This window comes from Phyllobates terribilis, unplaced genomic scaffold (assembly GCF_046119375.1).
Source record: "Phyllobates terribilis strain yellow unplaced genomic scaffold, ASM4611937v1 Scaffold_1__5_contigs__length_1240528914, whole genome shotgun sequence".
NCBI classification, from domain to species: domain Eukaryota; kingdom Metazoa; phylum Chordata; class Amphibia; order Anura; family Dendrobatidae; genus Phyllobates; species Phyllobates terribilis.
Genome location: NW_027362761.1, coordinates 1,070,678,885 through 1,070,813,415, shown reverse-complemented (window position 1 = coordinate 1,070,813,415; position 134,531 = coordinate 1,070,678,885). Strand labels below are relative to the sequence as shown.

Here is a 134,531-nt window from a genome sequence, read left to right as displayed (position 1 = left end):
TGCTTCAGTTTAATATTTTTAATCAATGCATGGCAAAAAAAAATAATTATTGGTCAAAAGAGCCCATTGAAGGTCTTTTCATACGAACATATATGTCACCCAAGGGTCATCTACTTTATATGGTTTATAACACTATGCTAGTGTAAACTAACAGGTCCAATTACTTGGCCATTTTTATATGTTCTTTTTAAAAGACGTAGTATGTTCCAATTTCACTTGTTTTCCAGATAGAATATGCAGATTAAAAAGTCTATTGGAAGAGTTTAAAGGGAACCAGTTGGAGCATGTAAGCTGCCCCCAGGTTGTTAGTGATGCAATATGCATCACTAACAAGCTTTTTGCATTAAAATGGGCACTGTAATCTTTTGTAAAATCCACTTATATCTTACTTGCCGTTTAGTCATAGGGGTGCACCACTCTTTATTCAGTCCTGCTTGTCACCGCCCACTCAAGTTGAATTGTCCCCGATTTGCGCCAACATCACATGAATAGGCTTGTTGTGGTCCCGCGCTTGCGCACTGTATGCTGTAACCCATGCTTGTGCAATGTGTATTGTAAAGCCGCGCATGCGCAGTGACGATCGGCTCCCAATTGCATGCACGGGAGACAAACATCACTGCACACGCGCGGCAATGCGCAGTTGGGAGCCGATAGTCACTGCGCATGCGCGGCTTTACAATACACATTGCGCAAGCGGGGGACCACAACCAGCCTATTCATGTGACGTTAGATCAAATAGGGGACAATTCAAATTGAGTGGGCGGCGACAAGCAGGACTGAATAAAGACTGAATAAAGAATTGAACACCCCTATGACTAAACGAGCAAGTAAGATATACAGTGGGTATGGCAAGTATTCAGACCCCTTTAAATTTTTCACTCTTTGTTTCATTGCAGCCATTTGGTAAATTTAAAAAGTTCATTTTTCTTCTCATTAAAGTACACTCTGCACCCCATCTTGACTGGTAAAAAACAGAAATGTAGAAATTTTTGCACATTTATTAAAAAAGAAAAACTGAAATATCACATGGTCATAAGTATTCAGACCCTTTGCTCGGTATTGAATAGAAGCACCCTTTTCTGTTTCAAATTATCTTTATTGCTTTTTAATGGGGGGGGGGGGGGGGGGCAATACAATACACACGATGGGATTAAAAACATGCCAGTAAGCACCCTTTTGAGCTAGCACAGCCATAAGGCTGTGTGCCCACGTAGCGTTTTTCAAGCGTATATGCTGCGGAATTTCCGCAGCGTAAACGCTTGAAAAACGCATGTATATCCGCACCCCATGGTCCCCAATGGCATTCCGCAAAGTCAATGCCCATGCTGCGGATTTTTCCGCAGCGTATATGCTGCGGTCAAAAATCCGCAGCATGTTCATTAATTTTGCAGAAGCGCAGCGGAATCAATGTGCGGATGGTACCCAAGTCTGGATGAGAGGAGACTCTCATCCAGACCTGGGTACCAAAGAACCTGTAAAAAAAAGAATAAAATAAAGTTTATACTTATCTTCTGATGTCTTCCCTCCGTCGCGCTGTTGTCTGAAGGACCTGCCACGTCATTGAGTCATGTGACCCACCACATGACTCAATGACATCACCGCAGGTCCTGCACACAACAGCGTGAGCCGCTCAAGCCTCCGACGGGGCAGAGAATGCATCAGAAGGTGAGTATAAAGTTTATTTTTTTATTTTTTACCATTCTGAACAAGTTGTCAAGCACTTTTCCAAGTGATGCTTGGAGAAGTGCTTGATAACCCGCATGCGGAAATGCATGCAAAGACGCCTCACAAACGCTTCTACCTGGCGGGAAAACCGCATGTAATATCCGCATGCGATTTTCCCGCCAGGGAGAACCGTAAAAAATATGCTTCAGGTCCGCAACGTGGGCACATAGCCTAAGTCTTCTTGGGAACGATGCAACAAGTTTTTCACACCTGGATTTGGGGATCCTCTGCCATTCTTCTTTGCAGATCCTCTCCAATTCCATCAGGTTGGATGGTGAACGTTGGAGGACAGCCATTTTCAGGTCTCTCCAGAGATGCTCAATTGGGTTTAGGTCAGTGCTCTGGCTGGGCCAGTCAAGAATGGTCACAGAGTTGTTCTGAAGCCACTCCTTTGTTATTTTAGCTGTGTGCTTAGGGTCATTGTCTTGTTGGAAGGTGAAACTTCGGCCAAGTCTGAGGTCCAGAGCAGTGTGAAAGAGGTTTTCATCTCTCTGTACTTGGCCGCATTCATGTTTCCTTCAATTGCAACCAGTCGTCCTGTCCCTGCAGCTGAAAAACAACCCCATAGCAAGATGCTGCCACTACTATGTTTCACTGTTGGGATTGTATTGGGCAGATGATGAGCAGTGCCTGGTTTTCTCCACACATTCCGCTTAGAATTATCACAAAAAAGTTCTATCTTCGTCTCATCAGACCAGAGAATCTTATTTCTCATAGTCTGGGAGTCCTTCATGTGTTTTTGAGCAAACTATGCGGGCTTTCATATGTCTTGCACTGAGGAGAGGCTTCCGTCGGGCCACTCTGCCATAAAGGCCCGACTGGTGGAGTGCTGCCGTGATAGTTGACTTTGTGGAACTTTCTCCCATCTCCCTACTGCATCTCTGGGGCTCAGCCACAGTGATCTTGGGGTTCTTCTTTACCTCTCTCACCAAGGCTCTTCTCCCACAATTGCTCAGTTTGGCTAGACGGCCAGGTCTAGGAAGACTTCTGGTGGTCCCAAACTTCTTCTATTTAAGGATTATGGAGGCCACTGTGCTCTTAGGAACCTTGAGTAATGCAGAAATTATTTTGTAACCTTGGCCAGATCTGTGCCTTGCCACAATTCTGTCTCTGAGCTCCTTGGGCAGTTCCTTTGAGCTCATGATTCTCATTTGGTCTGACATGCACTGTGAGCTGTGAGGTCTTATATAGACAGGTGTGTGCCTTTCCAAATCAAGTCCTATCAGTTTAATTAAACACAGCTGGACTCCAATAAAGGAGTAGAACCATCTCAAGGAGGATCACAAGGAAATGGACAGCATGTGACTTAAATACGAGTGTCTGAGCAAAGGGTCTGAATACTTATGACTAGAGATGAACGGTGTTCGACTTGAACTGTTCGCCAATCTCAAATTTGAGCTGTTTTGGGCGGTGTTCGAGCCGTTCGACGAACCCGAACGATTTTCAAAAAATCCGGCTGTTCGAGGTTATGTTCGATAACTGTTCGTGCACCAAAATCGTAACTGGATTTTTTCACAGTAATACTGTTAATCAATGTTAATAGACAGTTTCAGTGTAGAGTGGGCGGGGGGAGGGGCAGGGGATGGATCTCTGCAGAAATAATGCCGATCTCCATTTTTTTTTTCTTTCTCGCATTTACAGTGGGGAGGTGCAGTCTGTCAGCCTATCAGCAGCGCACACACGCAGCAAAGTGCTTTTTTTTTCACACAAGCAAGGGCATGTGTCATTGGCTGTGTATGTCACATGTCCTTGCCCTATAAGACTCAGCCATTTTCCCCGTCGCCACCATTTTCTCGCTGCTGCAGCTGAGTGTTAGACGGCACCGCTGCTGCTGTGGGCGCTATACTTTGTAACTGTGTGAATTGCAAGTGAATTTGCTCTTAAATAGACAGATATGTTTAGGGAGTAGGGACTAGTTGGAATTGCAGCCCTTTTCAGGGCTAGGTTACAGCAGTTTCTAGCACTTTTTGCCAGGCAGGTCTGTGCCAGTGCTGTGCAAGTGTTTTTCACAGCATTTGGCTAAATCTAGCTAAGCCAATCCTTTTGGGCCTCTAGCAGTGTGTGTTAGTCAGTGGAGTAGCCTATCTCTGTTGCAAGCTACACCACCTGTGTATCTAATACCAATTTTTTACTGCACCTAGCCCAGTAAATACTTTTGGGCATGTTGCAGTGTCTCTTACGCATTGTAGTAGCCCATCTGTACCAAGCTACACCACCTTTGTATTTAATAACAATCTTTTACTGCATCTAGCCAAGTAAAACCTTTTCGGCATAGTAGCAATGTCTGGTAGTCAGTGGAGTAGCCCATCTGTACCAAGCTACACCACCTTTGTATTTAATAACGATTTTTTACTGCATCTAGCCCAGTAAATACTTTAGGGCCTGTAGCAGTGTCTGTTACTCATTGTAGTAGCCCATCTGTACCAAGCTACACCACCTTTGTATTTAATAACAATCTTTTACTGCATCTAGCCAAGTAAAACCTTTTGGGCATAGTAGCAGTGTCTGGTAGTCAGTGGAGTAGCCCATCTGTACCAAGTTACACCACCTTTGTATTTAATAACAATTTTTTACTGCATCTAGCCCAGTAAATACTTTTGGGCCTGTAGCAGTGTCTGTTACGCATTGTAGTAGCCCATCTGTACCAAGCTACACCACCTTTGTATTTAATAACAATTTTTTACTGCATCTAGGCAAGTAAAACCTTTTGGGCATAGTAGCAGTGTCTGGTAGTCAGTGGAGTAGCCCATCTGTACCAAGCTACACCACCTTTGTAATTAATAACAATTTTTTACTGCATCTAGCCCAGTAAATCCTTTTGGGCCTGTAGCAGTGTCTGTTACTCATTGTAGTAGCCCATCTGTACCAAGCTATACCACCTTTGTATTTAATAACAATTTTTTACTGCATCTAGCCCAGTAAATACTTTTGGGCCTGTAGCAGTGTCTGTTACGCATTGTAGTAGCCCATCTGTACCAAGCTACACCACCTTTGTATTTAATAACAATTTTTTACTGCATCTAGCCAAGTAAAACCTTTTGGGCCTGTAGCAGTGTCTGTTACTCATTGGAGTAGCCCATCTGTATGGATATGCAGCGATACTAAATAACCAATGGTGCACAATCTTATGGCCTCTGTATTGGGCAGAACAAGTGCTGACAAAAAAACAGACACTCCTGGAACTCTTCCCAATAGTGGTAGCAATAGAAATATGGGGCGCGTGCCTGGCTAACAAAAATATACGCTTCATAACAAAAAACACCAGCCTAGCGCACTGCATTAATAAGATGGCATCATCGTCTCCCAGTGCTAGGCCTACTACGCCGGCTAGCATTCCTGTGCCTAAAACACAATGTATGGATCCGCGCTAGCCATGATGCTGAGGAGTCTAACGCTGCTGCTAACGCTTTATCACAATTCAATTGGCAGATTTTCACAGAGCTCCTCCCCAACGCCCACCCATCGGGCAACAGTTGCCCACCCTCCCTGTGGGATCTTGTGGCGAATAGTTGATGCCATTAATCAGAGCATCAGTTGCCCCGTCGACATGGCAAGCATACGGTAAAGCATGGGAAGAGTGGACACGACTAGTAGCAGGCAGACGGGTTGACCAATGTGAACAAGCCAGATTATAAGTCACCATAGAATTTCTCCACCAACTAATGATGAGGGGCATATCAGGGGCGTCAGCGCAGCGGTGTCTGACCGGAGTAGCATTTCACTTCCAACTACTGAATTGGGGAGATGTGACAAAGAGATTCATCATCAGACAATCCATAAAAGGGTGGAAAAGGGGTCAGCCAAGTCAGGAGTGTAGATGTCCCGTCCCATGTCACTAAAACTGATTTCTCACATCATATCCCTAACACCATTAACATTACACTCACAAGTTGAAGCAACACTACTGTCTACTGCATTTGCGATCGCCTTCTTCGGGGCGCTTTGCATAAGAGAATTAGTCCCTCAATCCAAAATTACCACCAGTGGAGGCTTATTACACCAGGACGTAGTCATAGCCAATAATGCAATACGTCTACGCATACGCAAATCGAAAACGATTCCAGCGGGCTGGGGCACTTGGTACTTCTACAACCCACAAACGGTACACTGAGTCAGGTATCAATATTAAAAACATATATAACCATCAGATCACAAAGTAATTTCTTCCTATCACACATTGATGGAATGCCATTATCAAGATACCAGTTCCAAGCTATATTTAATAAATGCCTAACATCGGCAGGGAACCACCCCAAAGATTACGGGACACACTCATTCCGCATAGGCGCGGCCACGGAAGCAGCAAGAGCAGGCCTGTCAGAAACGGAAGTTCAGAGAATAGGGAGATGGCGATCCACGTGTTTGGCGAGATACATAAGACCGGACTTGTTATCCTAACGTGGTTTGTTTCTTTTACAGGTGACGCTAAGCCAACAGTGTGGGTGATAGGCCACTCGTATATATATTGGGCAGAAAAAAGGGGCGAAAGTCCGCCCAGGCGGGAGGAAATTAGAGTTTCATAACACATATTTCAACTGAAGAGGTATTAGAGACCTGCAATGGCCACAGGTACTAATGGAGGTAATCAAGGTAGGGAGAGAGGCAAGAGGTCCGGTCATCTTAGTTATACAGGCCGGGGGAAATGACCTAGGTCATCACAAGAGCGCATAGTTAATGGCAATAATGAAACTAGACACTGAGCGCTTCAGAGAATTTTTCACAAAACTAACTATAGTATGGTCAGAGATTGTGCCGATAGCGGTATGGCAAGGTGCGCGAGACATCACGGCCATCGAACGGACAAGGCGGGTAATAAATATTCGGATGGCAAATTTTGAAGAGACAGAGGCGGTGTAGTGATACGACACCGACAACTGGAAGGAGATAAAGCAGGCCTCATACGGCCCGACGGTGTTCACTTAATGGATATTGAACTGGACATATTCCTGTCAGGACTCCAGGACGGAGTGGAACAAGCGTTAAGAGTGATGGATGGGGGTTAGAGTCCTGCATACGAGTACGCAGGATCCTCTGTGGCCTGGAAATAGAAAGGACATGTTGGAGAGTTACACTTGTTGGCCAACTTGCCTGTGTGGAGACACAGGGCATGCTGCAACAAGCTGAATTATTTTTGAAATAAAATGCCTTTCTAATGGAATGAGTATAAAGAGTTAATAAAGCTGTGACCGATCCTCACCCATCCAGTTGTAAGAGTTACATTATTGTATTGTCAAGGAAAGGGGGGCGGTAGGGGGGCTGAGCGTCTGGGTTTGGTTGGGGGTCCCCACAGTCTGCCTAGGCTAGATGCAGTTAAAAATTCTTATTAGATACACAGGCGGTGTAGCTTGCTTCAGAGCTGGGCTACTACGCTGACTAGCAGACACTGAAGCTTTGGAGCAGACCTCTGAGTAAACAGCTCTTCAGACTCAACCATCTGTGTTACCCCAAGCCATAGTGTATATAGTTTCTTACGGTTAAAAGGGGGGGGGGGGAGCGACCCAACCCACCTGGAATTGATGATGCCAACGTCACGTAAAACACAGCAAGGGGACTCCAAAAAGAGTCTCCATTTTTTCCAAAAATTGTGGCACAGACACCACTTAAGTGGCATCAACTGCCCCAGAGTTGCTTAAAACGGTTGGTGAGGTGATTTTACCAAATCATCAAGCTTTTAGTCTCCCCAGGATGACACAGGGGTAGAAAAGTCCTTGCGGATCCATGATTTGTTCATTTTTATGAACGTGAGTCTGTCTACATTCTCAGTGAACAGCCACGTGCGCTTATCTGTCAGCACACCACCAGCAGCGCTGAACACACGTTGAGAGAGAACGCTGGCTGCAGGGCATGACAAGATCTCCAAGGCGTGAGTGGCGAGCTCCGGACATTTTTCCAGATTAGAAGCCCAAAATGAGCAAGGGTCCAGTGACACAGTCATGGCTTCGATGTTCACTTGGAGATACTCCTGTACCATCCTCTCTAGGCGTTGACTATGTGTCAGACTTCTTGTCTCCTGTGGCCTTGCAAAGGACGGTCTAAAAAAGTGGTGAAACGATTCCACAAAATTGCTGTTACCAGCAGATACTGTGTTACTGTTACGGTTTGAGTGATGAAGACTCGACAGTCCCACGGTTGGCAAGTTAGAACTGTGAGATTCACTACGTGCACCACTGGTGTTTTGTGGAAAAGCACATGTAAGATTCTGCAACAGCCTCGGCTGATACTCCTGCATGCGTGAATCCCTTTCTATGGCAGGAATTATTTAGGCAAATTTACTTTTGTATCGGGGATCTAAGAGTGTGGCAACCCAGTAGTCGGGATTACTTCGAATTCTGACAATCCGAGGGTCATGTTGCAGGTAGTGCAGCAAGAAGGCACTCATGTGTCTTGCGCATCCAGGAGGACCAAGTCCTTGTTGTGTTGGTAGCGAGGTAAGAATCATGCTTCCTTCCTCTGCCCTCTCCCCCCAACTTCGCACAACAGAAATGTGATCAAGGTCTCCCTCATCTGATGAGTCTTCCATGCCCATCGCCAGTTCGTCCTCCACTTCTTCCTCGGCTCCTGCACCTTCCTCAACAGTTTGGCTGCTAGCATGCGCCCTGGTTAATCCCTCTCCCCCACCCTCCCATGCCTGCCGCCTTGGTGCTGCCGACCGTCTGGACCTTGGAGATGTTATCCCTTCCTCATACAACTCCTCCTCTACTTCCTCCACCTCCTCTTGTCCCACCACCTGACTCCGAATTCTGTTTAACGTGTGCTCCAGCATGTAAATCACCGGAATAGTCATGCTGATAATGGCATCGTCAGCACTAAACATCTTCGCCGCCATTTCAAAAATGTGCAGAAGGGTGCATAGGTCCCTGATCTGAGACCACTCCTGCAGCGTGATTTGCCCCACCTCTGGATCTCGTTGGCCCAGGCTATACGTCAGAACGTATTGCACCAGGGCTTGTCGGTGCTGCCACAGTCGCTGCAACATGTGCAGAGTTGAATTCCACCGTGTCGGCAGATTGCATTTCAGCCGGTGAACTGGCAGGCCCAACGACTTCTGTAGAGATGTAAGTCGTTGATCTGCGGGATGCGAACGGCGGAAGTGAGCACACAGCGACTGTGCCCTCTGCAGAAAGCCATCTAGTCCGGGATAGTGGGCTAAAAATTGCTGGACAATCAGGTTCAACACGTGAGCCATACAAGGCACGTGTGTGACATTGCCCTGGCGAAGGGCCGCACCCATGTTTGCAGCATTGTCGCACACGGCCTTCCCTGGTTGCAGGTCCAGTGGAGACAACCATTCATGAAACTGGGTCTCCAGAGCTGACCACAACTCCTCAGCTGTGTGACTCACATTTCCCAGACATTTCAAAGTAAACACCGCCTGATGCCGTTGAGCCCTGCTGCCAGCATAGTAAGGAGGTGTGCAGGATTCCTTCTGCGCAGTTAGAATGCGGGTGGCATTACCAGACAGGCTTTGGGTGCAGGTGGAGGATCGAGAGGAGGTTGAGGAGGCAGAAGCAGTGGAGGAACTTCTAGATAAAGAGGATTGACGCACAACTCGTGGGGACGGCAAGACTTGGACAGCAGCCCCTTGTCCTGCTGTCACCATAGTTACCCAGTGCCCAGTCAGCGACATGTAACGCCCCTGTCCATGCATACTCGTCCAAGTGTCTGTGGTGAAATGCACCCTGTCACACACAGAGTTTCTCAAAGAAGCGGTGATGTTGTGTGCAACATGCTGGTGTAGCACAGGCACACCTTTCTTTGAGAAGTAGTGCCAACTGGGCATCTGGTACTGGGGCACTGCGACGGACATAAGGTCTCGAAAATCCTCTGTGTCCACCAGGCGGAAAGGCAGCATTTCTGTAGCCAACAGCTTGCAGATGGTGAAATTCAAACTCTTAGCTTTCTCATGGCTAGGAGGAAATGGTCTTTTACTTGTCCACATCTGAGGGACCGAGGGCTGGCTGTTGTGCTTAGACGGGGTGGAGTAGGGTGTCCCCGGCAAACTGCCAGTCTGTGAGGAAGATGCAGGCGGAAAAGTTAGGTTGCCTTGATCCAAAGGAGGTGCTCTCGATGTCGGAGAGCGCTCAACACCAGCTGGTGTTTCCACTTCCAAATGAAATGATAACCTGCCAATCACACTGGCTGTTGCGGGTAAAGAGGTGGCAGGTCTGCGTCCAAAAACATGTGTGACTGCTGTCCCCCCAGTCACAGAGGATGAAGAGGCCGCGGATGCACAAGATGGGGCAGACGGTGGTTGGCCCAGCCCGCTAGGCCGCATTGTAGCACAGTGAGCTTCCCACTGCAACTTATGCTTCATATCCATGTGACGGTTCATGCATGAAGTACTCAAATTATGGATTTTTTGGCCTCTGCTTAGCTTTTGGTGACAAATATTACAGATAACACGAGTTGGGTCATCTTTATCGATCTGAAAAAATGCCCAGGCTATGCAAGGCTTAGAGCCCATGCGACCTGAAGAGCCACCACGACTTGTGGTCAGAGGCAGAGTTGTGGTTGAGGATGCAGTTGTTGACATGCTTCCAGTAGTGTTGAGCATTCCGATACTGAAATATCGGGTATCGGCCGATATTCGCAGTATCGGAATTCCGATACTTAATTCCGATACTTTTACAATATCGAATACCGGAATCGGAAGTTCCCATAATGCCTGCGCTCTGCAGGGTCTCTGAAGGATGACAAGCTGGATGGCAGCGCTCAGCTGAGATCCAGCCTGTCATCAGAATGCCATCCCGGCGTGGGAGAATTCTCCTGATTGTTTAAAAGCCGGCGGGCGGTAAAAAGCCGCCGGCTTTTAAACAATCACACAGCCCCATACTGCTTCCCCGCAGCCTCCCACCCCGATCCTCCGCTCCTCTCGCCACCTCCCATCCCGATCGTAAGTTAGGACCGGGCGGGGAGCACAGCACCAAGGAGAGGGGAGCGAAGGACCCGGACGGGGAAGCCGGCAGTGAAAAGACTTCACCGCCGGCTTTCCCGTTCTGTGCTGCGCTTTCCCGCCGGTTATTTCAAATGAACAGCTGAGGTATCAGGTGATGCCGATCAGCTGTTCATTTGAAGTAGCCGCGGTACCCTCAGAGGGTTCATGTGAGTTCATGCTTGACTGCATGAACTCACATGAACTTTCCCACGGTCGCACAGGTCAGCCTCACCTCCCAGACCCGTCATGATTGGTGTGTGTGGGTGTCTGTGCGATGTGTGCGGGTGTGCGCGATGTCTGTGCGATGTGTGCGGGTGTGTGCGGTGTCTGTGCGATGTCTGGGAGTGTGTGCGGGTGTGCGCTGTGTTTGTGCGATGTCTGCGGGTGTGTGTGCGCGGTGTCTGTGCGATGTGTGCGGGTGTGTGTGCGTGCAGGCAGACATAGGCCGATGTGACACTACTACTCCCATCGGCCTATGTCTGTCCCCCGTCCACTCGTGCCAGCAGGATCAGCTCGATGGGAGCAGTAGTTCCCATCAGCCTGATCCTGCTATATAAATTGCCCTACTGTGTCCCCAATAAATTTTAAATACATGTCATTGGTGGCCAGTGGTTACCTACAATAAATTAGTTTATACATTACCTGTCCCCGCCGATCGCCACCTAAAATAAAGTAAAAAATAAAAAACTACACCTATACTCACCTAGACACCTAATTCCCCGAAGCCATCGATCTCCTGTAATAAAATATAAAATAATAAACCACAACCTTATCCTTACCCCTCCGTAGTAGTCCACGAGTGTCCCACGAAGATCTCCAGTTCAGAGCAGCTACATAGAATGTGACCGCTCTGAACCGCTGCCGCCGCTAGAATGGCGGGGCCGTAAAGCAGCCCCGTCATTGCATAAGCGGGTTCACCGGAGTTCAGGCAGCGCTGCTTCCGTCAACTCCTTTACGGCCCTGCTGTATCGTGAGAAATTCCCACTGTACAGCAGTGCTGTAAAGGAGGTCTCCGGAGCAGCGCTGACTGAATGCACTCCGGTGACCTCAGTCAGGGGCTCCCGCTGCCGGGAGCGGACGTGTTCCCGGCAGTGTGAGCTTACAGCAGCCATGCACAGCTGTCACCATCTCCAGATGTGACAGCTGTGCATGGGAGATCAGCGCAGGAACGTGGACAGGTAACTATTTTTTTTTAGTAAACTAAGAATTAAATAAAATTGTGTGTTTTATTTCAAATAAATTATTTTTTTCTGGATGTAGTGTGTTTTTTCTTTTTAACACTTTGTAGGTTAGTAATGGGGGTGTCTTATAGACGCCCATCATTACTAACCTGGGCTTCATGGCAGCTGGCGCTGACATGAACCCCAACCCTATTACCCCCTGCCACCGCACCAGGGCAGCGTGGAAGAGCGAGGCTAAGTGCCAGAATTGGCGCATCCTATGGATGCGCCATTTCTGGGGCGGCTGACGGCTGGTGTTTCTAGCCTGGGAGGGGGCCAATATTCATGGCACCCTTCCTGGGCTATTAATATCAGCCCCCAGCTGTCTGCCTAGCCTTTGCTAGCTATTAAATTAGGGGGGACCCCACGTCATTTTTTTGGGGGGGTCCCCCATTTTAATAGCTAGTAAAGGCTAGGTATTCAGCTGGGGGCTGATATTAGTAGTCTGGGAAGATCCGTGAGTATTACCCCCTTCCCAGGCTTCAAACATCTTCCCCAGCCGTCTGCTTAACCTCCGCTAGAGACTAAAATTATGGGGGATCCCACGCCAATTTTTTTTTTAAATAAATCCTTTATTTTAACACTAAATGACATTTGAGGAGTTAATAAAGATGCAGTCCCTAAATTATTATTTATTTTTTAATTAATTTTTCCCAAAAATTTTGACGTGGGCTTTGCCATATTTTTGTATGCCAGCCAGGTACAGCATCCAGCTTCTATGAACGCGCCATTTTCCGGGGCGGCTGCGGACTGCAATTTGCAGCGGGGGGGGGCCCAGAAAGCTTGGGCCTCCCTGCGCTGCGGATTCCAGCCGCCAGCTGCCTAGTTGTACCTGGCTGGACACAAAAATAGGGAGAAGCCCCACGTATTTTTTTTTAAATTATTTCATGAAATTCATGAAATAATAAAGAAAAAAGGGCTTCCCTATATTGTTGTGTCCGGCCAGGTACAAATAGGCAGCTGGTGGTTGGGGGCAGCCCGTTCCTGCCTGCTGTACCTGGCTGGATACAAATATAGTGCGAAGCTCCACGTCAATTTTTTTTTTATTATTTCAGGAAATTCATGAAATAATTTAAAAAAAATTGATGTGGGGCTTCGCCCTATATTTGTGTCCAGCCAGGTACAGCAGGCAGGAACGGGCTGCCCCCAACCACCAGCTGCCTATTTGTACCTGGCCGGAGACAACAATATAGGGAAGCCCTTTTTTTAAAAAATTATTTCATGAAATAATTAAAAAAAAATTGACGTGGAGCTTCGCACTATATTTGGGTCCAGCCAGGTACAGCAGGCAGGAACGGGCTGCCCCCAACCACCAGCTGCCTATTTGTACCTGGCCGGACACAACAATATAGGGAAGCCCTTTTTTTCTTAATTATTTCATGAATTTCATGAAATTAAAAAAAAAAATACGTGGGGCTTCGCCCTATTTTTGTGTCCAGCCAGGTACAACTAGGCAGCTGGGGGCTGGAATCCGCAGCGCAGGGAGGCCCAAGCTTTCTGGGCCCCACCCGCTGCAAATTGCAGTCCGCAGCCGCCCCGGAAAATGGCGCCTTCATAGAAGTGCCATCTTCTGGTGCTGTACCCAACTCATCCAGGGCCCTGGTGCGGTGGCTCACTGGGTAATAAAGGGGTTAAGGCCAGCTTGGCATTATCAGCTGGCCCTAAGCCCGAAATTCATGGGGTCACGCCAATATTAGACATGACCACCATGAATTTCTAGTAAAGTATTTAAAAAAAACACAACACCCAGAAAAAAGTCCTTTAATTGAAATAAAGACACAATTCTTTATTGTTCTAAATTAAACTATACTTACCATCACGCCCATTCCAGCTGAAGCCAACGATCTCCTGCAATAAAAGAAAAATAATAAACCAACCTCATCCTTACCTTCCCATGGATCCCACGACAGCTTCAGCTCTGCTACATCGAGATGACAGGCTGGACCGCAGCAGAACGCTGCCATCCAGCCTGTCATCCCGCAGACACTGAGAAGCGCAGGCATGCTTGCGCTCCTCAGTGTCTCTCTGTGACGGCATAAAGATGAGCCGAGTTCATGTCCAATGAACTCAGCTCACCTCATGCACGTCACTGACAGCGTGGGAAAATTCTCCTGCACTCAGCGCTTCAGCGTGAGAATTCTCCCACGCTGTCAGTGACGTACATGAAGTGAGCTGAGTTCATTGGACATGAGCTCACCTCATGCACGTCACTGACAGCGTGGGGAAATTCTCACGCTGAAGCGCTGAGTGCAGGAGAATTTTCCCACGCTGTCATCTCATCGGTCCAGCCTGTCATCTCAATGTAGCAGAGCTGGAGCCGTCGTGGGAACCATGGAAAGGTAAGGATGAGGTTGCTTTATTATTTTTCTTTTATTGCAGGAGATCGTTGGCTTCAGCTGGAATGGGCGTGACGGTAAGTATGGTTTAATTTAGAACAATAAAGAATTGTGTGTTTATTTCAATTAAAGGACTTTATTCTGGGTGTTTGTGTTTTTTTTTTTAACTTTCACTATGGGGTTAGTAATGGGGGTGTCTTATAGACGCCTCTCCATTACTAACCTGGGCTTGATGTCAGCTGGCATTATAAGCTGACATCAACCCCAACCCTATTACCCCACTGCCACCGCTACAGGGCAGTGGGAAGAGCGAGGCTAAGTGCCAGAATTGGATGCGCCATTTCTGGGGCGGCTGACGGCTGGTGTTTCTAGCCTGGGAGGGGGCCAATATTCATGGCTCCCTTCCTTTGCTAGCTATTAAAATAGGGGGGACCCCACGTCAATTTTTTGGGGGGGTCCCCCATTTTAATAGCTAGTAAGGGCTAGGTATTCAGCTGGGGGCTGATATTAGTAGCCTGGGAAGCTCCGTGGGTATTACCCCCTTCCCAGGCTTCAAACATCTGCCCCAGCCGTCTGCTTAACCTCCGCTAGAGACTAAAATTAAGGGGAACCCCACGCCAATTTTTTTTTAAATAAATCCTTTATTTTAACACTAAATGACAAGTACAGTAATCAACACTGTCACTGTACTTCTTATATATGTGACTGACATGTTTCTATCTATCTAATCTATGTGTGATCCTCTATTCTTTCTATTCTAAATTGTCGGGTACCACTGCTGAATTGCCGGCCGGCTTTTTTAAAGAGACGGTGCATGAAAACACTATTATTTTTTTAAATAAATCCTTTACACTAAATGACAAGTACAGTAACCAACACTGTCACTGTGCTTCTTATATGTGTGACTGACATGTTTCTATCTATCTAATCTATGTGTGAAGCTCTATTCTGTCTGTTATAAATTGTCGGGTACCGCTGCTGAATTGCCGGCCGGCTTTTTTAAAGAGACGGTGCATGAAAACACTATTATTTTTTTAAATAAATCATTTACACTAAATGACAAGTACAGTAAGCAACACTGTCCCTGTACTTCATATATATGTGACTGACATGTTTCTATCTAATCTACGTGTGATTCTCTATTCTTTCTGTTGTAAATTGTCGGGTACCGGTGTATGCGCTGATGAATTGCCGGCTTTTCGCATAATACATTCTACATTATTCTTAGTTGTTTTACTTCATGTAGAATTAACCTACAAGGAAAGAAAGGGTTTATTTTCATTCCGATATTAGTGTCCCATTGACTTGCATTGGTTTCCGGTATCGGAATCGGCGATATCCGATACTTTTTGAGTATCGGTCCGATCCAATCCGATACGATATTTCCTGATATCGGAAGGTATCGCTCAACACTAGCTTCCAGTACTCCGTCTCTGTCCAGGAAGGCGCAACCTAATCTCGTCGTCAATAGCATCCTCCTCCACCTCCTCTGCTGACCTCATCGACTGGCTGACTGTGGGTTGACAGTAAGTGGGATCTCCAACCTCGTCATCATCACCCTGTGTGTTCTCACACCTGTAGTCCTCAGAGCCAACCTCTTCCTGCCCTGACCGAAAAGTCAAGTTGTCGCTCCAATCAGGTATTTGAGTCTCATCATCGTCTTCATCATTGTCTCCACCAACAGGAGTTACAGTTTGGGAACAAGGGTCTACATTATGCTCAGAACCTTCTTCATCTTGTCCTGGATCCGACTCAAAGATTCTGGGCATCAGTGCAGATCATTTCCTCGTCTGGATTAACAGAAACTCTGGAGCAGACCTCCGTTTCCCAGGCTATAGTATGAGTAAACAGCTGTGCAGACTCAGCCATCTGTGTTACCCCATACTCAGACGGGCAGCTGGAGACTTGGGAGCTGTGAGGAAGCAAGTGCGATAGGGGTGACACCTCTGAGGACTGGAGCATTTGTGATGTTGAAGTTGAGGTGGAGGAGAGCCCACTTGAAGGAGCACTTGATATCTGTTGAAGCACCTGCTGTTTTTGTGCCTTATCTTGAATTTGTAGCGATGGGCGTGTCCATAAGAAAGGGATCATATCACATTGTCCACGAAAAGAAGTAGACATCTTAGTTTCGCTGGAAGATGGTCTTTCTTCTGCAGATGTTACTCCCCCCCCACCGCGGGGGGGCTCGACCAGGCACCAGTGATGGGAGAGGGGGGCTGGCCGTCAGGGTCCACCGCGGCTCTGGTACAAACCCGGCGACACGGAGGTCGCACAGGCAGGAACGGACTGGCCGTGTCGGCTTCACACTCCAGCGTAGTTCCTCAGCCCGCTCGCGCCCGTAACCTCAAAGGGATGCGCAAGCGGCTTTTCTTCATAGGGCTGTTCCCCGCCCAGCAGGAACGTGGGGGAGCTCAGGTCGGCCTTCCACTGTACTCCCTTACCTCCCTCGCCCTCTTTCCTTCTTCCGTTCTCCATCTAACCCCTCAGCTCTGTGGTGTCCGCTCTCCCTCCAGCTCTCTCCTTCCCACAGGTGGACTACCGCGTGTATTCATACTGTGGCGAATCTTTTGGACCCAGGCATAAGAAGTTGTCGAGGTAATGGATAATATGTGCCCCCTTAGAAACGTCCATTACAACCCATTCGAGGAAGCAACTAAACGCCTCAAATAGTGAGCAGGATCTGGACCACCCCATGGGCAAACAGCGATCTATATAGTATACTCCTTCCCAGAAGCAGCCCAATAGGTGGACACTATTCGGAGGCACAGGTAGTAAGTAACCGGAAAGCCGCATCAATGTCTGTTTTGGCCATTAGGGTGACCCTTCCCAACTTCTTGATCCGCCTGATTGCCTTGTCAAAGGATGTACAGTATATACTACTGTACTTGGTTCCGCGTCGATGTTGTCGTTTACTGACCGGCCCCTTGGATATGACAAACGGTGGATTAGTCCGAATGTATTGGGTTCCGTTTTTGGCACAACTCACAACGGGGATACCACTACGTCTTGTAAGGAAAGTGTTCTGGATGGAACCGCCATTCTACCTAAAGATATTTCTTTTTTTAATTTTCTTGTCACGACGTCTGGGTGTTGGTAGTCTGATTTTAGATTTTTACTCCAGCCTTTGTTGATTTTAGAAGGGCATGACATGCCTATATCTGTGTCTCCCCCTCCTTTTACTCCTCCACCTCTTTTCTTTTCGAATGACTATATGTACTTGTCACTTTTCCATGTGTTAGTTGTGTCTTCTGAGCAGTTTGTCAGCTTTTGGACACCTTTGAAGGTGTTTTCTATGTGTTTCTATGTGTTTTTGTTTGCCTGCCATTGGTTTTAACGGTGTTCGACGAACAGTTCGGCGAACACACCGGTGTTCGACGAACCGAACCGAACCCGAACACTACAGGTGGCTCAACTCTACTTCTGACCATGTGATATTTCAGTTTTTCTTTTTTAATATTTGCAAAAATTTCTACATTTGTTTTTTTTCAGTCAAGATGGGGTGCAGAGTGTACTTTAATGAGAGAAAAAAAAATGAACTTTTTAGAATTTATCAAATGGCTGCAATGTAACAGAGTGAAAAATTTAAAGGGGTCTGCATACTTTCCGTACTCACTGTAAGGCTATGTGCCCACGATGCAGAAATGCTCCGGATTTTTCCTGAGCGTTTCTGCATCTCCCCTGGCAGAAAAACGCATGCGGATTGTACATGCGTTTTTCCTGCCAGGGACATGCGGATGTGAAGCGTTCTTCAAGTGCATTTCTGCATGCAGGTTGACAAGCGCTTTCCAAGCAATTTTAGCATCACTTGGAAAGTGCTTGTCAACTTGGTCACACTATATAAATCCATGCAAACGGCATGGATTTATATAGTGTGACCCGAGAGAATGTAAAAAAATAAATCTATACTTACCTTCCGATGGCCCCCGCAGTCTTGCTTCGCTCGGTGCTGACTGCCGGCAGATCGCGGTACACTGCACTGAAGGACCTGCCGACATCAGCGTCGTGTGACCCGTCACATGACTATGACGTCAGCGTAGGTCCTTCAGTCCATCGCGATTTGCCGACAAGGGAGGACGAGCGCACCGGGGGCCGTCAGAAGGTAAGTATCATATTTATTTTTTATTTTATTCTTTTTTTTAGTTTCTATGGTACCCGGGTCCAGAGGAGAGTCTCCTCTCGACCTGGGTACCATCCGCACATTGGAACGCATGGAATGCGCATCTACATATGCAGTGATGCGTAATCCATGCGTTCTAATGCAAGTCAATGGCGGCGAAAACGCAGCACTTCCGCAAAATAATTGGTAGTGCTGTGTTTTTTTCCGCAATGATAATCCGCAGCGGAAATTTCCGCAGCATGAGCACAGCACATGCGGATTGTTATTGGGGAACATGGCAGGCCTTCTACCATGCATTTTTTAAGCGTTTCTGCAGCGTTTTTGCCGCTGCGGAAACGCTTAAAAAACGCATCGTGGGCACACAGCTTAAGTATATAAAGTGGATTTTACAAAAGATTACAGTGCCAATTTTAATGCAAAAAGCGTGTTAGTGATGCATATTGCATCACTAACAACAACCTGGGGGCAGTGTACATGCTCCAATTGACATGACAGGTTGCCTTTAAAGGGAACTTGTTATATGAAATAACACTATTAACCTGCAAATGAAGGGTCAACCTGCAGGTTAGTAGCATTAGGATGGTGCCCGGCCATTGTACTGAAAGTGCGGCACCCGGGAAAAGAAGTAATTACTTAATAGGATTTTTCAGAATCCATGACAGTATTATAGAGAGGGGATCCACCCTTCAAGGACAGGAAACCTACATGATAAAAGGGCAGCACCTCTCCCATGCATCAGTTGGATTACAGAGCACCCCAACGTTTCCTTAAGCACTAAGTCACCCAATACCAGGAATGAACTAGTGCTCATCCATACAAGTGACAGGAAGGAATACAAGGGTGCTGTCATGGGTTCTGAAAAATCCCATTACCGGTAAGTAATTAAGTCTTTCTCTTATCCATGACAGCACCACACCACGGAGAGAATTTAAGAGGAATTAGCATTCAAAAGGGACAACAGCCTGCAGAACTCTTCTCCCAAAAGTGGTATCACAAGAGGACGACAAATCCAGTCTATAGTATTTATAAAAAAGTAGAAGACCACATCACTGCCTTACATATCTGTTCAATGGACACATCCACCCTCTGTGCCCAGGAGGCTGCAACAGCTCTTGTAGAGTGAGCCCTTAAGACTCTCTGGAATAACACTACCATTTATGGAATAAACTAACCTGATGTCATCTCTAATCCAGCTTCAATACTTTTTGATGCTTTGTTTCTTTTCAGGGACCTAGGAAAGGGCTTAAAACAGAGAACTCCCTTTTTTCCAGGACTCCATAACCAATAGTTTATCAGTCACCTTGACGTCTAGAGTATGAAATTTCTCTTCTTTATGATTTTTGGGATTAGCGCAGACTGAGGGAAGAATAACTTGACTCCTATGAAACTTGAAAAGCTTGAATTTAACTGATACTAAGTCTATGGGTTCAAAGGGAGAGTCTAACAGAGTTGTCAGAACCAGATTCAAATCTCATGGAGGAACTTTCAGCCTGGGAATTAGTCTTGACCTGGAGCAAGCTTTAATAAAATGGGAAATCCAACTGTGAGCCCCCAGGGCATAACTATACAGGGGCCAAGGGCAAACACCTGAATTTTAAGGGTGTTGGGGAGAAGTCCCTGCTCTAAATCTTTCTGAAGGAACTCTAGAATGGTACTGACTGGCACTCCATCCCCCAGTTGCCCCTGAAGTAGCTAGAAATTTCCTCCAGGTCCTACACATAGATCCTTGTAGTGATTACCTTCCAAGTCTGGAGCAAGGTGGAAATCAGGTTAGGAGAAAATCCCCTGTCCCTTGATAGCGACCTCTCAAATTCCATGCTGTTAAATGTAGGCAGGCTGCTTGAGGATGCCACACCGGGCCATGGGAAAGAAGATCCGGAAGCTCAGTAGCACCCATGGCTCAGTGACCGACATCAGTCTCAACCAGTAAAACCACGGCCTCTTGGGCTAAAAGGGTGCTATCAGTAGGACTCTCGCCCTGTCTTCCCTGGTCTTCCTCAGGACTGCTGGCATTAGTATCACTGGTGGAAAAGCATATGCTAGATTGTAACTCCGTCTGACAATCTGATTGAAAATTAACTGGTTCAGAGCCCATTCTCCTTGCCTTAGCCAATAGCAGCTTAAGGAGTCCACCTTGCAGTTCTCTTTCATTTTATCTGAAGAGCTGTTAAAGAAAGGAGATGGTTCTCTGCCATTTGAAATGTCACTTCCATCAAGGAACTGGATCAATTTCCTTCCTGATGATTGACGCAAGCCCCTTTTACCAGATTGTCAGAGGATTCTCACATGGTGGCCTTGTAAGCAAAAAAGCCTCTTTACTGCGTGTTCTACCGCAAGTAACTCCTGTTTAAAGAAACAGACTTCTCTTCCCCTGTCCAAATTCCCTGGACCAGGAGATCCTCTAAATTAGCTCCCCATCTCTTTAGGCTTGGGTCTGTGGTAATTATCCTCGATATTTGGTTTACCCAAAGCACCCTTCTATCTAAATTTTCCATGTTCAACCACCAAAAGAAGAGGATGTGTCATTATTAGGGATAACGTTAGTCTCTTTTGCAGACCACCTTCCAAGGTGACTTTGTTCCTCAGAATGTCCCACTGCAACTTTCTGGTATGAAACTGGGCCTATAACACTTCTGGGATACAAGGGGTCTGAAAACCCAAAGCCAGTTTCCCTGAGAGTCATCGTGGGAACTTTTACCACCTCCGATACATGGATGCATATTTTCTCCATCTTGCCATCTGGAAGAGAACATTCTTGATTGATGGAGTCCAGCCTAAGACCTAAAAATACTTGTACTCTTCGGAGCCTTAATCTCAATTTTTTTTGGGGGATTCAAGAGCCACCCTAAGTTCAAAGGTAGCGATGACTGCTTCTAACTGGACATTGCACTGATGAATTAACCGGCCTACAATTAGGAAATCGTCCAAATATGGGACTAACAACGTATCTTTTCTCGAAAGTGAGCTGTCACTTCTGCTATTACTTTTGTAAAGACACGAGGGGTCACTGACAGTCCGAATGGAAGGGCCCTGAACTGGAAGGGTCTGATTTCTCCCTTTAGGGCCAAGGCCACTCCGAGGAATTTCTGGCATTCCACACATATTGGCACATGATAATACAAGTCTTGGTCAGTTCCAGACCAAACTTAACGGTCCAGAAAAAAGCACCTTATTGGCTGATCTTACGGATTCTCTCTTGAACGTCTGAATTTTCAGGAATCTCTTAAGGTCCCCCAAATTGATTATCGTTCAGAAAGTCAGATCTGCCTATTTTTAATCAAAAAGAGAAGGAAATAAAATCCTTCCCCTTCTTGTACAGGTACTTCTAGGAGGATGGATTTTTGCACCAGTTCTAGGACCTCCAATTCCAAGACTAGCCAAGACCGAGGAGACGTCAGCACAAACTTCTGCAGAGAAACAGTATGAAACTCAAGCCTTAGCCTGGATCACAATAATCTGAGAATCCAGCTGCTCAAAGAGATTTCTTCCCCAAGCAGGGAAAAAAAAAAAAAAAGAGGGAAAACCTTCTCCCTACCTGGGGACAGGAGTCAGAGGATTTCTTGCCTTCGTGGACCCAGAACATAAAACCTCTACACTTTTTCCTCCAGTCATCCCAATTATACTGATCTCTGAGGGAGGGGAAGGGGGGAGTCTTCTCCAGTTATATCTTCTCGGAAAGGATTTTTTATCAGTTGGAATGGACAAATTAGGGAATCCTTTCTTGCCGTCTCCTGCTTTCTCCAAAATGTCCAAGGCTGGGCCAAATAAGTATTCCCCTTCCCATGGAATAGAGCATAGCTTTGACTTGGCTTGAATATCCCCCAGCCAGCACTTTAACCAGTGATCTGCGGGTTCCGTTACAGCACCGCCGATCTAGCCGCCAACCTATCTGAACCTGCTGATGCACAAGATAGAAATGCTGCTGACACCCTGCATCAATGGAATTGTGGCTAAAATGCTGTCCCTAGCCACCTTATTCTTCAGCTGACCGTCCAGATGATCCAATCAAACCATAAAAGAACTAGAGGTTCACGTGGCTGAGATGGTGGTTGATTTCAGAGCTCCTGCAGAGGATTCCCAAGTCCTCTTAAGAAAGGTATCTGGGTTTCTATCCAAGGGATCCTTAAGTATCCCCATATCTTCAAGGGGTTGAGTGAACCTTTTAGACAGCCACATCCAACTTTGGGGCTTTATCCCAAGACGACGACAAGGCCTCATCAAAAGGATATTTCCTCTTAAATGCTGAAGGAAATGAACATCTCTTTTCAGGTTTATTCCATTCTTGCCTAACAAGAGCTTGGATTTTCTCATTAACGGGAAAAGTCTGGCGCTTCCTTTGTTCCAGACCCCCCCAAACAGATTTTTGGGCTTTAGGGTCAACAATTCCCATTATGGATCTGACAGCCTTAACTGATCTATCCATTTGTTCTACAGGAAAGCAGTAGGCCCCCTGTACCGCTATCCCATGTCGAAGTAGAAGATTCCAAAGACATATATTCCCCTTCTGACCTGCTGGATTCATCCGAATCTGGGGATAAATCTACTAGGTTTATAGGTCTTCCTACACTTTTCTTCCTCACCCATGACTTAGGGATTTCAGGAAATTCTTGACCTCCGCCCTAATAACGGATGTCAGCTGAGGAGAAGTTAGGGGATTCTTCACAAACGGTCTGCTCAATGCAAGAAGGGCAGTCTTTTCTGCCAAGAGCCAGGCAACTTTTCCTGACAGAACGCACATTCCTTGTGATTAGCCTTCTTTATACACTTGCTAGGTTTTTCCTGACAACAAAATGACAATAGAAGCCCTATTATAAAGCGAACTGTCACAAAGATCACTTACCACTCAGAAGCTAGCAAGTGTACCATATTTTGAATTATATCTCCCGACAGATTCCGTCTGGAGGCTGTGGATTCATCCATCTTGTTGGAGCCGTGGCTCTGCTGGCTGGTTCTACTTTCCGGTGTCATGCTTCCCAACCAGTGCGATTTCCACTGCCACTGACGTTGTTGCCGCCGCTCATGCTACTGCTCCATTCCAAGCTGGAGGGTCTGCGGAGCAAAGGAATCGTTCTGTCGGCGGACTAACCGCATAGGGTTTTAGTCTGTGTCCATCACCTTAAGTGTGTCCATTGCTTAAGTGTGAGAAATGAATTATTCCTGAATTGAACTGAAGGTAACTGTATACTAAGTCACAGTCACACACCCCACCCCACCGGCAAGCATGGTGGAGGAATAGGTTTCCTCCTATAAGATAACTGCTCCTTCACCCAAATCCCACTGCCGCCCTCCGTTACTCTCCCCTCTTTTGAGGTGCACTGTGTGCACATCTACTCCCCCTCCAACTGGCTGTCATTTATCACCCCCAGGATCAACCACCACCTTCTTTAACCACTTCACCCCCTGGCTACTTCATTTCTTCCCCGTTGACATCCCCACTATCCTCATGGGCGACTTTAACATCCCCAATGACACTTCCCACTCATCTGTCTCTAAGCTTTTATCCCTCACTTACTCCTTCGCCTTACACAGTGTCTTCCGCAGCCACCCACAAAGACGGCAACACACACGACCTCATCTTCACCCGCCTCTGTTCCCTATCTAACCACTCTAACTCACCTCTCCCTCTTTCTGACCACAACCTGCTTACAATCTCTACCCTCTTCTCGGCAACAATCCCCACTCCACAAACTTGCACACCCTAGCAGAAATCTTAAACACCTTGACCTACACTCACGCTCATTCCCTTCTCCCTCTTACACATTAGTTCCTTACATGATGCAGATGTTGCTGCCACTTTATACAACACCACAACAGCTGATGTCTCAATTCAGTCACCCCCCTTACACATACCAAAGCTCGCACAATCAACAGACAAACCTGGCACACCAGCCTAACTAAAGAACTGCGACGGGCCTCAAGGGTTGCTGAGCGTAGATGGAAAAGGTCCCACTCCAATGAGCACTTCATCGCATTCAAATAGTCCCTCACTACCTTCAAGTCCACACTCACTGCAGCAACACACACATACTTCTCATCTCTCATATCCTCCCTGTCTCACAGCCCCAAACCGTTATTCAACACCTTCAATTCTCTCCTCCATCCCCCAGTGCCTCCTCCCCCTACTCTTATTTCAGCCGAAGACTTTGCCTCTTTCTTCAAGCAGAAGATTGACACCAAGCTTCTGCCTAAAGTCCCCACAGCCCCTCCCCACACCTACTCAGTCCTCCTCCTCCACCATTATGGAAGATCAACTTTCCTCTTTACTCTCCAAATCACACCTCACCACCTGTGAACTTGACCCAATCCCATCCCACCTCATCCCAAACCTTTCCACTATCTTCATTCCAACCCTAGCCCACCTTTTCAACCTGTCACTAACAAATGGCGTCTTCCCCTCATGCTTCAAACATGCCTCGATCACGCCCATCCTCAAAAAGCCCTCCCTTGACCCATCCTCTCTGACTAGCTAATCACCCCATATCACTTCTCCCCTATGCCTCAAAACTATTGGAACACGTCCATTCTGAAATGTCCTCCCACCTCTCCTCCTGCTCCCTCTTCGACCGCCTGCAATCTGGTTTCCGACCGCACTATTCTACTGAAACGCCACTGACTAAAGTCACCAACGACCTACTAACTGCCAAATCCAACCAACACTACTCTGTCCCCTCCTCCTTGACCTGTCATCTGCCTTCGACATAGTGGACCATTCCCTCTTACTCCAGACTCTCTCTTCTCTTGGCATCACAGACTTGGCCCCATCTTGTATCTCCTCATACCTAACAAACCGGACATTCACTGTTTCCCACTCACACAACCTCATCTCACCCCCTATCTGTCGGTGTCCCCCAAGGTTCAGTTCTAGGACCCCTACTCTTCTCCATCTACACCTTAGGCCTGGGACAGCTTCAAGGCTTTCATTATCACCTCTATGCAGACGACACACAGATCTACCTCTCTGGACCAGATATCTCCTCCCTACTAACCAAAATCCCACAATATCTGTCTGCTATTTCATCCTTCTTCTCTGCTAGATTTCTAAAACTTAACATGGACAAAACAGAAATCATCTTTCCGCTATCTCATTCAACTCCAACTGACCCATCTATCAATGTCAATGGCTGTCCACTCTCCCCAGTCCTTCAAGCTCGCTGCCTTGGGGTAACCCTGGAATCTCCTTGAAACCACATATCCAAGCACTTTCCACTTCCTGCCGACTCCAACTTAAAAACATCTCCCGGATCCGCACATTCCTCAACCATGAATCTGCAAATACACTAGTGCACGCCCTCATCATCTCCCGCTTCAACTACTGCAACCTCCTGCGCTGTGGCCATCCTTCCAACACTCTCCCACCCCTCCAATCTATCCTAAACTCTGCTGCCCGACTAATCCACCTGTCCCCACACTATTCCCTGGCCTCTTCTGTCAATCTCTTCACTGGCTCCCCATTGCTCAGAGACTCCAATTCAAAACCCTAACCATGGCATACAAAGCCATTCACAACCCGTCTCCGCCATAAATCTCTGACCTAGTTTCCCGGTAAATACCCACACGCAACCTCTGATCTTCACAAGATCTCCTTCTCTACTCCCCTCTTATCTCCTCTTCCCACAATCGCATACAAGATTTCTCCAGTGCATCCCTCCTACTCTAGAACTCTCTATCCCAACATATCAGCCTCTCGCCGACCGTGGAAACCTTCAAAAGGAACCTGAAAACCCACCTCTTCCGACAAGCCTACAACCTGCATTAACCATCGCTTCACCATACCACTCCACGACCAGCCCTACCCTCACTCCTCCTGTACCAGTCGCCGTCACGTTTTCTTCAAGATTATTGTAATGGTTTTCTCTATGTATACCCCTTTATCACATGTAAAGCACCATGGAATAAATGGCGCTGTAATAAATAATAGGGCAGCACAGTGGCTCAGTGGGTTCAAATCTCACCAAGGACAACATCTGCAAGGAGTGTATGTTCTCCCCTTGTTTGCGTGGGTTTATTCCGGGTTCTCTGGTTGCCTCCCACACTCCAAAGACATACTGATAGGGAACTTAGATTGTGAGCCCCAGTGGGGACAGTGTCGATATTGCGCTGTGGAAATAATGGCGCTATATAAGTGAGTAAAATAAATAAATTTTAAATGTGTGACCAGCCAGACATAGCACATCCCTCTGCTGATGCCTCTTCTGATCCCACCCAGAAGTGAAGAATCACCTGAGTAAAATGCCAATGGCGCACTCACCAGGGCACACCTTCTCGGTGCGCACCCTGCACATGCGCCGATATGGGACGGGCGGGTAGCCAGCAGACCACAGAAAACAGCCCCTTTACTTGCATCCGCACGCCAGCCAAGTACCTCTCTGGTCCAGCTCCAGCGCTTTCAGGACCCATGCACCGGCCGCAGCAGGAATGGAGCCGCTGCCAGAATAGACCTGCCAGGCCTGGGTAAAACTTATCTACTTTCGGTACAGTCTACAAATTCGGACAAAGGCTCCCCCCATGAAGGACAGGAAACCAACTGATGAAGGGAGCGATGCTGCCCTTTAATCCTGTAGATAGACCTTGAAGGGCGGATCCCTTCTCTCCATTATGCGGTAATGGGAGAGGAAAAAAAAAATGTTTGACTTTATTCCTCCAGGGAGCTACCAGCTTTCAGTCATACAGGTGTGCTGGGGCAGCTACAGTCTATGCTCACAGCATTGTGATTGGCAGTTGTAACCACGCCCCCAACACTTTGACTGTCGGCTCTGCAGTGAATCAATGCAAATGCCAGCTGTCAAAGTGCCAGAGCTTACAGCTGCCACTCAATGCGCCGGCACGCCTATATAACTGAAAGCCAGCAGCTTTTGTAAGGAATATAGTTAATTTTCTCCTGAAAGCTGCAGGCTAATACCGTTCTGAAACTGCCTGGCACCCACACTTCTAGCCCTGCTGCCGGAGGAAATGAACTTTATTTCTCCCGGCAGAGGGATGGCACCAGCATGGCTTCAGTCACCGGCACGGACTGAAAGCAGGATCAGCATTAGGGCCAGCTACCAGTCAGTGCCAGGGACACGGTTACAGCCGCCGCTTTCTATACAAAGAGCGGTAACTGAAGCAACGAGCCTGCTGGGGAGAATAAAGTTAACTTCCTCTCGGCAGCGGGGCTCTCAGTGTGCGCACCACATTGTGTCAGAACACTATTAACCTGCAAATTAACCCCATGTATGCAGGTTTGCCCAATAGAGAAAAATGGCAATAAAAAAAAAAAAATGTAAAGCTGATCCTGTTTCAGACTACGCCCATATTGGGGATATTTGAAATACACATAGGCTTTTTTCACAACGCTAAATGATACATTTCCCCTAAACATTTGTACATATGTACAATGTCCTATTAAAAAGCTGATCTTATGTAGGCTATTGGGCTCACTAAAGGGCCCCCAAACCATAAGTGTCAGGATATGCAGGGGGGGGGACCCATTTTCCAGTCCCTGACTAGTATACAGTAGATTAATTTAGTTGATGGTTTCATGCCATCTGCCTTAGGGTCGAGGGACTTGACTAAATGATAGCAGGTTGCCTTTAGAAGCATCCAAAAGTCACCATACTCTAAGAAATATTGGTCTAATGACCATTCTAAAATGATTGAAGGGGTTTTCCACTGTCACAAAACATTTTCATACACACAAAACAAATTACTCACTCTCCCCGGGTCCAGCACTAGCTCTCTGCAGCGGCTCTGTCTACCTCAGAACAGCCACTTAGCTCAGTGATTGGCTGCAGCGGGTGCTGTGTGCTATAGCTGTGATGTCACATCTGCAGCCAGTACACAGACAGGAGCAGCGAAGGAGAGCGGACGCTGAATTGAGAAGGATAAACCTGCAGTGTGTGTTAATTCATATATATGAAAGAGTTAGGGGCCAAGTTTATAAAGAAAAAACACCCTCGATAAGAATTTCATTCATTCTTTGCATAAAATGGGAAAAAGGTAAATAAACCCTTGCAAACATCTGACTATTCCATTTCAAAATGCTTTACTAAATGATCCTTCTTAATGGTTTAAAAAATTCAAATAAATACAAACCAATTAATTTCTTATTCTTTATTTTTTTTTCATTTTAGTAGTGTACAAATGGCAAAACATAACTAAAGCAAAGCATCTTACAGCAACATACAGACATCTGAGAATTTGTAGAACTGATTTTCCTTGAATAATATAGGCAGTGCATTCCGTTGCCAGCAGTGGTTATGCACCCAAAGAAAGGGACAAAATATTAAAGGATTTAATGGGCTATCCAAGATGTTTTTATGAATGACCACAAAGCAGGTAATGCATTCACTTGATTAAACTAACATTCACCTCTCAGCAGTGAAATCACCACCACAACCACTACGGTGGTCCCGTCAGTCTTTGTCAACTGCCCTTTAGTGTTAATATTCCAACCACCCACACAACAGTTACAGACAGACAATCACAGCAGGTCAGGTGTATGGTCAGAAAGTCATTACCACTGGGCAGGTCACAAAAACCAGTGGGACCATTACTGCGAGGGGGATTTACCAGGTGAGTCCAGATTATTTTAGTATTCCAATGCATTCCATGCTTCCAAAAAGGATCTTGGACAATTGCTTTAACAATTGGAGCAAAAATTATTTCAAAGGCATGAAAAGGTTAGGAAGCTTGACAAGCTCATACCACCCACACTCTGTTAGTGCTGGCTTTACTTCTGTTAGTGATAATATTAAGCAAAAACTTTAAAAAAAAAAAAAAGTCACAAGATGTCATTAAGATTTATCCAAGAGGGGGAGGGAGTGATCCTGACATCTGTAGTTAATAAATGTAACACATACCAATGTATCTGTGAATGAGGAGTTCTCATGGTGATATTCATTGAGGAATCCAAGATAAATCTCATTTTTCGATTTCACAGTGGTAACAAAAGTGTCATTATTTGTCATTTTAAATAGAATAGTGATAATGACCATTTAGTTCTCATTTTATATAAAGGATCTGAAGTTAAAATGCTGCACATTATATACCACAGATATATAACTAATTTTAGAATATAAAAATGTTCAGACAACATCCAAGTAAAGAAAAAGAGGCATACTATATCTGATGAGACTCAATTATGTGTACGGAGTTCATTATGTGACAGAGCATCTTCTTGGATTCACTCTGAGCTTCCTAAGCAAAAGTAAACCAAAAGGATACATGTAAACAATGACATTTAATTGGCTGTGTCTAACATGCAAATTCTTGGGTGACCCGTAAGTGAAGTGATTAAAGGGAATCTGTGAGCAGAAAATGACTGTTTAAACCAAGCACAGGCACTTGATTTAACCTTGGCATGGCTGAGTAGTTTGGTGCACAACCAAACCAAATTGTTTTCAATCTCCCTCCTCTGGCTCCTGTCTAGAACAGTCCATCAAAGAAGAAGATGGAGATATATGGGAAACCAGTAGGTAGGAAGGTGCACTTACCCGCTTGGCCAAGTCAAAAGGTGCACAGAGTGCCGCTCATGGTTTAAACAGTCAATTTCTGCTAATAGACAACATTTAAGGATACTTGGTACAGGCAATCAAAACAGCAAATGGAAAAGTTTCCTAGTCCAAAAATAAAATGGTTGTCCAAGATTTTAATAAAAAATGTCCAGAAATCAGGGGTTGTGATAAAATAACAAAATAGCTTATACTACCTTAAAAAAAACTCCATTATTCCTAGCAGTCTTTGTTAGGAATCTTGCAGTAATAAAATTCCAATTACCTGCATATGACTGCTGCAGCCAATTACTGACCTGACGCATGACAGTCATGGTACCACTACTGCTGAAGCCAGTGATTGTCTGCAGTGGTTACATGCCACAAGATACCATGACTGCAGGACAGGTAAAAGCTGGCAGAAGGACTGGACTGGCGTTAGTCGATTTACCACGTAATTAAAGGTTTTGTTATTTCATCGCATATACTGCTATCCAGACATTTTATTTAAAACCCCTGGACAACTCCTTTAAGACAAGAATATGGCAAGTGTGGTCCTGAGCTCCAGCATTATGCATCATAGACATTTTCCACATAGTAGATCAGTCAACAACGGATCAGCTACAACTTTTTTCCAGGGCATCCTCATCAGAGCCAGCTGACAGGATCATCATGATAAGCAGACAATGGTTCCTAATGGTGCAGTGAAATCTTGGTTCCCAAAAGTGTGACATGGGAAGTGGGGATGGGGGGGGGGGGGGGAGGGGAAGAAAAATAATTACCCACATTAGCACTGTGAAACCTACATTTAAAACAAAACAAAAAACTATAAATATCTACAGGGAATGAAGTCTATATAGAATGTGAGAAGATGGTCACTGAGGTCTTTTCTTTATTGGTGAAGCTATAAAGCACTTAAATGATGAACTGGGTGAAGTAGTGTTTTTAATAGGGGATAAATAAAAACAAACTTACATTCCTTGAAATAAGGAACAAGCCAACAAGATTCAGTAGAATCTTTGCTATGTCACCACTGGGAAAATACCAAGCAAGGCACCATCGGAAATACAAGTTAAGTCGAACAAGTCCTTGTGGAGAGAGAGAAAAAGCACTAAGAAAAGGGAAAGGAAAAAAATGGGCAGAAATAAAGAAAAGACTGCTAATCTGGTCGAAAAATTGGCGTCTTTGGTAAAAATTCTATCAAGATGACCTGTGAATAGAAAAAGGAAAAGTCATCACCTTTCTGCTTCATGCATCATATCAGCAGTACAAAAATGTAACATTTATTTTCCACTTAAAAGCTATAGAACACAGAATTTCATTGAAAAAAAAGGCAAGGAAAAAGGTCAAAACGAGCAAACAAAAAGTAAACTCTCAAGTCCCGAGTCCATTAGTTGACGCTCCACAGCGGGTGTCTTAGAGTAATAAACAACAACACTGTGAGCTATGAAAAGAGGCATACAAACATATGGTTGAGAGGTCACTAAATCTGTTAACGCAAGCACCAGCTAATTATTAACCGATGATCTAAGTAATACAGTTCATCACGTTTGGATCACAAAACAAAAGGACAATTCCTTTGATAGCACCTTTACAATGAAAGTATGCCTTACTGCTAATCATGGCCTTTTTACAACTAATTAATGGCCTAGTGTCAAGGGGTCTATTGTAGATTTCCCCTTATGAATATTGATTCACTTTAGGAGGGTAATTAATTACAACATGGAATGTAAGGGTTAATCCACTGCCAGAGTAAAACGGAGTTCAATACAAATGAGAGAAAAGTTCAGTAGGTGACAGCGAGAAACTTTATTTTTTTCATGATCAAAATTTTTTTAGCCTCATTTCTACCCCTACACCACCAAAAAAAGCTGATCATTGTTAGTATAGATATAATCTACACATGATCAGAATGAATTCTAATATACATTACACCAGAAGAAACTTCTACTTTTATATAAATTAGTTATGACTATGTAAATTGCAATTTATACTTTTTTAGAAGAGAATTTAAAATATAAAAAATATTATATCAGATATAATAAATAAAGCAGTGCATGTATGAATACAAGATTAATAAAATATAATTACAAATAAAGATTAATTATGTTTGCTTCAAATTTTATTTAAACTCATCAAAACGACCAACAATGGCAGAAATTATTAAAACAATTGTTTATCCCGGAATAAACCAGATACCCGGCCAGCTCACAAAGACAAAAGACAGAAAAAAAGAACCATTAAAAGGAGGAGAAAGTCTTTATGCCTCTGATGAATTATCCTACCAGAGTGAACTTGAATATGGCCATTTAGTATAATGCTAATCAAGTCTCAGACGTGCTGTGCACCCAAAGATATGCTTATCTTTCTTACAGAATCGAAAAATTTCACACCCCATCAATGCACGCCCGAGCTGCTTTATTTTAGCAATTAATTTATTATTTTTCTCAACAGCGCAGTGAAGACTTGTCTCCGCGGCCTTCATAACTTTATAAATCAGCCCTACGCATTACTCTGGGCAATTGTGAACCGTAGAAAATCCTTCCGCTCGGCTGATTAAGCTCTTGACACCTTTACTGATTAATAATCAACGAAAAGAATAAGATCAGAGGCAAAATAAATGATCATTTAATAGAGAGACTCACAAAACAGCCCTTTAACTTACATATTCCATCATGTTATTGGTTTCACATTTCCTTTTGCTCAGCCTCCAGTGCAAGCACAGCTGGAAAAGAGGGATAGTAAAAGAAGAAAAATGAGCTCCGCTGGACTGCAGCACACACATTAGACCATTTATCCACCTTTCATATTTTTTGCCTAACAAAAGCATCTGTTTCCATACTGTGCAATTCAGACTTCAACACTGCGAAGTTGCTCCCTGCGGTACTCACCTTGTGGTATAACCTATTGTTTTCCCATTCCAATAACTTCTCAATCGATCTTCGTGTCTGGAAGACAAATGAGGGACAATTTTACCCTTCAGTAGCTTAAGAGATAAAGAAAAAAAAATACATACACTTTGCAGCTGTTTATTGCAGGAGACCATTCATGCTATGGGACAGTGGCTGGGTTTGGGGTGGTCTATAATGTTCACAAAGGGATCCTGTTAAATAGTAACTCACACCATAATAGATATAGTTACAGGGGGACCAAAGGATTCACTGAAAACAACTTAATGCATCTCAATAGTCCATAAACTTGCCCCTAATTAACCGTATATAGTATAAATGCATCACTGAAGTCACTTTACACTTGGTATGAGAACAGTTACATGGCCTTCTTAGGTCAATGGAATATTCTTATATTTTTTTATGCCTACATAAGGAAGCATAGGCTAGTACAGGATAACAGGCTCGTTTAGCTTTTAGTGCTTCGTTTTAGTTGGTATGTTGTTTATGGGTTATCTGACATGTTGACTGTTTCTTCTCAATGCATAACATGGACTCAATGCAGTCTACATTTCCCATGATGTCTCAGGCTCTACAGAGGGAGCATACTAACATTGCACTAGCTCTGCTTTGAATCCTACCTGAAAGCATAAGTAATTGATCATAAAACTGCTGAACACTGTAGCGTCTTAATGTATACAATGTAAAGTGTTTTCAGATTCTCTCTGCCTCCTGCTTGTGATGGGTTTCTCCCTAAACTTTTGTAAGCAAAAAAAAAAAAAAAGGGGGGCAAGCTAAAAACACACTCCAATATCAACGGGTTCAGCAGACAGTAATGTGTATGAATGTACAGGACAATTTAGGGGGAAGTTAAGGATCCGGTGTGTCCAATTTCAGAATATCGGTCCTTTTTGTTCTCTTGTGATCTGAGAGCCGCCACCAGGCATGTCTGGCAGTGGCTTATTCCCAAAAGTGTTTCAGTGTATGAGGGAACTTGGCCAGGATGGCAGCCGGCTGTAATCAGCAGTACCATTGCTTGACCGACAGCCATCTAATGTGCGTGGTGGGCTATAGAAAGCATTGGAGATGCTGCACACAATAATTCTTCATATAGACAGTCAGTGATGGGAGTTTTATAACACCTTGTATAAACTCCCCTACTATATCAATGCTCTCAAATAAATTAGAAATATGTTCAGTTGTATGATGGACATACAGAGAAACTGGTGGAGCTGCTGGAAAGGGCTGTCATGAGCTATCCATTAGGGGAAGTCATCACAGACCAATTTTGGCAGTAATGAGCAGAAGGAGGAGCAAACAGTGATCCGGCATAGTGATAAATATATTCACTGTTTCTGGCCTTTGTCGTGTACATCTGTATTAGGAATGGCTGGTTGCGTTCCTGATGAAATACACTATGCTGCCTAGGTATATCACACTGTGAATCACATGAAGTCAGAGACTGACCTGTCTAAAAGAGCATGTACTAACTAGACTATTAGACAATGACCCAGCTGTCCATAATAAGAGTTCAATAAGGTATAGTTTAGCGGAGCATTAACAAAATTACACATCTAGAATATTTCAGGTGAAGTACCAATACAAGTGCCAAAAATTACTCAAGTGCTAAAGTTCAGACATAATTCCATAATAGGTATTTACAGACTTTCAGTAAAATGGTTAACACGATGTGGTTACAGACTGGCCTAAATGTACAAGTACAGAAGCCATTTAGTCTGTAATAATTATGAGGATAATGTTCTACTTGTGTCATGGTAATAACATCCTAACCTGGCCATAAAAATGTGACGTTAGTTGGCTATAACATTATTTTTATTGTACTATTTCATTGTCTGACACTATCCAGGAAGCCCAGTATGTCATCAAGAAGTCCTTATAGACACACACAATATAAAGTCATGATAAAACTAATCCTATGGTATGACGTTTCAGGACATTTAAAAAACCAGATCCATAGAAAGTCTTAAAATAAGGTAAAACCTCAGATAAATACCATCACATAAAAATGTACTCCTCCAGTAACAAAAACTTGGCCAAAATGCAGAAGCATTGGGTGGACAATTAAGCACACACTTACTGCTTCAATAGGAATTAAAGGGGTTGTCTGGTACTTTATTTTTGTATTTTTTTTTTAAGTTGCCCAGTGTATTCAGCATGTGGGCATAAGTATCTCTGTAAATACCTTGTGTTGCAGATACTGCCTGTGAGCGGCGCTATCGGTGGCCACTCACAGGCATCACGTGACCCCCGGCGGCAGCCGGCTCTGACATCCGCTGACTCACGACAAGTCCAGGCAGCAGCCGAGGGTCCCTCTTCCGCGTTCCACCAGTGGCTGCTGTGTTGTGGGCGGGGTTATTCCCCTGCGTCACACCCGGCATCCACCGCGCGCTCTCCCTCTCCCCATTCATTGGGAAAGCGCGCGATGGATGCTGGGTGTGACGCATGGGGTGACCCTGCCCACAACACAGCAGCCACCACGGGGCCATTTTCAAACAATTTGGAGTTCATCATTTTATAGTGAGATTAACAACAAATGGAAAACATTCAAAACAGTTAATCTTTCCAGCAGTGGATGCCCCAGAAAACTCACCCAAGGTCAGACTGTGCAGTGCTCATAGAAATTACAAAAAAACAAATACAGCTCCAACCCTAAAAGGACTTGGCATATTAAATGTTCAATTTTACGACAGTACAATTAGAAAAAAAGACTGAACAAGTAGTGCTTGTTTGAAAGAGTTGCCAAGAGAGTTTTTTTTCTTCTAAAAAGAAAAAAAAAACAAAAAAAAACAGCACCGGCCAACTAAAGTTGGAATAGCTGCATGTCAACAAACCAAAATCCTTTTGGAAAAGTGTACTTTGGACAGACGAAAGCAAAGTGGAGATGTTTGTCCATAATGTCCTGCACCACAATTGGGGAAACCAAAAAGCATACCACCACAAACACCTCACAGCAACCAGGGCTGTGGAGTCGGTATTCCAAACCACCGACTCAGACTCCTCAATTTCCCTGACTTCCAACTCAAACTGCGACTGCACAGCACTGGTAGGAGGAGCCTCACTACTGAGCGTGTACATAAAGTGCAGCACAGATTCATCTCAACTAAAAGCAGAGATCCTTAGATCAGGAACAGAACAGACATTTATACGACATTTCATAACTTTCCCAAATTCTAATGAAAAGATTTACAGCACAGCCTACATTATACTACTATACCCAATTTATTATACATTTTAGGAGTCAGAGTCGGTACATTTTATACCGACTCCAAGTCCAACTCCACAGCCCTGATAGTAAATGTCATGTATAGTGGTGATGGGGTGATTACTTGGGCTTGTTTTGCAGCCAGAGGTCCATGGCACTCTGCAGTCATTGAATTGGCCATGAGCTCCCCTGTATAGCAAAGTATTCTAGCTTCAAATGTGAGACCATCAATCCAAATCTTAAAAATTGTCTAAAATTGGGTCATGCAACAGTAAAATAATCCAAAACACACCAGCAGATCATCAGAATGGCTGAAAAATAAAAGAATCCAGATGTTGCAAAGGCCCAGTCACATTTCAGACGTCAAGCCAAATGAAAAGCTGTGGTGGCACCTTAAGGAGATGTGCATAACAGAATGCCCACAAACCTCAATGAACTTATTTAATGTTTTAAAGAAGAGTGGGACAAAATTCTGACAAAGATGTAAGAGACTGCAAGTCAGAGAAAATAACTACTTCTAGTTATTAATGCTATAGGTGGTTCTGCAAGCTACTGATTCATGGGGTGGACTTAATTTTTCACATGTCGTGAAACTGTGAATAAGCAACTCAAGTCAGTCTTGCTCAAAAGAGATGGGTTGCAGGTGTCATGTGACACGGCCTATTATCATCTATGAAGAGGGGAGGAGTGAGCAGCAGAGAAGAAAAAAAAACATTGTGCAGAGCTTTGTAACAAGTGTTTTAGCTCACATCAGAGGTTGATTCAGATCAGCAAAGCTGAGCTCTGCTGTATAATGTCCTCCATGTTGCTGCAGCTTGTCTCGGAGTTAAAAAAAAAAAAGTCAATTAAGAGCAGGCATCCCCTCTCTGTGCAGTCTATGGAAATCATTACAGCTCATTCATCTCCCCTCCCCAGCACACAGCGGAGTGTAAGTTACAGATACAGCATGGAGAGGGGAAAACTGGCGAGAAATCAGAACAGGAGTCACATAATGGCACCTTATCTGAATAGATACTTGTAAGCAGTTATCCTTTATTATAATAACTGGCAGACCCAGAGTGATGATTTCATCAAACACGACCCATTAACAAAAATGCTGTCAAACGTCTCTAAACGACCCCACAACCTTCCCTGGGCCCCCTCTCGCCCATCTGAACTAAACTGACGCCGCTGCATCCTTTACTAAGCAGTTACTGATTTGGATCCAACAATCCAAAAGTTCAGTCAGGACTTTTGGCTAGAAAGTTGGGTCCTTTAGGATGGCCATCAGGGATGCTTTCTTTTACTTTTCTTACATAAAGAACAGTCACATACTAGTGATAGATTAGTCACCATGAAGCTGATAGTTAGGCCATATAAACTCATGGACAAATCCTAAAAGGATAAAGCCAAACTGATCAAGGTCACAAAATCTAAAAATAAGAATGTGAAACTGCTATAGTACATACAGTAAATTCTGACTAGTGCTGGTAAAATCACTTTACCACATAGTGAACTAGAAAAACAGGAAAAAAAATTCAAAGTGCGCTGAAACTGAAACCCCATTGACATTGATTTTTGGGAATTATTTTTACAGCGTACATTATGCGGTAAAAGACATGGCAATATGATTCTCCTCGTCAGCAAGATTACGGCAATACCAAATATGTCCAGTTTTTTTATTATTTTAGGTGTTGAAAAAAAAAAATTCTGAAAATATTTTTTTTATTGTTTTGCTATTTTCCGAAACCCATAAGGCTTTCATTTTTTGGTCAATAGAGCTGTGCAAGGGCTTATTTTTTTGTGGGGCGAGACAACTGCTTTATTGATACGATTTCTGGATGCAGTGATACATTTTTTTTTTTATCTTTAGTTTTAATGTGGTAAAACTAAACTTGAACTTGTTTTTTTTCTTTACACGATTCACTACATTTGCTCATCCCCTTAGGGTTAATGATCCTGCCTTTATCTGATTGCTTGCACTATATACAGCAATGCCACACTACTGCTGCATATAGTAATAGTCATGATCTCCTTTGAAGGCCAGCTACAGGCAGGCTTTTAAGGTAGCTTCGTATTTTCATAGCATAGCAACATAGTCTTAGTAACCCACGATCACGTCACGGGAGCACTGATGGAGGCAAGGAATGACGCACCTCTATGCCAGCGCGCTGTTAATGCTGCAGTTGGAGATTGACAGCTGAATTTAACAGGCCAACAATCGCAGGCAGAGCTCAGCTAAACCCAATACAGCCAGAACCTGCCTTTAAATGTAACACACAGCCATCACTTGCCAGGTATGGGTCAAGCTCAACTAGTGAAGTCGCTCCATACACCGGCTACTGATTTATGCCATACATGTACAGTGGATGTCGGTAAGGGGATAATACAGGTGAAACATGCCAGCATTTCAGCAGCCAATCTGTTGGAAATCATTAAAGGGGTTGCCCACTACTAGGACAACCCCTCTTCATGCCCCTCACTTGGCCCTCATAAAATAATAAAGTATATAGTCTGCTCCCGTGAGTGTCTTCAGTCGTGGTCCTGGTGCTGCCATGCTGTTGTTGTGACACCTGATGCCGGCGCCCAATCTGCCTGAGCCTTTGAACGAACTGAACCTGAAAAGGAACTCCGGGCTACAGCTGATCTCTGACTTCTTTATGTTCAATTCCACAACAGGCGGGGACAGTGACGCCAGCGCTGATTGGGCGCCGAGCACACGTGTCACAACAAAAGCACGGCAGCCCTGGGATCGTGAGTGCCGACACCGTGGGAACGGCGCCAGCACAGGAGGAGAGTATAGGCTTTATTATTTTATGAGGCCAAGCGAGATGCATGAACAGGGGTTGTCCTAGAAATGGACAACTTCTTTAAGAACACAGTCATCATTCTCGTATAATTTTAAATCAATGGTTGGCTGAGATGGTCAAAATCAGCTATTTCAGACAAATTAATGTGAACGTCCTGCAAAAGTAAAATTCTTAAGCAGTTCCCCATACACATTAGATGAAGGTGGACAGAACCTGTCAACTATCGGATGTGTAGGATAGCTTTCTGACTTTCCCTTAACAGAGGCGGTCAGAGAAGAGCAGCCAATCTTTTTGTTTTCAGGGGAGGTAACCTGTGGCTTGTGGTTTCAGGCAGCAGCTTTCTCTCTGTTGAAAACACATGAATGTTCGACCAATCACTAATGTGTATGGGGAAGTTGGTAGAAATAGCTGTCTGCCAAGTGAGCGTTTGGCCAACAGCCATCTTATCTGTATGGTGCCAGCTTTAGACAGACCATTAATTGTCTGCTGTTTTTTTCATACCAAAGATCTGACAATCAAGACGGAATACTGATCAGAAAGATTAAAATACACTTTGGTCCCACTTCATCTTTGATGTTTCCGGAGTAATTTGCTCCTTTTAGTGGCTTAGCATTTGCACCTTATTCTCTATACATTTCGCTCCCCGTTTTAAATTGTCCTTTTTTTTGTATCCAGAGGTTTTATACAGATTCATGAAATGTGAATTTTACCATTTTATTTCTGAGTGCAACTCACTCCAGTTCCTTCTTGGAATAAGGTTTCTGGAAAAAATTTTTAGACAAATTATTTTTGATGTTTAACAGTCTCAAATCCACTTAAAGACAAAAATAAAAAGCTCTTTATTCTGAGCAAAATTCAGAACTCAGCAAATACAACAAGACAAAAATAAAAAGGCGATTTCAAGAAATCGCAAATGGGGAGTTGGTCTCTAAGGCCATGTTCACACGTTGTGTTTTTGTGCAAATTTTTATGCAAATTTTAAGCAGCGTTTTACAGTACCAGCAAAAGCTATGAGGTTTTAGAAATCTCATGCACACATTGTCTTTTTTTTCCCTATCTGAATTGGAAAAATGCTGCGTTTTTGAAGACTGCAGGATGTGACTGTTTTTGCAGCATTTTTACCCATAGAAAGCAATGGTTTAGTGCAAAAAAAAAAAAGCAGGTATCAGGTTTTGCTGCATTTTTGGTGAAAAACCTCAGGACGTTGCATCATGGGCTTTTTTATGCACTAAACTTTATCAGCATGCACAAGAGACAAATGTCAAAACACGCAGCAAAAACACAGCAAATATGCAGCAAAACATGCTTTTTGTAAGCAGCTTTTTTTTACTGCCAAGAGAGCAGGTTTGGCCTGCAAAAAAAAAAAATGCAGCCAAAAAGCTACATATGAACATAGCCTGGGCTTGCAAAAAGTAACAATTAGTGACCTGAATTTGCAGCTCAAGACATTTACTTGCATGTTCAGGCAACAACAAAAAAATAACCTCACAAACTATTTTAACCAGATTAGTCTGCAATGGTTCATACATATTTTCAATTTCCAAACAATAGTCGGATGAAATAGTTATATTGTTTAGGCCAACAGTTACCTTGGCATTTTCATAAACACCGTAAAGTTTACACTTATTCTACATACAGAGGCAAAGCTTCAGTATTTGTTCAGTCTTCTACTCTGTCATTTTCTTTGTAATTATTATTCCATATGGCACAGTTTTCAGATAAAGAAGGATTTCATACCAGATCAGTTTTCTTTCCATTCTTGCATGTAGCATAGCCCACAATGGTTTGTTTAGATGTGGGCGCATCACAGGAGACTAAGACCAGAGAGCATAAATTATGATGCCAGGTGTTGAAAGCAAGCAAAAGCTGCAGGTGCAAAGTGACAGCTCAGCCGTGGGTGCAGCTGCAGTGTGGGATGAGAAAGGAAGACCCCGTACTGCACCACACTGATCGCAGCAACAAACAAATGTTATGTAAAGCTGCATCATTGCCTCCAACCCTGGAGAGGTTTCCTCACATTAACAAATCAGCAAGTAACTTTTCATATTTCCTGCCCAATGTTAACATGCAATTAAGTCCACTAAATAATTACCCTTCGCTTGCAATAAAAACATAATCAGTGCGATTACCAATTAGAGCTCAATTGAACTAAATAGCTAACGGGACTCCTGGGCTCTTCAGAGATAGTTTGTTCGAGTGGGAACCTAAGAGTTTACTTTGGACATGAGTGTCACTTTTTAAATTTATTACATTCATTATGTGAGCATTTCTGGAAAGTGAAACAGTGCCCCGAGCTTACAAAGATCAGCAGACCCTGCTTGTTTTTTTGTAAAGATAGTCTTTTAGAGGCTGTTCCCCTTTTAAATGAAAATGGGGCTGCAGCTATGGTCACACTTTGTGTTAATTTAGTTGCCAGTCAGCTTCAAATCAAAAGAAAATAAGGCTGTGGAGTGTAATTAACATTCAGTTCAGTCGTTTTGTCCCTTGTCTAGCCCCAAGCTTTGTTCAAATTGCCATCTGAATGCTGAAGGCTGTAGGGAAATCGATTTGATTCTAATCGCACCATGAAAAGAACATGATCTAACTGCTTTCAGCCCTCCGTAAATCTGTACTGGGTCTTTAGCACAATGCAACTTCCAATTTAGAAAGCACTGAATGTCTCGTCAATGACTTTGTGAAGGGGTAAGACGAGGAAAAGAGGAGAAAAAAAATATGGGGTGGGGGTAAGAGGGGTGGAGAAGAAAAAAAAAAGAAAAAAAGGGAAAAAAAGAACAAGGAGCAGACATAAAAATTCCAATAGTTGTTTAAGCATTACAGTTCATTTGCATCACAGCAAACCTGAAAAGGGCTGACCCCTTAAACCGCCTCTCAAGTCTATGAAGTTGTAGGGTTGACAAGCTTATATTGACAGAAGCTCATTGACTCTGAAAGGCTACTCTATCAATGGTGCAAAATGGCAATAGGTTCTATGCTGAGCAGGCATCTGCCTGCCCTCCCGATGCTTAATCAATGGCACGGGATTAATACATTAAAAATGTAAATGCCACTTTAGCACTACCTGTTTATAAAAGTATTACGGGTCCTCCTCTACATAGTCCGTTTTAATTTTTTCACATGTGACGACAAAGAAATGCCTTGGGACACTTAAACACCCATGCCTTTCTTTTACTTCTTGATGGATTGCAAAGAGGGGGATCCTAATGGTACCATTATAAATGTCTACGATCATTGTAAAAGTCCTGCATGTGCCATTATTTCCATTCTATTGCAATGAATCATAGACCAATGCCTTTCTGTACACACGTTTCTCAGAGGCATTGCTACAGAGCCACTAGTGCTCTGCGACATGTAAGAGACTGCTGTACCAGTGCAGAAGTGACGAGCGAGTATTCTTTACTGGAAACAATACAAGGAAACATGACTTCATAATTCCAGGCTGGGAGCTGGAGATCAGCCCGCAGAGCACATCATTACGCATTTTCATCTTGCTCAGCTGTGACAGGTGAAAGTAAAAAGCTCCTGCACGTGCAGCCTAATTAATCTCTGCACTTGACATGTCACTGGTTCCCAGCAAAAGGCAGGTGACAGCACACAAAAACATAAAGGGCCACTTGATTGGAGAGTAATATTTTTAGCTCACAACAATGGCACATTTATAGACACAAAGACAATGGAGGAAAGTCCGGCATGAAAGAATAGTTTAGTCAGAGAAGCTTGTGCAGGAGCAAGATTAACCGAAATTACAAAAAAAAAAGTTAAAATAAACCCAGATGACAAACCATAAAAAGAGGAAAGAGCAAGTTATAAAAACAGCCATAACAGAAGGTGAAAGGCTAAAGATTTAGTCTAATCTAAATATATTCAAATTCTCCATACAATGGCATTATGACACTATGGCATTAAAATAAACCACTGTACGGTTTATTTCCCTGTTTTACATAATCTCTCTTTTGAGATTAAATCAAGACATGGACTATCCTTACCCAATATTGAATTTTACCCATAAACTGGTCATACAAATTAGCTTTATATTAGCCAAACTTGCCACTGTCTGAACAGGGAAGGCCCTCTAGACACCATAATCGGCATTGTGGTTCTACAGGTACCCCCTTTTAGGAAGAGTCAGGCGGCCGATTATACTCTCCCATCCCAAGCGAGACCGCTGCATAGAAATACATGTTGCTACGCTTGGCTCAGTAGAGCAGACGACCAGTCCGAGCATTGCATTGCTAGCCTCGTGTGAGTTATACGGCTGTGACTCTTCCCTTAGCTTTATCCTTTCACATCCCTTGGTTGAACAATTGTCTTTTCAACCGTACTAACTATATGTTGAGATCAGAACTCCTTATTCTTCTTTACACTAATGCATTTTAAATTACATTGGCAGTATGTTTGGGGTAGTTGTCCTGTAGCTGAATAAACTTGAAGCCAATCAGACGCCTCCCTGACGGTACTGCATGATGGATAAGTATATGGCCGTATTACTCAGTAGTCGATCGCATACCAAATTAATTTGCTGAAATGCCGCCCCAAACTTGCAAGAGGCCTCCACCATGCCTCAATGTTTCCTGCACATACCCCATTATTGTACAGCTCTTCAGAACAAACTGCCTTTTGTTACAGCCAAATATTGCACATTTTGACTCATCAGTCCAGAGCACCTGCTACCATTTTTGAGCACCTTAGTTCCTAGGTCTTCATTTATATTTGAGTCACTTGGCCTTGTTTCCATGTCGATGGCTTTTGGCTACAATTTTCTCATGAAGACCACTTGTGGCCTGACTTCTCTGAATAGATGAGTGTAGCTGGGTCCCATTGGTTGCTGGAAGTTCTGTGCTGATGTCACTGCTGGACATTAATTTTGAAGGGAAGCATGATGTGTCTTTCATTTACTGCTCTAAGTTTTCGTGACAGATCACCGAGTCTACGATCCTCAACACTGCCCATTTCTTGGTGCTTCTTCAAAAACAACTTGAACAGCACATCATGAAATCACAGTCTGCTTTACATTTTGTCTCTGGGAGAGACCTTGCTGATGCAGTACAACTGCCTTGTGTTTTGTGGCTTTGTTCAATCTATCCATGTTTACTGTGACATGAAACTGGCTCCCACAACCGCACACCTGTAGCAAAGTTTGGCTGTTTCTCACCCGGTTTTGAGCTTCATACAAAGCGGTTTCTGTTTTAGTTAATGACCATTTCACGCTACATATGAAAATGATGATCATTACCATTGTGGTATAAATACTCATATACCCGACTATAATCCCTCAAAATCCATGACTTGTTGCAACTGTACTAGAAAAATGTATTCCGTTTTGAAGGTAACGAGTGATTACACCAAATATTTCCATTTTGCTAATTGATAAAAATAAACTATTAACACTTTTAATTTTTAAACTCTTACTGATCGAGACAATTTTAACCTTAAGGACCAGGCCAAAATTTTTAAATCTGACCAGTGTCACTTTATGTGGTAATAGCTCTGGAAGGCTTCAACGGATCCCACTGATTCTGAGATTATTTTTTCTTGACACATTGTACTTTATATTAGTGGTAAATTTAGGTCGATATGATTTGCATTTGTCAAAATATCGTAATTTTGCTGAGAAATTCGCAATTTTAAAAACTTCCAATCTTTATATACTTAAACCAGCGAGTCATGCTGTAAAAAATAATTAAAAAACAAAACAAAAAAGAAAACAACATTTCCCATATGTCAACTTTACATCTGCATCACTTTTCAAACGTCATTTTATTTTGTTAGGATGTTAGAAGGATTAAAAGTTTAGTAGCAATTTCTCATTTCTTCAAGAAATTTACAAAACTTGTTTCTTCAGGGGACCTATTGAGACTTCAATGGACCTTGAGGGGCCTATATATTGGAAACTCCCCAAAAGTAATACGATTTTAAAAATTGCACCCTTTAAATGCTTCAAAACTACTGTCAGGAATGAAAAAAAAAAATAAAATTGCATTTTTACTCTAAAATGTTGCTTTAGCCCCAATTTTTTCACAATTACAATAGCACAAGAAAATGGACCCCACAATTTGTAATTTTTTTTCTTCTGAACGCGCTGATATCCAACATTTGGTCAGAAACCTGTTTGGACAAACGGCAGGGCTGGGAAGGTAAGGAGCACCATTTTCATTTTTGAACACAAATTTGGCTGAAATAGATTGCGGGCAACATGTTGCATTGTAAGGCGCCCAAAAAGCAGAAACCCCCCACAAGTGACCCCATTTTGGAAACTACACCCCCTCAAGGGTTTTATCCAGGCATGTAGTGAGCATTTTGATCCCACATGTACTATACAGAATTTGATAATATTAGGTGGTCATATTGAAAATTTTCATTTTTTTTTTCACAAAAGTGTTGCTTTAGCCCCAAATTTTTCACCACGCGAGAGGTAACATGAAAAAGTGGATAGCACAACTTTCTTCTGGGCAAGGTGATACCCCACATGTAGACAAAAAGTTTTGTTTGGACATACGGCAGGGCTCTGAAGGGAAGAAGCGACATTTGGTATTTGGAATGTAACTTTCACTGGAATAGACTGCAGACACCATGCCTCATTTGCAGAGCTCATGAGGTACTAAAACAGCAGAAACCCCCACAAGTGACCCCATTTGGGAACCTACACTCATCAAGGAATCAATCACTGTGCTCAATGCTGACTACCGTCATGGGCAAAAGTTTTGGTTTTCACAAGCTTTGCTGCTTCAAGCATTTTTAGATTTTTTAGTCAGATGTTTCTATGGTCACTGAAGTACAATAATAAGCATTTCATCAGTTTGTACAATATTTACAGTGTTGACCCTTAGGCTATGTGCCCACGATGCAGAAATGCTCCGGATTTTTCCTGAGTGTTTCCGCATGCGTTTTTTCTGCCAGGGATATGCGGATTGTACATGCTTTTTTCCTGCCAGGGACAAGCGAATGTGAAGCGTTTTTCACATGCGGGTTGTCAAGCGTTTTTCACATGCGGGTTGTCAAGCGTTTTTCACATGCGGGTTGTCAAGCGTTTTTCACATGCGGGTTGTCAAGCGTTTTTCACATGCGGGTTGTCAAGCGTTTTTCACATGCGGGTTGTCAAGCGTTTTTCACATGCGGGTTGTCAAGCGTTTTTCACATGCGGGTTGTCAAGCGTTTTTCACATGCGGGTTGTCAAGCGTTTTTCACATGCGGGTTGTCAAGCGTTTTTCACATGCGGGTTGTCAAGCGTTTTTCACATGCGGGTTGTCAAGCGCTTTCCAAGCGATTTTAGCATCACTTGGAAAGTGCTTGACAACTTCGTCACACTATATAAATCCATGCAAACGGCATGGATTTATATAGTGTGACCGTGAAGAATAGTATAAAATAAATCTATACTTGCCTTCTGATGGCCCCCGGAGTCTTTATCCGATGCGTCTCGGCTTGCCGGCAGCTCGCGGTGAACTAAAGGACCTGCCGACGTCAGCAGTCGCGTCGTGTGACCCATCAAATGATTAAATGACGTCACGGCAGGTCCTTTTCAGACCATCGCGAGTTGCCGGCAAGCCAGGACGCATCGTTATGGAGACCGGGGGCCGTCAGAAGGTAAGTATAATATTTATTTTTTATTTTATTCTTTTTTTTACAGGTTCTATGGTACCCGGGTCCGGAGGAGAGTCTCCTCTTCTCGAAACCCGGGTACCATCCGCACATTGAAACGCATGGATTTCGCATCTGCAGATGCAGTGATGCGGAATCCATGCGTTCCAATGCAAGTCAATGGCGGCAAAAACACCGCGTTTACGCAAAATAATTGGTAGTGCTGCGGATTTTTCCGCAGCGGAAATTTCCACAGCATGTGCACAGCACATGCGGATTATCATTGGGGAACATGGCAGACCTTCTACCGAGCGTTTTTTTAAGCGTTTCTGCAGCGGAATTGCCACTGTGGAAACGCTTAAAAAACGCATAGTGGGCAAACAGCGCATGTTCAATATTTGGTGCAGAAAGTTCTGCAACGTTTCTGCATCTCTAGGCAACAAAAACACTGAGGAAAATCCGCTGCGTTTTTGCATGTCCTTTTTTTGCAGTGCATTCAATGGGTGAAAAACGCAGGCAAAAACGCAGAAAGACAAAGAATTGACATGCTGCGGATTTTTAAGCACAGCAAATCCTGAAAGGAAAAACACATGTGCACAGCACTTCAGGATTCTCATTGACTTTGCTGGCATAAGGATTCCCTAGCATTTTTGGGCCATTTCCGCGCAGAAAACAAAAAAGCATTAAAAATGCAATGTGTGCACAAAGTCTTATTGTTCAAGACTTCTGCCCTTCGTCCTGATCGCTAGGGAAGAGCTTCTAGGCCAAGTCCTGGCTGATGAGCGCCCATTCTAGCCTAATCAGAGCTTGGAGTTTATAACAATTTCTGTGTTGTTTGTCCATCCGCTTTTTAAGGATTTACCACACGTTCTCAATGGGACTGAGATCTGGGGAGTTTCCTGGCCATGGACTCAAAATTTCAATGTTTTGTTCTCCAAGCCACTTATGTAACACTTTTACCTTGTCACATGATGCTCCATCATGCTGGAAAAAAAACATTGTTCATCACTAAATTGCTCCAAGAATGTTTAGATCTCAATTCTTTATTTTTGGCAATGATCTCATTATAGCAAAATTTTGAGTGAGCCTACTCCCGAGGATGAAAATGAATGGTCTCAGGATGCTTTACTGTTGGCATGACACAGGACTCATGGTAGTGCTCAACTTTTTCTTCTCCAGACAATCATTCTTACACATGTCCCAAACAGTTTGAAGGGTCTTTTTCAGAGAAAATAACTTTACCCCAGTCGTCTGCAGTTCAATCTCTGTACTTAACCCCTTAAGCCCCGAGGGTGGTTTGCACGTTAATGACCAGGCCAATTTTTACAATTCTGACCACTGTCACTTTATGAGGTAATTACTCTGGAACGCTTCAACGGATCCCCCTGATTCTGAGACTGTTTTTTCATGACATATTGTACTTCATGATTGTGGTAAAATTTCTTCGATATCACTTGCGTTTATTTGTGAAAAAAACGGAAATTTGGCGAAAATTTTGAAAATTTCAAAATTTGAATTTTTATGCCCTTAAATCAGAGAGATATGTCACACAAAAGAGTTAATAAATAACATTTCCCACATGTCTACTTTACATCAGCACAATTTTGGAACCAAAATTTTTTTTTGTTAGGGAGCTATAAGGGTTAAAAGTTGACCAGCGATTTCTCATTTTTCCAACAAAATTTACAAAACCATTTTTTTAGGGACCACATCACATTTGAAGTCACTTTGAGAGGTCTTTATGACAGAAAATACCCAAAAGTGACACCATTCTAAAAATTGCACCCCTCAAGGTGCTCAAAACCACATTCAAGAACTTTATTAACCCTTCAGGTGCTTCACAGGAATTTTTGGAATGTGGAAGAAAAAAATGAACATTTAACTTTTTTCACAAAAATGTTACTTTAGACCCAATTTTTTTTATTTTCACAGGGGTAACAAGAAACAATGGACCCCAAAATTTGTTGTGCAATTTCCCCTGGGCACGCAGATACCCAATATGTGGGGAAAAAACACTGTTTGGGCGCACGGCAGGGCTCGGAAGGGAAGGAGCGCCATTTGACTTTTTGATTGTAAAATTTGCTTGAATAATTAGCGGACACCATGTTGTGTTTGGAGAGCCCCTGTGTGCCCAAACATTGGAGCTCCCCCACAAGTGACCCCATTTTGGAAACTAGACCCCCCAAGGCACCTATCTAGATGCATAGTGAGCACTTGGAACCCCCAGGTGCTTCACAAATTGATTTGTAAAAATGAAAAAGTGAAAAAAAAAACACTTTCATTTTTATGAATCAATTTGTGAAGCACCTGGGGGTTCCAAGTGCTCACTATGCATCTAGATAGGTGCATTGGGGGGTCTAGTTTCCAAAATGGGGTCACTTGTGGGGGAGCTCCAATGTTTGGGCACACAGGGACTCTCCAAATGCAACATGGTATCCGCTAACAAATTGAATGGAAAATCGGCTCAAATTGTTAGCGGACACCATGTTGAGTTTGGAGAGCCTGTGATGTGCCTAAACAGTGGAGCTCCCCCACAAGTGACCCCATTTTGGAAACTATACCCCTCAAGGATTTTATTAAGGTGTATAATGAACATTTTGAACCCAGAGGTACGACACAGAATTTGTTTACATTAGGACATCATATTGAATAAGTTGTCATTAGTCTTGAGCGTAAGTGCTGGCTACTTGAGCTTGCATCGGGTACTCAGGTATGCACCATGTACAGCGTGTGCTCGAGTGACATGCTCGAGTCCCTGCTCCGCATGTTTCACGGTTATTAGACACCCAAAAAAAAACATGCGGGGATCGCTCGTGCATGGCAGGCAATCCCCGTAAAGTTTTTTGGCCGCGAAGCATATGGGGCAGAGACTCGAGCACGTCACTCAAATACCCACGATACTCATTGCATACCAGAGCACCCGATGCAAACTCAAATAGCGAGCACTTGCGCTCAACACTAGTCGCAATATCGTCATCTTTTTTTCTTACTTTTGAAAAAAATCCCAACCCCATCACAACCCTAACCCCAGCCCTAACCCCATCACAACCCTAACCCCAGCCCTAACCCTAACCCCAGCCCTAACCCTAACCCCAGCCCTAACCCTAACCCCAGCCCTAACCCTAACCCCAGCCCTAACCCTAACCCCAGCACTAACCCTAACCCCAGCACTAACCCTAACCCCAGCACTAACCCTAACCCCAGCACTAACCCTAACCCCAGAGTTTATTTTTAACGCCGTTCCTCGTGCGGTTTAAGTGATTAGACGACTTTATTCTTCGGGTCGGTGTGATTACAGCAATACCAGAATCATATGGGGTTTTTATGACTGACAGCTGTCACACACTAAAAGACGCATTGTTTGTAAAATCTAGTTTTTGCATCGCCATATTTTGAGAGCTATAATTTTTCCAGATTTTGGCAGATAGTCATGTGACGGCTCGTTTTTTGCGGGATGAGTTGACGTGGTTATTGGTGCCATTTGCAGGCACGTGACATTTTTTGATCGCTTTCTATTCCGATTTTTGGGAGGCAGAATAAACAAAAACCAACAATTCAGGAATTGTTTTTTTGTTTTTTTTTATTCTGTTCCGCGTGTGGTAAAATTGATAAGGCAGCTTTATTCTTCGGGTCAGTACGTTTACAGCGGTACCACATTTATATAGTTTTTCTATGTTTTGCACTTTTACATAATAAAAGCAATTTTATAGAAAAAAATATTTTTTAGCATAGCTTTATTCTGAGAGCTATAACTTTTTTATTTTTCGGCTGATGGAGCTGTATGTTGGCTTGTTTTTTGCGGGACGAGATGACGTTTTCAGCGGTACCATTTTTATTTATATTTGTCTTTTTGATCGCGTGTTATTCCATTTTTTGTTTGGCGGTATGGTGATAAAGCATTGCTTTTTGCTTCGTTTTTTTTTTTTTTTTTTACCGTGTTCACTGAAGGGGTTAACTAGTGGGACAGTTTTATAGGTCAGGTTGTTCCGGACGCGGCGATACCAAATATGTGTACTTTTATTTATAATAATATTTATTGATGGGTACATTATATTTTTATTTTTGGTGGATTTTTTTTTTTATTTTTTTGCAATTTTTTTTTTTTTTTTCACTTTCTGAAAGTTTATATACTTTATTACTTTGTCCCACTCTGGGACTTTCACTTTTTTTTCTCTGATCGCCTGCATGGCACAGGAATGCAGCACCATCCCTGTGTCATGCAGGCTGTCAGCGCTGGACAGGGAGAAGATTGTTTGGAGATGCACTGCGCATGTCCAAACAATCTTCCTGCTGTCTGGTGACCCGGATATTGTCATGACGACATCGGGTCGTCATGGCAACACCCGGGAAGCCTTTGCAGACAGCGCTGGAAGCCGGAAGAGGAGGCGAGTATCTGCGATCACCTCCCCTTGCCCCTGCAATGCTGCGATCGACTTCGATCGCAGCATCGCGGGGGTTAATGTGCTGGGAGCGGTGCAGGACCGCTCCCTGCACATAGTACCAGGTGTCAGCTGTGACAATCAGCTGACACCCCGCGGCGATCGCGGTCACCATGACGTACTAATACGGGTCTGGCTCTTAAGTCCCAGGGCACAGATGCGTATTAATACATCAGATGTTGTTAAGGGGTTAAAGGGGGTTTCCCATGAACAAAAGTTGATTTTAATTAATAGATCTTGTAATTATAACAACTTCCACAATTGGATGTGTTTAAATAAAATGTTCCTGTGCTGAGACAATCTTATAAATGTTCCCCTGTGTAATGGCAGTGTCTGATCATGTACGGAATACGGTCTGATCAATACCACAGCTCCTGGGCAGGGGAGGAAGCAAAAGAGTATACAGATATTACAGCGGGGGGGGGGGGGGGGGATGGGGTTACAAATAATTATTTCTTTGATGTAAAACATTGTTTAAAAACAGGCAGGGAAATGTTTTACCTCACAGGAAGAATCAGCTGTGATTCCGTGCTGTAATGTCTGTATACTCTTTTGCATCCTCCCCTGCCCAGGAGATGTGGTATGATCAGACCATGTTCCTGCACGGTCAGACACAGCCATTACACAGTACATAGCAGGGGCACATTTATAAGATTATCTCAGCACAGGAACATTTTATTTAAACACATCCAATTGTGGAAGTTATTATTACTCCAAGATCTATTGATTAAAATCAACTTTTGCTTCTGGAAAAACCCCTTTAATGCAAAGTTATTTTCAGATTGTTTGGTATAGTAGGAAAAATTTTTGTATGGAAAAGAAAAGGTGAGTACTACAATGGGTCCTGTATCATCATGCCTACAGTAAAACATCTTGACACCATTCACGTCTGGAGTTGCTTTTCATTCACAGGAATTTCCATCAGTCAGGATTTGACCCAGAAGCAGATATCCAGCATGTCAGAATGGCGAATTGAAGAATTCTTGAAAAATAAGGGTCAACATTGTTACTATTAATTCTTTGCATAAATGCAATGCTTATAACCGTACCTCAATAGCCATAGAAACATCTGTCTAAAAGATGTAAACACGGAAGCAGCAAACTCTGTGTCCGTCTCAAAGCCTTTGGCCATGACAGTACATTTGTGTAAGCATGGAGCTGGGTTACTTGCTGCAATGGTCACGTACTGTAGTCGTGTTTGTCACCACTGCGACACTGACAAAAAAAATAAGGGCAACAGCACAGGAGCGGCAGAGAGTAAGTAAGGCTCATATTGCTGTAGGATAACTGGATTAAAAAAAAATAATTTCAAAATCTTTTGGAAATGCAATTTCTTACCCCCCTTAACCACTTCGCACCAGAGCCTGTTTTTGCCTTCGTGACTGGGCCAATTTTTTCAATTCTGACCACTGTCACTTTATGAAGTAATTACTCTGGAACGCTTCAACGGATCCCCCTGATTCGGATACTGTTTTTTCATGACATATTGTACTTCATGATAGTGGTAAAATTTATTCGATATCACTTGCATTTATTTGTGAAAAAAATCGGAAATTTGGCGAAAATTTTGAAAATTTTGCAATTTTCAAACTTTGAATTTTCATGCCCTTAAATCAGAGAGATATGTCACACAAAATAGTTAATAAATAACATTTCCCACATGTCTACTTTACATCAGCAAAATTTTGGAACCAAAATTTTTTTTTTGTTAGGGAGCTATAAGGGTTAAAAGTTGACCAGCGATTTCTCATTTTTCCAACAAAATTTACAAAAACATTTTTTTAGGGACCACATCATATTTGAAGTCACTTTGAGGGGTCTTTATGACAGAAAATACCCAAAAGTGACACCATTCTAAAAACTGCACCCCTCAAGGTGCTCAAAACCACATTCAAGAACTTTATTAACCCTTCAGGTGCTTCACAGGAATTTTTGGAATGTGGAAGAAAAAAATTAACATTTAACTTTTTTCACAAAAATGTTACTTCAGACCCAATTTTTTTTATTTTCACAGGGGTAACAGGAAAAAATGGACCCCAAATTTTTTTGGCCAATTTCTCTTGAGCGTGCTGATACCCCATATGTGAGGGAAAACCACTGTTTGGGCGCACTGCAGGGTTCGGAAGGGAAGGAGCGCCATTAGACTTTTTGAATGTAAAATTTGTCTGAATAATTAGCAGACGCCATGTTGCGTTTGGAGAGCTCCTGATGTGCCTAAACAGTGGAAACCCCCCACAAGTGACACCATTTTGGAAACTAGACCCCTCAGGGAACTTATCTAGATGTGTGGTGAGCACCTTGCACCCCCAGCTGGTTCACAGAAGTTTATAATATTGAGCCGTAAAAATAAAATTTTCACATTTTTCCCACAAAAAATGTTTTTCATTCCCTAATTTTGTATTATCATAAGGGTAACAGGATAAATTGCACCATGAAATTTGTTGTACAATTTCTCCTGAGTACGCCGATACCCCATATGTGGGGGAAAACCACTGCTTTGGTGTACGGCAGGGTTCGGAAGAGAAAGGAGCGCTATGTTGGCTGGGATAGGCAGCAGACACCATGTCACATTTGAAGAGTCGCTGACATGCCGAAACAGCAGAAACCCCCACAAGTGACCCCATTTTGTAAACTACACCTCTCAAGGAATTCATCTAGGGAAGTAGTGAGCATTTTTTAATTTTTAAATTTATACCATTCGGCAGTGAAAAAAGCATAATTATATTTTTACCACAAAAAAATGTTTTACCCTCAGATTTTACATTTTCACACAGGGCAATGGGTAAAAATGGTGCAGAAATGTGTCACACAATTTCTTCTAAAAGTGGCAATACCCCATATGTGGCTGTATCGTACCGCTCAGCCATACGGCGAGATCTGGGGGGGACGGAGTGCTATTTGACAATTGGAGAACAAATTATTGTAGAATAGGCATTTGGATTTGGGAGCACAAAATTTTCTGAATTTCTTTTGGGGGGCAAGGGCCATTTCGCTTTTCCAGAGCCTTTCTGCTACCAGTAACTTGGAAGTCCCTTATATTTTTAACAGATGACGGACCTGAGTGGGGACTAGCTTTTTTTGAGGACAGAGTTGAAGCTTTTATTGGGAACATTTTACGTAACATTTATCCGGCGCTCTAGGCTGAGCACTTACATCGGGGTTTCCATCTAAATTTCCAAGTGATGTAATTCAGATGAAACCCCTGCGGGATCCATTCACTGTAATGAGGCAGCAGAGTTACTCTGGACTCCGTCTGGCCTCTGTTTAGCGGTGTCCTTTTTTTCAGAAGTGCACAAAACTGTGGCCAACCGCACTTTTATGCACGCCTAAAACAAATGACACCGTGGGATCACAGGCCAGACGGCGTCCACAGTGGCCTATATCTGCCTCATTACAGGGAATCTTCCGTCATGGGTTCCGTCTGAATCACGTATTTCAGAGATTTACACGGAAACTCTGGTGTAAGTGCTCAGCGCAGAGCGCAGGATAAATGTGAGCAGAGCCTTACTGCGATCTTTGGGAGACATAATAAACAAATCAGTAGCAGGTGAAGAATTGGTTTTATTTATTTTTTACGCCGTTCCTAGTGTGATATAACTGATTAGATTACTTTACTCTTCGGGTCGGTGCGATTACAGAGATACCAGATTTATATCGGGTTTTTATGACTGACAGCTGTCGCACACTAAAAGACACTTTTTTTTTGCAAAATCTAGTTTTTGCATCACCATATTTTGAGAGCTATAATTTTTCCATGTTTCGGCCGACAGTCATGTGACGGCTTGTTTTTTGCGGGACGAGTTGACATTTTTATTGGTACCATTTTTGGGTACGTGACATTTTTTGATCGCTTTCTATTCCGTTTTTTGGGAGGTAAAATTAACAAAAAAACAATTCAGGAATTGTTTTTTGAGGTTTTTTTTTTATGCCGTTCTGCGTGTGGTAAAAGTGATCAGGCAGCGTTATTCTTCGGGTCAGTACGTTTACAGCGATACTACACTTACTGTATATTTTTTTTATGTTTTGGCGCTTTTACACAATAAAACAATTTTATAGAAAAAAATATATTTTTTGCATTGCTTTATTCTGAGCGCTATAACTTTTTTATTTTTCGGCTGATGGAGCCGTATGGCGGCTTTTTTTTTGCGGAACAAGATGACGTTTTCAGCGGTACCATTTTTATTTCTATTTTGTTTTTTGATCGCATTTTTTTCCACTTTGGCGATATGATGAAAAAGAATTTTTTTTGCTCCGTTTTTTATTTATTTTTATTACGGTGTGCACAGAAGGAGTTAATTAGTGTGACAGTTTTATAGCTCGGGTTGTTTCGGACGTGGCGATACCAAATGTGTACTTTTTTTGGTTTTGTAAAAATATACGGATTTATTGGTTTAATATTTTATTGATTTTTATTTATTTTGTGATTTTTTTTTTACAGTTTAAAAACTTTTTTTTTTACATTTTTACTTAGTCCCTATATGGGACATTAATTTTTATTTTTCTGATCACTGATCTCATGTAATGTAATAGACATGTATTACATTACATGAGATCTTCGCTGACTGTTTAACAGTCATAGTCTCCTGCCTGGCTTCAGCTGCAGGCTGAGCCAGGCAGGACACCATATATGGCAGATCTGGAGGCGGTCATGTGACCTCCAGCTGCCATAGCAACCCCAGGTCCTGGAAGCTATCAGGGGTCGTCGGAGAGGTAAGTAAGACGACCCCCTCTCCTCCTTCTATATGCCGCAATCACTATAGATCGCGGCATATAGAACATAGCAAAGGGTTAACATCACTGGGACCTGATCCAATCAGGTCCCGATGATGTTCCCTGTCAGAGCGAACGCTCTGCACCGGAATCGCAGCGCTTGCAGGACCCTGGGGGTCCTGAGCGCTGCGAGACCACCCACCGTTTTTAAACGTTGGCGCTGCACAGAGGGCGGTCTACAGTGGGCGGTCGGGAACCGGTTAAATGGTGGTGGTGTTTCAGGAATACCAATTGGGCACTAAGAACAACTGAGGATAACCTTGAGATATGAGATTTCATAATTCATTGAAATTTCCTAATCATTACACAGGTCTACAAAGAAAAAAATTTCTCTCAGGGGCCAAGGTTTCTTGAATGGATTTAGGGTATTTTGGAGGTGCCAAATTCAAAAATCCCATTACTTTTGCTGAATTGATTCTAGTTTTTGAGATAATTCATGTATGAAAATAATGAATTCCCCCAATGCGACCTGTGTGTTATAACAAAGGCAACAGTTTTTGGTCTTTTAACTAACAGTGTCTTAGGTAAATATCCCATATAATTATTTTTTATTTCAATTTGTAGGCTTACAATGCTATAAAGAAGACTTTTTAAAGCCAGAATTCTACTGTACTTACTATATTTTGCGGATTATAAGACGCACCCCAAATTTTGGGGAAAATAAGAAAAACTTTTTTTTTTAATAAAATGGTGGAGCATCTTGTAGTTCGCTTGTACGGTAGCTTAACTGGGGGGCGGTGGCAGCGGTGGAGCAGTGTCGCTGCTGCAGAAAGCTGGCGGCAGCACAGGCAGAAGTGGGGCGATGCAGCGGGCCCCAGACTGGTAGGAGGGGTGTTCAGTGATGCGGGGGTGCCACCAATATTTTGTGAAAGCCCGGACCCCCCCGCACTTTCCATGTTTTCAATGCGGTGGACTCCAGAAAGATGGACGCTGGAGGCAGCACATGCGCAGATTGAGATCTCGGGAGCTGAGATCTTGGGAGACTCCTGCCTGCAACAGTGACCCTGGGACCCCGCTCCACGGCAGCCAGTAAGCTACATTAGGATTATAAGACACACCCCCATTTTTCTCCCAAATTCTAGAGAAAAAAAAAGTGTGTTTTATAATCCGAAAAATATGGCAACTATTAAATATCTCAGAAACTAGAGCCAATCTGGCAAAACCAAAGTCATATTGTTAATCAACACCATAACCTTAAAGGGGTTATCCACTACTTTCACATTGATGCCCTATCCGTAGGATAGGGCATCAGTGTATGATCGGCCGGGGTCCCACACCTGGCACCCCTGCCGATCAGCTGTTATCGGTGCCGGGGGCTGCCGGCAGGAAGTACTTAGCTGCAGTGATTGGCCGTCAAGTTGCGGTGGCCGGCGCATGTTCTGAACATCCGCTTCCTATTCAATTCAATGGGAGGCGGATGTGCAGTACCCCGCGGCGGCCACTACAGTAGGACGGCAAAGCACCGCAGGTTAGCATTTCCGGCCAGCGGCACCGATAACAGCTCATCGGCAGAGGTGTCGGGTGTGGGGCCCCGACCGATCATACACTGATGCCCGATCCTACAGATAGGGCATCAATGTGAAAGTAGAGCACAACTTATTTAATATAAAACCGTTCAGAAATCGTTGCCACCAAAATCACTGTATAGCAGTGTTCTAAATACATCATACATTTTTGCATTAAAACATGTAGAGAACTAGGGACCTGAGTATCATTATAACTTACTCTTTTACTGAGACATACGACTGGCCACATACTACATCCCAGCGTGCAGCAGCAACACAGACACCCACATAGCAGCCATCGAACATTTATAGGAAGATTCTTTTTAAGACAACTATTGACTCGGTTAATACTAGATTTAAATTCCTCTGGTGCTACCTGGAAGTAAAAAAAATAAAATAATAATAATTACAACTTAGATTATGAAATCATTAAAACATCAGTTATTTGTCAGGAATGAACACTTACTTTTCCAGTTAGAGATGATGGAAATTCTGCTTCAAACTTGTTGCTAAGACCAAATCTACAACCAAAAAAAAAAAAGTAAACCAGTGTTTTCTTGTCAGAAAAGTTTTCAGCACGCTGAAAACTGAAGATCACAACATTAAACCTGTAGGCGATTAGGTTGAGGCAATCTACGCAGAAAAAAGTCCAAGGAAATAATAAAATTGTCCTGTGTTGGCATGTCGTGCCAGTGATGTAAACCTGAGTGGGCACATCCATCACATCTTTTTAGAAAGCAGTTGTGGACGTGCAGAAGTGGTCCCTAATATAGTACATGACTAGGTGCCTTCAACAGGTGCTGTCACTATGCAGGTAGAACATCTAACAGATGCCCAAAGCGAAAGGGACTGTTGGATCGTGTGTCATCTACATAAGGTATTACCTTTCATTGTAATTCTTACTTTAAAGGTGAGGACTATTGAGAAGTGGTCGCTACGGACCAGAAAAGGTAATCCTATTTATGAGAATCAAGGGAGGGTGAGCACAGATTGTATATGTAATAGAAGTTGTAGAAGGAAGACAGGAATTTTCAGAAAGCAGAAAACCTCTTTAAGATATTAAGGCATCAGTGTTTAATCAGTTTTTGCATTCTTATTTGCATTTATTGATATGATTTCCTAATAATCAAAACTGGATGAATCTTTCTCCAAAATGAAAAAAAAAGCAGCAATAAATAAAAAGAAAGATGCAAAAACTGACCAAACACCTATACATTCTGTTTCATTGTTGGTCCATATTGCAGACACTTATCATGGATGTTCGAAAGAGTCGTGAGACACAGGCCTTAGAGTCTACTTTTGCGTCAGATGCATTTCAAAACCTCATGAATAAAAAAAGAACTTCCCATGAGAAACTATGATCAAGACAGGTTTGAGCTCTGATTGAATTCACTTAATGGACGACCACTTCAAGTTATCGTTAGACGTATCCTTAACAGAAATAAAATATATATATATTAGCATAATGTACAATTCCAGAAGTGTCCAGATCATCAGATTCAGCTCTACCCAAGCAGTTCTACTTACAGATTATGCTCCACACTGGCGATACATAAACAGTGAAGAGCGCTGGTGCAGCCATTTCATGAGATCCCGTCACAATGTGTTGATACAGGAAACTCCCTTGTGTCTAGCACAAGTCAGAAGTGTTATCTGAAGTGAGGGACATTTTTGCAAATGAAAGTATTTTAAGATTTTTTATATAGTTTCCTTGGAAAGAAGTCTGAAGTTTTATTCTTGGAGAACAGGAGAAGTCCCAGAAGACTGGAGAAGAGCAAATGTTGTTCCTATATTCAAAAAGGGGAAGAAGGTGGACCCAGGGAACTATAGGCCGGTGAGTCTGACTTCTATACCAGGAAAGATCTTTGAACAAATTATTAAACAACATGTATGTAAGTACATGGATAAGAATGAAGTGATTAACCAGAGTCAGCATGGGTTTGTAACTAACAAGTCATGTCAGACTAACTTAATTTCCTTCTATGACAGAATCACTGACTGGGTGGATCAGGGAAATGCTGTAGATATAGTATATCTTGACTTCAGCAAAGCATTTGACAAAGTATCTCACACCATCCTTATTGAAAAAATGACCAAGTATGCAATGGACCAGGCAACTGTTAGGTGGATTCATAACTGGCTTAGTGATCGGACTCAAAGGGTGGTTGTAAATGGCTTCACATCCAGCTGGATGAATGTCTCAAGTGGGGTACCACAGGGCTCCGTCCTGGGACCTGTATTGTTCAACATCTTTATCAATGATTTAGATGAAGGAATTGAGGGTAAACTGATTAAATTTGCTGATGACACAAAGCTAGGAGGGATACCTAAATAAACTGGAGCAATGGGCAGCAACCAACAGAATGGTTTTTAACAGGGAAAAATGCAAAGTACTACATCTGGGCAATAAAAATGAAAAAAGCATATACAGAATGGGAGGAATAGAGCTAAGCAACAGTACATGTGAAAAAGACTTAGGTATACTAATAGATCATAGACTGAACATGAGTCCACAGTGTGATGCAGCAGCAAAAAAGGCAAATACAATTCTGGGATGTATTAACAGAAGCATACAGTCTAGATCACGTGAAGTCATTATCGGTCTTTACTCCTCTTTGGTCAGACCTCATCTGGAATACTGTGTACAGTTTTGGGCACCACATTTTAAAAAAGACATAGACAAACTGGAGCAAGTTCAGAGAAGAGCGACCAGAATGGTGACTGGTCTGCAAACCATGTCCTATGAGGAACGGTTGCAGGATTTGGGAATGTTTAGCTTGCAAAAAAGAAGACTGAGAGGAGACTTAATAGCTGTCTACAAATATGTCAAGGGCTGTCACATTGTAGAAGTTTCATCTTTATTCTCATTTGCACAAGGAAAGACTAGAAGCAATGGGATGAAACTAAATGGGAGGAGACACAGATTAGATATTAGAAAAAACTTTTTGACAGTTAGGGTGATTAATGAGTGGAACAGGCTGCCACGAGAGGTGGTGAGTTCCCCTTCAATGGACGTCTTCAAACAGAGGCTGGACAGATATCTGTCTGAGATGATTTAGTGAATCCTGCTTTGAGCAGGGGGTTGGACCAGATGACCCAGGAGGTCCCTTCCAACTCTACCATTCTATGATTCTATGATTCTTTAACAGACCACAACCTTTCAAAACGTGGTGCCCTTTTGTAGCTGACGTGGCATGACCCGTGTGCCATTGCATTAAACAATCTGACCATTCAGGTGCCTCTATGGAACAAAATCTTTGTTGCACAGTAACTTAACATTTATTTATCGTATAATAGTTATTATAATTTGTAGGGTTCTCAAGAGGCTTGTATTCAAATAATGCACCAAGTGAAAAAAAAAGGAATATAGGCACTGATTCAAAGAGTTTTCAGCAATTTTCCTGGAAAAAAAAAAAACCTAACTGAAATGTGGCAAAGTTTCATTATAACTCCAAATTTTGCAGCTTTTTCGAGAATTTTACACCAGTTCCGGCAAGCACAGCCAAAGTGGGGGATCTGGGGTGAAGCCTGCCTGTCATAATCATCATAATTTGAGCCACAAAAGGTGCCATATATTACGCACTCTGGCGTCTCTTCCAATTCAGATAGAGGCGCAAGGCAGTTGTAAGCTGAAAGATGCGCCAAATTAATTACAAGGTGTGCCCATCTTAATGTGTTTGGCACATTGTACTCCAGAGCATCTTTCATTAAGACTTGAGTGAAAAACACCAATTCTAAAATCAGGGCCATAGTGTTAGGCTATGTGCACACGAAGCGATTTTAATGCATTTTTGCGGTGTATTTTTACTGCGAAAACGCATTAAAATCGCTTGTAAAAAGGTCTGCCATTTACTGCAATTCAAATCCGCATGTGCTGTGAACATCATGTGGAAATTTCCGCTGCGAATTCGCATTGTGGTAAAACCCGCAGCAAGACCAATTCTAGTGCGATTTCGCAGCAAAATTGCCGCCATTGACTTGCATTGGATCTCATAAGATCCGCATGACTACATGTAGTGGTCCGTATGCAAAATGCAATTAATCTTATGCGATTAATGCGCGGATGGTACCCGGGTCTGGGGAAGAGGAGACTCTCCTCCAGACCCAGGTACCAAAGTATCTGTAAGTAGAAAAAGAATTAAAATTAAGAAATAACCTTATACTCACCTTCTGATGGTCCCCGCTCTACTCCCGACATCGCTGCTGGCTCCGTGGCAGGTACCGGTAATGTAAAAGGAACTTCCATGACGTCAGCGGTTGCGTGACCTGTCACATGACCGCTGACGTCATGGAAGGTCCTTTTACATTACCGGTACCCGCCACGGAGCCAGCAGCGACGACGGAAGCAGAGCAGGGGCCATCAGAAGGTGAGTATAAGGTTATTTTTTACATTCTAATTCTTTTATTTTTTCACATTATGCTGGTCACACAATATAAATCCATGCCGGTTGCATGGATTTATATTGTGCGACCAACTTTCAAACACTTTTCCAAGTGATGCTAAAAACGCTTGACAAACGCTTGTCCCTGGCAGAAAAAAAAGCATATAAAATCCGCATGCATTTTTCTGACAGGGAGATGCAGAAACACTCAGGAAAAATCCGGAGCATTTCTGCATCGTGGGCACATAGCCTTAGAGACGTAAAGTGAGCAACATGCTTCACACTTCTAAGTAATTTCTTGCTTTAGGCTGGGTGCCCACGTAGCGTTTTTCAAGCGTTTATGCTGCGGAATTTCCGCAGCGTAAACGCTTGTTAAGCGCTAGGTAATCCGCACCCCATGGTCCCCAAGGGGATTCCGCATGTTCTATGCACATGCTGCAGATTGTTCCGCAGCGTTTATGCTGCGTACAATAATCCGCAGCATGTCATTTAATTTTGCGGAAGCGCAGCGGAACTCCCGCCATTGACTTGCATTGACTTGCATTGAAAGGCATAGAAACCGCGACTCTACATTTGTACAAGCGGCTTCTATGCGTCTCTATGTGCGGATGGTACCCAGTTCTGGAGGAGAGAAGATTTTTTGTACCTGTAAAAAAAGAATAAAATAACAAATAAAGTTATATTCACCTGTCCGGCGGCTTCTCTCTGAATGCCGGCATCGCTTGAGGACCTGCGGTGACGTCACAGTCATGTGACCGCAGGCCCTTCACCGCTCTGTCTCGCGATATGCCGGCAGCCGGGAACCAGACAGGAACGAGCGCTGTAGCCACGCCGGGGGCGAGTATAGCTTTATTTGTTTTAATTTTTACGGTCACACTGTATAAATTCATGCCTTTTGCATGGATTTATACAGTGTGACCTAGTTGTTAAGCACTTTCCAAGTGATGCTATCGCCTGGAAAGCGCTTGTCAATCTGCATGCGGAAACGCATGTGAATCCGCATGTGGATCCGCATGTATTCTGCAGGAAAAACGCATGCACAATCTGCATGCGTTTTTTCTGCCAGGGAGATGCAGAAATTTTCTGCTTCATTTCTGCATAGCACATAGCCTTAAGTAAAGCAAACATCTGGCATTCATCCATTGTTCTCAATTGTAGAAGTATGCAGAAACCATTTGCTTGTGTGAGAAGCAGGGCTTTGTTTTCATTACTCTTTTCCACATAGAGATGAAAAATATTTTGATGACAATTTGGCAAGATGAGAAGCCATTAATGCCGAAACAGGAGCTGGAGCTTCCTTGGATTGCCATTTGGGGAATATTTCTAAACTATCAACTGTGCCCTTATAAAATCTCCATCCACAGTAATAAATGTGTCAAAAAGACAACATTTAACGGATATGAAGACTGGGACAGACATAAGTTTTACTGACTAACAATCAAAAGATCATTTTACTGTTAGAAACTTAAAGAAAAAGGAGTTTTATATCCTGATATTGTATCCTCTCCAAGCTTTCTGTGAGACAGATGCTGATCAAAGGCTTATCAGTGATGGATGATGGACATTAAAAGAAAGCAAACCTAAACCCGGAAGAATCTTCATCCATATTGCCCTCTATATGACATCAGTTTTCACACAATTAGAAATATAATTACAGTCTAAATACCAATTTCGGTGTTAATATTCGCAATGGATCTGTAAAAATAGGATAGAATATCTGTTTTTAGTGTATTCATTGAGTTTAAGTGGCAAATCTGATCAGGATAGTACATAAACTGTATATACTATAAATTTTGCAGACCAACTGGGAATAACAAGCTACTTCGAAATCAGCAGTCTCAAACATGAATTATGGCTAAATTTAGGCACAGTTCACATTTTGCGACTTTTTTATTTAGCAAAAATGGCGCATACAAGGTGGACATAATTTAAATTTTCATTCATTTCCACATGGATAATGTTATTCAGAGAGGAGAGTCGCTACAAAGGACAACCCTCAATAAAATCCAGCACATCTCATATTACAATCATGTTTTTTTCTGCAATGTTACTGGAAATTTGGATTTTCATAGAAACAGCATTAACAATAGTTTTCTTTTACAATAAAATAGATCTATTTGGCCCCCGCGTGTCAAAGGCCACAACTCCACCAGTCCTGTGATTTGAAAGGAACAAAAATGTAGATGGGTATATTACAAAATTTTCTGCTGATGGCTTTGTCAAGAGTAATTATTAAAGCGGCTGTTTCATCTTGAAAACTTATGGCATACCCATAGGACATGCCGCCAGGAATGGAAAGGAGGCCATTAAGCTCCATTTATACACCTCAACATGGTGATTGCAACACCAAGAAGGGAAAGTCATGGAATTATGAAAATGACAAGATTAATAGACATGAATGCAGATGGGCAAATAATCAAGATCCGCAGCTGGAGCTTCCTTTGCAATTGCCGACCAATGGTATACAGATGTGCTCGATGGGAGGCAAGTCCAGAGACCATGGTAGCAAATATAGGCCACACTGGCTGTTCACAGTAGCACAGGCAACGCGCAGCCTTGCGTTGTTTTAAACGTTCCTGGGACGCTTTCACATTCCTTCATGAAGGCCTCTTCAATGTGCTGCCCAGAGCATCATGATAGCCTGAGAAGAGGCATGAACTCAATGGAATACCTGTAGCTAGATGTCTGGCTGTTTAGATACTGATGCCTTAGGCTTGGTATGTGATCACCAATTTCACTTGGATTACAGAATGGATCACAACACACTATTCTTCAAATCTAACAAGACCACATGAGCAATATCATTAAGAAGCCTTCACAAGGAAACCACACCAATCCCACTCCAAGGATGATTGTGTGGGATGGTATAATGTACAGTAGGCAAACCCCTCTTCATTTGAGGTACACTAACCCCTTGGTGTTGTATTGATTTGGTTGTAGAACTAGTGGTACAATCATCTCTCCAAAGTGTCCCAACACAACATACAAGGCTGTGTGTTACTCGTGCTATTGTTAGAAGGCAGTTTGGCCGAAATGTGCCATCATGACCTGCAGTGTCTCCAGACATGTCTCATATCAATCAGGTTTAAGGAAAAAGAAATAGAGAAAGGGGCGCAGATGGTGCCGTTACCAAATGACAAATAATAATATATGCAGATATGTTGCTCACCTCGTAGAGTTGTGTTAATGCACAACACATGTAGGCGCTTGTGTAGAGAGCTGCAGACAACACCAGCCCAAATTAGGGTTCCAAGGCCCATCAACAGGTGGATATAGCAGAAGAAAGGTGTATAGATATCTGCGCTCCTCCGTATGAAAAGATGATCCGTTGATCAAAAGAGTTAATAGAAATATTTTTTTTTATTAATTATTAAACTACATTCATACATGTTTCACGGACGGCCTGTCCGCTTCCTCAGTGAGTAGCCTAGGCTAGTTCATTAATAAAAAACATTTCCATTAACCCTTTTGATCACCGGATCATCTTTTCATACGGAGGCGCACGGATATCTATACACCTTTCTTCTGCCATATCCACCTGTTGATGTATCAATCAGGTTTGGAGCATCACTGGTCGGCAATTGCAAAAGCAGCAAATTTTGATGATTTGCCCATGTGCATTTAGCGTGGCAAAACATTCCTCAAAAAAACATTAATCTATGAGTCTCTGCTCATCTGCGTTTTTTTTTTCTCAGCTGAAATCGGACTAAGAAAAAAAAAACGTAGCATGCTGCGATTGTCCTCGTATCTCGGACGAGACTCGCCAATGCAAGTCAATGGGTGCAATTATTTAAAAATAAATAATCGAACAGCTCTTGGACCGTGTGAGCAGCATCCGACTGCAATGCGATTTTAACATGAGCTTTTACAGAGAATTCCCCTGTCATTTACACAGTTTTCAATAGGAAATATTCTTCGACCACACACACAGAGATAGAGATATACTGTATATACACTGCTCAAAAAAATAAAGGGAACGCTTAAACAACAGAATATAACTCCAAGTGAATCAAACTTCTGTGTAATCAAACTGTCCACTTAGGAAGCAACACTGATTGACAATCAATTTCACATGCTGTTGTGCAAATGGAATAGACAATAGATGGAAATTATTGGCAATTATCAAGACACCCTCAATAAAGGAGTGGTTCTGCAGGTGGAGACCACAGACCACATCTCAGTACCAATGCTTTCTGGCTGATGTTTTGGTCACTTTTGAATGTTGGTTGAATCCTACAACACACAGAAGTTGCTCAGGTAGTGCAGCTCATCCAGGATGGCACATCAATGCGAGCTGTGGAAAGTAGGTTTGCTGTGTCTGTCAGCGTAGTGTCCAGAGGCGCTACCAGGAGACAGGCCAGTACACCAGGAGACGTGGAGGGGGCCGTAGGAGGGCAACAACCCAGCAGCAGGACCGCTACCTCAGCCTTTCTGCAAGGAGGAACACTGCCAGAGCCCTGCAAAATGACCTCCAGCAGGCCACAAATGTGCATGTGTCTGCACAAAAGGTTAGAAACCGACTCCATGAGGGTGGTATGAGAGCCCGAGGTCCACAGATGGGGCTTGTGCTCACAGCCCAACACCGTGCAGAACACTTGGCATTTGCCACAGAACAACAGGATTGGCAAAGTCGCCACTGGCGCCCTGTGCTCTTCACAGATGAAAGCAGGTTCACACTGAGCACATGTGACAGACATGACAGAGTCTGGAGACGCCGTGGAGAGCGATCTGCTGCCTGCAACATCCTTCAGCATGACTGGGTCAGTAATGGTGTGGGGTGGCATTTCTTTGGAGGACCGCACAGCCCACCATGTGCTCGCCAGAGGTAGCCTGACTGCCATTAGGTACCGAGATGAGATCCTCAGACCCCTTGTGAGACCATATGCTGGTGCGGTTGGCCCTGGGTTCCTCCTAATGCAGGACAATGCCAGACCTCATGTGGCTGGAGTGTGTCAGCAGTTCCTGCAAGATGAAGGCATTGAAGCTATGGAATGGCCCGCCCGTTCCCCAGACCTGAATCCGATTGAGCACATCTGGGACATCATGTCTCGCTCCATCCACCAACATCACGTTGCACCACAGACTGTCCAGGAGTTAGCGGATGCTTTAGTCCAGGTCTGGGAGGAGATCCCACAGGAGACCATCCGCAACCTCATCAGGAGCATGCCCAGGCGTTGTAGGAAGGTCATACAGGCATGTGGAGGCCACACACAATACTGAGCTTCATTTTGACTTGTTTAAGGACATTACATCAAAGTTGGATCAGCCTGTAGTGTGTTTTTTTTCACTTTAATTTTGGGGGTGACTCCAAATCCAGGCCTCCATTGGTTAATAAATTTGATTTCCATTGATTATTTTTGTGTGATTTTGTTGTCAGCACATTCAACTTTGTACAGAACAAAGTATTCAATGAGAATATTTCATTCATTCAGATCTAGGATGTGTTATTTGAGTGTTCCCTTTATTTTTTTATATATATGTCAGTGCTTTGCGTGTATACCTTACTGTACATGTATTTTAGTACAAATATTATTTTCTGAAAAAAAATAAATAAATAATGAAAATTTTAATAACCAGCAGAGGGAAAGGCCGACAGCTGGGGCTGAGGTTTATAGCTTGGGAAGGGGGGAGGGGCAATACACATGGAGCTTCCGAGGCTATTAATGTCAGCTCACAGCTGTATGCTTAGCCTTTACTATAAAAAAAATGATGCGACTATACAGCCTTCCATCCAGCAGAGACACTGAGCGGCGAGTGACCTCAGTGACGTGATGAAGTTGAGCAGAGTTCATATCCAAATTAACTCCGTTCGCCTCAATGACGTCAGCGCGAGCTCCGTTGGAAAGATCTCACACTGCTCGCGCTGATGTTATTGAGATGAACGGAGTTAATTGGATATGAACCCCACTCAACTTTATCATGTCACTGAGATGCGCAAGCACGCGCAGCTCAGTGTCTCTGCTGGATGGCAAACTGTATAGGTCCATCATGCAACAATTCAGCCTGCCATCTATATGTAGCAGAGCTAGACACGTCTATGGACAAGTGGATTATGTTCACGTCGGGGACAGGTGAGTATTATGTTGCTTTTTTATTTTATTCTTTTTACAGGTGATATGGGCTTCAATGGATTAGGCATTATGGTAAGTATAAGGCTTTTTGGTAAATGTAGATTCAATAAAGGAGTGTCATTATTTCAAATAAAGTATTTTTATTTAACAATATGACTATAGGGTTAGAAATGGGGGTGTCATATATATATATATATATATATATATATATATATATATATATATATATATATATATATATATATATATATATATATACAGTGCCTACAAGTAGTATTCAACCCCCTGCAGATTTAGCTGGTTGACACATGCGGAATTAACTTGGCATTGTGACATTTGTACTGTAGATCAGCCTGGAAGTGGGAAATGCACTGCAGCAAATTTTTTTTTTTTTTAAACGTAAAAAGTTAATTCAGAGTGTCATTTATTATTCAACCCCTCAAACCACAAGAATTCTGTTTGGTCCCCCTAAAGTATTAAGAAGTAGTTCAGGCACCAAGAATAATGAGCTTCACATGTGTGGATTAAAGATCTCTTTTGCCAGCCTTTTCTGACTATTTAAGACTCTCCCCAAACTTGTGAACAGCACTCAGACATAGTCAACATGGGAAAGACAAAGGAGCATTCCAAGGCCATCAGAGACAAGATCGTGGAGGGTCATAAGGCTGGCAAGGGGTACAAAACCCTTTCCAAGGAGTTGGGCCTACCTGTCTCCACTGTTGGGAGCATCATCCGTAAGTGGAAGGCTTATGGAACTACTGTTAGCCTTCCACGGCCTGGACAGCCTTTGAAAGTGTCCTCCCGTGCCGAGGCCAGGCTTGTCCGAAGAGTCAAGGCTAACCCAAGGACAACAAGGAAGGAGCTCCGGGAAGATCTCATGGCAGTGGGGACATTGGTTTCAGTCAATACCATAAGTAACGTACTCCACCGCAATGGTCTCCGTTCCAGATGAGCCTGTATGGTACCTTTACTTTCAAAGCGTCATGTCAAGGATCGTCTACAGTTTGCTCATGATCACTTGGAGGACTCTGAGACAGACTGGTTCAAGGTTCTATGGTCTGATGAGACCAAGATCGAGATCTTTGGGGCCAACCACACACGTGACGTTTGGAGACTGGATGGCACTGCATACAACCCCGAGAATACCATCCCTACAGTCAAGCATGGTGGTGGCAGCATCATGCTGTGGGGCTGTTTCTCAGCCAAGGGGCCTGGCCATCTGGTCCGCATCCATGGGAAGATGGATAGCACGGCCTACCTGGAGATTTTGGCCAAGAACCTCCGCTCCTCCATCAAGCATCTTAAGATGGGTCGTAATTTCATCTTCCAACAAGACAACGACCCAAAGCACACAGCCAAGAAAACCAAGGCCTGGTTCAAGAGGGAAAAAGTCAAGGTGTTGGAGTGGCCTAGTCAGTCTCCTGACCTTAACCCAATTGAAAACTTGTGGAAGGAGCTCAAGAATAAAGTCCACATGAGACACCCAAAGAACCTAGATAACTTGGAGAAGATCTGCATGGAGGAGTGGGCCAAGATAACTCCACAGACCTGTGCCGGCCTGATCAGGTCTTATAAAAGACGATTATTAGCTGTAATTCTCATTTAAAGATTTTTCTGTATTTTCATGACTATGAAAATTGTACATTCACACTGAAGGCATCAAAACTATGAATTAACACATGTGGAATTATATACTTAACAAAAAAGTGTGAAACAACTGAAAATATGTCTTATATTCTAGGTTCTTCAAAGTAGCCACCTTTTGCTTTGATGACTGCTTTGCACACTCTTGGCATTCTCTTGATGAGCTTCAAGAGGTAGTCACCGGAAAAGGTTTTCACTTCACAGGTGTGCCCTGTCAGGTTTAATAAGTGGGATTTCTTGCCTTATAAATGGGGTTGGGACCATCAGTTGTGTTGCGCAGAAGTCTGGTGGATACACAGCTGATAGTCCTACTGAATAGACTGTTAGAATTTGTATTATGGCAAGAAAAAAGCAGCTAAGTAAAGAAAAACGAGTGGCCATCATTACTTTAAGAAATGAAGGTCAGTCAGTCCGAAAAATTGGGCAGACTTTGAAAGTGTCCCCAAGTGCAGTTGCAAAAAACCATCAAGCGCTACAAAGAAACTGGCTCACATGAGGATCGCCCCAGGAAAGGAAGACCAAGAGTCACCTCTGTTTCTGAGGATAAGTTTATCCGAGTCACCAGCCTCAGAAATCGCAGGTTAACAGCAGCTCAGATTAGAGACCAGGTCAATGCCACACACAGTTCTAGCAGCAGACACATCTCTACAACAACTGTTAAGAGGAGACTTTGTGCAGCAGGCCTTCATGGTAAAACAGCTTCTAGGAAACCACTGCTAAGGACAGGTAACAAGCAGAAGAGACTTGTTTGGGCTAAAGAACACAAGGAATGGACATTAGACCAGTGGAAATCTGTGCTTTGGTCTGAGGAGTCCAAATTTGAGATCTTTGGTTCCAACCACCGTGTCTTTGTGCGACGCAGAAAAGGTGAACAGATGGACTCTACATGCCTGGTTCCCACCGTGAAGCATGGAGGAGGAGGTGTGATGGTGTGGGGGTGCTTTGCTGGTGACACTGTTGGGGATTTATTCAAAATTGAAGGCTTACTGAACCAGCATAGCTACCACAGCATCTTGCAGTGGCATGCTATTCCATCCGGTTTGCGTTTAGTTGGACCATCATTTATTTTTCAACAGGACAATGACCCCAAACACACCTCCAGGCTGTGTAAGGGCTATTTGACCAAGAGGGAGAGTGATGGGGTGATACGCCAGATGACCTGGCCTCCACAGTCACCAGACCTGAACCCAATCGAGCTGGTTTGGGGTGAGCTGGACCGCAGAGTGAAGGCAAAAGGGGCAACAAGTGCTAAGCATCTCTGGGAACTCCTTCAAGATTGTTGGAAGACCATTTCCGGTGACTACCTCTTGAAGCTCATCAAAAGAATGCCAAGAGTGTGCAAAGCAGTCAACAAAGCAAAAGGTGGCTACTTTGAAGAACCTAGAATATAAGACATATTTTCAGTTGTTTCACACTTTTTTGTTAAGTATATAATTCCACATGTGTTAATTCATAGTTTTGATGCCTTCAGTGTGGATGTACAATTTTCATAGTCATGAAAATACAGAAAAATCTTTAAATGAGGTGGGTCCAAACTTTTGGTCTGTACTGTATATATCTATCGTATTTTTCGGATTCTAAGACGCACTTTTTCCCCCCAAATTTGGGAGGAAAAAGGGGGTGCGGATTATAATGTGAAGATACGGTAATTTACCTGGGGGGTGGCGTCGGTGGAGAGGGGTCACAGATACAGGAGGTTTGCAGCGGCTGCAGCAGGAGTCAGGCGATGCTGAGGGCCCCGTCCTCTCAGCAGGGTCGCTGATTCAGGATGAGATCTCGATCTGTGCATGCTCCGAAAGCCATTTCCCTAAGCCCACGGTAGTGCTATGTATGGGAGAGGGAACCTACACACACAGCTGACTTCTTCTGAGGACAGGGCCCACAGCATCGCCCACTCCCGCCGCCACCACCGCCCAAGTCATCCTGAATTAGCGACCCTGCTGAGAGGACGGTGCCCGCAGCATCGCCCGACTCCTGCCGCAGCCACCGCGAACATCCTGTATCTGTGACCCTGGCTCCTGTGACCCCTGCTCCACCACCGCCATCCCCCTGAGGTAAAAAGAATTTTCTTGGGATTTAATCTGTGAGCAGTTCAGAATTGCCAAGGATGCATTTGGACATACATGTATGTCCAAACGTGGTAGACACGACATCAATCTGTAGCCCTGATTGTATGAACCACAGAGGATTTCTGGACTTGATAAAAGTGTAGCAAATATTCAGCTGTAATGGTGTTGGGAGTTTTTCAATCAGTACATGTTAAACACAAATCTTTCCAGGAACTCAAAACAAGGAAAAAGTTTCAAAATATCAAGAAAATTTAATTAAATCAGCGGTAGCCTGGAATGTTCAAGAAGCTTCCTTTTATGCAATCCTTATGACGGACAGAATAAATGGCAGCCAAAGCCAGCATGCTATAAAACAACTATACATGTTCAGCAACACTAAGCATTCCAGCAGCAGTGAAACTACAACTCACAACGTGCCCTGATGTTGTAGTTTCACAATTGGAAGTTTTGTTGTTTGCTGACCTTACATATTGTTCCAAGCTTATAGAGAAACTACCCTTAACTCTGCAATCCACTACACAACTACAAGCTTCCCAATAAGCCAGCAGGCTTTAGCAGTCCAGCTTTGCTGCTCATCATGTAGTTCATGAATTCAAAGCGCCTCCAAACTAGAGATTTTGGATGTGCAACTGGGAAGCGATTGCCTGCAGCAGAGGAGACCAATACGATTTACTTGCACCTGATGAGAAAGGTAAATGGCACACAGTCCAGTATGGTGAACTACAAGCCCAACTACCAGATAACGTAACAAGCTACATACCCAAGGCCAGACAAGTGCTCTGGATCTACACTGAGCAAACAAAATGCCAAGAAGCCAGTTTAAAACAGTAACCAGCATTCACATACTCCACAGGTCAACAATCTGCATATGGCATGGAGCAGCACTTATGGCATCTGGAGAGCAATCTATATCCTTGTCATATACATGACAACCTATGTGCCTCACACTTGTCATGAGAAAACCTTTATCTGAAAGCACCACTTAGTTTTTTTACTGCAGCGCTGGAGTGGTGCCACTAATGTAAGCCCCTGCCGCTAGTTTTATACTTACTACATCTGTTCCCGGCACCGCTCCAGTCACTTTCTGCAAGTTGTGACCGACCAGGTCATTCTAGCGTTTGCTGGGTGATCCGAAGGTCACAACTCAATGGAAGTCTATGAGAGCCTCATTCTGACTCTCAGACTTACATTGAGAACTTGTGACCATCACCTCTCACATAAGGTTAGTCTGGAGTTGCGGTCACAATATGGTGGATCGGGACCGGAGCAGTGCCAGGAAGAGCTGAAGACTGGTAAGTATAAGACTAGGGTCAGAGAACTTACATCAGTGGCACCACTCTAGCACTGAAATAATAATAAAAAAAAAATTTAAAAAAAAACATACTACTTGAACAGAGCTGGGGTGTGCAACAGAGATAAGAATACAATCTGACCATCACATTGCCATACCCTTCCAGCTAGATCTCATCAGTCAGCCCCTGATCTCACATATACCTCTGCCTTGAAGACGCGTGTACCTGTAAGCTCCTACATAAAGTGACATAAAATGTGGGTGCAGCACGTGTGTATACATGTATACATATTAACACGTGAGATGATGCACCTCATCACAGGCTGGAAGGAAATGTCTGATTTATTATAGCTTGTGATGGGGGCATCTTGTCACGTGTGTGTGTGTACGTGTGTGTGTGTGTGTGTGTGTGTGTGTGTGTGTGTGTGTGTGTGTGTGTGTGTGTGTGAATATATTAGATATATATATATATATCACACACTTGACTTGTGCCATATCCATGACGTGTGTGTGTGTTATATGCGCATAACTCGTGCATTTCCTCACAGCTGGTGATGTAATGGGGAGGAGGACAGTGGTGCCTATGGCTGCCTTCAAGCTCGGACACCCCCGCCTGTGCCGCTCCCCCTCTCTCCTGGCAGCCATGTGCCCAGAACAGCTCATACCGAACTCTGACACTCCCGACTGCCCGGTACCGACTGTGAGCGGCTTTCTTACCGCTACATGTGCGCCCCCGTCCCACACCCACTGCCCTCTCGAGCCTTACACTGTGACGTGCCCACATCCCCGCACAACCACCGGGTCCGGGGCGTATTTCAGCAGCTGCTCCTCCAGCGCTCGCTCCTCGTCTTCTTCCTCCTCTTCGTATATTTCATCAAAATCCGCCATTGTCCACAGCCGGGCTGGGAGCGCCGCAACTCTCTTCTACCTCGTCCCAGGTGCCGTTACCAGGAAGCTAAGGCCGCCATACCCTGCCGCTGCGTCAAGACGTCAGCACGTTCTCACCGTCACCAGAGTCATGTGACCCAGCAGAGATCCGCATCAGTCGCTTTTTTTTTTCCACTTTTTTAACTTTATTGTTCTGTTTAAGTTTACAAAAAATGAATGTCCTGAAAGTGTTGTTGATACCTGGCGTGGGGCTGTGCGAGCGTCAGTGTGCTGTTACCTGGCGTGGGGCTGTGTGAGCGTCAGTGTGCTGTTACCTGGCGTGGGGCTGTGTGAGCGTCAGTGTGCTGTTACCTGGCGTGGGGCTGTGCGAGTGTCAGTGTGCTGTTACCCGGCGTGGGGCTGTGTGAGCGTCAGTGTGCTGTTACCTGGCGTGGGGCTGTGTGAGCGTCAGTGTGCTGTTACCTGGCGTGGGGCTGTGCGAGGATCAGTGTGCTGTTACCTGGCGTGGGGCTGTGCGAGTGTCAGTGTGCTGTTACCTGGCGTGGGGCTGTGTGAGCGTCAGTGTGCTGTTACCTGGCGTAGGGCTGTGCGAGCGTCAGTGTGCTGTTACCTGGCGTAGGGCTGTGTGAGCGTCAGTGTGCTGTTACCTGGCGTAGGGCTGTGCGAGCGTCAGTGTGCTGTTACCTGGCGTAGGGCTGTGCGAGCGTCAGTGTGCTGTTACCTGGCGTGGGGCTGTGTGAGCGTCAGTGTGCTGTTACCTGGCGTAGGGCTGTGTGAGCGTCAGTGTGCTGTTACCTGGCGTAGGGCTGTGCGAGCGTCAGTGTGCTGTTACCTGGCGTAGGGCTGTGCGAGCGTCAGTGTGCTGTTACCTGGCGTAGGGCTGTGCGAGCGTCAGTGTGCTGTTACCTGGCGTGGGGCTGTGCGAGCGTCAGTGTGCTGTTACCTGGCGTGGGGCTGTGTGAGCGTCAGTGTGCTGTTACCTGGCGTGGGGCTGTGTGAGCGTCAGTGTGCTGTTACCTGGCGTGGGGCTGTGTGAGCGTCAGTGTGCTGTTACCTGGCGTGGGGCTGTGTGAGCGTCAGTGTGCTGTTACCTGGCGTGGGGCTGTGCGAGCGTCAGTGTGCTGTTACCTGGCGTGGGGCTGTGCGAGCGTCAGTGTGCTGTTACCTGGCGTGGGGCTGTGCGAGCGTCAGTGTGCTGTTACCTGGCGTGGGGCTGTGCGAGCGTCAGTGTGCTGTTACCTGGCGTGGGGCTGTGTGAGCGTCAGTGTGCTGTTACCTGGCGTGGGGCTGTGTGAGCGTCAGTGTGCTGTTACCTGGCGTGGGGCTGTGTGAGCGTCAGTGTGCTGTTACTTGCGTGGGGCTGTGTGAGCGTCAGTGTGCTGTTACCTGGCGTGGGGCAGTGCGAGTGTCAGTGTGCTGTTACCCGGCGTGGGGCAGTGCGAGTGTCAGTGTGCTGTTACCCGGCGTGGGGCAGTGCGAGCGTCAGTGTGCTGTTACCTGGCGTGGGGCTGTGTGAGCGTCAGTGTGCTGTTACCTGGCGTGGGGCTGTGCGAGGGTCAGTGTGCTGTTACCCGGCGTGGGGCAGTGCGAGCGTCAGTGTGCTGTTACCCGGCGTGGGGCAGTGCGAGCGTCAGTGTGCTGTTACCTGGCGTGGGGCTGTGCGAGTGTCAGTGTGCTGTTACTCGCGTGGGGCTGTGTGAGCGTCAGTGTGCTGTTATTCGGCGTGGGGCTGTGTGAGCGTCAGTGTGCTGTTACCTGGCGTGGGGCACTGCGAGCGTCAGTGTGCTGTTACCTGGCGTCGGGCACTGCGAGCGTCAGTGTGCTGTTACCCGGCGTGGGGCTGTGCGAGCGTCAGTGTGCTGTTACCCGGCGTGGGGCTGTGTGAGCGTCAGTGTGCTGTTACCCGGCGTGGGGCTGTGTGAGCGTCAGTGTGCTGTTACCTGGCGTGGGGCTGTGTGAGCGTCAGTGTGCTGTTACTCGCGTGGGGCTGTGCTAGCGTCAGTGTGCTGTTACCTGGCATGGGGCTGTGCGAGTGTCAGTGTGCTGTTACCTGGCGTGGGGCTGTGTGAGCGTCAGTGTGCTGTTACTCGCGTGGGGCTGTGCGAGCGTCAGTGTGCTGTTACCTGGCGTGGGGCAGTGCGAGCGTCAGTGTGCTGTTACCCGGCGTGGGGCAGTGCGAGCGTCAGTGTGCTGTTACCTGGCGTGGGGCTGTGTGAGCGTCAGTGTGCTGTTACCTGGCGTGGGGCTGTGCGAGGGTCAGTGTGCTGTTACCCGGCGTGGGGCAGTGCGAGCGTCAGTGTGCTGTTACCCGGCGTGGGGCAGTGCGAGCGTCAGTGTGCTGTTACCTGGCGTGGGGCTGTGCGAGTGTCAGTGTGCTGTTACTCGCGTGGGGCTGTGTGAGCGTCAGTGTGCTGTTACTCGGCGTGGGGCTGTGTGAGCGTCAGTGTGCTGTTACCTGGCGTGGGGCACTGCGAGCGTCAGTGTGCTGTTACCTGGCGTGGGGCACTGCGAGCGTCAGTGTGCTGTTACCCGGCGTGGGGCTGTGCGAGCGTCAGTGTGCTGTTACCCGGCGTGGGGCTGTGTGAGCGTCAGTGTGCTGTTACCCGGCGTGGGGCTGTGTGAGCGTCAGTGTGCTGTTACCTGGCGTGGGGCTGTGTGAGCGTCAGTGTGCTGTTACTCGCGTGGGGCTGTGCGAGCGTCAGTGTGCTGTTACCTGGCGTGGGGCCGTGCGAGTGTCAGTGTGCTGTTACCCGGCATGGGGCACTGCGAGCGTCAGTGTGCTGTTACCTGGCGTGGGGCAGTGCGAGCGTCAGTGTGCTGTTACCCGGCGTGGGGCTGTGTGAGCGTCAGTGTGCTGTTACCCGGCGTGGGGCAGTGCGAGCGTCAGTGTGCTGTTACCTGGCGTGGGGCTGTGCGAGTGTCAGTGTGCTGTTACCCGGCGTGGGGCTGTGTGGGCGTCAGTGTGCTGTTATCCAGCGTGGGGCTGTGCGAGCGTCAGTGTGCTGTTACCCAGCGTGGGGCTGTGCGAGCGTCAGTGTGCTGTTACCTGGCGTGGGGCTGTGCGAGCGTCAGTGTGCTGTTACCTGGCGTGGGGCACTGCGAGCGTCAGTGTGCTGTTACCTGGCGTGGGGCACTGCGAGCGTCAGTGTGCTGTTACCTGGCGTGGGGCTGTGTGAGCGTCAGTGTGCTGTTACTCGGCGTAGGGCTGTGTGAGCGTCAGTGTGCTGTTACTCGGCGTGGGGCTGTGCGAGCGTCAGTGTGCTGTTACCTGGCGTGGGACACTGCGAGCGTCAGTGTGCTGTTACCCGGCGTGGGGCTGTGCGAGCGTCAGTGTGCTGTTACCTGGCGTGGGGCTGTGCGAGCGTCAGTGTGCTGTTACCTGGCGTGGGGCACTGCGAGCGTCAGTGTGCTGTTACCTGGCGTGGGGCTGTGCGAGCGTCAGTGTGCTGTTACCTGGCGTGGGGCACTGCGAGCGTCAGTCTGCTGTTACCTGGCGTGGGGCACTGCGAGCGTCAGTGTGCTGTTACCTGGCGTGGGGCACTGCGAGCGTCAGTGTGCTGTTACCTGGCGTGGGGCTGTGTGAGCGTCAGTGTGCTGTTACTCGGCGTAGGGCTGTGTGAGCGTCAGTGTGCTGTTACTCGGCGTGGGGCTGTGCGAGCGTCAGTGTGCTGTTACCTGGCGTGGGACACTGCGAGCGTCAGTGTGCTGTTACCCGGCGTGGGGCTGTGCGAGCGTCAGTGTGCTGTTACCTGGCGTGGGGCAGTGCGAGCGTCAGTGTGCTGTTACCCGGCGTGGGGCTGTGTGAGAGTCAGTGTGCTGTTACCCGGCGTGGGGCTGTGTGAGCGTCAGTGTGCTGTTACCCGGCGTGGGGCTGTGTGAGCGTCAGTGTGCTGTTACCTGGCGTGGGGCTGTGTGAGCGTCAGTGTGCTGTTACTTGGCGTGGGGCTGTGCGAGTGTCAGTGTGCTGTTACCTGGCGTGGGGCTGTGCGAGTGTCAGTGTGCTGTTACCTGGCGTGGGGCTGTGCGAGCGTCAGTGTGCTGTTACCTGTCGTGGGGCAGTGTGAGCGTCAGTGTGCTGTTACCTGGCGTGGGGCTGTGTGAGCGTCAGTGTGCTGTTACCCGGCGTGGGGCTGTGTGAGCGTCAGTGTGCTGTTACCTGGCGTGGGGCTGTGTGAGCGTCAGTGTGCTGTTACCCGGCGTGGGGCTGTGTGAGCGTCAGTGTGCTGTTACTTGGCGTGGGGCTGTGCGAGTGTCAGTGTGCTGTTACCTGGCGTGGGGCTGTGCGAGTGTCAGTGTGCTGTTACCTGGCGTGGGGCTGTGCGAGTGTCAGTGTGCTGTTACCTGGCGTGGGGCTGTGCGAGCGTCAGTGTGCTGTTACCTGTCGTGGGGCAGTGTGAGCGTCAGTGTGCTGTTACCTGGCGTGGGGCTGTGTGAGCGTCAGTGTGCTGTTACCCGGCGTGGGGCTGTGCGAGCGTCAGTGTGCTGTTACCTGGCGTGGGGCTGTGTGAGCGTCAGTGTGCTGTTACCCGGCGTGGGGCAGTGCGAGCGTCAGTGTGCTGTTACCTGGCGTGGGGCAGTGCGAGCGTCAGTGTGCTGTTACCCGGCGTGGGGCTGTGCGAGCGTCAGTGTGCTGTTACCCGGCGTGGGGCTGTGTGAGCGTCAGTGTGCTGTTACCCGGCGTGGGGCTGTGTGAGCGTCAGTGTGCTGTTACCTGGCGTGGGGCTGTGTGAGCGTCAGTGTGCTGTTACTCGCGTGGGGCTGTGCTAGCGTCAGTGTGCTGTTACCTGGCATGGGGCTGTGCGAGTGTCAGTGTGCTGTTACCTGGCGTGGGGCTGTGTGAGCGTCAGTGTGCTGTTACTCGCGTGGGGCTGTGCGAGCGTCAGTGTGCTGTTACCTGGCGTGGGGCTGTGCGAGTGTCAGTGTGCTGTTACCTGGCGTGGGGCTGTGCGAGTGTCAGTGTGCTGTTACCCGGCGTGGGGCACTGCGAGCGTCAGTGTGCTGTTACCTGGCATGGGGCTGTGCGAGTGTCAGTGTGCTGTTACCTGGCGTGGGGCTGTGTGAGCGTCAGTGTGCTGTTACTCGCGTGGGGCTGTGCGAGCGTCAGTGTGCTGTTACCTGGCGTGGGGCTGTGCGAGTGTCAGTGTGCTGTTACCCGGCATGGGGCACTGCGAGCGTCAGTGTGCTGTTACCTGGCGTGGGGCAGTGCGAGCGTCAGTGTGCTGTTACCCGGCGTGGGGCTGTGTGAGCGTCAGTGTGCTGTTACCCGGCGTGGGGCAGTGCGAGCGTCAGTGTGCTGTTACCTGGCGTGGGGCTGTGCGAGTGTCAGTGTGCTGTTACCCGGCGTGGGGCTGTGTGGGCGTCAGTGTGCTGTTATCCAGCGTGGGGCTGTGCGAGCGTCAGTGTGCTGTTACCCAGCGTGGGGCTGTGCGAGCGTCAGTGTGCTGTTACCTGGCGTGGGGCTGTGCGAGCGTCAGTGTGCTGTTACCTGGCGTGGGGCACTGCGAGCGTCAGTGTGCTGTTACCTGGCGTGGGGCACTGCGAGCGTCAGTGTGCTGTTACCTGGCGTGGGGCACTGCGAGCGTCAGTGTGCTGTTACCTGGCGTGGGGCACTGCGAGCGTCAGTGTGCTGTTACCTGGCGTGGGGCTGTGTGAGCGTCAGTGTGCTGTTACTCGGCGTAGGGCTGTGTGAGCGTCAGTGTGCTGTTACTCGGCGTGGGGCTGTGCGAGCGTCAGTGTGCTGTTACCTGGCGTGGGACACTGCGAGCGTCAGTGTGCTGTTACCCGGCGTGGGGCTGTGCGAGCGTCAGTGTGCTGTTACCTGGCGTGGGGCTGTGCGAGCGTCAGTGTGCTGTTACCTGGCGTGGGGCTGTGCGAGCGTCAGTGTGCTGTTACCTGGCGTGGGGCTGTGCGAGCGTCAGTGTGCTGTTACCTGGCGTGGGGCACTGCGAGCGTCAGTGTGCTGTTACCTGGCGTGGGGCACTGCGAGCGTCAGTGTGCTGTTACCTGGCGTGGGGCTGTGCGAGCGTCAGTGTGCTGTTACTCGGCGTAGGGCTGTGTGAGCGTCAGTGTGCTGTTACTCGGCGTGGGGCTGTGCGAGCGTCAGTGTGCTGTTACCTGGCGTGGGACACTGCGAGCGTCAGTGTGCTGTTACCCGGCGTGGGGCTGTGCGAGCGTCAGTGTGCTGTTACCTGGCGTGGGGCAGTGCGAGCGTCAGTGTGCTGTTACCCGGCGTGGGGCTGTGTGAGAGTCCGTGTGCTGTTACCCGGCGTGGGGCTGTGTGAGCGTCAGTGTGCTGTTACCCGGCGTGGGGCTGTGTGAGCGTCAGTGTGCTGTTACCTGGCGTGGGGCTGTGTGAGCGTCAGTGTGCTGTTACCCGGCGTGGGGCTGTGTGAGCGTCAGTGTGCTGTTACTTGGCGTGGGGCTGTGCGAGTGTCAGTGTGCTGTTACCTGGCGTGGGGCTGTGCGAGTGTCAGTGTGCTGTTACCTGGCGTGGGGCTGTGCGAGCGTCAGTGTGCTGTTACCTGTCGTGGGGCAGTGTGAGCGTCAGTGTGCTGTTACCTGGCGTGGGGCTGTGTGAGCGTCAGTGTGCTGTTACCCGGCGTGGGGCTGTGCGAGCGTCAGTGTGCTGTTACCTGGCGTGGGGCTGTGTGAGCGTCAGTGTGCTGTTACCCGGCGTGGGGCAGTGCGAGCGTCAGTGTGCTGTTACCTGGCGTGAGGCAGTGCGAGCGTCAGTGTGCTGTTACCCGGCGTGGGGCTGTGCGAGCGTCAGTGTGCTGTTACCCGGCGTGGGGCTGTGTGAGCGTCAGTGTGCTGTTACTCGGCGTGGGGCTGTGCGAGTGTCAGTGTGCTGTTACCTGGCGTGGGGCTGTGTGAGCGTCAGTGTGCTGTTACTCGCGTGGGGCTGTGCGAGCGTCAGTGTGCTGTTACCTGGCGTGGGGCTGTGCGAGTGTCAGTGTGCTGTTACCTGGCGTGGGGCTGTGCGAGTGTCAGTGTGCTGTTACCCGGCGTGGGGCACTGCGAGCGTCAGTGTGCTGTTACCTGGCGTGGGGCAGTGCGAGCGTCAGTGTGCTGTTACCCGGCGTAGGGCTGTGTGAGCGTCAGTGTGCTGTTACTCGGCGTGGGGCTGTGTGAGCGTCAGTGTGCTGTTACCCGGCGTGGGGCAGTGCGAGCGTCAGTGTGCTGTTACCTGGCGTGGGGCTGTGCGAGTGTCAGTGTGCTGTTACCCGGCGTGGGGCTGTGTGGGCGTCAGTGTGCTGTTATCCAGCGTGGGGCTGTGCGAGCGTCAGTGTGCTGTTACCCGGCGTGGGGCTGTGCGAGCGTCAGTGTGCTGTTACCTGGCGTGGGGCACTGCGAGCGTCAGTGTGCTGTTACCTGGCGTGGGGCACTGCGAGCGTCAGTGTGCTGTTACCTGGCGTGGGGCACTGCGAGCGTCAGTGTGCTGTTACCTGGCGTGGGGCTGTGTGAGCGTCAGTGTGCTGTTACTCGGCGTGGGGCTGTGTGAGCGTCAGTGTGCTGTTACTCGGCGTGGGGCTGTGCGAGCGTCAGTGTGCTGTTACCTGGCGTGGGACACTGCGAGCGTCAGTGTGCTGTTACCCGGCGTGGGGCTGTGTGAGCGTCAGTGTGCTGTTACCCGGCGTGGGGCTGTGCGAGCGTCAGTGTGCTGTTACCCGGCGTGGGGCAGTGCGAGCGTCAGTGTGCTGTTACCCGGCGTGGGGCTGTGTGAGAGTCAGTGTGCTGTTACCCGGCGTGGGGCTGTGTGAGCGTCAGTTTGCTGTTACCTGGCGTGGGGCTGTGTGAGCGTCAGTGTGCTGTTACCCGGCGTGGGGCTGTGTGAGCGTCAGTGTGCTGTTACTTGGCGTGGGGCTGTGCGAGTGTCAGTGTGCTGTTACCTGGCGTGGGGCTGTGCGAGTGTCAGTGTGCTGTTACCTGGCGTGGGGCTGTGCGAGTGTCAGTGTGCTGTTACCTGCCGTGGGGCAGTGTGAGCGTCAGTGTGCTGTTACCTGGCGTGGGGCTGTGTGAGCGTCAGTGTGCTCTTACCCGGCGTGGGGCTGTGCGAGCGTCAGTGTGCTGTTACCTGGCGTGGGGCTGTGTGAGCGTCAGTGTGCTGTTACCTGGCGTGGGGCTGTGTGAGCGTCAGTGTGCTGTTACCCGGCGTGGGGCTGTGTGAGCGTCAGTGTGCTGTTACCCGGCGTGGGGCTGTGTGAGCGTCAGTGTGCTGTTACCTGGCGTGGGGCTGTGCGAGTGTCAGTGTGCTGTTACCTGGCGTGGGGCTGTGCGAGTGTCAGTGTGCTGTTACCTGGCGTGGGGCTGTGCGAGTGTCAGTGTGCTGTTACCTGCCGTGGGGCTGTGCGAGTGTCAGTGTGCTGTTACCTGCCGTGGGGCAGTGTGAGCGTCAGTGTGCTGTTACCCGGCGTGGGGCTGTGCGAGCGTCAGTGTGCTGTTACCCGGCGTGGGGCTGTGTGAGCGTCAGTGTGCTGTTACCCGGCGTGGGGCAGTGCGAGCGTCAGTGTGCTGTTACCTGGCATGGGGCTGTGCGAGTGTCAGTGTGCTGTTACCTGGCGTGGGGCTGTGTGAGCGTCAGTGTGCTGTTACTCGCGTGGGGCTGTGCGAGCGTCAGTGTGCTGTTACCTGGCGTGGGGCTGTGCGAGTGTCAGTGTGCTGTTACCTGGCGTGGGGCTGTGCGAGTGTCAGTGTGCTGTTACCCGGCGTGGGGCACTGCGAGCGTCAGTGTGCTGTTACCTGGCGTGGGGCAGTGCGAGCGTCAGTGTGCTGTTACCCGGCGTGGGGCTGTGTGAGCGTCAGTGTGCTGTTACTCGGCGTGGGGCTGTGTGAGCGTCAGTGTGCTGTTACCCGGCGTGGGGCAGTGCGAGCGTCAGTGTGCTTTTACCTGGCGTGGGGCTGTGCGAGTGTCAGTGTGCTGTTACCCGGCGTGGGGCTGTGTGAGCGTCAGTGTGCTGTTATCCAGCGTGGGGCTGTGCGAGCGTCAGTGTGCTGTTACCCAGCGTGGGGCTGTGCGAGCGTCAGTGTGCTGTTACCTGGCGTGGGGCACTGCGAGCGTCAGTGTGCTGTTACCTGGCGTGGGGCACTGCGAGCGTCAGTGTGCTGTTACCTGGCGTGGGGCACTGCGAGCGTCAGTGTGCTGTTACCTGGCGTGGGGCTGTGTGAGCGTCAGTGTGCTGTTACTCGGCGTAGGGCTGTGTGAGCGTCAGTGTGCTGTTACTCGGCGTGGGGCTGTGCGAGCGTCAGTGTGCTGTTACCTGGCGTGGGACACTGCGAGCGTCAGTGTGCTGTTACCCGGCGTGGGGCTGTGTGAGCGTCAGTGTGCTGTTACCCGGCGTGGGGCTGTGCGAGCGTCAGTGTGCTGTTACCTGGCGTGGGGCTGTGCGAGGATCAGTGTGCTGTTACCTGGCGTGGGGCTGTGCGAGCGTCAGTGTGCTGTTACCCGGCGTGGGGCAGTGCGAGCGTCAGTGTGCTGTTACCCGGCGTGGGGCAGTGCGAGCGTCAGTGTGCTGTTACCCGGCGTGGGGCTGTGTGAGAGTCAGTGTGCTGTTACCCGGCATGGGGCTGTGTGAGCGTCAGTGTGCTGTTACCTGGCGTGGGGCTGTGTGAGCGTCAGTGTGCTGTTACCCGGCGTGGGGCTGTGTGAGCGTCAGTGTGCTGTTACTTGGCGTGGGGCTGTGCGAGTGTCAGTGTGCTGTTACCTGGCGTGGGGCTGTGCGAGTGTCAGTGTGCTGTTACCTGGCGTGGGGCTGTGCGAGTGTCAGTGTGCTGTTACCTGGCGTGGGGCTGTGCGAGTGTCAGTGTGCTGTTACCTGGCGTGGGGCTGTGCGAGTGTCAGTGTGCTGTTACCTGGCGTGGGGCTGTGCGAGTGTCAGTGTGCTGTTACCTGCCGTGGGGCAGTGCGAGCGTCAGTGTGCTGTTACCTGGCGTGGGGCAGTGCGAGCGTCAGTGTGCTGTTACCCGGCGTGGGGCTGTGTGAGCGTCAGTGTGCTGTTACCCGGCGTGGGGCTGTGTGAGCGTCAGTGTGCTGTTACCTGGCGTGGGGCTGTGCGAGTGTCAGTGTGCTGTTACCTGCCGTGGGGCTGTGCGAGTGTCAGTGTGCTGTTACCTGCCGTGGGGCTGTGCGAGTGTCAGTGTGCTGTTACCTGCCGTGGGGCAGTGTGAGCGTCAGTGTGCTGTTACCCGGCGTGGGGCTGTGCGAGCGTCAGTGTGCTGTTACCTGGCGTGGGGCTGTGTGAGCGTCAGTGTGCTGTTACCCGGCGTGGGGCAGTGCGAGCGTCAGTGTGCTGTTACCTGGCGTGGTGCAGTGCGAGCGTCAGTGTGCTGTTACCCGGCGTGGGGCTGTGTGAGCGTCAGTGTGCTGTTACCTGGCGTGGGGCTGTGCGAGCGTCAGTGTGCTGTTACCTGGCGTGGGGCAGTGCGAGCGTCAGTGTGCTGTTACCTGGCGTGGGGCAGTGCGAGCGTCAGTGTGCTGTTACCTGGCGTGGGGCTGTGTGAGCGTCAGTGTGCTGTTACCTGGCGTGGGGCAGTGTGAGCGTCAGTGTGCTGTTACCTGGCGTGGGGCTGTGTGAGCGTCAGTGTGCTGTTACACTGCGTGGGGCAGTGCGAGCGTCAGTGTGCTGTTACCTGGCGTGGGGCAGTGCGAGCGTCAGTGTGCTGTTACCCGGCGTGTGGCTGTGTGAGCGTCAGTGTGCTGTTACCCGGCGTGGGGCTGTGTGAGCGTCAGTGTGCTGTTACCTAGCGTGGGGCTGTGCGAGTGTCAGTGTGCTGTTACCTGGCGTGGGGCTGTGCGAGTGTCAGTGTGCTGTTACCTGCCGTGGGGCTGTGCGAGTGTCAGTGTGCTGTTACCTGGCGTGGGGCTGTGTGAGCGTCAGTGTGCTGTTACCTGGCGTGGGGCTGTGTGAGCGTCAGTGTGCTGTTACCTGGAGTGGGGCTGTGCGAGGGTCAGTGTGCTGTTACCTGGCGTGGGGCTGTGTGAGCGTCAGTGTGCTGTTACCTGGCGTGGGGCTGTGTGAGCGTCAGTGTGCTGTTACCTGGCGTGGGGCTGTGTGAGCGTCAGTGTGCTGTTACCTGGCGTGGGGCTGTGTGAGCGTCAGTGTGCTGTTACCTGGCGTGGGGCTGTGTGTGCGTCAGTGTGCTGTTACCTGGCGTGGGGCTGTGTGAGCGTCAGTGTGCTGTTACCTGGCGTGGGGCAGTGCGAGGGTCAGTGTGCTGTTACCCGGCGTGGGGCTGTGCGAGGGTCAGTGTGCTGTTACCTGGCGTGGGGCTTTGCGAGTGTCGCGAACATCATTTGTGGACGTTTCATAAAACACTTTCACCCATTGCCATACTATCATTGAGTCACAATTCCCTCCACAGCCTATTTAACCCCTTCCCAAAGAGGCCACTTTTCGTCTTTGCTCTTTCACCCCCCTCCCTTTCTTTTTCCTTATATTTTTCATTGACCATATTGCTTGTTTTTTTGAAGCACAAGTTGTATTATATGGCTCCATCAATTTTACTGTACAATGTACAGGAAATGGGAACAAATCAAGTGTGGTGAAAAATACCGCAATTCTGCCATTGTTTTTCAGGTTTTGCTTTTATGGCGCTCGTTGTGCGGTAAAATTGACCTGGATTCACCATGTCGGTCCGATTACTACAATCCCAAACGTGTATAGTTTTATCTTTTTATATATTTTAGTGGTTAAAAGTAATTCTTGTTAAACGTTAAAAATGTTGGTTTGTGTCACCAGTTTCTGGCTCCCGTAACTTTCCCATCGATGGGGCTGTGTGAGGGCTTGGTGTTTGCGTCGGGAGCTGACATTTTATTAATACCAATTTGGGCCATATATGATATGTTAATCGATTTTTTTGTAAGAGGTGTGACAACTATGATCGGACTCAAAGGGTGGTTGTAAATGGCTTCACATCCAGCTGGATGAATGTCTCAAGTGGGGTACCACAGGGCTCCGTCCTGGGACCTGTATTGTTCAACATCTCTATCAATGATTTAGATGAAGGAATTGAGGGTAAACTGATTAAATTTGCTGATGACACAAAGCTAGGAGGGATAGCTAATACTAGAGAAGAGAGAGGATTCAAAAAGACCTAAATAAACTGGAGCAGTGGGCAGCAACCAACAGAATGGTTTTTAACAGGGAAAAATGCAAAGTACTACATCTGGGCAATAAAAATGAAAAAAGCATATACAGAATGGGAGGAATAGAGCTAAGCAACAGTACATGTGAAAAAGACTTAGGTATACTAATAGATCATAGACTGAACATGAGTCCACAGTGTGATGCAGCAGCAAAAAAGGCAAATACAATTCTGGGATGTATTAACAGAAGCATACAGTCTAGATCACGTGAAGTCATTATCGGTCTTTACTCCTCTTTGGTCAGACCTCATCTGGAATACTGTGTACAGTTTTGGGCACCACATTTTAAAAAAGACATAGACAAACTGGAGCAAGTTCAGAGAAGAGCGACCAGAATGGTGACTGGTCTGCAAACCATGTCCTATGAGGAACGGTTGCAGGATTTGGGAATGTTTAGCTTGCAAAAAAGAAGACTGAGAGGAGACTTAATAGCTGTCTACAAATATGTCAAGGGCTGTCACATTGTAGAAGGATCATCTTTATTCTCATTTGCACAAGGAAAGACTAGAAGCAATGGGATGAAACTAAATGGGAGGAGACACAGATTAGATATTAGAAAAAACTTTTTGACAGGGTGATTAATGAGTGGAACAGGCTGCCACGAGAGGTGGTGAGTTCCCCTTCAATGGACGTCTTCAAACAGAGGCTGGACAGACATCTGTCTGAGATGATCTAGTGAATCCTGCTTTGAGCAGGGGGTTGGACCAGATGACCCAGGAGGTCCCTTCCAACTCTACCATTCTATGATTCTATGATTCTATAACTAAGGGCGGCTGCAGGTGACCAGAGATCTCCTATACAAGAGAATTGGGCCGATTATGACACTGATCAGAGTGTGAGCATGGTGTGATCCGATTCTCTCGGATGAGGAGAAGATGGAGAAAAATGTTTCCATGTTCTCCATTGTGTCAGTGCACAGAAATCAGACTGCACTCAGATGTCATCCGATGCACTAATAGTTTCCATGAACTCATTGACTTTCATGGCTTTGTGCAGTCTGAATATCAGATAAAACTCAGGCGTGCTGCAGTTTTTTTCCACAGACAGTCTCGGTCCAAGGAAAATATCAGACGTGCACAGCCCCATAGACTAAGATTGGTCCAAGTGCGATCTGATGTTTTGTCTGATTGCACTCGAACAGAAAATACGCTCATCTGCACTTGCCCTAAAAATTCTGGACTTCTGATTTTATTTTTCTCTTTACATCATTTACCAAATATGATAATTTTTTTTTATTATTTCTTTATTTTTCAATTGAGAAAAGGGCATTTAAATTTTTAGAATTATGTTTTAATTTTTTATATATTTTTTTTAAATATATATATATTTAGCCCCTTAGGGGATTTGAATCTGTGATTGATTGCTTGTACTGTATACTGCAGTACTACAATATTGTAGTATATAGTACAAAGATGGCGGTGATAAGGAGAATTCAGAAGACCACTAGCTGTGACAGCCGCCCATGTTTGGAAGTACTTAAACCTGATTATCTCAGCACAGGCACATTTTTTAACACATCTTCTCTGGTTTTCTGGAGCAAATCCCGACATGGTGCCTTTAAAAATGATATTCACTATATTGTTCGTGAATAAAAAAAAATCTGTCCTACGCAGTGCCCCTGATGGGGGAGGGAGCAGATGATTTCCCTCCTCCATCATTGCTTTCAACTGTATCGGCATCCACGAGCAATGCATGCAACTTGTTTCTCCATACAGGAGGCATCTTGAATCTGTCATCAACAACAAAGGCTTTTGTATGAAGTATTAATTAAATTTCAGTAAATGTGTTCAATACTTTTTTATCGGTCGACCATGACAGCACCACGAGAGGGGATCCGCCCACCAAGGACAGGAAACCTACAGGCTTAAAAGTGGGCGGCCCTCCCTCTCGCCTCAGTTTGGTTTCCTGTCCTTGATGGAGGGAACCTATTGCAGGCTCGTGGAAGAACTGGATGGCGACGGCTGTCGAGCAGCACCCCTATCTGGGGTCTGCAGCTCCAGCGCTCTGCCTATGCTGGTGCACCCCTATCTGGGAAAGGCACAGCATTTTTTGCACTGGATATGCTGGGGAGCTGCGCCCCTATCTGGGGTGGCAGCCCTTTTATCTGCTTCAGCCAGGTTTGCGCTTTCTGTGGAGGAGTCTGCCCCTGGTTGGGATCCGGATTGCAGTGGGACTGCGCCCCTATCTGGGGTGGCAAGCCCACCATCGCCCTGGAGAGATGTGGGGTGTTGTCCCCATCGACACCCGGCGGAGGTCGACGCGCCGGGTCCGAGGCTATCTGTGACCCTCCGCCCCGACCCGGAGCGGGCTGCGGGAGAGCTGCGCCCCGTTCCGGGGTAGCAGGCCATCGCTATGAGCAGGGCCTACCTGGAGCGCCGGCGGTATATGATGCTTCCTGGCGCGAGGCTCGTGCGGGCGCGCACTTCCGTCCTCCTGTAAGTCGCGGCCCGATGACGTCACCGCGCCTCGAGGAGATCACGTGACCGGAAGTCGGGTCACTGGCATCTGTATGTTAGTGCGGTATTAACCGCGGTGTGGGGTGCCACGCGTCCCTGCAACAAGAGTAAAAAATAAAAAAAAAAGAGAGGAAATTAATTAGAATCTGGTGGCGGAGGGGTGGATCAAGGCCTATTTAACTGGCCAGGCACCACTGTTCAGGGCTTCCCAGCTTCATTCTCCCTATCATGGAGTCTGATAGTGAACAGCAACAGCAGCAGCTACTTCAGCAGCAAGTTGAGCAGCCGCCATCTCCACCATCTCAGCGGCTGGGGAGCCTCAAAAAGTGCATTTCCCTCATGTTTCTGGTAATGCCCGGTCCTCAGGAAAATGAGGTTCGGCGTTTAAGTCCAGTCATCACTGCTCCAGCAAGATGGACGAATCTGCAGTCTCCAGGGATGATCCCCCGGCTGAGAAGGGTCCTTCCTCCAAATCGGTACCAGCCTTTTTGAGCCACCTGGGTAAGTGATCTTCGAGAAAGTTCACTTAGTAATGGAGTATCCCTTCTCCCCTTCTAATTTTAATAGGGGAAGAAGTGTACCTCCAAGACCAAGCATATTCAGTGTGCATTGTGTAACTCCGTCCTTCCCGACTCATATCCCAAAAAATTGTGTCAGTCCTGTATAAATCAAATGCTGGCAGAGGAGACCGCTAGCCTGACCTTGGGATTAAAAACCTTTGTCAAGTCTGAAATCATTAAAATCCTCACCAAAAAAACTAAAGGAAAGGTGGATACAGACCGTGAGATCTCCTCAGCCCCTGATAACTCCCTGTCGTCGGCTTATGAGTTGGACTCGGACGACGCAGCCTCTTCATCATCCACTTCCTCAGATAGAGGTGCGGGTCAGAATTGTTTTCCCCTTAATGGTGTCGATGGTTTAATTAAAGCAATTCGGTCAACCATGGGTATTACAGATGCCAGACCGGAAAAATCAGTCCAGGATGTTATGTTCAGGGGGCTGGGGCAGAGGAAAAGAAGAAGTTTTCCCTTTAACGATAAAATTCAGGACTTGATACATAGAGAATGGAAAAGGCCATAGAGAAAGGGTATTCTTCCTCCGTTCTTTAAAAGAAAATATCCCTTTGAAGACTCAGCTTCTTCCTCCTGGGAGAAAGCCCCCAGAATTGATGTGGCTATAGCTAAGGCATCTAAACGATCCTTTCTCCCCTTTGACGATATGGGGGCTCTTAAGGAACCTTTGGATAGGAAAGCTGACACTTTTCTCAAAGGGACCTGGGAAACATCTGCGGGGGCCTTAAAACCAGTGGTTGCCGCTACTTGTACCGCCAGGTCCCTAATGATATGGCTGGACCAACTTGAATCCCATCTGAGAAATAACACCCCCAGGAAGGAGATTTTATCAGATATGTCACTCCTACAGAGGGCAGCAGCCTTCCTGGCAGATGCCTCTGCAGATTCAGTCAGATTGACAGCGAGGTCAGCCGCCATGTCCAACTCAGTCCGTAGAGCCTTGTGGCTGAAATGTTGGCCAGGTGATATTCAAGCAAGAACGAAACTCTGTACTATTCCATGTGAAGGAGAGCATCTTTTTGGGCCTGTTCTGGACGAACTTCTGGATAAAGCTAGTGACAAAAAGAAAGGGTTCCCTAGCTTGTCTATCCCCATTTATAAACGTCCTTTCCATAGGAGAAGGTTTCTACGAAAAAGACCACAGAAGGGTCAGGAGAAATGGGAAGACCGCAGACCGAACGGTAGAGGGCTCCTATTCGGCTCTTCTTCTTCTAACCAAGGCCCCCGGAAACTGAGTCAATGACTCGCAGCCCAGTTAGGGGGGAGGCTGTTGGGCTTCTTACCTGCCTGGACAAAAATTTCTTCAAGTAACTGGATCCTTGATCTGGTAGGTTCCGGTCTGAGGTTCGAGTTTCGGCAGATTCCTCATGGGAGATTCATCTTGACCCCAAACCGTTCCTCAGCATTAGAGCAAACTGCCCTACAATGGGAAGTCCTGAACTTGGTTCATAAAGCGGTCCTAGTAGAAGTCCCGACAGCAGAAAGGGGACTAGGATTCTACTCGCCTCTCTTTTTGGTTTCTAAGCCTGACTGGTCTTTTAGGTGCATCATTAACCTTAAAGCCCTTAATAAATTTTTGTTAGTTCCCACCTTTAAGATGGAATCCATCAAATCTACAATAAAGTAACTTTTTTTCAGGCTTTTATTTGGTAGTGTTAGACCTAAAAGACGCCTATTACCATGTACCTATACATATGGACTTCCAGAAATACCTTAGGGTGGCTTTGATCATAGATGACGAAATTAAACATTTCCAGTTTAGAGCCTTACCATTTGGTCTGGCCATAGCCCCCAGGGTATTTACTAAGGTTATAGCGGAAGTCATGGCTCATGTTAGGGAACATAATATTTTGATTATCCTTTACCTGGATGATTTCTTTATAGTTGGAGACTCAGCCTCCCAATGTGATAATCATCTTAAATTAGTATCCTCCATCTTGGAAAGTCTGGGTTGGATCCTAAATCTAGAGAAGTCCAGGGTAGTGCCTTCAAAAATACAACAGTTCTTGGGTATCATGCTGGATTAAGACCTTCAAATATGTTTCCCCCGGAAGCCAAAAAACAAAAGGTTAAAATTCTGGTAGAGAAAGCATTATCAAACCCGGTCATGTCCCTTAGAGATGCGATGTCCTTGTTGGGTACCCTGTCATCTTGCCTTCCTGGGGTTCTGTGGGCACAATACCACTCCAGGGTTCTACAATGGAATGTTCTACATAATGAGGTTTTGTTAAATGGGCATTTAGAAGGACGAATGTCCTTGTCTCCCCGATCTGTTGAGTCCTTGCAGTGGTGGGTGAACATGGCGAACCTGTCACGAGGTGTTCCCTGGGTGATTAGAGTCACTAAAATAATTACAACCAATGCAAGCTTCCATGGATGGGGGCCTCATCTGGGGGATATGGTTGCCCAGGGATCCTGGTCAGACGCTGAAAAAAGTCTTTCCTCCAACACTAAGGAACTGCTAGCAGTGGATAAGGCGATTAATTATTTCTTGCCTTTCCTTCATGATAAGAACGTTAAAATCCTTTCAGATAATAGGATAACTGTAGCTTGCGTGAACCATCAGGGGGGTACACGTGTTGGATCACTGATGAAAGTGACGGATCATCTTTTTCGGATTTCGGAATGTCATCTCCTTTCCTTAACGGCCCTCTACATCAAAGGAAAAGAAAACGTAAAAGCAGACTACTTAAGCCGTTTTTCTCTGAGGCAGGGCGAATGGGAACTAAAGCAGGATATTTTTTCCCAAATAGTCCGAAAATGGGGTCTTCCGGTGGTAGATCTCTTTGCCACAAGGCTAAATCGAAAGACAAAGCTCTTTTGCTCCCTAAATCCCAGAGAAAAACCCCTGGCAGTAGACGCTCTCCAAATAACTTGGAATTTCAGTCTGGCCTACGCCTTCCCACCATTGAATCTCTTTCCCATGGTTCTAAGAAAGATCAGAGAGGATAAGGAGAGGGTCCTCCTGATCGCCCCCTTTTGGCCCAGGAGACCCTGGTTCTCATGCCTGAGGAACATGTCCATCTCCGATCCTTGGGTCCTACCCGAAATTCCGGATCTCCTCAGCCAGGGTCCAATAGTCCATCCTCAAGCTCCCGGCCTCCACTTGACGTTGTGGAACTTGAGAGCTCCCTGTTAGAATGCAAAGGATTCTCCCGAGATCTAGTGACTACACTAATGCGTAGTAGAAAACCTGTCACTACCAGGATTTACGCTAGAACTTGAAAACATTTTTTATCTTTCTCTGGTTCTACAGTTGCTGAGGGAGCGCCAATTGGTAAAATTTTAGAATTTTTACAGAAAGGCCTCGAGTTGGGGTTGGCAACAAGCACCCTTAAAGTCCAAGTCTCTGCCTTAGGTGCCCTATATAACTGTGACTTGGCAGGAAATTACTGGATTTCTCGCTTCATCAAAGCTGTGTTTAGATCCAGGCCTGTTATCAAAAGCAATTTAGTACCCTGGGATCTAAATTTAGTTCTAAAAGCATTAACTGGTTCACCCTTTGAACCAATAGATTCAGCATCCCTTAAGTCAATCTCCCTTAAAACAGCGCTTCTAATAGCCCTAACATCAGCTAGAAAGGTTAGTGATATTCAGGCTCTGTCTTCAGCCCCACCTTTCACTCAGATCCTGGACGATAGAATAATTCTTAGAACTGACCCAGCATATCTCCCTAAAGTAGTTTCCCGTTTCCATAGACTCCAAGAAATAATACTACCCTCTTTCTGTCCTAATCCAAGTAACCAAAAAGAGGCAGAGTTCCATACCTTAGATGTAAGGAGATGTGTGATTAGGTACCTTTCGGTCACCCAGGCTTTCAGGAAAGATAGTTCCTTGTTTATCTCCTACCAAGGGGTTAGAAAGGGGCTTAAGGTTGCTAAATCCACCATAGCTAGGTGGATCAGGGAGGCTATTACTCTAGCCTATGTCACCAGCGGTGAGGAAACGCCACAGGGGTTGAAGGCTCACTCTACCCGGGCGGTGACAACCTCATGGGTGGAGAAGACTGGTGTCTCGATGGAAGACATATGTAAGGCTGCTACCTGGTCTTCTCCATCTACCTTCTATAGGCACTATAGACTGGATTTGGGTGTTTCATCTGACCTCACATTTGGGAGAGGGGTGCTCCAGGCTGTGGTCCCTCCCTAGACTTTTTCATCTTTGCAATTCTCTTGTGGTGCTGTCATGGTCGACCGATAAAGTCATAAGTTACTTACCGGTAACGGGATTTTTCGGAGACCATGGCAGCACCCTTATATTCCCTCCCTTCACCTTATGGGAGCACTCATCTATTAATTACAATCTTTTCTCACTTAGTGGTGTTGTATAAAAATGTTATTTTTATGATTGTTTTGCTATGTCTACTAACCTGGCGGTCCTCTCAATGCTCTATAATCCAAACTGAGGCAAGAGGGAGGGCTGCCCCCTTTTAAGCCTGTAGGTTTCCTGTCCTTGGTGGGCGGATCCCCTCTGGTGGTGCTGTCATGGTCTCCGAAAAATCCCATTACCGGTAAGTAACTTATGACTTTCCCTGTGTTCTTTCACATTATTACACATAACTTAATTTATGGACATCTATAGTGTGTTTTCTTTGCATGTGTGGATTGGATGGGTTGTTACCGACATCTGGTGAGAATGTCATGTCAAGAGCAACTTTGAAAAACATTTACTTAGAAAATTGGTGATATGTTTAATACTTATTTCTCCCGCTGTGTGTGTATATATGTATGTGTGTGTGTGTGTGTGTATGTATATATATATATATATATATATATATATATACAGTACAGACCAAAAGTTTGGACACACCTCATTTAAAGATTTTTCTGTATTTTCATGACTCTGAAAATTGAACATTCACACTGAAGGCATCAAAACTATGAATTAACACATGTGGAATTATATACTTAACAAAAAAGTGTGAAACAACTGAAAATATGTCTTATATTCTAGGTTCTTCAAAGTAGCCACCTTTTGCTTTGATGACTGCTTTGCACACTCTTGGCATTCTCTTGATGAGCTTCAAGAGGTAGTCACCGGAAAAGGTTTTCACTTCACAGGTGTGCCCTGTCAGGTTTAATAAGTGGGATTTCTTGCCTTATAAATGGGGTTGGGACCATCAGTTGTGTTGTGCAGAAGTCAGGTGGATACACAGCTGATAGTTCTACTTAATAGACTGTTAGAATTTGTATTATGGCAAGAAAAAAGAAGCTAAGTAAAGAAAAACGAGTGGCCATCATTACTTTAAGAAATGAAGGTCTGTCAGTCTGAAAAAATGGGCAAGCTATGAAAGTGTCCCCAAGTGAACTTGCAAAAACCATCAAGCGCTACAAAGAAACTGGCTGACATGAGGACCGCCCCAGGAAAGGAAGACCAAGAGTCACCTCTGCTTCTGAGGATAAGTTTATCCGAGTCGCCAGCCTCAGAAATCGCAGGTTAACAGCAGCTCAGATTAGAGACCAGGTCAATGCCACACAGAGTTCTAGCAGCAGACACATCTCTACAACAACTGTTAAGAGGAGACTTTGTGTAGCAGGCCTTCATGGTAAAATAGCTGCTAGGAAACCACTGCTAAGGACAGGCAACAAGCAGAAGAGACTTGTTTGGGCTAAAGAACACAAGGAATGGACATTAGACCAGTGGAAATCTGTGCTTTGGTCTGATGAGTCCAAATTTGAGATGTTTGGTTCCAACCACCGTGTCTTTGTGCGACGCAGAAAAGGTGAACAGATGGACTCTACATGCCTGGTTCCCACTGTGAAGCATGGAGGAGGAGGTATGATGGTGTGGGGGTGCTTTGCTGGTGACACTGTTGGGGATTTATTCAAAATTGAAGGCATACTGAACCAGTATGGCTACCACAGCATCTTGCAGCGGCATGCTATTCCATCCGGTTTGCGTTTAGTTGGACCATCATTTATTTTTCAACAGGACAATGACCCCAAACACACTTCCAGGCTGTGTAAGGGCTATTTGACCAAGAAGATGACCTGGCCTCCACAGTCACCAGACCTGAACCCAATCGAGATGGTTTGGGGTGAGCTGGACCGCAGAGTGAAGGCAAAAGGGCCAACAAGTGCTAAGCATCTCTGGGAACTCCTTCAAGATTGTTGGAAGACCATTTCAGGTGACTACCTCTTGAAGCTCATCAAGAGAATGCCAAGAGTGTGCAAAGCAGTCATCAAAGCAAAAGGTGGCTACTTTGAAGAACCTAGAATATAAGACATATTTTCAGTTGTTTCACACTCTTTTGTTAAGTATATAATTCCACACGTGTTAATTCACAGTTTTGATGCCTTCAGTGTACAATTTTTATAGTCATGAAAATACAGAAAAATCTTTAAATGAAAATGTGTGTCCAAGCTTTTGGTCTGTACTGTGTGTATATATATATATATATATATATATATATATATATATATTATATATATATATATATATATATATATATATATATATATATACACTGCTCAAAAAAATAAAAAATAAAGGGAACGCTTAAACAACAGAATATAACTCCAAGTAAATCAAACTTCTGTGAAATCAAACTGTCCACTTAGGAAGCAACACTGATTGACAATCAATTTCACATGCTCTTGTGCAAATGGAATAGACAATAGATGGAAATTATTGGCAATTATCAAGACACACTCAATAAAGGAGTGGTTCTGCAGGTGGGGACCACAGACCACATCTCAGTACCAATGCTTTCTGGCTGATGTTTTGGTTACTTTTGAATGTTGGTTGTGCTTTCACACTTGTGGTAGCATGAGACGGACTCTACAACCCACAGAAGTTGCTCAGGTAGTGCAGCTCATCCAGGATGGCACATCGATGCGAGCTGTGGCAAGAAGGTTTGCTGTGTCTGTCAGCATAGTGTCCAGAGGCTGGAGGCGCTACCAGGAGACAGGCCAGTACACCAAGAGACGTGGAGGGGGCCATAGGAGGGCAACAACCCCGCAGTAGGACCGCTACCTCCACCTTTGTGCAAGGAGGAACAGGAGGAGCACTGCCAGAGCCCTGCAAAATGACCTCCAGCAGGCCACAAATGTGCATGTGTCTGCACAAGCGGTTAGAAACCGACTCCATGAGGGTGGTATGAGGGCCCAACGTCCACAGATGGGGGTTGTGCTCACAGCCCAACACCGTGCAGGACGCTTGGCATTTGCCACAGAACACCAGGATTGGCAAAGTCGCCACTGGCGCCCTGTGCTCCTCACAGATGAAAGCAGGTTCACACTGAGCACATGTGACAGACATGACAGAGTCTGGAGACGCCGTGGAGAGCGATCTGCTGCCTGCAACATCCTTCAGCATGACCGGTTTGGCAGTGGGTCAGTAATGGTGTGGGGTGGCATTTCTTTGGAGGGCCGCACAGCCCTCCATGTGCTCGCCAGAGGTAGCCTGACTGCCATTAGGTGCCGAGATGAGATCCTCAGACCCCTTGTGAGACCATATGCTGTTGTGGTTGGCCCTGGGTTCCTCCTAATGCAGGGCAATGCCAGACCTCATGTGGCTGGAGTGTGTCAGCAGTTCATACAAGATGAAGGCATTGAAGCTATGGACTGGCCCACCCGTTCACCAGACCTGAATCCGATTGAGCACATCTGGAACATCATGTCTCGCTCCATCCACCAACGTCACGTTGCACCACAAACTGTCCAGGAGTTGGCGGATGCTTTAGTCCAGGTCTGGGAGGAGATCCCACAGGAGACCATCCACAACCTCATCAGGAGCATGTCCATGCGTTGCAGGGAGGTCATACAGGCACGTGGAGGACACACACAATACTGAGCCTCATTTTGACTTGTTTTAAGGACATTACATCAAAGTTGGATCAGCCTGTAGTGTGTTTTTCCACTTTAATTTTGGGGGTGACTCCAAATCCAGGCCACCATTGGTTAATAAATTTGATTTCCATTGATGATTTTTGCGTGATTTTGTTGTCAGCACATTCAGCTTTGTACAAAACAAAGTATTCAATGAGAATATTTCATTCATTCGGATCTAGGATGTGTTATTTGAGTGTTCCCTTTATTTTTTTGAGCAGTGTATTATAAATATGTGTATACAAAAAAAAAATCACCTCCATGTGTGAACAGGAGCAGTCTGGTATGACTGCATGATCTAGAAACAGAAGAATACAGCAGTGCTCTGTAAGCGCTAAAATTTATAGAAAGAATATATGGAATTTAGACTACAATATCGCTATATAGAATATACCTATATAGTTACTTAGCACACAATTTGACCACTTCATGCAAGCACACCAGCCATGACGAGGCATATTTTCTTTGATGGGACCCTTAACCTAATATTTATCAGACATGCCTCTCCCAGGTTTAAAGCCCACAAATTTAAAGGGCTGGTAGGCTCCAGATATAGGCTGCTGGGAGGAGCTAAGCCAAAATATAGAGGCAGTCACCACCTCCAATAGTATGCTACAAAAACTCACCAGCACCTCCAAACAGAATAAAACAAGTGAACATGCAAAAAACTGACCAGCAAACGTGAACAGGTGCCAGCTACTATGACTGCATAGTATACAAAAAAAAAAAAAAAGAATAGAATAATGGCTACTTTTTTGACTGAGCACTCATTCTCCCACCAAACTAAGGCTGTGTTTAATTAGTGCTGGATCCTACCTACCTTTTTAAATTTGTAGATTTTTAGCTCTGGAGAGACCTGTTTTTAATTAGTTCTAGGGTCCCATCAAAGAAAGATACGCCTTGATGTGGCAGGTGGGCACACATGAATTGGCCATTTTTTACATCTGTATAACATCCATATGGAATCCGTTTTTATAAATCAACAGTTAAAAAATTTACATCCCCAAACACAATATCCTATGGTAATTATTGCAATTCAAGAATAAATAACAGATGCAATAACACAAATCGCCTAGGAAGTACATATGCCTATCAGCATATGATGCGGCATCACCTACTCACTTGGGAAACGCAAACTGTCCAACAATATGAGCCAGGCTCAGGCTGTCCTCCCTTTTCTCACAATCATCTTTCTTGTAGTCGGGAGGAATTTTCAAGTAGTGGTATAGTCATCATCACCATCATCATGCATAGATTTCTATGTTCTTCTTCCTATCAGCAAATATGGTCAGGAACAATACATATCCTTCATGGCCCTCTTGGTCAATATTTTTATGGCAAAAATGCACTACAGCAAGAAGGCCAGCTGGTGACAGGTGACACTTCCAGTGCTGAGCACAAGATCTGGTTACAATACCAGGCAGCGCTTATCCACCTTCCTCTACACCTCCTCCACATCCTGCTCAATGGACTTCTCCATATCCCCAACAATAGCGCAGAATGATGCATCCACTCTCTATCCTTAAGTCTTTTCATCCTTTCACACATTGCGTTTTTGCCTTTTTTTATGCAAATTTTCAGCAGTGTTTTACAGTACCAGCAAAGTCTATGAGATTTCAGAAATCTCTTGCACACACATTTTTTTTTTCCTGACTGTTTTGTCAAAGAGCTGCGTTTTTGCAAAATGCAGCATGTCACTTCTTTCAGCGTTTTTCACCCATTGAAATAAATGGGTAGTGCAAAAACGCTGCGAAAACGCAGGTATCAGGTTTTTGGTGCCAAAACCTGATGAAGTTGAATCATGTTATTTTTTTATGCTCTAAACTTTATCAACATGCACAAGAGACAAATGTACCCTGATAAAAACGCAGTAAAAAAAACGCAACACAAATACAGCAAAACACCGCAAAAACTCAGCAAAACCTGCTGTTTTGATGTTGCTTCTTTACTACCAAGGTTTTGCAGGTTTTGCTGTGGAAAAAAACGCATCAAAAACAAATCGTGTGAACATAGCCCTAATCTTTGATAATTTATCCCTGTTATATCCCTGTCATATCAATCTATCTGTCCTGGTTTATGTCTGTAAATTCTTGTAACATCCCTCATAATCATAGCACTGAATTCACACCTGTGTATCTGTGTCTCCCAGCATATTTTTCTGGTTGTAATTTCCTGTAATCCTTTGATCCCCATTCACACCTCACTATCTATCCATTTTGGTCTGTCTGCAGTCCTTGTTCTATAGCAAGTAATAAGCCCATATTAACCCCTCTGTCTTAATTAACTCCTGCTGTGATTCTCTGATCCTGGTTCTTCCCCTCTGCTCACACCTGGTCTAATCATAGATGTATAAATGTGCACAGAATGGTCTGATGTCCGAGGTCTGTGTATCTGCAGAAAGTGAATCAGCAATAAGTGTTTTAATACTAAAGGAATATACCAGGAATAGACCAGAAGGTAACAGTAAGCACTGCTTATCACATTTTCCCAGCTATTCTTTGAACCTGCTCCTATTCTTTCACTATGCTAACATATGCTCTTACAGTTTTTGCTCCACTAATCCTCACTCTCCTTCGCTAACCCCAAACCTCAACTACCTCTAACCAAATATTCATCTCTCCATCACTCTTACCTCCCCACCTGACCTCATCTGCCAACCTGCTCCTCAACCTCAGATCTAGCCTACCAAAACACAAAACATGCGGGCGACTGGCCTTCTCCCACCTCCTCTCCCTCTCTCTGCTTCTCCTGACTGCTGGCGACATATACCCTAATCCTGGACCCCCACAGTTTCCACTTCCTACCTATTCCCCATCCTATTACCCCCGAACCAAAAATTAACTACCGCAATCTCTGCTACCTTAAACCCGCCCCCCTGGCGCCCACCATCCTGCTCCCTCTCTCTGGATCACTCTGGAATGCACGCTCTGTCTGCAATATGCTCCACGTGATTCATGACCTCTTTACCTCCCGCAATTTCTCCTTCCTGGTCCTCACTGAAACATGGTTGACACCCTATGACACTGCCTCCCCTGCTGCGCTGTGTTATGGTGGCCTCCAATTCACCCACATTCCTCGCCCTGGTAACAGACATGGTGGAGGAGTGGGTCTTCTCCTTTCTAACAACTGCACCTTTAGCCCTATCCCACCTCTACCTTCCTTTATTCTCCTTTCTTTTGAAGTCCACTCTGTTCGCATCTATTCTCCCTCCAACCTCCAAGTGGCTGTTATATACCGACCACGGGGCTCGGTCACTGCATTTATTGACCAATTCTTCACCTGGATTCTTCACTTTCTATCTGCTGATATTCCCACCATCATCATGTGCGACTTCAACATCCCCATTGACACCCACCAGTCAGCAGCCTACAAACTCCTGTCACTTACTTCATCTTTTGGACTTACTTAGTGGTCCTCGTCAGCCACCCACACAGACAGACCTACATTAGACCTTATCTTCACCCGTCTCTGCTCCCTATCTAACTTCACAACCTCCCCTCTCCCCCTATCTGACCACCATCTACTCAAGATCTCATCCCTGTCCTCCTCACCTGTCACCCATGTTCAGCAACTAGCACACCCCCACAGAAACCTCTCACATCTAGACACTCACACACTCTCTGACTCTATTCTACCACTGACATCCATATCTTCACTCCAAGACACAGACAGCGCCACTGCCTTCTACAATGCCACTCTATCATCAGCTATTGATGCAGTCGCCCCTCTTGTGCATAGCAGAGTGCGACAAACCAATAGACAACCCAAGCTCAATAACCTCACTAAAAAGCTTTGGGAAGTGTCCAGGGTTGCAGAGCGGCATTGGAAAAAAACACATTCACAAGATAACTTCATTCAAACAAGCAACACTCACTTTCAAATCAGCACTCACCTCTTCTAAACAAGCCTACTTCACATCTCTTGTACCTTCCTTATCCTACAGTACAGTTATTCAACACTTTTAACTCCCTCCTCCGCCCTCCACTGCCCCCTCTGACCCTCCTCATCTCTGCTGAGGACTTTGCTACACACTTCAAAAATAAGATCGACCAAACAAGGCAAGTCTTTATTGTTCAACCACCACAACCCCTTTGTATACCAGACCAATGCCCTTCCCCTATAACCTCCCTCTCCAACATCACTGAAGGAGAGCTTACTCTCCAAATCACACCTCACCACTTGTGCACTCGACCCCATACCATCCCACCTCCTCCCAAACCTCACTACCACACTTATCCCGGCCCTAACCCACCTCTTCAACCTATGGCTGCGTGCCCACTATGCGTTTTTGCCGCAGAATTTCCTCTGTGAAAACGCTTAAAAAACGCTTGGTAATACGTGCCCCATGGTCCCCAATGATAATCCGCATGTGCTGTGCACATGCTGCGGAAATTTCCGCTGTGGATTATCACTGCGGAAAAATATGCAGCATGTCCATTAATTTTGCGGACACGCAGCATAATCGCCGCCTTGCATTGGACCGCGTGACATCCGCATCACTGCCTCTGCACATGCGGATATCATACGGTTCAATGTGCGGATGGTACCCGGGTTTGGAGAAGAGGAGACTCTCCTCCAGACCCAGGTACCATAGTACCTGTTAAAAAAATAATTTAAAATAAAAAATAAAGATTATACTTACCTTCTGATGGCCCCCGTTCTCCTCAGCGATGCGTCTGGTCTTGTATGGGTCGCGGTGGTGTGAAAGGACCTGCCATGACGTCATTTCGTCATGTGACAGGTCACGCGACCGCTGAAGTCGGCGGTCGCGTGACCTGTCACATGACTAAATGACATCATGGCAGGTCCTTTCACACCACTGCAACTCTTTAAATCTCTTAGTTTGCGAGTGTGACCGGAGCGTCAGTGCGAGCGAAAGTAAGTGTGTGACTTGTTTTTCAGTGACTTTGGATTCAGGGAGTTTGGAAGATAGGACTGTGGACTGAATTGCTGTCTGTATTTTATTAATTCTTTACTTTTCTTTTTACTTAACATTCTGTCTATTGCAATCCCCATTCGGAAATGAGCTCCATTATTGACAATGCTATCCAGTGTACATTTTGCCACATGTATGCATTCCTTGAACAGCCGGTCGGAGTTGCTTACTGCTGCGCGAGATGTGTGCACGTTGTGCATTTGGAAGCCCAGGTACTGGATCTAAATGAGCAGCTGGCAACAATGAGATCCATTGACAATGTGGAAAAGAGTCTGCTGCTCACTGAGCAGCAGCTCACTGGGGTAGATGTGGGGGAGGGTACTAGTCGGGAGCTGCAGGACAGTGAGGCCGCTAGTTGGATGACAGTTAGAAAGGGGGGTAGAGGGAAGAGTGCCAGGGAGGCTAGTCCTGATCTGGCACACCCCAATAAGTTTGCAAAATTGGCAGATGAGGGGAGTGACGGTACAGGGGTAGCACTGCTGCAGCAAGGCATGTCCCCTGAAAGCCGGAGGAGTGTCAGCTCCAGTAAAGAGGGAAATAGGAGAGCAGGGCAGGTCAGGCAGGTGCTGGTAGTGGGGGACTCAATTATTAGGGGAACAGATAGGGCAATCTGTCGCAAAGACGGATCGTCGAACAGTGTGCTGCCTACCTGGCGCTCGAGTCCGGCACATCGCTGATCGGGTTGACAGATTACTGGGAGGGGCTGGTGAGGACCCAGCGGTCATGGTGCACATTGGCACAAATGACAAAGTTAGAGGTAGGTGGAAGGTCCTTAAAGATGATTTCGGGGAATTAGGCTGCAAGCTGAAAGCAAGGACCTCCAAGGTGGTATTCTCTGAAATACTACCGGTACCACGTGCCACGCCAGAGAGGCAACGGGAGATTAGGGAGATAAAGAAGTGGCTCAAGAACTGGTGTAGGAAGGAGGGATTTGGGTTCCTGGAGAACTGGGCCGACTTTTCTGTTGGCTACAGACTCTACGCTAGGGACCGGCTGCACTTCAATGGGGAGGGTGCAGCTGTGCTTGGGGAGAAAATGGCTAGAAGGTTGGAGGAGTGCTTAAACTAGGGATTGGGGGGGAGGGTATTCATTTTATAGGTGGGTAAGATAGTGCAGATAGTGACCTGGGCACAAATAAAGAAATTGGGGGTGGGGTTAGAAGAGTCAATAAAGTAAGAAGGAATAGAGGTACAGAGAGATACATAAAATGCATGTACACTAATGCCAGAAGCCTCACCAACAAAATTGAGGAATTAGAATAAATTTTGTTGGAAAATAATTATGACATGGTAGGGATATCTGAGACGTGGCTGGACGAGAGCCATGACTGGGCAGTTAATTTACAGGGCTATAGTCTGTTCAGAAATGACCGTACAAACAAGCGAGGGGGGGGTGTTTATATGTAAAATCATCCTTAAAACCCGTCTTGCGGGAGGATATATGTGATAAGGGGAGGGGGAAAAAATAATAAATTACTGATAGGGGTTTGTTATAAGTCTCCAAAAATAATGGAAGTAGCGGAGAATATCCTCGTAAAGCAAATAGATGAAGCAGCGACTCAAGGAGAAGTCATTATTATGGGAGACTTCAACTACCCTGAAATACATTCGGGGACAGAAACATGTAGTTCAAGCAAAGGTAATAGGTTTTTGACAACTATGAGAGACAATTACCTTTCACAACTGGTTCAGGACCAAATAAGAAGGGGGGCACTGCTAGACCTAATATTAACCAATAGGCCAGACCGCATATCAAATATACGAGTTGGGGGTCACTTGGGTAATAGTGATCACAAAATAATACGTTTTCATGTAACCTTTAATAAGATGTGTAGTAGAGGGGTTACAAGGACACTAAACTTCAGGAAGGCAAATTTCCAACGGTTGAGAGATGATCTTAGTGCAATAAACTGGGACGATATCCTGAGACATAAAGCTACACAAAGCAAATGGGAGACATTTATTAACATCCTGAATAGGACCTGTGCACAATATATACCCTTTGGGAATAAACATGCTAGAAATAGGAGGAAACCACTATGGCTAAATAGAGCTGTAAGGGGCGCAATAAGTGACAAAAATAAAGCATTTAGAGAACTAAAGCAAGTAGGTAGTGATGAGGCATTAAATAAATATAGAAAATTAAATAAATTATGTAAAAAAACAAATCAAGGCAGCAAAGATTGAGGCAGAGAGAATCATTGCCAGAGAAAGTAAAAATAACCCCAAAATATTATTTAACTACATAAATAGTAAAAAACTAAAAAAAATGATAGTGTTGGCCCCCTTAAAAATAGTCTGGGTGAAATGGTGGAAGAGGATGAGGAAAAAGCCTATATGCTAAATGATTTTTTTTCAACCGTATTTACACAAGAAAATCGCATGACAAAAAACATGATTAGTGATAACAAAAATTCTCCGTTAAATGTCACTTGCTTAACCCAGCAGGAAGTACGGCGGCGTCTAAAAATCACTAAAGTTGACAAATCCCCGGGCCCGGATGGGATACACCCGCGAGTACTGCAAGAATTAAATAACGTCATAGATAGACCATTATTTTTAATCTTTAAAGATTCCATAATAACAGGGTCTGTACCACACGACTGGCGTATAGCAAATGTGGTGCCAATATTCAAAAAGGGGACAAAAACTGAACTTGGAAATTATAGGCCAGTAAGCTTAACTTCTACTGTGGGTAAAATCCTGGAGGGTTTCCTAAGAGATGCTATAATAGAGTATCTGAAGAATAACCTCATGACCCAATATCAACATGGGTTTACGAGGGACCGTTCCTGTCAAACTAATCTGATCAGTTTTTATGAGGAGGCAAGTTCTGGACTGGACCAAGGAAATGCAGTGGATGTTGTGTATATGGACTTTTCAAAAGCTTTTGATACGGTTCCACACAAAAGGTTGATACATAAAATGGGAACAATGGGGATAGGGGAAAATATATGTATGTGGGTTAAGAATTGGCTCAGTGATAGGAAACAATGGGTGGTTATTAATGGAAAACACTCAGACTGGGTCTCAGTTAACAGTGGGGTACCACAGGGGTCAGTATTGGGCCCCCTTCTTTTTAACATATTTATTAATGACCTTGTAGGGGGCATACAGAGTAATATTTCAATTTTTGCAGATGACACTAAACTCTGCAGGGTAATCAATACTGAGGAGGACAATTTTATATTACAGGAGGATCTATGTAAACTAGAAGCTTGGGCTGATAAATGGCAAATGAGCTTTAATGGGGATAAATGTAAGGTAATGCACTTGGGCAGAGGAAATAAAATGTATAATTATATGCTTAATTGTAAAACACTGGGCAAAACTGTAACTGAAAAAGACCTGGGTGTATTGGTGGACGACAAGCTCACGTTTAGTGGCCAGTGTCAGGCAGCTGCTGCAAAGGCAAATAAAATAATGGGATGCATTAAAAGAGGCATAGATGCTCATGAGGAGAACATAATTTTACCTCTATACAAGTCATTAGTGCGACCACACTTAGAATACTGTGTACAGTTTTGGTCTCCTGTGTATAAGAAAGACATAGCTGAACTAGAGAGGGTGCAGAGAAGAGCGACCAAGGTTATTAGAGGACTGGGGGGTCTGCAATACCAAGACAGGTTATTATACTTGGGGTTATTTACTGTGGAAAAAAGAAGGCTTAGGGGTGATCTTATTACTATGTACAAGTATATGAGGGGACAGTACAAAGACCTGTCTACTGATCTTTTTACTCTGAGGCCAGAGACGGGGACAAGGGGGCATCTTCTACGTCTGGAGGAAAGAAGGTTTAATCATAATCATAGACGGGGATTCTTTACTGTAGGAGCAGTGAGACTATGGAACTCTCTACCGCATGATGTTGTAATGAGTGATTCACTATTAAATTTAAGAAGGGCATGGATGCCTTTCTTGAAAAGTATAATATTACAGGTTATATATACTAGATTCCTTGATAGGGCGTTGATCCAGGGAACTAGTCTGACTGCCGTATGTGGAGTCGGGAAGGAATTTTTTTCCCCAATGTGGAGCTTAGTGTTTGCCACATGGGGTTTTTTTGCCTTCCTCTGGATCAACATGTTAGGCTATGGGTTGAACTAGATGGACTTAGTCTTCCTTCAACCTTAAAAACTATGTTACTATGTTACTGTATGTTAGTGTAACAGACCGGACGCAGCGGAGAAAAGACCGGGGGCAATCGGAAGGTAAGTATGATCTTTATTTTTTACCATTATTATTCTTTTTTTTTAACTATTACTTGGTCACACTATATAAATCCATGCCGGTTGCATGGATTTATATAGTGTGACCAAGTTGTCAAGCACTTTTCCAAGTGATGCTAAGATCGCTTGGAAAAGCGCTTGATAACCCGCATGCAGAAATGCATGCAAAAACGCTTGACAAACGCTTCTACCTGGCAGGAAAACGCATGTAAAATCCGCATGCGTTTTTCCTGCCAGGGAGAGGCATAAAAAATATGCAGCATTTCTGCATCATGGGCACTTAGCCTATCACTAACTTCTGGTACCTTCCCTTCTGCTTTCAAACATGCCATAATCACACCTATCCTCAAAAAGTCATCCCTTGACTCGGCCACTATGTCAAGCTATCGCCCCATATCGCTGCTCTCATTTGCTTCCAAACTCCTTGAGCAACATGTTCACGCTAAACTTTCCTCCCATCTCTTATCTAACTCTCTCTCTGACAACCTACAATCTGGTTTCCGTCCCCTTCATTCCACTGAACCTGCCCTGACCAAAATTACTAATGACCTACTTACAGCCAAAACTAATAGACAATTTTCTATACTCCTCCTTCTAGACCTGTCCTATGCCTTTGACTCAGTTGACCACTGCCTCCTACTACAGATTCTCTCTTCCTTTGGTGTCAAAGACCTTGCCCTATCTTGGATCTCTTTATACCTTTCCAACCGCACATTTAGAGTCTCCCACTCCCACACTACCTCCTCAACCCACCCTCCCTCTGTTGGAGTCCCTCAAGGCTTTGTCCTAGGAACCCTACTCTTCTCCATCTATACCCTTGGCCTGGGACAACTCATAAATTCAGATGTCTTCTAGTACCACCTATTCGCTGATGACACTCAGATCTACCTCTCTAGCCCAGACGTCACCTCTCTGCTGTCCAGAGTCCCAGAGTGTCTATCAGCCATAGCCTCCTTCTTCTCCTCTCGCTTCCTCAAGCTCAATGTGGACAAAATTGAACTCATCATCTTTACTCCATCTCGCATATCTTCCCCACCTGATCTTTCTATCACAATAAATGACATCACACTTTCCCCTGTACCGGCAATCCGCTGCCTCGGAGTAACCCTTGACTCTGCCCTGTCCTTCAAACCCCACATCCAAGCTCTCGACACCTCCTGTCGCCTCCAGCTCAAAAATATTTCCAGAATCCGTCCTTTCCTCAACCCTTAATCTACTAAACTGCTTGTGCATGCCCTTATCATCTTCCGCCTCGACTACTGTAACATCTTCCTCTGTGGCCTACCAACTAACACTCTCGCACTCCTCCAGTCCATCCTTAACTCTGCTGCGCGACTAGTTCATCTCTCGCTACTCCTCTGCTACCCCCCTTTGCAAGTCCCTTCACTTGCTCCTAATTGCCCAGCGTATCCAGTTCAAACTACTAACACTGACTTCCAAAGCCATCCATAACCTTTCTCCTTTGTATATCTCTGAACTAATCTCTCGATATATTTCCTCACGTAATCTCCGGTCCTCCCAAGACCTCCTTCTCTCCTCCACACTTATTCGTTCCTCACCCAATCGCCTCCAAGACTTCTCTCGAATATCCCCATCCTCTGGATTTCTGTGCCCCAACACGTCCGACTATCCACCACACTCGGATCCTTCAGATGGAACATGAAAACCCATCTCTTCAAGAAAGCCTACAGCCTGCCATGACCCCGCTGCCTCCTCAACACCACTGGAGCTGCTGCCTTACCAACACCGGACCTGCGCCTCACCAACACCGGAGCTGCTGCAACCCCCCACCTTCAGTCTCCTTCCCCATCATCCTGTAGAATGTAAGCCCGCAAGGGCAGGGTCCTCTTCCCTCTGTACCAGTCTATCATTGTTTATTTGTTACTGTAAGTGATATCTTTATCTTGTATGTAACCCCTTCTCATGTACAGCACCATGAAATCAATGGCGCTATATAAATAAATAATAATAATAATCTAAAGCACTGCCATGCTGTCTTACAGCTTATAAACATGGGTGACAAAATCGATATGGCAGAGAGTTGCTCCTCTGCATCAAGTAGCGAATATCACGCTGGATGACTCTTGGACAATTTAGTGACAGTCCCAGAAATATTGTGCACAGTAATTGAGCAATGCAACACACGTTCCCTGAATAGTGCAGGTCGTAAATTTGATTATGTACAATTTATAAACAAATATGGCCTCTTGAACAAGGTGAGGCCAGGAGATTGTGTGGGCATTTCAACAGTTCTTATGAGGCGAAGAACGGTCTCCAGGATTTGCAGCAACAAAGCGGTATGACTGAGAACTTCCTGACTTACGATGTTGCAATGCAATGATATTCAATGTTGCATACATTCCAACATCTGTATTAGTGTCATGGGTGTGTCAGAAGAGACAGACAGTCGCCCTGCAGTGGGTTGCAGGAGATCTCTACGCTTGGCATTACAGACATCTCCTTAGAGGCTGTCTAGGACCCAGAGGCTACCTTCCTCTGCCTGATTAACACCCTCTCTGAGTGTATAAATACCTGCTGTGTTTCAGAGTGAGGTGCAAGCAATATTCATTACTACTTGTGAAGGCTATAGCAAGGGAAGTACTTCGTCCTCTCTGGAGCTTGAAGACGTGTGCGCATTTGTCTGGAGTTCGTCTAAAGCTAAGCAATTTCCCCCTGTTTGTCCACCCCTGTTGCCTATAGTGTTTAGTGGAGATCGACTAGTGCTCATCTCCTCCCTTCCCTAGCCTTAGCTATACTCCAGCCAGGGAAAGACAGGGCGAGGCATGCGTGCGGCAATTGGTGAAGAGCCAATACAGGGACGTTAGGGGAGACAAGGTGACGCTAGATCAACATAGGAGGTCTCCACTTCCCCCCTTTCCCTAGAGTCTGGGCTCCCTTTCCCTCTTCCCTTTGTGTTGCACTAAGTCTTTCCCACACCTTGCGTGACAATTAGGTACATAAAGCAGTGATTGAGATGATGAGTGATGCGTGGCATCAACAATATTATTCTCCTTATAATTAAATTGGGGTAAAAAAGCAATAAATAATATATATTTTATATATTTTTTTTTTTTTTAAAAAACGATAAGGATGCAAAAAGCGATGGAGGAAGAACAGCAACTTCCAAACTTTCTTTCAATCTTGGACCGATTTGCACGTCTGAATGAGCCCTCAGGAGGAAGTGAATGATTCACTAAAGTTCTAATTGATGATAATGAGCTGCTAAAGCATTAATTGAAAAATAGTGTTGGAGCATTTGACTCAAAGCGTGAGAGCAACAGGAGAAAATATCAATGATAACAAAAACAAAATAAGATTTATAATTTTGCTCCGCTTTCTTGATTATTATGGAAATTGGCTGCGGAAATGAAATGACTTATTACTCATAATAGGCGACTAAGAGGGCTTCAGTGCCACCTGCACAGGATTTTAAGCTGAAACTGACCTGAAATACTTGGCATGTGCTTTTATTCATTCAGAAATGCAAAGGCTTACATAAAGAATAAAATACCAGCCAGGGGACAAACCGACTTCTCAATGAGGGTAATTGTGCCTCTTTCACTTGGAAGAAAGACCTTTACTCCAGAAGCTAATGCTCTTAAAACTGCAACTCTCTAATGAAATAAGCATGATTTTCCAGTCACTTGGTCTTAGCCTGTCATTCCCTAGCATTTAAATATTTGTTTTCTTCATCATTTTATTAGGCACATTAAGCTTTCTTAATATGCCGCACAATAGTGTTTTCATTTTATAAGTTAGATCATGCATTGCTTTTCATTAGCATGCTGGTAATGAAGCAAACATAAAAGGCATTACCTATATTATAATCATATTTTATGTAATTGTGATTAATAAATCCCACAAAATAACAGTTACAGTAGAATTAAAGGGTCTTTCAGAATTAGAAAACGGGGTCTGTCCATGGGCTAGGTCTGGTATTACAACTCAGCCCCATTTATTTCAAAGGAGACAAACTGCACAACCATGCAAACCCCATATAGAAGAACAAACAAAACAGCCATCTTTTCCTTGTCAGCCCTAGTATCTGAACATCAAAATAGTTGTTTGATTTCAGTGTCTATTCAAAGAATTAAGTAGCAAATGAAAGGAAATAGAAAATACCTTATAGGTCACGTTCACAAAAACCATTAGTGGGTGATAAATACAGAAGTGGTGACGAGTTCCTATTATACTTTTCCTCTGATTGTTCCACTCCTGATTTTGGCTTACAAATACTGATTAAATACTGAATGTGTGAACGTGGCCTTAGGTGGTGTTCCCACTATGAGTTTTCGATGCTGTGTATTCTTCCTGTGTCAAAAATGCAGCGTCTTACAGTTCTGGCAAAGTGGATGGGATTTATAGAAATCTCATGCCCTCTTATTTTTTTTACGCTGCCTAATCTCACCTGCTCGTTACGTTCTGGCACTCTACAGCAATACCGTGTCCCAGTCCCAATGAGCTGTCAGATGTGGGGTGTATCACACTCACTTGTAGGCCGCAGGCCTCCGCTGTCTCCAGGCATCCATCATCAGGAGCCACCACACACAACTAGTTCATTTCAACCAACAGAAGTTTACTGGACAGTTCAAGCTAACCAGATGTGACATGTGGGATAGGGCACAACACTTCTTATTCCTTACTTCCTTAGAGTCAATATTGACTTTTAGGATTGCTACTTCCTGTAGGTGGCACTAGAGTTCTAGTCCTCTTCCTCTCTGAAGAGACAATTTGCTTACTTCCTTAGCGCAACACATCATCAGCCCGACCATTCATTCCTCCTGGATTATCCATATGCTTACTGGCTCTGTCAGCACTAGGGATTTCCTGTCCAGTTCCGTAGTACACCCGGGATCCGCTATCTCCCTATGACACAGTTCCGCATCCATCTTCCCTTGTGCTTCAGAGCACACAATGCGCCCTTTAGCCCCTATGCCGGGTCAAGCAAGTGGACCCCTAACCTGCACTGATCTTATTGAGCGGTGTCCTGTCAGTTAGCTCAGCGCAGTTCAGGAGCCCGCTCGCTGCAGCTTGTCATTTTCCTCTGCCCCTAAGTCCCCTAGTCCCAGTGCGGCCAGTGATTGAACATTGTCCCCTGGTCTTGGTGCAGCCAGTCCTGCTCCTGAAGTTCCCTGGTCCGGCCAGAGCCTGAACATTGTCCCCTGGTTCTGATGCGGCCAGTCCTGTCCCCGAAGTCCCCTGGTCCCGGTGCGGCCAGTGCCTGAACATTGTCCCCTGGTCCTGGTGCGGCCAGTCCTGTTCCCGAAGTCACCTGGTCCTGTTTCGGCCAGTATCTAAACCTTTCCCTGATCCAATATCCTAGACCGGTGTGTCTGAACGTAGCCCTAATCACTGTCATCTAACTTCACTCCTGGGGTCAGCAGCTGCAGTACCGGTGACTGCCTAGGAGTAGTACCTTGCGGTTACCTGCAGCTCAGTCTGTCTACACCATCAAGAGCTCCAGTGAACACCAGGTAGCCACTTAGCTACGCCCCTACTAAGGCAGGCCCGGTCCTGTGGCACAGTGTGTCCACAAACCACGTGCACCACCGTTGAGCATAGCACAGATGTTCAATCGTCCATCTCCACGTATAGTTAGCTGTAACGGACTATAATGTGGTGACCAAGCCGGGATCTTAACTCAAAGTTGACCAAGTTCTCCACAGTCACATACTGCAATCCATCAGCAAGGTACAGTTAGATCCTGAAATATTTGGACAATGACACAAGTTTTGGCATTTTAGCTGTTTACCAAAACATATTCAAGATACAGTTATATAATATAGGCCTAAAGTGCAGACTCTCAGCATTAATTTGAGAGGATTTACATCCTCATTGGAGTAAGGGTTTAGGAATTATACAGTAGCTCTTTAATATGTAGCTGCCTCTTTCTAAAGGGATCAAAAGTAATTGAACAATTATCCCAGAAGCTCTTCAATGGGCTATTCCCTCATTAATCCATGATCAAGTTAAGTCTGGAGCTGATTCCAGGTGTGACATTTGCATTTGCAAGATGTTGCTGTGATTCCACAACATGCAGTCAAAGGAGCTCTCAATCAAAGATAAACAGACCATCGTTAAGCTGAAAAAAAGAATAAATCTAGCAGAGAGATAGCAGAAATGTTAGGAGTGGTCAAATCAACAGTTTGGTATATTCTGCAAAAAAAAAAAAGCACACTGGTGAGCTTGGGAACTCAAAAAGGCTTGAACGTCCACGAAAGACAACAGAGGTGGATGATTGCAGAATCCTTTCCATGGTGGAGAAAAATCCTTCCCAACATCCATTGAAGTGAAGAACTCTCTCCAGGAAGTAGGTGTTTCATTATCTAAGTCTACCAGAAAGAGTAGACTTCATGAGAGCAAATACCGATGGTTCACATGGTGCAAACTATTAATCAGCCTTAAAAATAGAAAGTCCAGATTACACTTTGCCCAAAAAAATCTAAAGAAGCCAGCCCAGTTCTGGAAAAACATTCTTTGGACACATGAAACTAAGATCAACCTGTACCAGATTGATGAGATGAAGAAAGTATAGAGAAGGCTTGGAACGGCTCATGATCTAAAGCAGAGCACAGCCACTGTAAAACATGGCAGAGGTAGTGTGGTGACGCGGGCATGCATGGCTTCCAATGGCACTGGGTCACTGATGATGTGACTGAAGACAGAAGAAGTCGGATGAATTCTGAAGTGTACAGGGTGATATTTTCTGCTCAGATTCAACCGAATACAGCAAGGTTGATTGGATGGCGCTTCACAGTACAGATAGACAATGACCCAAAACATAATGCGAAAGCAACCCAGGAGTATTTTAAGGCAAAGAGGTGGAATATTCTGCAATGGCTGAGTCAATCACCAGATCTCAACCCCATCGAGCAGCATTTCACATGCTTAAGACAAAACTTTTAAAGCAGAAAGATCCATATAAATAAGCAGCAACTGAAGTCAGCTGCAGTAAAGGCCTGGCAAAGCATCACAAAGGAGAAAACCCAGTGTTTGGTGACGTCTTCGGCTTTTAGACTTCAGGCAGTCATTGCCTGCAAAGAATTCTCTACAAACTATTAAAAATGGACATTTTATTTATGGTAAAGTTAATTTGTTCAATTACTTTTGAGCCCCTAAATGAGGAGGCTTTGTAGAAACATACTAGCAATTCCTAAATGTTTCACAGGATATTTTTGTTCAACCCCTTTAACTAAACTACACTTCAGTTGTATCTCAGTTGTTTCATTTTATATCCAATATAGTGACAGAGCCTAAATAATGAAAATTTGGTCACTGTCCAAATATTTCTGGACCTAACTTTACACTGAATCATCAGCACTGTAGTGTCGACCATAATTCCCTTCCATCAGTGAATACGGCCAACTGGAATCCTCAGGCCGCCTCTGGATGTCCTGCTCCTCCACATTCTGCAACTTTCTCTATCTGACATATTCACAGGGAACAAATGGCTACTGCATAAAACAATAACCAAGGGTAAGCAGACCAGGAGACTGATGTTATTTATGCTCAGTGCTGCACTCTGATTGGTGAAGATCCAGGTGGATCTGATTGGGAAACCATGAGTCAGCATTATGAACTCACAATAGCCATACCTCCTGGGGGTTCTATTGGGTTTTTCAGGGTGGGGCTTCTTTCTGATTGGTGGAATATCAGGTCAACATTATGATCTCAAAGTGGTAATGCCTCATACCTCATGAGGGTTCTATTTGTTTCTTCTGGGCAGAGCTGCTTTCTGATTAGTGGAAATTCGAGTCAGTATTATGACCTCACAGTGGGCATGACTCATTCTTAATGGATAGTTCTATCTGGTTGACCTGAAATATACTGCTCTCTTATTGGTGAAAGTCAACTTCATCACATCACAATCAGAAAGAACTTTTGCCTCAATCAATACTCAATTTACTTAATGAAAATGCAATGCTGTTCTCTGATTGGGATAAATTAAATACAATCTAATATAACAAAGAAACTCTATTCCTATAAATAATACAAAAATGTGATAATATTAAAAAAAAAAATCCTATTAAAAGACATAAAATATAGGGGAAAGCAACCTAATGCAAGCTAAAATATGGTGGGATATTGTAATGATATTAAAAGTTTATTACTGTAGAATTACAATTACATAGACAGTTATAAGTACTCATCCAGCATATGTCATTAGTCCGATCACAATAAAAGTGCACATTCAACAGGGATTAAAGGAGTTATCCTCGACTATTTTTTTTTTCCACTATGGGCGTAAGAACTAACAGGCAGGTAGTTGCTAAGTACCTGCCTGTTGTATCAATGTATAGATTAGGAGATGGCACAGCCAAAATATTCTGTGCTCAGAAGGAAATATTGTAAATATTCAATAGGAAAACTTTTGGTACAATATATAGACAAGAATTGAATTTCTGTTCCAAAAGAAATTTAATTTGAGCGACCAGTGAAGAAAGAAAGTGACCAACATTTCGTGCCTTATGAGACTTTGTCAATGTTATGTGCATGTAATACATTAAAAAACAAATGTAAAAATAAGGAAATCATTTCACTGGATTCATAAATCTAAATTATACAAACAAGGTAAAATGTTAGAAATCATATACAGTAGATGCTCATTTAACTATACATGCATATAAATGAAATATTCAAGTGGCTGATGCTTCAATCCAATAAGAAGAACTCTGTAATATATAGGAAACAAGCTGATCAAACAGCCAAATATACAGTCATGGCCAAAAGTATTGAGAATGAGACAAATAGTAATTTTTCCAAAGTTTACTGCTTCATTTTTTGTAATGGCAATTTGCATATACTCCTGAATGTCAAAGAGTGATCAGCTTAACAGCAATTACTGTACTTGCAAAGTCAATATTTGCCCAGAAAATGAACTTTAACCCCCAAAACACATTTCAACATCATTGCAGTCCTGCCTTAAAAGTAGCAGCTAACATCGTTTTAGTGATTGATCCTTTAACACAGGTGTGGGTGTTGATGAGGACAGGGCTGGCGATCAATCAGTCATGATTAAGTAAGAATGACATCACTGGACACTTTAAAAGGAGGCTGGTTCTTGGTATCATTGTTTCTCTTCAGTTAACCATGGTTATCTCTAAAGAAACACGTGCAGCCATCATTGCACTGCACAAAAATGGCCTAACAGGGAAGAGTATCGCAGCTACAAAGATTGCACCTCAGTCAACAATCTATCGCATCATCAAGAACTTCAAGGAGAGAGCTTCCATTGTTGTCAAAAAGGCTCCAGGGCGCCCAAGAAAGACCAGCGCGTATCTTAAAACTGTTTCAGCTGCGGGATGGGACTACCAGCAGTGCCGAGCTTGCTCAGGAATGGCAGCAGGCTGGTGTGAGTGCTTCTGCACGCACTGTGAGGCGGAGACTCTTTGAGCAAGGGCTGGTTTCAAGGAGGGCAGCAAAGAAGCCACTTCTCTCCAGAAAAAACATCAGGGACCGACTGATGTTCTGCAAAAGGTACAGGGAGTGGACTGCTGAGGACTGGGGCAAAGTCATTTTCTCTGATGAATCCCCTTTTCGATTGTTTGGGACATCTGGAAAACAGCTTATTCGGAGAAGAAGAGGTGAGCGCTACCACCAGTCTTGTCTCATGCCAACTGTAAAGCATCCTGAAACCATTCATGTGTGGGGTTGCTTCTCAGCCAAGGGAATCGGCTCACTCACAGTCTTGCCTAAAAACACAGCCATGAATAAAGAATGGTACCAGAATGTCCTCCAAGAGCAACTTCTCCCAACCGTCCAAGAGCAGTTTGGCGCCCAACAATGCCTTTTCCAGCATGATGGAGCACCTTGCCATAAAGCAAAGGTGATAACTAAATGGCTCATGGAACAAAACATAGAGATTTTGGGTCCATGGCCTGGAAACTCCCCAGATCTTAATCCCATTGAGAACTTGTGGTCAATCATCAAGAGACGGGTGGACAAAAAAAACCAACAAATTCTGGCAAAATGCAAGCATTGATTATGTAAGAATGGACTGCTATCAGTCAGGATTTGGTCCAAAAGTTGATTGAGAGCATGCCAGGGAGAATTACAGAGGTCTTGAAGAAGAAGGGGCAACACTGCAAATATTGACTTGCTGCATTAACTCATTCTAACTGTCAATATAACCTATTGGTCCTCATAATATGATTGCAATTTTATTTCTGTATGTGATATAAACATCAGACAAACACTAATAAAAACCAGAGGCCAGCAGATCATGTGAAAATATAATTTTGGTGTCATTCTCAAAACTTTTGGCCATGACTGTAGAGACACTAACTAGAAAAGGAAGGAGTCACAGGTATTTGTGAAAAGGAAGAAGGAAAAGACAGATGCATATGACATGCTATAAAGGTAAGGGTCACTAATTATAGGAATCCCCCACTTGAGTGTTCTCAGTGCTGTGAGGAAAAACCCTTAGCAGTCCCACAGTGGCGAGTGTAAACAGGCTTCAGACGTTACCTGTCTCTGGGTCCCCCAGTGCTCAGTGGTGTTCCTTGGTGAGAGTGGCGCTGGTGAATCTAGCTCCAGGATGGAAGAGGCGGCTTAAGAAGCAAGAGAGAGGCGGGAAAGATGATGTAGACTTCCAAAGTTAGGCATATGCCTCAGCTGAAGCGCATGCGCCGTGTGCCAAGTGGCCGAAGAACGTTGGGAAAGCCCAAACATAGAAAGGAGACATGCGCATTAACGTGCTGGTTGTGCCCAGCCCCAATCTCTGCCGGCACAGAGCAATCACAGACCACTCCTGACAGCGATTCTGTGGCTTCCACTGACGACAGAGCAGCGGCTTCTTTTCCGTTCTGCTCTGCTGATGGGACTGACTGCTGATGTCATGTTGATTGACAGCCGGCTCCCCGCTGCCTAACTGTGGGGAACCATCTGGCAATCAGCATGACATTGGCATTCATGCCCTGACAACAGATCAGCCCTGAAAAAGTACAGCTGCTCTGTTGATGTGGAGCAGCTGAATCCCCAGCAGAAGCGGTTGGTGACCACTCTCTGACTGCGCCAGGTAGAACAGGCAGGTACCTGCCTCTGTTACCAACTACCTGCCTGTTAGTTTTTAGGCCCATTAGTTTCTTCAGATGGAGGTGTAAGAATGGGAATGTTATATAGAGAGATGTGTTTAATGTAGTGATTTTACCTCTAATGAGACAGCTAAATGTGGCTCTCGCATCGCAGAGCCGCGCACCAAAGACTTCCGGGCTTAGCGTCCAGTGCAAAGTCATTTCGTCACTCTATGATGAATCATAAAATTCTTTTCATTGGAATTTTTCAATATAATCATGATTAGACAGATAGTTTGGAAAAAAAACGAAAACAATTCTGAGAAAAGAAAAAAAGACGCGTCCCAGGGTAATAAAATTAAATCAACAATTTTTATTTAGATTTCATATAACAAAAATACTTGGGTATACAAAAAACACCAATTGTTATAGACTAAAATCAATTAAAAACCTGCACAAATCAATGTGCCCAGGTGAAATGACAGTCTATGCTCAAGGTCATTACCTATGAATAGACTCCCTCACATGGAACATAAACACATCTAAATGTAACCCCTTAATGACCGCCAATACAACTTAAAACTGACTTGCGATATAAGAGACTAGAATCCCCCGACAGGTGACAATCCAGCAGCTGTCAGCTGTACACTATAGCTGACACCCTGCTGTATCAGCCATGATCAGTGTTGGCACCGACCATGGCTGTTTAACCCCTTAAATATTGCTGTCAATAGTGACTACAGCATCTAGATGGTTAACAGAGTGTGGGGGCTCTCTCTTTAACCCCATCGGCACCCTGAGATCTTGATTATGTGGTCCTGATGTTTGCCATGGCAATTCATAACCAAATAACAACCTTAAAGTCTTCCAGCTATAGCGACCTGTTCAGAAGTTAGCAACATTTAGGTGGAAAAAATTATTTTTTTCATTCCTGTCATCTCACTTTGCATTAATTCCTGAAAAGCACCTGAAGGGGTTAATAAACTACCTGAAAGCAGTTTTGAATACATACTTTGAGGGGTGCTGTTTTTAAAATGATATCACTTTTGTGAGTTTCCAATATATAGGATCCCCAATGTCACTTCAAAACTGAACAGGTCCCTCAAAAAAATACATTTTGTAAATTTCCTTTAAAAAAATGAAAAATTGCTGCTACATTTTTAAACCTTCTAAAATGTTAACAAAATAAAAGAACACTTTACAGATGGTGCTGACGTAAGGCAGACATAAGGGAAATGTTATCTATTAATGTTTATGTTTGCTTTGACTGCCTGTATTAAAGGGATAATCATTCAAACTTTGAAAATTGCTATTTTTTTACAATTCTTGTCACATTTCTGATATTTTAATAGATAAACACAAAAACATATCAACATAAATTTACCATTATCATAAAGTATAACGTGTCACGAAAAATCAATGGGATATGTGGAAGCATTCAAGAGTTATTACCACATAAGGTGACACATGTCAGATTTAAAAAAATTGGCCTGGTCACTAAGGGGTTAAAAAAATAACGTAGCATCAAGGTACACATGAATGATCACCGATGATGACTAAATACCGATGCAGTGGATAGGACAGCCACTCGACTACACTTCCGGGTGTATTAGTGTAGTGTGCGGTATCAGTAGAAAGAAAAGGGAGGAGAACACACCCGGCCACTGTGAGTGCCCAACTGAGCACAGGCAATGTCCGCACACATGCACACACAGCCAGCAATATTGGAACTGTGCTCGATCTGGGAAGCGTGCATTGTCAATCAGAAGTGGGGGAAGGCCCCTAATTTGCAAATGAGGAGGCATAACGGTGCACCAAACTCTTGGCCACACCAAGGGTGCACTATAGCTTCCTTATTTGTATACAAATTTAAAGTTATTTTCTCAGGCACTGTACCAGTAACAGACAGGTACATTGCTAGTGTGGTTCTTATTGGGGCTAAGTCCTCTTCAACACAGTATAGCACATTTAAAATGCATTTTGGGGTTGATGGACTCCCTTTAAACAGAAATACTTGATTGATCTTTGTGGTCACACATTTGATAGCTGTGTACAAGATCACTTTTGATTATGGAGAGCTGCCATACAAATATTCAACACGTCTAATTTACCTATCTCCTGATAAAACTATTTTACACTCATCCACAACTTATATTTAATCAAACTGAAAAAAAAAATACAAAACAGATTTAAATATAATTGAAAACACAAAAACAAATAACTAACAAATAAAAGGACCATAAGTCTACATTGATAGATGTGATTTTTATTTTTTTCCCATTTCTAAATTATATGTGATGAATGTAGCCTTTAACTAGCATGTGCATAAACTTTCGAAAACGAATCTGGTCATAACCAAACCATTTGGCCAATAGGGGTCATTTTTGACTCATACATTATTTGAAAAATTACATGTAATTTAATTACTGTGTAGTGAGAAGCTTCTTAAAGAAGCACTCCCATGTATATATATTTATTATGTTCATGCAATGTAGTGTGAGTGTATTAGTATACTCACCTAGTGCTGCATTCTCCGGGGTCCAGCGCTGTTCTTCTCTTTTTCTCAGTGATGTCACCGCTCTGCGCTCTGGCTTCAGATTTCATTAAAAATATATAGATGAAAGTGTTTCTTTAATGATAATATTTTTTTTCAATGTTTCACTATTTTCAGGTTTCTCTTTACTGTGAGAGAATTCGGTTATTCTTATTCTTTTTTACGTCCAGAAGTTTAAAACCTATACCTGTCATTTGTACATGAGAGTTTGCTGCCAATGTGTCCAGACTAGACAATCCTTTGTGAAGTATAGTCATCATCAGTAGATTTCTCCCTTGTTGTAATGGTTTGTTAAAATGTATCAATCTGCAGTGCAGGCTGATTGGCTTGCTGTGACATGCCTACACTGGATACAATTAAAACAAATGCTCAACTATGAGAATTTATCAGATCTGTGCAGGTTTTTAGCCTGAAAGTGGTTGTTCATGCAAAATAATACTATACACAGGAGACAGATGATGTTAAAAAATTATATGCAAATTGCCTCTTCAGAGAGAAAAAGGACTTGAACTCTATAGTGCCACCTATTGGTAGCAGCAATCCTACAAGTCACAATTGACCCTTTAACGAGTCTTGCAATATGACTTAGGATAATAGCCAAATCAGAATCTCAATTTTCAGACACTGTTTCGGGCTGTTGCCCCTCGTCAGTGCAAAGTATGAGAACTGATTTGGCTGAGTGAGAGGCTCCGGACTGAGGTCTAAGGGATAACGTTTCTCCTTGTGGAGAGTGACATACCGGCTCTGGCATGCCAATGTAAGGAGGCTTATTCGCCGTGCACGTAAAAAAATAACTAATTCAGCCATAATCACCTCCCACCTGTATTCAGTGCAGTCAGCTCTGTGGTCTTCGCAAAGACAGGAAGCCATGATGTACCTGTTCCAACAGCCATTGGATCGCTGTCGAGTGACTGAGCAGCGCATCATCATAAAATATCCCATGGCGCACAGATCAAGTCACCTGACCGCTGCAGCCAATCACAGGCTGCAGCAGTTTGGCAGCTAGTGGAATGATAACATCACCTCTTCTTGTTTCTGGGCAGAAGGAGCTGCTTACCCCTTTAAAAAGAATATTCATATTCACTGATTGTAAATAGAAATATTAATAATGGAAATGAATTAGAACATAAAGTATATTACAAATTTGCAGAACTTTTCTTTATTCAATAATAAAACTTTACATAAAAATGGAAAACTGACAATACACATTAAATAGCTGTTCAGTGTGTCTAATCTATGCCTCCTAACTCTCCATGAGCATGCAAGTTTCCGTAAATACACAAAAGTGATAGAAATCTTTTAGGGAAAAGGAGAAAAAAATGTGGTACTATCTGAGCATAGTAGATTAGTATAAAGAATCAGGTGAGAGACAATGTGTGCTCACCTAGTGAATAGGTTGTGCTAACTGAGGCACAAGTCTAGGATGAGTATACACAAGATGCAGCTGGGTGCAGCCGACCTGGTGTGCTGTAGGAAAGTTCCTCCAGTGGAGTTCCGGCAGTGCGTGACTGCAGTAAAGGACCCAGGTGATTGGCGCTCCCACAGAAGGCAAATGGTGAAATTGGAGTATTGACAAGATTATCTCCAAATACATTAACTTTTTTTTTAAACAGAGATTAAAACACAACACGTTTCAGCTGCTAACAGCCTTCCTCAGGTGTTTGGAGATGAAATAGTTCAGATCTCCATTGAATCTCCAAGTGTTATGATCTGCAAAATGTACTAAGGAAAGATAGGGGAAAGCTGTCCCTACAGTAAGACTAAGCTGAATCCCTACGATGTAGCGGGCTGCCTGTTCCTAGTGAACAGACCCGCCTTAGTCCTCGGCTAGTCTGAACGAAGACCTATAGAATTAAGGGAGGAGTCCCTAAAAGAACTAAGGACTGGGACAAAAATGGGACACCTCCTAAACAGAAGTTGTTGCAGAACACAAAAAGATAAACTGACAATAAGAACTAGAGGTCCCAGAGGACCAAGCGAACTTGACAGAGAAAGGCACAGACGCACCAGGCTAGAGAAACAGTAAAACACTGAAGTCCAGCACAGCCAGAAGGGCGGAGCTGGAATATAAAGGCAGATGGTCACGTGTCCGCAAACCACAAGATAGAAAAAACAAACAGGAGGGTTCTAACAGTACCCCCTCTTTTATGAGGATCCTCCGGATCTTCCTGGCCCAGGCCTATCCGGAAACCTCCTGTGGAAAGCTTTAACAAGCCTAGGAGCAGAGACATCATCCGTCCTTACCCAGGAGTTGTCTTCGGGACCGAAACCCTTCCAGGAGACAAGATACTGTAATCTCCCTCTATGCCATCTAGAATTCAAGATACGAGAAATTTCATATTCGCCATCTTCCACAACAGGAGGAACTGTGACAGTGGCATCCCTATCTGATACATCAGCCTTTTTCAACAAGGAAACATGAAACACAGGATTAATCTTCCAGGAAGTAGGGACATCCAACCTAACAGCAGACGGGTTAACAACCTGAAGCACTTTAAATGGACCCACTAACTTAGGACCCAGTTTTTTAGAGGGAATCATCAACCGCAGGTTCTTCGAGGACAGCCAAACCATGTCACCCACAGTAAAGCAAACCGCTTTACGTTTCCTGTCAAAAAACTTCTTCGACTTTTTGTTAGCCTCTTGAAGGTTACAACGTACATTAGCCCAAACTCTCTCCAAATCACCGGAAAAATTCTCCTCCTCCGGCACCGCCGACCCCAATTTGGAGAACGAACCAAAAGACGGATGACTCCAAGTACAACAAAAAAAAGGAGAACACCCAGCAGAGGAGGATGTATGATTGTTAAGAGCAAATTCTGCGAGAGGCAGAAACTCAGACCACACCTCTTGATTGTCCGCCACAAAACAACGCAAAAACTGTTCAACATCCTGGTTCTTTCTTTCAGTCTGTCCATTAGACTCAGGATGATAACCAGACGAAAATGACAAATGGACTCCCAACTTGTCACAAAAAGCACGCCAAAAGTGAGCCACAAACTGAGGTCCTCTATCAGAAACAATATCCGTGGGAACGCCATGGAGCTTGACAATCTCCTTAACAAATGCCTTAGCGAGTATCTTGGTGCAGGGCAACTTAATGAATGGAACCAAATGACACATCTTACTAAAACAGTCCACGACCACCCAGATGACAGTAAAACCCTCGGACACAGGAAAATCAGTAATAAAATCCATAGTGAGATGCATCCAAGGCGCACTAGGAACCTCCAGAGGGCAAAGCAACCCCGCAGCAGGAGTATGTGAAGCCTTTGACCTAGCACACACAGTACACTGACGCACCCACTTGATGACTTCCTTCTGCCATCCAGGCCACCAAAAACTGCGACTGATAAGTCTCTTAGTCTCCGAAATTCCTGGATGACCTGCCAACCGAGACTCATGACACTCCACAAACAAATCTCTCCTAAAGGCTCTAGGCACTAACAACCTCCCATGGGGAGTGTTAGATGGAGCATCATCTTGAGCTTACAGAATCTCATTCTCCAAAACGGAGTCCAAAGCCGCCACCATAACTCCTTTCTGTAAAATGCTCTCCTCCTCCTCGGCACCGACCGTAGGAGAGAAGCTGTGAGATAAAGCATCGGCTTTAACATTCTTAGTACCAGGGATATAGGTAACAGAAAAATGAAACCGAGAAAAAAAAAGTGCCCACCTAGCTTGACGGGCATTCAAGCGCTTGGCAGCATACAGATAGATCAAATTCTTATGATCTGTGAAAACCTGAATAGGAAATTTAGCGCCTTCCAAAAAATGACGCCAATGTTCAAACGCAAGTTTAATAGCCAGCTACTCCCGATTTCCAACATCATAATTCAGTTCGGTTTCCGAAAATTTTTTCAAAAAGAAGGCAGAAGGATGTACTCCACCCTTGTTCTCCTGAGACAAAACTGCTCCGACCCCCACCGATGAAGCATCGACCTCGACCAAAAAAGGCTTGGTCTCATCAGGCTGCATAAGGATAGGGGCAGAACTGAACCTCTCGTTGAGATACTCAAACGCTTCAATGGCCTCAGTAGTCCACTGGGCCGTATTCGCACCTTTCCTGGTGAGATCGGTTAGAGGTTTAACAATTACAGAAAAATTCTTAATGAATTTCCTGTAATAATTGGCAAAACTCAAAAATCTCTGTATAGATTTCAAACCAATAGGCCTAGGCCATTCCTGCACAGGGTCCATCTCAAAGCCCTCGCTGGAGACAATGTAGCCCAAAAAACTAATTTTCTGCACAGCGAACTCACATTTCTCCAGCTTAGCAAAGAGTGAATTATCACTCAATAACTGCAAAACTTCACGTACACTCTGCCAATGGGACTCTAGATCTGGTGAATAAATCAAAATGTCATCCAAATACACAACCACATTCTTACCAATCAAAGGTCTCAGGATGTCATTAATAAGGTTCTGAAAAAATGCAGGTGCATTGGTAAGACCAAAAGGCATCACCAGATTCTCAAAATGACCTACCGGAGTATTAAAAGCAGTTTTCCATTCATCACCCTCCTTCACACGTAACAAATTGTATGCCCCCCGGAGAGCAATTTTGGAGAACCACTTGGCTCCCACTAACTGGTTAAACAAGTCAGGAATTAATGGTAATGGGTAGGAATTGCGTACGGTAATCTTATTAATTTCATGAAAATCCAGACATCCAGACAAAGTAGAATCCAACTGCCACAGGCGACATAGAAGGTCTAATGTGACCAACAGCCAGGCTAGTCTGTATGTACTCCTCCAAGGCCTTTCTTTCAGGCATTGTCAGATTAAACAAGCGACTTTTGGGAAGAGTAGCACCCGGAACAAACTCAATGGCGCAATCATAATCCCTATGAGGAGGTAAAACTTGCGATTCCTCCTCCAAAAAAACCCTCCAAAAATCTTGAATAGGTACCGGTAATTCCCCTTTTTCCACAGCCGCAATGCGACCATTACAACATTTATCATAGCACTTCAGACTCCAAGACTTAATCCAATAAAGGATTGTGCAGTCTTAACCAAGGCAATCCTAGAACAACTGGAGAGGGCAAATTATCCAAAACAACTAAGTCCAAAATTTCTTGGTGAACTCCATTGATAGTGAGAGGAAATGCAGCAGTCTTGTGAGTAATACATTTCAAAGGAGTGTTATCAATTGCAATCACAGAAATAGGTGATGACAAAGTTTTGGATTTCAATTTAAGGTTTTCCAAAAACCCTTTATCAATCACACTAAGTGTTGAACCACAATCCACAAATACCTGAAATTCAATCAAATCTCCCTGCAGAGCAGTACTCCCAGAAAGAAACACTCCTGCAGAGCGTAAACAGGCTATACGGGCTTAACTGACCTTTTTTTTTTTCTTTACTTAAACGACGCTCACAATACTTAATCAAATGGTCAGCTTTACCACAATAAAGACACAATCCCTCGGCGAATCTCCGGTCTCTTTCCTGAGAGCGGAGTGACATCCCCCCAACCTCCATCGGTTCCCCGCCATCAGAGCAGATTTTCTGGGGACTGGGACCTGACATTACAGGAGTCTTTACCACATTGAGCCTGCACCTCAGTCTCCTGTCAATACGAACAGCTAACTGCATAGCTTCCTGCAGAGTCTCAGGTGCAGAGAATGCAATTAGCAAATCCTTAACCCTTTCACTCAGACCAGCAAGAAATAAACATCTCAGCTCCGGATCATTCCACTTAACTTCTGAAGCTCATCTCCTGAAGTGTGTGCAATAATTTTCCACATCATCTGACCCCTGATTCAAACGTCTAAGTTCTGATTCAGCAGTTGAGATTCGATCAGGATCGTCATATAATAGCCCCATAGCAGAAAAAAATTCTTCAACAGACCTTAAACACGGATCATTAGGCTGGAGAGAAAAGGCCCACCCCTGTGGTTCATTGCGCAAAAGTGACATAATAAAACCAATGCGCTGTGATTCATTCCCAGAGGATCTTGGTCTCAAATGAAAATATAACAAACAAGCATTTTTAAAGGAAAAAAAATCTTGCTGTTTACCATAAAAAACACCAGGCAGTCCTACCTTGGGTTCGACAAAATGCGCTCCAGAACAGCAACTCACGTGTTGCTGAAGATTGGCCACCTCAAGAGACAATCCCTGCAGGCGTTGAGCCAAATCCTGGATGGAAACCATACTGATCCCCGAATTTCTTTCCTTTTAGTTTTTTTGGGCTGGACTTACTGTTATGATCTGCAACATGTACTATGGAAAGATAGGGGAAAGCTGTCCCTACAGTAAGACTAAGCTGAATCCCTACGATGTAGCGGGCTGCATGTTCCTAGTGAACAGACCCGCCTTAGTCCTCGGCTAGTCTGAACGAAGACCTATAGAATTAAGGGAGGGGTCCCTAAAAGAACTAAGGACTGGGACAAAAATGGGACACCTCCTAAACAGAAGTTGTTGCAGAACACAAAAAGATAAACTGACAATAAGTACTAGAGGTCCCAGAGGACCAAGCGAGCTTGACAGAGAAAGGCACAGACGCACCAGGCTAGAGAAACAGTAAAACACTGAAGTCCAGCACAGCCAGAAGGGCGGAGCTGGAATATAAAGTCAGATGGTCACGTGATCGCAAACCACAAGATAGAAAAAACAAACAGGAGGGTTCTAACACCAAGTACATGAGGAAGGCTTTTAGCAGCTGAAACACGTTGTGTTTTTATCTCTGTTTTTAATAAAAAAATGTTTGATTTATTTGGAGATATATTTATCAATACCCCATTTTCACCCTTTCCCTTCTGTGGGACCGCCAATCACCTTTACCGCAAGTTTACTTCAATAATGAGAAGGGAATAAGCCTAATCTTTCTTTCCAGATATTAGTTGTTAAAAAACTATTAGGTTGCTCACATATACATTAAAGGAAACCTGTCACCAGGTTTTTCCAGTATAAAGTATGGCCCGTACCTTTAAAGCCCTTACAGTTTTCTAGTAAGCTGTAAGTCCCTGTAATGCACACGCCCGGGCTGAGCGGGGGGGCGTGTATATGTAGTGATTCCACTGGACCGTGCCGGAGAGTGAATGCCTGGAGGGGCGTAACTAAGTATTCACCCGATCCGACCAGGGTCGCACGACGACATACGACGCCAGTGCACCAAGGAGGAACCGAGCAGAGGGACCAGGTGCTACTCCAGGACAGACCCCAGACACGGCTGTTGACCCACACCGGGGAACACTGGAACAGACAGGCTAGGCTGGCACACAGACTGGTGGGTATAGGCAGGCACGACTGGTATGCAGGCAGGCGGGTATGCAGGCAGGGGGGTACAGGCAAGCACGGCTAGAGTGCAGACAGGGAGGCACTAGCAGGTAGGAACACAGGCGTGATCGGGCGCCGCCCTTAAGCAGCAGAAACAGAGGCAAGCAAACAGCATGGAGGGAAGCCAGGCTAGCAGACTGGACTGGAGATCAAGTGCGCGCTCTTGCACAGTGGGAGATGGACCACTATGCAAGGACGCCGCCAGGTATTTTACAGTCCCCATATTGCAATCGTAAAAAGCATGTTATTTTTCTGATGAAACATATGTTTCCCTGCAAAATTAAAGGGGTTGTCCACTACTTAGACAACTCTTTCTTAAATTTATCAGTGCCCCATGTAACATAAAAACACCATGAACTTACTTCCTGGACCGGTGGCATTCCAGAGATGTCTTCACTCTGCCTGCTGGCACTTGCATTAATTCTTTTGTTATGTGAGTACTGCAGCCTATCAGTAGCTTATGCAATATAACAATGTCATGAGATCACCAGTAGACACAACAATGTCAGCACTGGAATGGCACAAGCTCAGGAGGTGAATTTATGGTGTTTTTATTTTACATAGAACACTGTTGCACTTAAGAAGGGGTTGTCCAAATAATAGAAACACATTTAAAGGGAATGGGGGGCAATACGCTTGAGTTTTTAACTCCTGGCAGTCCATGTGGGGGGAGTGGCAGTACAGCAGAGTTTAGCTGTATCACATTAAAAACTCTTCTATCAATTCTCCTCTCATAGTGCTGCCAGCTACGCTAAGCTGAAATAAAAAGAATGTTTTATTCCGCTCTCCAGTCACTATTGCATTGTGTGTCCAGTGGAACATGAAAAAAATTGGTGAAAGGTTCTCTTCAAAAGACTAAAGCGGTTCAGTGCTGCTGCGTTTTTTGTCTGTTTTGTGGCTACAGCCTAAGGAGCAGTTAAAAGGCTGCAGATTCTCAGCACTGATGAGCTTCATTGCCAGTGCATGTGAACACAGCCGAACACATTGCTAGTTTGAGACAAGACTACTGAGAGATTAAGGCCATGTGCCCACGTAGCGTTTTTGTAGCGTTTTTGCGGCGTTTTTACAGCCGCGAAAACGCTTGTAAAACCGTCTGCCATGCAAAGCAATGTGAATTCGGATGTGCTATGCACATGATGCGCTAATTAGCGCTCCGAATTCGCATTGCGTTGCAAAATGCAGCATGACCATTTCTATTGCGATTACGCTGCAAATTCGCGGCCATTGAGGAACATTGAAACGCAGCAAACCTGCGGGTATATGTGGATTTGCTGCGTAAGACTGCAGAATTCCTATTTCCTGCAGAGAGTTCCAGTACTCTTCTTCTCTAAAGGGAATATTTGCACTGTAATGGTTCGTGCACGATTATATCAGATAAGTGCTATGTGTGGTTTTCGCAGATAGTACTCGTACCCATGATATTCTATGGTGCTATGTGCATGTCCGATTTTTTTCCCCAGACCAATGGTGTATCAAGCACTCATGGTGTCCCTCTGTAGAATTTTTAATGGTGCTTCCAGCAGCTACTGTTTGTGGTTTCACCAACACTGAAAGTTAAGATGGCCCAAACCTGCATTGCATCTCCTGTGCTATTTTCAATTTGCTATGTCACGAACAGAAGCTGCAGCTACATTTTAGATTTTGATATATGCTCTCATGATCTGGCTCTCTAATTGGCAAACAAAATATTGGGGATCATATACATTGTATTGCCTCATATGGACTTATATTTTCTGTATATATGAATATGTCTATCTATCTATCTATCTATCTATCTATCTAACTGTCTGACTATTTAAATATCTATCTAACTACATGTACATATATTTTCATACATATGGGTTTCTATGTATAAATATATCTAGTTCTCTTGATTTCTTTTTGCATCTTTGCATAAATATCAGTCTCTGTTTTGATAAATACACATGTCTGTCTAGCTAGCTAATCTATCTACAGTATCTATTATTTATCTATTATCTATCTATCTATCTATATACATATATAGATATAAATCTATATCTATCCATCAATCTACATTATCTGTCTATCTTTTCTATCTCTCTGGGTATAGAATACATTGCAGTAAAAATCATTGTCACTATTGGGGGAATCGCCTGTGTAGAAGTGTGTTTGATAGAGCTGCAGTGTGGAGACACATCTAGGTGTCAGAGGTCTGTTTTAGTGTCGATGGGTCCCGCACAACTTTTAAAGAGAGTATAAGGTTATACACCCCTGTTGGGTGATCTATATGTAAGGAAAGTACCTGTTTTGGGCATTCTCTTCTCTCCCCTCCTTGTTCTTGGTTTGTTTTTTGACTTGATGTAACTATGCTTGGAATGTACATTCTGCTAATTACCATCTTATAACAACCTTGTCATGTATATTTCAAGCCACATTTGCATTTATTAATGCATGAAAACGTTATTTTCAATAAAAACAAGATTTAAAAAAAAAAAATCATTGTCAATGTATTTTCTGAAACCAGTTGCAAACTTTCTCTAAATTCTGTACCATGTAATGAATTTTTGTATGAGTTGTTAGAATGAAGTAACCTTATAAGTGATGCCTGAGATGTGTTTATCTCTAATATATCTCTTTGTGTTCTCATTCATTGCTGTTAAGGACATGGAAATGGGACATTTCAATGAGCAGGAGAGGTGATTTCCCAGAATAGCCTCCTTTTCATTAGTACAAATCTTTTCTTCTTGCTGCCCGGCTCCTGTAATGAGATTCTTTTAAGCTCTACAAGCCCCTTCAAATATTGCATCCTCATCATTGGGAAAACCTTAGTTTTTAACCATTACTACATATCTGTTAGTATTCAAATCCTGGCTCTGTGAAAGGAGAACCCTTGCACTATTCTTGCTCAATGCACTCCTCAGTTCATATAATTCTCTGGCCTTTTGATGTGCCACAATGCACGTTACGCCCAAAGATTGTCTCTTTGGACTGATCTACAACGCTTGGCTTGATGTTTGAAAAGTAGACTTGACAGCAAGGATATTGGTGCTCCCACGCCTGAGCCAGAGCAAGGACCTGCATCAATCCTCCAGCTCAGAAAACAACATATCCTTCAGACAAGGTCCATAAATGCAAATTGCTGCTCCATTTGTGGTCAAGTTATATCTACAAAACTGTCCTCTATCTAGCTTCTTCTTCAAAGGAGGTTTCCCCCTACTACTCCAGTCCCAGGGCTGGAGAAATTATTAATATTGCAGCTGTTCTTCTGATTAATGAGAGATAATTGCTCATGAAAAGTCACCCCTGTGGTATTTTGTTGTGTCCTGGATCTTTGTTCCTTTGCACTATTATTGAGGACTTTCTTGAAGGCTTCTTTTCAGTTTTTGGTATTCACAAAGTGTTGCCTGGTAACAGATAATGGGGAAATCTCAGTCTATATCGGGCAAGATGTGACACAGACAGGAATATCACAATGACACTTCTAAACAACGATAGATACAAGTTAACGATCCGCTCTCAATAATACATTAATAGGCTTGTTCACGCTTTCCATAATGACCTCATTAGTGCAGGGAAGGGCAACCCTGACTGCAATGCTTCAAGGAGCAGAGCAAAGTAAGTACATATACACCCGAGGACAGAGCCGAAATGTAGTGTATAGATACAGTCATAGATAGTCCAGCATGTAGGAGAAAGGCAGGAGTGACATCCAGATGGACTACACTAGGGGAGCTCAACATAGAAGAAATAGAGCATTCTGCAGAATACAGATCCTAAAATAGAAATGTATATTATACATACATACAAGGGCAGCTGTGCACAAAATAAAAATGTACAAATCATGCCACAGCATATAGATCCTAGAATAGTTTTACATTACATATAAACTGAGGTAGCGAGATAACTATGAGATATGGCAGATAGGTAGAAGATAGTTTAGAGCTTTGGGAAAATGTGTATATATATATATATATATATATATATGTATACATTATTCTGTGTATATATACATGTATACTGCATACTTCTATGTAGAAATAGAAAGATGTATACTGCATATATAATACAGTCACACCTCACATACCTACCTTATATCTATATACACATGCCTGCATATTTTACTTTTATTTATATGCTAAGTGCAAATATACATATATATTTATATATATACACATATATAAATAAATATATGTATATTTGCACTTAGTATGTTAATAAAAGTAAAGATAAGAATTTGAAGTATGTCTCTAACAAATGTATGTGTGTGTGTATATATATAAATAAATATATATATATATGTATATATATATATATATATATATATATAATGTAGACATAAGTATAAAATATCCATCCAATATATGAATATTATAGATAAGACATCTACATAAAAAAGGCATCATAGATAAAAGTGAAGTTAAAAATGTGGTGTGTGTCTGTAATATATATATGTGTGTGTGTGTGTGTGTGTGTGTAATACATATATAACTGTTTATGTGTGATATATTTATATATTTATCTGTGCGCATATATATATATATATATATATATATATATATATATATGACATATATAAATGTATGTATAAAAAAATTCATCCAATATGTGAACATTTAGATTGCATATTATGCCTGTACAGCTGGAGTATTTATTTTCATTGCGTTCTTTTTATTATTCCTTTGCTCATTTGCTCTCATGTCCACATACACTAGGTAGGATTTTGCAACGAGCACTTAAATACTACTGTCACTTCTGGAATCAATCCCATTTCTTGAGCACAAAAAGTGCAGTCTAATAGCTTATTATGTCATATTATATCTTATTAGAAGTTGTAGTGTATTATACAATCTATAGCGCACCGTGTGCTGCTGTTATGTAATATAGAAAGCTGTAGTATAGAATTATCAATTGTAATTTACAGTTGTGATGAATAAATGATTTATTCTGGATATGTTTAGATATTTGCTATATAGCAGCAGCTTCTTTATTCTTCCTTCTATGAAGTGCACTGTATGTGCGTTTACATGCATGTACTGTATGGCTGCAATCAAATTATTCTCTTTAGAAGTGTGTGTATCATATTTTGCACAGTCCTATGATTTTTAGGGTATACATGTTTCTCTGTTTAGGTGTATAGGTTATATATATATATATCTGTGTATATATTATGTAAGGCTGTGTGTATATATGAAAGTAAATAAATGTATAAATACACAGGATTACTTCAGCTTACCATTTATAGAAGTGCAATGGGATCAGTTATGGTCAGTCTGCACTTTGATCTCTTTGGATAACATAGGGGTTTTGCATATTGCAATCATTTCCAATGTGTTAATTTTTGCACTAACTAGTAAGAGGATGCCTGTGAGTTTTCAGTATTTATGTACAGTATGTCATAGAGTTCTGGTGCGACATGGCTACTATATACTCACAGGAACTATTATGATTAACAGTTCTTGTATTAAGAGGGCACTTTTAGTAACATTGCTATTAGTTAGTTTTTAGTATTCATGTACCTATAGAAGAGGAGACGTTGGGTATTTTTAAACTGTCAGGGCTACGCTAACAATCCAGTGCTTACCTATATATATATATATATATATATATATATATATATATATATATATATATATATATATATATATATATCTCACAGTTCTGAAAAGTGAAGTTCGTTGCAATAGGGTCGCACTGGGTACTTGTGCTATCAGGGTGTGTTTCTTTGCTATTCGTTTCTTGTGTATGTAAGTGCTGATTGTATGGATATGAGAAGTGAGGTTGCACGTAATAAAGTTGCACCCCCTTGAGTAATTTGCTGCTAGATATTTAGCCATATCACTGTTAGCTCCAGTATCTGTGTATACTATATAATGCTTATATTTATATGTATTGTTGTGATCAGTTTACTCTCCTTTTGAACTCCCTGGATAATTCTCCAACTTTAGGGTGTCTCCCTAAAGTTGGAGTCCCAGTATGAGAGGTGAGGTTAGTTATGAGCAGCTTGCTCCCTTTGAACTCATCTGATCATTTTCCTGCTATGATGGTGCCTTAACATTGCTCTTAGTTCCAGTGCACTGAGCCTCAGGCAGACGAAGCTCTTCACACCGCATCGCCCCTCACCAGAATGAAGGAAATCAAAGGCTTTTCCCTTAAAAGGCCTAATTTTCCCCTTGATTTATGAAAGTGATGGTTCTGTACCAGGCTGTGCTCTGTACCCAGCTGCTTAATACCTGCTAAACCCTTCCACGTGTGCCGGCCAGGCCCAGCAATTACCGCTCATTATAGACTCATAAGAGCCCTCATTGCAGGGATTACTTCATGGCCAGAAACATTCTATCATCAGACAGAGTTATGAGAAATCTTATAGTAATAAGGAGGAGAGAGTGATGTGGGCACACGTCCTGCATCATTCCGCCTGGCTGCCGGCATCTCCTCCTCACTCCTGTGTCTTATCACTGCTCATATTATCCCGATTACCCATCCACAGCCTGATGGGGGCTCAGAGGCTTTACTTCATCCACTCATCTGCATGCTAGGACTACAAGTTTCAGCATATCCAGCCTATTACTGGAAGTCTTGTACAGGAGAGTCAGGACAATACTCAACGGAAGACACATAAAATAAAATCTATCTATCTATCATCTACTGTATCTATCTATCATCTACTATATCTAGCTATCTATCTCATATCTATCTATCTATCTATCTATCTATCTATCTATCTATCTATCTATCTATCTATCTAGTATCTATCTATTCCATATCTATCTATCTATCTATCTATCTATCTATCTATCTATCTATCTATCTAAAAGGAAAAATAGGCGCAGCACGAGTAAATGAATATATGGGTGCAGGACTTCCAAGTCAAAGACCAATCCTCCAGATAAACAAAAAAAGGAAAGCAGCACTCCAAAATAAGTACAAAAGGTGATATTTAATCGCCCATCATGGGAAAGTTTTGGTCCATATGTGAAATACGTGAAGCCTGAGAAAGGTTCACCTATGGACCAAAACATTGCCATGAGGGGCGATTAAATATCACCTTTTGTACTTATTTTGGAGTGCTGCTTTCCTTTTTCTAGCTATCTATCAATCTCATATCTATCTATCTATCTATCTATCTATCTATCTATCTATCTATCTATCTATCCTATCTATCTATCTATCTATCTATCTATCATCTATCTATCTATCTATCCTATCTATGGTCTATGAATGTATTGATCTATCCATTTGCCTATTATATAATTTACCTATTATATATCTACTTATAGTCTATGAATCCATATATATATAATCACTGTCCCCATTGGGGCTAACAATCATAATATCATCATTGTCATCTCTCATATCTATGCCTACCTAATATATACCTATCTGTTGCCTGTAAATGTATCCATCTACCTAACTCATATCTATCTATCTATCTATCTATCTATCTATCTATCTATCTATCTATCTATCTATCTATCTATCATATACTTACAGTTATATGAAAAAGTTTGGGCACCCCTAATAATCTTAAGCTTAATGTTTTATAAAAATTGGTGTTTTGCATCAGCTATTTCAGTTTGATATATGTAATAACTGTTGGACACAGTAATGTTTCTGCCTTGAAATGAGGTTTATTGTACTGACAGAAAATGTGCAATCTGCATTCAAAGAAAATTTGACAGGTGCATAAGTATGGGCACCCTTATCATTTTCTTGTTTTAAATACTTCTACCTACTTTTTACTGACTTACTAAAGCACTTTTTTTGGTTTTGTAACCTCATTGAGCTTTGAACTTCAGAGCCAGGTGTATGCAATCATGAGAAAAGCTACTTAAAGTGACCACTTGCAAGTTGTTCTCCTGTTTTAATCTCCTCTGAAGAGTGGCATCATGGGCTCCTCAAAACAACTGTCAAATGATCTGAAAACAAAGATTATTCAACATAGTTGTTCAGGGGAAAGATACAAAAAGCTGTCTCAGAGATTTAACCTGTCAGTTTCCACTGTGAGGAACATAGTAAGGAAATGGAAGAACACAGGGACAGTTCTTGTTAAGGCCAGAAGTGGCAGGCCAAGAAAAACATCATAAAGGCAGAGAAGAAAAATGGTGAGATCAGTCAAGGACAATCCTCAGACCACCTCCAGAGAGCTGCAGCCTCAACTTGCTGCAGATGGTGTCACTGTGCATCGGTCAACTATACAACGCACTTTGCACAAGGAGAAGCTG

The 134,531-nt window shown here is 44.7% G+C and overlaps 1 protein-coding gene across 1 annotated transcript; it reads right to left on the bottom strand.

Annotated features, from left to right (window-relative positions):
* Window positions 1-28,407: 28,407 nt before the first annotated feature.
* Window positions 28,408-73,480, bottom strand: CHIC2 (cysteine rich hydrophobic domain 2). The gene is made up of 6 exons (XM_073645489.1): window positions 73,214-73,480; window positions 57,457-57,511; window positions 57,211-57,366; window positions 32,693-32,749; window positions 32,467-32,526; window positions 28,408-31,011 (listed from the first exon to the last, which is right to left on the bottom strand). The coding sequence occupies exons 1-6, from the start codon at window positions 73,333-73,335 to the stop codon at window positions 30,961-30,963; spliced, it is 501 nt and encodes a 166-aa protein (XP_073501590.1). The 5' UTR covers window positions 73,336-73,480; the 3' UTR covers window positions 28,408-30,960.
* Between the last annotated feature and the right edge of the window lie 61,051 nt (window positions 73,481-134,531).

Excerpts from the sequence above, each read along its gene's own strand:
- CHIC2 (XM_073645489.1), bottom strand. The coding sequence starts at position 73,335 with ATGGCGGATTTTGATGAAATATACGAAGAGGAGGAAGAAGACGAGGAG. Across the intron at positions 57,367-57,456 it reads CATCATCTCTAACTGGAAAA|GTAGCACCAGAGGAATTTAA; the intron begins GTAAGTGTTCAT and ends TTTTACTTCCAG. Across the intron at positions 31,012-32,466 it reads CCAATAACATGATGGAATAT|GTCATCTTGATAGAATTTTT; the intron begins GTAAGTTAAAGG and ends TTCTATTCACAG.